This window comes from Aedes aegypti, chromosome 1 (assembly GCF_002204515.2).
Source record: "Aedes aegypti strain LVP_AGWG chromosome 1, AaegL5.0 Primary Assembly, whole genome shotgun sequence".
Classification (NCBI taxonomy): domain Eukaryota; kingdom Metazoa; phylum Arthropoda; class Insecta; order Diptera; family Culicidae; genus Aedes; species Aedes aegypti.
Window position 1 is genome coordinate 105,515,706 of NC_035107.1, and position 144,179 is coordinate 105,659,884.

The 144,179-nt window shown below is 38.7% G+C and overlaps 1 protein-coding gene and 1 long non-coding RNA gene across 5 annotated transcripts; both read right to left on the reverse strand.

The window, feature by feature from the left end:
* Window positions 1–9,969: 9,969 nt before the first annotated feature.
* On the reverse strand, window positions 9,970–69,244 carry LOC5575879. 4 transcript variants are annotated; one of them, XM_021844550.1, is made up of 7 exons: window positions 69,103–69,185; window positions 68,854–68,928; window positions 68,490–68,680; window positions 39,421–39,592; window positions 27,026–27,224; window positions 10,874–10,996; window positions 9,970–10,493 (listed from the first exon to the last, which is right to left on the reverse strand). In XM_021844550.1, the coding sequence occupies exons 3-7, from the start codon at window positions 68,504–68,506 to the stop codon at window positions 10,339–10,341; spliced, it is 666 nt and encodes a 221-aa protein (XP_021700242.1). In that variant the 5' UTR covers window positions 68,507–68,680; window positions 68,854–68,928; window positions 69,103–69,185; the 3' UTR covers window positions 9,970–10,338. The 4 variants fall into 4 exon arrangements, with proteins under 4 accessions (XP_021700242.1, XP_021700236.1, XP_021700252.1 ...); XM_021844544.1 differs by lacking the exon at window positions 68,854–68,928 and having other exon boundaries at window positions 69,103–69,244; XM_021844560.1 differs by having other exon boundaries at window positions 10,913–10,996; window positions 68,490–68,928; window positions 69,103–69,183.
* Window positions 69,245–88,716: 19,472 nt separating this feature from the next.
* LOC110674471 lies at window positions 88,717–89,249 on the reverse strand. The gene is made up of 2 exons (XR_002498894.1): window positions 89,168–89,249; window positions 88,717–89,089 (listed from the first exon to the last, which is right to left on the reverse strand). It is a non-coding gene; the product is annotated as an uncharacterized LOC110674471 (long non-coding RNA).
* Between the last annotated feature and the right edge of the window lie 54,930 nt (window positions 89,250–144,179).

Here is a 144,179-nt window from a genome sequence, read left to right on the forward strand (position 1 = left end):
GCATATGCCGGTTCAGGAGAAGCGCCTTACATTTGAGGGTAGGGAGGTGCAGTTTTAATCCACCAGCTTCTTTGCTGTGCGCAAGCTGTTGCATCGGAACTCTCGCTGGTATTCCCCGCCATAGGAAAGATCCCATCGTTGACGTCAGCTTTGCTGTGTGAACGGCACTCGGAGCAAGCGTAGAAGCCAAATACCATATCTTCGATGTGATGAAGGTGTTGAGTAGGGTTACTTTTTGGTGCAGGGTGAGTGTTCGTGCTGAGTGGAGATAAACAAGCCGAGCAAATTTACTGACTTGCTCGTCCCAGTTCAGCTTGTTCATCAGACGAACTGAGTTGGCAAAAGTAACTCCCAAAATCCGAATGGTGTTTTCGGTCCGCAGCCACGGTACGGTGAGAGGCATAACATCGGTGTAACCCACCGATATCGACGAGGATTTCGTCAAACTCAGCCTGGACCCAGATACACGTTCAAAGCGACGGAACGTTTCTCTCATCCGCTCCAGCCTTTCGCTGCAGGTGGAGATAACTGACACATCATCGGCATATGCTACTACGAGATCAGGTCCCCCAACTTCTTCGAGTCGCTTGATGAGAGGGTGAAGATAGAGAACGAATAGATGCATTGAGAGTGGGTCTCCCTGCCGAACCGATCTCTCTATTGGGAATGATTCCGACAAGTATCCGTTCACCAGTAGTCGCGACGTCGAGAGTTCTCCTATTCTGACCAGCAGACGAACAAGATTCGGGTTAAAACCGATCGAGCACATGTTCCGAGCAAGAAATACACGGTCTACCAGATCGAAGGCATGCCGAAGATCGAAAGATGCTAAGAGGCCACGTTGTTTAGTTTTTTTCAGTCTCGCAATGCGATCCTTTAGAGCAAGGGTTGCCTGAAAGATATTGCGGCCAAAATTTGAGCATTTTTGGCTATCGCTGATTATATGGTTGGTACGCATAATGTTCTCGAGGCGATATTTCAGAACACGTGAAAAGATTTTATAATCGCAGTTAAGGAGTGATATCGGTCTATAAGAGTGAGCAGTTTGGTCATTACCCTTCTTTTTCACGAGAACTATCACTCCGTCAACAAAATTAGCTGGGAAGTTTCCAGCCAGGGCATCATTCATGACAAGAGTAATTTATCTCCAAATGATGTCAAACGCTCTCAGATAGAATTCTCGCGGAATTGAGTCCCCACCAGGGGATTTGTTCGGGCTGCTTGATTTGATTGCTGTAAAAACGTCGGCAACCGTTATCCCACTCATGCAGCACTCGTTCATTTGATCATTTTCCGGGATCACTCTCTCGCACACAAATTCGTTCGCTGTTGTATCTTCGGTTGCACCAGCAGCGTACAGATCACGGTAGAAGTTAAGCATATGCCTTTCGATAGCCTCAGATCCTTCAATGGGAACGTTGTTATCGTCTCGAAGCTGCGTTATTACAGTTCTTTTCCTTCGCTTTTCGCCTAGCTGAAACGTCGATATGGGTTCACCAGCAACATACGATTCGTTCAACCGCATGAATGTTTTAGTGAAATTACGCTGCAGTGTCAACATTTGCGACTTCACACGGTTGATTGTTGACAGCATTCCTGGGTTCATATAGTAGCCGTCGTATGCTTGTCGCAGTTCAACGTAAAGCCGTTGGTATGCCCAATGAAATCCATCGAAAACTGTTTTCGATTTCCAACGGAAAAATGATTTAATTTTCGGTTTCGCATACGAAACCCACCATTGGATCCAGGAAGGGAAGTTTCTACGCTGGCGAGTCCAGTATTGCCAGCGCATGCGAAATTCATTGAGGTGTTCTGGTGATAGCAGATGTGGACGTAGAGACCAAAAACCACGACCAGCTTCTCTGCCAAGGTACGGGAGACAAATTCGTGCTGTCAAAGCCTTGTGGTCTGAGAATGAGCAAACATGTAAACATGCTGACCTTAGATGGGTTCGTAGGCTCTGACTAACGTAGATTCTGTCAAGACGGGATGACGAGTTATGCGAGACGTACGTGTGTCCGGGCATGTTTGGGCACACTTTTTCCCAAATATCGAGAAGTTGCAGTTGCTGCACGGTTCTGAGGAGAGCGGGGCTGGTGTTGTGACCTGTCGCATCACATTGTCGCAAGACACAGTTGAAATCGCCAGCTATTACCGTGTGCTCTGTTTGGTGACGGAGATAGTAAGCGAGTGTGTTTTCGTAGAAACGCTCTCTCTCATTTCGAAGAGCAGTACCCGACGGCGCATATACATTGCAGAGTGTAGTGTTTTGCACCCTTAACGCGATTATGCGTCCATCCAGACTCTTTTCAACGTTAGTGTATTGGATGTGCTCCTTCAGTGCTACTGCTGTTCCCCTCCTAGTATGGTCTACGTTACATATGATATTGTACCCAGGCAAGAGGAGCTGCTCGTTCTCCACTTCTTGCTGAAAAGCGATGTCGATCTCCGAGTTTCGAAGGAAGGTTTGTAGGGCATTGATTTTGGTCGGGTTTGTGATGGTGTTGATGTTGATCGATACGAGATTATAGCTGTGGAAAGCCATTAGATCTGGACATCTATCTCTTCGTTCGTATCGTCATCGTAGTTCTGTCGCAGCTTCTTCCCTGGAACACGAGCACTTCGACGTTTGCCGTTGTTTGAAGTCGTGGAGTTGTCGGTGTCATTTCCATCGCTTGCTTGGCGTGGAGATTTTCGGCATGTTGATTGATTGCCTTGCGATACAGCTGGCGGAGGCATGAGGCTGTTACTTTGTTCGGTAGGGTTCGGTTTTGTTGCTCTGTCGACGGAGTCCGGAATCGATGGCTTTGCCACAGCAGACAACGAATCGTTTGAGTTCACTTTTCTACTCGCTGTAGCTTCCCTGGATTTCGCTCCAAACAGCTTGGAAAACGGCATTTTGTTTTTTGTCGCCACGGGTTTTGTGGCACTGGGGGAAACGTCGGTTTGTTTCGCAACATTGGCATACGTCTTTTGAACGAGCAGCTTCTCGTTCTGTACGCAAGAGATGCCGTTATGCACAAACTCGCTACAGTAACGACATGTATGTAGCTGCCCGAAATAAACTACGTTCATAGTTTGGCCATCTATGGTGATGTAGCTTTCAATATTGCGTTTCACCACCATGCGCACGATACGTGTACCGGTCGGGAGCCCAGCAAAGCGATATTTGCTGTCCCATAATTGTTCGGTGACAGAGAGAACTTCACCGTAACTGCTGAGATACTCGGATATCTGCTCATTCGAGATATCTTCGGAGAGATCGGTTAGTTTCACCTCCACGGATCCATCTTCAAGCGTAATCCGTAGTTTGTAGACCTTGCCGTCTACTTCGGTTTCATGCTTGTCATCGTGCTCGGCTACAATTTTCTGCGCGAGCTCGAGGTTAACAACCTTCACGAAGACGCACCCGAGTGCCCTACTCGGTTGAAGACGAACGACTTGTTCGTATTGAAGGCCTAACACAGAGCCAATGAAGTCGTGAAGCTCCTCAAAAGACGGCTTCTTCGGCACGTTCGCATAATCGATGCGAAACGTGTTTTCGCGTCGAATACTCATCGCGGCGAGATCCGCGACACTATTCACAGCGAGCACAGAACGCGAAATTGAGATGTAAAAGAACGAAAAAAATGTAACAATAGCTTGCGTGGGGCTTCCAGCGAGAAACACGACTGCTCTGCATGGAAGTTGAGCGCTAACTGTTGATCGACTCGACTTATAAAATTGACCCCATAAAATTGGAATTCTAACGATGGGTCCCGATGGCGGCCTGGTTTCAGCGAGAATTGCTCATAATGATATTGTGCTCTGCAAGATAAATCCATGTAATGCGATTATCTGAAAATGTCGATATACCGATAATAAAAATCACCAAATGTTTCAGATTTAGCAAATTTGAAACATTTGTGTCCTTGTAGAACGAATACATCCAAGCCTACTTGAATTTTGACGTTGCGTTTGAATTGCGCGCATATCTTCTGCGCGTTACCGCCGCCGCTGGATGTGGATTTAAAATGAGCGCCGCAATAATAAACGCTTAATTTCGTTTTACCAAATTAGGATCAGTTATAAGAAATAAATGTAATGTTTGGAACGATACTAATAAAGATTAAATAAAACCTTATTATATTTTGGAACTCAAAAACTTCCAATAATCTTAAGTAGCCTAAGTTTTAAAAAATCATTCACATCACACGAATATACACCAGATAAGAGGCCCTAACGTAAGGGGGTGTAAGTGACATTTTAACTTTTATTGAGTTAAGTATACAAAGTAATCAAGTTTTAACGGTATTTTTCCAAGTTTAAACGGTATTTTTAGGTGATTTTTACGTCTAACAGAAAGAAGACATAATTCGAAAAAGATTGGTTTGTTTGTTTTTGGCTCCCATACAATTTGCACGGAATGAAAAATTGCTCAAAAATCTTCAAAGCCAATTTTCTCAAAGCTAGGTTTTTGTCACTTACACCCTTTGGCTTCGAATCCCCTCAGATGGTTTCATACGAGCTTGCGTGGTAGATGGTACTTGCACGCAACATTCAACCGTTTGCTAAAGCTTCGTCGTCGATGCGGTGGACCTGTAAACTCTCTGAGGTGAAATAACATAGCCAGAATGGAAGGCTAATGATTGAACTTTTTCCACATACGATTGGATTGATATTCGTTTAGCTTAACTAACGTCGCGTTACCTTCCGACTAATACAACAGATTATGTCCTGTACGAACTCCAAAGGAACATAGCGTGGCTGGTTTTGTGTTCAATAATAGCGCAATTTTTCGCATATTATAGGCAAGTTTTATTTCGGTGTGTATATTTCCAACATGGCCCTTGTCAAAATAAGATGAATGTGTGAAAAAAAATTTCGGTGTTTAGTCAGGAAATTGTAGAAAACAATTATGAACCTTAACTTTTTTGCTTTTTTTTTGCAGCAGCAATCGTGTTGCGTTCCCATAATAGTGGGTCTTAATGGGAAATCAATGTTAACCATTATTACAAAAACAGAAGTTAGCAAATACTATTATTACTGAAAAAATCCACTCCATTATTGAAGTGCTTTTTAAGATTCCTAGATTTTATCATTCAAGGATTATTTTTTACGTGAAATGCAATTGAAAAAAAAAAAGCTTTCGAATGACGTATTCAGATATAAAAAACGAGCACCCGTTATTTATTTTTTGGCGACTTTTTATCCCTCAATCCGTTACTATTGCCTTTATCCTTGTTAGACGCCCTATGGCTATGATGACTATTGGACGTAGTGGAAGCAGCACTACGACGAACACCTGAACGGTGCTGAGGCACGGAAGAAATGACTACGTCGGAAAGTTGGACAATACCCGACTATGGGTACATAACAAAATTATATCACATTATGATATTATGATATAAAGATTTTGTCGAACATAGGTTGTTACAATTTTGATACAGGATGTTGTTAAAATAACTAAAATTATAACAAAAAGTTCTATGAATTGAAACATTTATATCAAAATATGTTTTATATCTATCAAAAACTTATCAAACTTAGTTATAATTTTAGATACAATTTGTCAAAACTATAATACTGTCTGATATACGGGATAACACATCCAGTTACGAGTTTATGATCAATTTTATGAAAATTCTAACAAAACTTTATATTTGGAGCAATAGACAGAAAAATGAATGTTTTTATATAAAACAAGCAATTTAAAATGGGGCTTATAGCACTACAAGTCAATTTTCAATCACTTGCAATTTACTCAATAATTAGATTAAGATAATAACAATTTGTTACCACTTGGATAATATGAGAAACCCAAGAGACTTTTCGTTCATACTCCCCCATATGTAGGTATTTAATTTTATTATAAAATTGTTAAAAATAAACAAATAGAAGTATATTCAATAAACATAACATATTATGTTATTTTTTGCTTCAATATTTTCTTTGAATAACGGTGCCTAACAAAATTATATCATAATAAGATATGCATATCATATTCTGATAAAATTTTATTATATTTTTGTTATATGCTTCTAGTCGGGTAGCAACCAATCAGCTCCCACTTTGAGGGAAGTTAAGGATGACAAGGCAGCTCAAGAATAACAAGGCAGCTGGGAAGGATGGTACCGGAGCGGAACTTATTAAGATGGGCCCGGAGAAGTTGGTTACTTGTCTGCATCGGCTGATAGTCAGAATCTGGGAGACAGAATAGCTATCGGAGGAGTGGAAGCAAGGGATTAGGGTAAACAATATATTTTGGACCCCCTGTTCCATTTTCCTTCAAATTTCCCAGTTAAAATCGAAAGACCGATTCAATTTGCATGCCATTTGGAAAGGTGGGATTATTCCACAGTTGCATCAACCGTTTTACAAAGAAAATATGTTTATTTTATCTGAAATTAATTTAATTTAATCGATTCATCCATGCAACCGTTACAACACGTTACACACAGTAATTGGAGCCGTCAGAAATTTTTCAAATGTAAACAAAAACTTTTTTTCAAATTTCTGAACTAAAAGCGTAGAATTTCTTCGGTTTTCCATTGTCAATCGATTGATTAGACTATGGGCAAGCATATCATACAATCAGTGTCGTGGATTTTGTCGCCAAACGATAAAAAATGCCGGGAGTCCAAAATATATTCTTTGAGGGTCCAAAATGTATTGGTGTGTCCAAAATAATGAAAAACAGAGCTTTAAAATTCAATCATTTTCGCCGGTTTTTTTGGATTCTACATGACCGTATGGTCATTTTTATCTCATAGAGGAAGTTTTTCTCTGCATTTTGGCATGTTCTTTGACTTAGTTATGCTGTGCAATTAATTAGTTGGGACCAAAAAGTAAAATCACTTCCTTAGGGGGTCCAAAATACGACCGTTACCCTATATGCCCTATTTACAAAAAGGGCGACAAGCTAGAATGTGAGAACTATCGAGCGATCACTATTCTAAATGTCGCCTACAAAGTATTATCCCAGATTATCTTCCGTCGTCTATCACCAATAGCAAATGAGTTCGTGGGAAGTTTTTAAGCCTGTTTCGTGAACGGTCGTTCGACGATGGACCAGATCTTTGCAGTACGGCAAATCCTCCAAAAATGTCGGGTATATCAGGTCCCTACGCATCACCTGTTCATTAATTTTAAGCGGCATGCGACAGTATCGACCGCATTGTGGTTATCACGCTCAATAGTGTGGGTGCCCTAGTGTAGATGTAGTTGTGAAACTCAGAGGAAAATAATATGCACTCTGTCAGAACTGGAAAGTTGTAAATCTAGTTAACCTTCCAGTCGTCGCGCGATTTGCCACCGTCAGAACCACCACGCTGTCGTTGTGAACGTACAGCGAGCTTTTTTCACTAGTGTTGTACAAAATACAACAGCGCGACGACTGAAGTGTTAAATTCTACAATTTTGCTGAAGGCAGCACGTCGTTAACTGTAAAATCTTGTGAGTTACAGGCAAACTTCTAGTTTTTGAAGTGAGTTTTCTCAATTTACAAAAAAATACGTTCTCACAATTTTTGCCTTGAATGGTTTTTCGAATGTCGCTTAAAGAAAAAAAAAATCGAATCAAGTCCTTGAGTTATGAGCATCTAAAGATTTTCGCTTAAATTTGCTCATAACTTCTAAATCACAAGAATTATAAACTTGCGATCTTCAGCAAAAATATGTATCATTACTTCCTCTGCAACTCTTTTGAAGACCATAGTCACGTAAAACTGAAAATAAAAAAGTTAGTCTGAAAACACTGATTTTTCGGGTCCACTCTAAGTTAAAACTTTCAAAATCAATAAACTTGGCTCAAATGAAGAGTTAGATAAGAAGTGTCTCGGACAACGCTGTTCAAAATAACATTTTCTAAAAGTTTGCACAAGTTTGAGTCGAAATTTAAACTTAAATGGTAACCCTATACATCTTTTTTCTTAGAAGATGCAAAACTCAATTACGAATAACTTCTCTAAAGACATCGAACGTCTAAAATCAACGAGTACAGAGAAAACGCCATTCTCCTGCTAAAATGTCGATTCGGACCATTAAGGACTGTTCATTTTATAAAGTGGACACTTTGTTTATGCTATATCTTTTTTATTTATTGATAAAATCGTAATCGGTTTTCTGTGTATCGTTGACCTATTATTCTAAAATGCTATGAAAATATAAAATCTTTGAAAATGTTTTTGGTTGAAGAGCTAAATAGTTTTTCCAAAAACTCTTAAAAAAAGCTGTCCGTCAAAGTTTAACATTATTTTTCACAAAACAAAAATCCTTATTTTTATGAACAAATTGTATGTATAAGGATACAATTTACTATTCTACCAAAGGTAAAGCTTTAAAAATATCAATTATATTTCACCATTCTATGACATTAGGTAACTTTAGTGATTTACCCATTTATGGCCAAATTTGCTGATACACCATCCTTTCACTCCCAGCAAAAGAGAAAAGTAAAAAGCGTGTTCAAAACTAGTTTGGATTACTAAAGAAACTATATTAGTATAAACGAAAGCTAAATCGTGAGATTAAACTACAGTCTTAAGTATAAATTTTACTGTTTATGGTAGTTTTACTAAAAAGTCTCATACTTTTAAAATCATGTACGCATATTTATCGATCTACAGCAAATTGTAAACAGTTTTCTCCGAATTTTTCAATTGGTAATCTCAGAATAACATATTATGAAAATAATATGTGGAAAATAAAATCGATTTTATTACAGCAGTGTTGCCAATTTTGATGATTGTCAATGTACAGTTGTGTTCAGAATGATAGTAGTGAAAGCCGATTTTCATACAAAATGCTCAACTTTGGCATGCTGTAACTTTGTTTCCATATTAGCAATCGGCATGAAATTTTGGCTGTGAACTACAAATATACTCAATTTCATTATTACAAGATTTGAAAAATTTTACACTACCGGCTAAAAAGTTAAGCACCAGGTGAAATCGCTCAAAATAATAGTAGTTTTTCTTTTGTAAATTTTTGTTTAGCAACAATTTTATAATAAATTGGCTTGTTTATACATTTATAGCTTGGGTGGAAATGGTTGATACGATGAATGAAGAAAAATTCAAAAACGCAAAAAACAGCAGATATTTAAATTATCAAAACTACTATTATTTTGAGCGATTTCACCTGGTGCTTAACTTTTTAGCCGGTAGTGTGAAATTTTTCAAAACTTGTAATAATGAAATTGAGTATATTTGTAGTTCACAGCCAAAATTTCATGCCGATTGCTAATATGGAAACAAAGTTACATCATGCCAAAGTTGAGCATTTTGTATGAAAATCGGCTTTCACTACTATTATTCTGAACACAACTGTACTTTGATAGGTCTTCTAAGAATAAAACAATTGTGTTTCTGTTGTGCTTTGAATGTGACGTGAGGACTTACTAAGTAACTCTATGAAGGCGTAAGTTATTTTTCATATTAATACTGGTGTAGGACTTCCGTCAGGACGTACTTTTACACAAAAAATTCTACTCATATCAATTCCCATCAAATTTAAAAAAAATTCTTTTAAAATATACGGGAAAATTGATTTTATTATATCTGTAAAATTGTTGCTCCAAAAATAACTTGATTTTTTCCATCAGGCTTCTGATTGATGATGCTTTCGAAGAACAAGCCTTTATTGAAAATAGAAAATATAAATTATCGAATTTTCCAGCCAATTTCTTACAATCATTGATTTTGATAACCTCAAAAAATCGACCGATCTAATCGTTGTTCCATATTCGTGTTAAATTTAGTTATTTTAGAGATTTTTTATTATCACAACATTGTACAATACTAGTCGAACGATGTTCAAAAAACCGATTGAAATTTCATTGATTAATAAGAAAGATACAGCAAGCACAAGGTGTCCACTTTATAAAATGAACAGTCCTTATGCGCTACGACTTGCAGCTCATAAGTAACCATTATGAAAATCTTATCATTCAGAACTGTGAAATACCACCGGAATTTAATCTAATGTTACATAGATTTTGTGTTTATATTTACTTCAAACTATTATTTTACAATTCGCTGTAATATAAACTTACATTTACCACATGGTTCTATTTTTCCTTCATTCATTGTTACCTAGCTCAACTATCATGGTGTTCCATGAATAATCTTACTCTTTCTCACATGCATCCTATGCAATGCATGTATTGTCCTAATCTTTTTGAAAACATCATCGTCTGGTAAAATATTTTTTGTCTTCGCTTCAAATGCACTCGCATCAATTTTCTAAACGGAGATTTCTCGAAAAAATAAAATCTAAATCATAGTTGTTTGTTCTCACTAATACTAAAAAAATAAAACTGCTCGCATTCACTCATACACTGTTTTACTCGCTAGCGCCATTATTGCTGTGCCTTGTTCAGCGCGAATCGAGATCGACCCAAACGGCTGGACAGCGACTTGGCCCCACTGTTGTCAGCGTTGCTCTGTTCGCTCTGCTCGGACTGCGCTTGTTCCGGTTCTTTTCGGACTGGACCGAAGCGGCGCCCCTTCGGAACTGGAATTGGATAAGTTGTATTTCGCAGAGTGAGGAAAAGGGAAGGAATGCGGTGGGGAAGAAGAGCAATCAGGATGGGAAGAGATACGCAAACAAAAAGAAAGATGAGAGAGAAAATGGTTCAATAGTTGTGGCCGGACCGAAGTACAAGTAGAGACAGAAAGAAAAAGAGTGAGGTTATTCGAATTGTTAACATGATTCAATTTATTGCGAAAAGTGACCGGAAATGGAACGGAATCCCGGCGGTTCGTTAATATTAGATGGACGGATCAACGCAGAATTACAGAAAAGATCGCAATTGTAGAAAGACAAGGGAGAAGATTGGTGGGAGAAATAGAATAAGAAAGATAAGAACAAAGAAGATTAATGGTTTAAATTACGTTTCGTTAAAGCAAAAACAACATTATCTGAAATTTTACCGATTGCTGGGGCCTTGGCGGTCTTGGCTGGCGCTGGAGCGGGGATGTCTTCGTCGTCGTAACCCTTAGATTCCTTCACTGGAGCTGTGGAATAGAGAAAGCAGGATATATGTGAGTATGTTGCAGGCGGTAAATATCTTAAGGGTTAAGTAGCATTTACATTGTCAACTGAACACGTTCGAAAAATTTTGGTTGGTATCCTCAGGTATGGCTCTCAAGATTTTTCTAATATTTTACCCGAGGATTTATTCAGGTTTTCCTACAGAAATTTCATCTGGGATTCATCTTGGAATTCATGGAAGTATAATTTGAAGGATTTCTCTAGGAATCAGAGATCCATTTGAGTTCCTTTTAGGAATATCTCCAAAGATTCCTCACTACAAATTATAGAAAGGATCTTCTTAAAGGATCGTGTCAATCCTTGCATGGCCTCCCTGCTTGCATAGATAACCATGGGATCATAAAGCCGACTATGGATAGCGGCTCTTAGGGGGACCCATAAGAGATGATCAAACAAAACAAACAACTAGCGGAATGTGAAGGAGAGGCTTCTGGACCCATCAGTAACTGACTGAGGTCCCCGCCAAGAAAGGAGGTGACCAACATCGACTTAAGCGAGAACAGTGTGACGACAGTGAGACGATGGCAGACACTGGTCGCTCCGGTGCAATATATGAGGTGACCGATGGCCCGGGATTAATCGAGGCCATGGATCGGAATAAGGAGTACTTTCCGAAAATGCAGGTAGCTGCTGAGCAATTCGATGTCATCATCGAGTTTGTTAAGAGCCACGGCATAAACATTAACAAGGCAGGCTCTTTACTGATGTAAATATCAAGTTTCATTGTAAACATGTGACGTCACTCCTATCGTACCATATATCTTCCGGGCCACTAGATCATTTTTTTCGCAAAATTGTTCGAGGTGGATAGGAATGACGTCGTCAAGTAGCTGTCAGTTTTCGGAATATATCACCTTCTTAATATAGTACACCGTGGTTCAGGGCAATATCAGCAAAGACTTGAAAACAAGCCTACTGAAATTGCGACAATCAGTCCTAGTTGCAAAGCAGGACTACGAGAAAGCCAAGGGACAACTTGGCAAGGTAGAAGGCCAATGAGACACTAAGTTGTGTCAGACTAAAGTGTTTTTCTTCACAGGCAACGCGAATATATCTGATAATATTATTCGATACGCGATGCGAAACAGAGGACCTTCCGAGGATGAATACGTGGATGACGTATGGTTGCTAAGGGAAAAGTTACCTACAATCAGAATTAAATATAGTCACAGAATTACTAAAGTTTATGCATTAATGACTATTTTCTATCTGCCTCTCTTTCATTCTGCTGTGAATTTTCACACTAACTGTCATTTCGACTGGGTTGAAGCTTAACGATGCTTCAACCCAGGTGAATTGGCAAATAGGAATAAAATTCCCTGCAGGATGAAAGAGAGGCAGATAGAAAACAGTCATAAATTACTAAAATTTAGTCATTCTGTGACTACCCGTGTTTCTGAGTGTACGCAGCCGTCCTCCAGAGCGGTATAGCTGGCATAAGCCAAGCTCCGTGATCAAGAGGACATGGCAACGGTGGAGAGGCCAACACCAAGCCTAAGGCTAAGAAAGCCAAGAAAAAAGAGCCATGGGATAGCCCGAACCAGGCAGTGCATCCACAGGAACCACAGGCGCAAGGCAACAGCAACCCGTGGATACGAGTCGGAAGGAAAGAAAGAAAGGAGAAAACCAAAAACGGAGTTCAAAGAGAACGCTAAACCGAAAACAGCGAAACGTAGGAATTTAGGCGAAGCCCTCGTTATAAACACGGAGGAAGTGAAATCTGCCAAGGTTCTGAAGGCGATGCGAAGCACGGAGAAATCGCTGTTGGGCGCAGATGTGCGGAGCATAAGCCGGACTAGGATTGGTGAAATGATCCTAGTCTTAAAGAAGGATGCCAAGGGTGCAGTCTATGAGCAACTGGCACAAGAAGTTTTTGGCGACTAGGTTGATGTAAGATCCCTTACTGCTGAAGCGACTCTCCAGTGCAAAAATCTGGATGAGGTCACAGATGCAGCAGAGGTCTCGGCCGCGCACAAAGCGCAGTGTGACATCGACGTAGCCAGTAAGGTCATCTACCTTAGAAAGAGCCCGCAGGGCAACCAGGTGGCGGTGAAGGGGCTGCCGGTTGCTTCAAGTGTTAAGTCGTGGAATTGCAATGGTTTCGATAGAAGTAAGCTGTGTAAACGGCACCTAAGGTCATAGGGCAAGTGATTGTAAGCACATCGCTAAGTGCCCAACATGTGTCGACAGAGCAAACAACGGACCCTTAACGGGTGGACCCAAATGTCTGGGCACAAGCGGAGTATCAAAGCAGCCAGCACGGAAGAAATACAGTTAAATTTAAACCACTGTGATGCAGCCCAGCAGCTAGTTTGGAAGTCAGTCGCGGAAACGATGGGGTGGAGGATAGTTCTCAACAGCTAGCAGCTACAGGGACGACAGGACGATACCCAATCCAAACAGTAGTCTCTATCTTAAATGACGGTTTTGCGATAGCAAACATCAACAGAGTATTCCATTGCAGTTGATTCGCGCCCCCAAGGTGGTTGATTGAGGAATTTTCCCACATGGTCGACAGGATGATAGCCGAACTAGCTAATCGGCAGCCAGTAGCGATAGCTGGTGACTTTAATGCATGGGCAGTGGAGTGGGGTAGCCGCTGCACCAACCAAAGAGGCCAACTATTGTTGAAATCTCTGGCCGCATTAAATCTAGAGCTGGCAAATGTGGGTACAGTGAGTACCTTCCGCAGAAATGGTGCAGAATCGATTATCGACGTGACGTTTTGTAGTCCTAACCTTTTAGGTACCATGAACTGTCGCGTTGATGGCAGTTTAACTCATAGCGAACATTAATCTATCTATCTATATAAATAAAAATGGAATGGTGTTTGTATGTCACGAAATGGCTCACGAACGGGGCAACGGTTTTGGATAATTCTTCCCCCATTTTGTTCGTCAAGGGTTCCGACGTGTTTGTGTGTATAAAAGTTTCAGGATGTTCACCGGGAATGTAGGAGAAACGGGACTGAACGGAACTGTCATTTTGTATGGGACGATGCATAGCGGTTTTCAACAGCCTACTTGATGGCAAGACGAAGTTTGCCGGGACCACTAGTTTATTATAGTATAATAACAGGCGGACGGAGAGCAGTGCGATGACACTCGATCCGAGTCCGAGGTTGGAAAACAGCGCGCTCCGACGGCGAAGTATTCACTGAAGCCCCGAGGCGCGAACGGAACACTCTGGACCTAAACTGTGAAGAGTTAGCTACTGCTATATCATGAGCGTGTGATGCTTCCATGCCGAGAAAAGCCCCTCTAAGAGAGAACAGGCCGTCGTGGTGGTGCGAATCAATTGCAGATTTTTGAGCAATCTGCCCTCGGGCTAGACGAAAAATGCAACGCGCACGCACAGAAGCACAAAGAGAAGAACGCGGTGCAGCATTCAGGGAGACAAAGTTGGTTCTCAAAAAGGAAATCAAGAGTCAAAAACGGGCATGATTTGATAGTCTATGTGAGAGTGCCAATTTGAGTCCATCCAGGGCCTGTTGTTATGGAGTGCAATGTACGATGACGCACTGAGGCTGCCCCTTTCAGCGGGTGTTAAAAATGTTGACTTCGCCGACGATATCACCCTAGTGGTCTATGGTGAATCGATGGAGGAAGTAGAGTTGACAGCAACGCACTCTATTTCCATAGTTGAGGAATGGATGAAGTCTAGAAAACTAGGATTGGTCCGTCACAAGAATGAGGCGGTGGTGGTCAACAACCGCAAGTCCGAGCAACGGGCGCTTACCACGGTAGGTGGTGATTGCACCATAGAGTTTAAGCGCTATCCCTTAGACATCTTTAGGTAATGATCGATGACAAGCCTAGCTTCACTAGCCACGTTGAATACGCCTGTAAAAGGGCATCTATGGCTATAGCGTTGCTTTCGAGGATGATGTCTAACAACTCTGCTGTAATTGTCAGTAAATGCAAGCTCCTGGCAGGAGTACCGCTATCTTTACTGATGTATGGAGGATTAATCTGGTTAAAAGCGTTTAGAACGAGTATAAAACTTGTGCTTAAGAGTAGCAAGCGCATACCGAACGGTATCTTAAAAGGTCATCGGGCTCATAATCAAGTAAGACTTATTAAGTAAGTGCTTCAACCAAAGAGGTACGAGAAGAGTCTGCAACGCGTGTAAAGAGACAATGCTTAGAGGTTGACAGTATGAATAAGATAAGTCCGCTAAAGGTGGGTCCATCTACCTTTAGCGGACTCATCTCATTCATGCATTCAACCTCTAATACCGAATATGTCAGACATGTGGGTGTTGAAGAAATTATGAAGAATTGAGCTTCCACCTGAAGCAGTTTATGTCAGGACATGTTTGCTATAGACAGTACCTGCATAGGTTCGGGCACTAAGAGTCTCCTGCGAGCCCCAACTGTGCTAGTGTGGAGGTAACAGCAGAGCATGTCGTGTTCGATTGCCCCCGTTTCATTGTTGTGAGAAGTCGCATGCTCGCTACATGCGGAGGGGACACGTCCCCCGCAATATAATAGATAGAATGTGTGCGGATGCCGAGTACTGGAATGCAGTAACTACGGCTGTCACTCACATTATGTTAGAATTGCAGCGCCTATGGAGCGCCGACCATAGTTGGCTGCAGAGGATTAGCCCCGCCGAGGCTGGTCCCTTGTAACATTGTTTAAGTTGGCTAGGAGCAGCAGTTAGCTTAAGCTACTTCTGCTACGTGTGTTGTGCTATATGCACTGGCCCCTCCCCGAAGAAATATCGTAAGGTGATTCCGGGGAGATAAGGGTCTGAGGCCAAGGGTCATGTCGATGCACTGTACCCACTTTAGCAATCCAAAAAGAATTGCTCAAGTGCAGTGCATGGGCTGGTTTTAGCGGGTCGTCATTGGTGCGTCATCCCCGCATTCCCGGAGTTACCTTCTCAGAAGATCTGTTTGCAAATTTCCCCCTTGTAAAAAATAAAAAAAGACGTCGCAGTTGAGATGTCCTTCGTAAAAGAACTGAGGACTTGCGCTGCGAACATTCCCGAAGGTGGCAGCGTGGAAGAACTAAGGATCGCTAATAATCTGGATGGACTGCGCACCCTGAGAAAGCAGTGCATCAAAGATGACACCTAGAGAGAGATAAAGGAGCAGAGAAAAGCAGCGATAGAGCTAGCGCAAACCCGCGGAGCCAAAGTCTCAGCCCGTCAGCGGTACTTGTCTCTAGAAAAGTAAGTGAAAAGCTCATGTAGGCGGGACAAAAGAGCAGATTCTCTAGCCGTTGAATGCGAGAAAGCAGCATCAAACGGCGACATATGCCTCTCCTATGATATTTCACGTCGCCATAGTGGGGCAAAGATGAACGCGACGTTGCCCGTGGAAGACGCGTATCGACAGTTGCTTACCGACCCAGCTGACCAGCTAAAACGGTTCGAACACTTCGCAAATCTTTTGGAAGTGTCAACCACCCCAACAACTTCACAGCACGGTTCGACACATTACATGTGTCAACATCGAAGCTCCATCAGTGCTGGAGATAGAAACGAAGCATGCAGTCAAATAGAGCCCCAGGAGTTGGTCGCTTCTTCTTCTTCTTGGCATTAACGTCCTCACTGGGACAGAGTCTGCTTCTCAGCTTAGTGTTATTAACTGAGAGCTTTCTTTGGCAAAGTTGCTATTTTCGCATTCGTATATCGTGTGGCAGGTACGATGATACTCTATGCCCAGGGAAGTCAAGGAAATTTCCATTACGAAAAGATCCTTAAACGACCGGGAATCGAACCCAGACACCTTCAGCATGACTTTGCTTTGTAGCCGCGGACTCTAGCCACTCGGCTAAGGAAGGGGTTGGTCGCATATCAACTGAAATACTCAAAGTTGACCTCATAATAACGGCACAATCGCTGCATCCATCATTCTACTATAGCTGAGAAACCGCGACCTTTCCGGGCGACTGGATGCAAGGTGACCTGATTGTTTGCAATAATTTGCAAGGCATCATGTTATTGTGTCTAGTTCTCAAAGTTCAGTTCAAAGCAGTCCTTAACCGGATACAGGAGAAGATTGACGTGACTCTTCGACGGCAGCAGGCAGGATTAAGTGCCGGATGATCTTGTGGGGACCATATTGTCACGGTCCATATCATCCTGGAGCAGGTCAACGAATTCCAAGAGTCTCTATACTTGGTGTTCATTAACTACAAACAAGCATATGATCTGCACAAAGGTGTCCCTGATAAAATTATCGGCCTCATCAAAGCATAGTAGGGGGAGATCCCCCAGTACCGGACACTTAAGCCACTAAATTCATAATTCGAAAAATATTGATTTTATGGGCTCGTGTTACCCATTTATGATAAATATTATCATTTTTATAGTGTACAAAAATAAATTTGAAAATATAAATATGAATTTTGACATTGTGTTTTGATGATGTATTTTAGTACCAAATTGATCGATCTTGCAAGGTGGCACCCAATACCGGACACGATCTGGAAATGCCTCGAATTCTGTAAATTTGAACATCATTGAATGTGTACACTATAGAAATAGTTTATAATTACCAATTCAATGCAATTGCAACATTTACAAAAATAATTTGAGTTTTTCTTAGCTTGCAAGATGCCTATCAAAAACCTCTTTCATATATGATGAAAAATAGCACATTTTACGATGTTGTTATGAATGTTCATTCTTCTTAATTTTATTGCATGTTTGATACCATGGTCGACGGAACCCATGAAAAATGAAAGTATTTTGAGACACTAATGCAATAATTACAAAGATATCTTATAACAAATCAAGCTGTCCGAAACTGAGGGACAGGAGGTGCTTAACCAAAATTGTAATTTGTCCATTTTTACTTCAATTATGGTACAAAATACATACATACTATCAAATTAGGATTATGTTCGATCATGCTTGCGGGATCCAAAGTATTTTTTCATATTCAAAATAATTACTAAATAGGCTCAAAATTAAGAAGATACGTCAATTTTTTAAAGATTTTCAAACTTTTCTACTTTTTTAAAAAGGGATGCATATTTCAAGGATGTGTTATTCTACGCAAACATTAGTCTACATAATAGCTTTCTTTTCTACTAATACACCATCTTGATTGGACCATGATTTCTCAATGTTTCAACTTTGTCCGGTATTGAGTGCTGTCCGGCACTGGGGGATCTCCCCCTACTAGGCGTTCAGGCGTTCATGTGTCGAGTTTTGCACAACGGCATCATGTCCGACCCCATACAGGTCGTAGCTTTGGTTAGGCAATAATGTATAATATTGCCGCTATTGTTCCTCATCGTAATTGACGAGATCTTCGTTAGAGCAATTGATCATGATCCAAACTGATGGTTGTTGTGGCGACCCATTACCATGGAACATCTAAATGACCTATCAATATCTTGGTAGTCAGTTGGTGTCAAAAGGCGGCATCTAAGGACTGTTCATTTTATAAAGTGGACACCTTGTGCATGCTGTATCTTTCTTATTAATCAATGAAATTTCAATCGGTTTTTTGAACATCGTTCGACTAGTATTGTACAATGTTGTGATAAAAAAAATTCTCCAAAATAATTAAATTTCACACGAATATGGAACAACGATTAGATCGGTCGATTTTTTGAGGTTATCAAAATCAATGATTGTAAGAAATTGGCTGGAAAATTCGATAATTTATATTTTCTATTTTCAAAAAAGGCTTGTTCTTCGAAAGCATCATCAATCAGAAGCCTGATGGAAAAAATCAAGTTATTTTTGGAGCAACAATTTTACAGATATAATAAAATCAATTTTCCCGTATATTTTTAAAGAATTTTTTTTTAAATTTGATGGGAATTGATATGAGTAGAATTTTTTGTGTAAAAGTACGTCCTGACGGAAGTCCTAATATAGTATTAATATGAAAAATAACTTACGCCTTCATAGAGTTACTTAGTAAGTCCCCACGTCACATTCAAAGCACAACAGAAACACAATTGTTTTATTCTTAGAAGACCTATCAAAGTACATTGACAATCATCAAAATTGACAACACTGCTGTAATAAAATCGATTTTATTTTCCACATATTATTTTCATAATATGTTATTCTGAGATTACCAATTGAAAAATTCGGAGAAAACTGTTTACAATTTGCTGTAGATCGATAAATATGCGTACATGTTTTTAAAAGTATGAGACTTTTTAGTAAAACTACCATAAACAGTAAAATTTATACTTAAGACTGTAGTTTAATCTCACGATTTAGCTTTCGTTTATACTAATATAGTTTCTTTAGTAATCCAAACTAGTTTTGAACACGCTTTTTACTTTTCTCTTTTGCTGGGAGTGAAAGGATGGTGTATCAACAAATTTGGCCATAAATGGGTAAATCACTAAAGTTACCTAATGTTATAGAATGGTGAAATATAATTGATATTTTTAAAGCTTTACCTTTAGTAGAATAGTAAAGGATACAAACATACAATTTGTTCATAAAAATAAGGATTTTTGTTTTGCGAAAAATAATGTTAAACTTTGACGGACAGCTTTTTTTAAGAGTTTTTGGAAAAACTATTTAGCTCTTCAACTAAAAGCATTTTATATTTTCATAGCATTTTAGAATAATAGGTCAACGATACACAGAAAACCGATTACGATTTTATCAATAAATAAAAAAGATATAGCATAAACAAAGTGTCCACTTTATAAAATGAACAGTCCTTAGATAGTCATAGGTGCACGGATCAAGAAGGTGAGGGCTGCTTTTGAGAGTTTAAGAAAAACAGTCTTATTAAAAGCCAACGCACGACGATTCGAATATTCAACTGCAACGTGAAATCTGTGTTGCTATACGCCAGTTAGACATAGTGTGTATCAGCGGAGAACACTCAAAGGCTGCAGGTGGTTTATCAATGCAAGCGTGTGCTAGAATAAGGGCGTAAATAACATGATCGATTTCTCTTCATCTATCTTCTCTTCTGTGAATAGGAGTGACAAGCTGCAAGTTGGTCACCATTTTTTCACCTCAGGACGCAAGATTGCATCGCTGCCAAGTGGTCCGAAGTGGAAAAATGCCGATGCAAATGCATCTTGGCACCTCTATTCACAGAAAATAGGTCGATGAAGAGAAATCGATCATGCGACTTACACCTTTATTCAAGCACACGCTTGAAGATTCCTGCGGTATATTATTCGTGCTTGGTGGTCCACAAATGGATCTTGAATGTTGAGCCCCATCGTTGATGCCACCAGAAGTCGATATCGAACAGAAATTATGAAACTAAAGTGGAGGCAAGTCGGTCACACTCTATGAAGGGCGGAAAGGAAATGTACAAGCAAGCGTTAGACTGGAACCCGGCAGGACATCGCAGCAGAGGCTAACCCAGAGGCTCATGGCGGCGCAGCCCTAGTAAAGAAATAGAAGAAGTCGGCTAAAATTTGACCTGGCAACCGGTCAAGGCAATAGCGGGCAATCGTCCAGGATGTAAATCTTTCACATCGGCCCTATGCACCACCAGGGGCTCTCAAGATTAAAAGTTATGGAAGTGGCTTTGTTGTTTACTAATCTCATGGAAGAGTGAGAAAGAATGAAATAATGTTTGAAAGTTGCTTTGTTAAGATTTTAGATAAAAGAAAAATTCTAGTTCTACGAAAAGCAAAGGTTTTTCTTACAAAATTTCCCATTATTTTTAAAAGTTGTAAAATTTGCTATCGTTAAGTTTGATTTTATAATTTAAAATAATCGGAATGTTTTTGCATTAAATTTAAAAGATAGCGACCGTGAAATCGCAGTGCCGGTGGATGACGAAGAACTACCGCTGTACGTGATTCGTGCTGGAGGACGAAAGTTACTTTCCGCTTTCGAAGACCCACATTCCTGGAAATGACAGCTACAATTCCGGCGACAACCTGGCCATACCCCCAGAAGTGAAATATGAGTATGAGCATAAATTTAGTAGGAAAAAGTTATGCTGTACATCAAGGGGGTGGTCACTCTACACAATGTGCCAGGCGCTGCTTGGGCACACCCGCGCACATTCCTGTATCTCGATATTTCCCCTAACTCGATGGAATCCGCGGTCCCTTCAATCTAGCATGCTTTGATACCTCTGTAACTTGATACCTCTCTAACTCGATGTTCCCTAACTCGATGCTATCTGTTTCAAATTCCCAAGTAAGTTTACCTCTCTAACTCGATATTTTCATGAAAAGTTCCAAATGTCCTCCAAACGTTAATAAATTTCATGAATGTGATTATTATGATTAAATTGATAGTAAAATAAGGGTTTACAGCCAATTTCTGGGTGCTAAAATTTTTAATTTTTGCAGATTGGTAAAAAAGTGTCACATAGGTAAATGTGGTGAAATTGTTTTGTTATTCACGTAAAAATAACTATTCAGAATGTATTTTGTCAAAATAATAAAAAAAAAATTAAATTTTGAAAAATATGTGTTCTGTATCTCGATACCTCCCTAATTCGATGGTCCCTTTAATATCGAGTAAGGGAGAGTTAACTGTATTTCCCATTTATATTTTTTTTGTTATTTCAGATCCACTTTATAGACCAATAGATATAGTAAACTATAGAAGAAGAATACCGCAGGCGACGCAATTAGAACATCTGTTGCTGACAGAGATAGGCGGGCTAAAACGGGACGAGATCAAAAGACACATCAGTTGCACTTTTCACCTATAGTCTTGTTTTCTCTTTTATTGAAACTCATATCGAATCCCAAAGGTAAGGTATCGAATCCCGAAGTAAAGCTAAGTATGCTGTTTCGCTTAAGAAAAGTAAATTTCTGCTCAAGAAATGGTCAAGAAATTTCCTACAGTGAGCTCCATTTGAATTGACATTTCTTTTCAACTGCGTACTGCGATCAAAGAAAAATGCTTTTCTTGAGCATTTCTTGCAAGAAATTTCCCACGCATTTTTGTTGAAGTGCATACTTCGCTTAAGAGTAAAAAATGTGTTGGGAAACCTAAGACCAAGTTAAAATGCAATGACGAACGCCCGAATAAGTATGACCACCATTCTATGGGATTGTCCTCCTTTGCCTCCTTGAGAATTTTATCTCAATGTCGCCATGCGTCCAGCGGTTTTCAATGGCTTATGTCTCATTGCGTTCCTCCTTCAAAGGAGATATTATACACATACACTCCACATACACTCCTTTCTCTTCCACCACGCCTCCCCTACATCTTAACCCCTATATATCCGTTAATGCTCCATATTTCATTATCGGCCCAAGACAACAGGACCGTTTCCCAAAACTTCCCATTAAAGTAATATATGTGACACATAAGTGATTATGTGAAACGTATCCCGGAATGCCGTCGCCTAATAAAAATTCTTTGCTTGTGAAGCGAAAACGGATGGTACTCCGAACTTCTTAGCCCAAAGTAATCGTAACCTGAGACGAGACTCGCGAAGACGGTCTTCTTTTTCTGTGATTGCTGAGTTTTTTTCTTATTCCACTTTGTGTTTATACCAATTATACGCAAGCCGTTCAAATCCTCACATGAACCTCTCAGCAAAAAATGATTGAGTTTGCATCACATCGAATCATAAATAGCCGTTTGAGTGAAATTTCATGCCAGCAAACGTAGCAGACATTAGAAATAATAATTCTTCTGCTTAGATTTATCAGCAACTTTGGAAAAAAACTGCTCCGCTGACTGAGGTTTTCAATAACAATTTACTTTGAACACAATACTTTTCACATTTTCAGCCATAAAAACGGTGGGCTGCATTTGACCTTTCGTGAGAGGGGAATCTGGGCTGCATATGACGTTGATATTTTTCCTCTTCGCGAGTCTCTCTCAGATCGTGCAATTCTACCCGAAGGAATCTTGACCCTACCTAAGGCTTCTGAAATTTGCGGAACGAGATGCAAACAGAACGAAAATTTCAGACGTCAATGTTAGCTGAGAATGTTTTCCTGTAATTTCAGTTCATAGGATTTTTATAGCATTTGGAATAATATCAAGCTTGGCACGCACTTTTGCGCTCTGAAGGCACAGCATGAAAAAAATATGCGCCAACGACGTGTGTAGAGTGACCACCTCCTTGCTGTACATCGCCATATCTTTTCTTTTTTCTTTTCGAAGTTTTGCCCTTTTGACGTTTTGTCACCCAACCCAAGACGAGCGATCTCGCCATCAATCCACAAGTGTAGCAGGAGGAGTGTCTTGAGAAAATTGTTCTGCCGTTCTTAAAGGAGCATCATGCGGATGGGAAGGGCGTTTTCTCATTACGCCAAGAAAACGCTGGAGTATCTTGAACAGAAAAGGATATCGTACGTGCCGAAAAAAAGGAACTCGACTAACTTGCCACAGTGCAGTCTCATTGAAGATTTTCTCGGCTCCCTCAATGCCCTAGTGTACAAAAATAATAGGAGGGCCTAGAATACGAAGCCGCTGACCATGAGGATTCGGAATTGTATTCGGAAGGTGGACGTCAGTGCCCTCCAGCACTCTTGTGAGAGCATCGCGACTTAAGCCCTCAGTACACTCTTTGCCAAGTGTGCAAATTTTTCCACACGCATAAACTAACACTTCAATATCCACTTGACACTTCAGATGTTTTGTCATTGTTGAGACCGATGTTTGCATGTTGGTTTATGCGTGCGGAAAAATTTGCACACTTGACAAACAGTGTACTGAGGGCTTTAGTTGCGTCGTACGGCTGATCAGGGCCTTTTCTCCAATATTCATTGACATTATTTTGAAGAACAAACAATATGCTTTTAATAAAAAATACTGAACTAGTTACACACCCGTGCCTCAAAATCCAAAAATAATTTCGAAACTTGGAGTGTTCATTTAAGTTGTTCTGGAGGGGAAGTGCTATATGATGATACCTCATTTAATTCGGAATCTGACTGCTAGGTGGCACTAATGGGCATGGAATTTTTGCTTTTGTTTTGCAGATATCTCGGGAGCCTGTCCACTTAGAAAGATGGCGTCTTCGCCAAAGTAATACATGGGCTATCGTTCGTGCTAGTTGATTTGAAATTTAACAAATTTGCAGAAGACGTCATCTTTCTATGTAGTCAGGGCCCAAAATAATCTGCAATACAGAAATACTATGCTCACTAGCGCCGCCTGGTAACAAAATTTTGAAACAACTAGCTCGGACGATTACTGAACAACATGATATACAAAGTACAATTATGCCTTTATAAGACTAAGCTGAGTAATCTATCGGGTATGATTACTTTGAGTTCCGATGGTATTTGTATAACAATTTCGTTTTAAATTAGTATACAAACAAATCAGTAATAAATGTATGGTATATTTTTCTTGATAATGATAAATAGAGTTCACGTTCTGTTTAACTGTATTAAGGTGAAAATGCATTGTCTCAGGATGAATGTAATATAAGGAAACAGAAAATAGCATGGATAAGACCATCTTCTTTGCATATGAACATTTACAAAGCTATTGGAAATTATTTAAAAAAAAAACACTACGACCCAACAAGGCAAGAGGTTGAATGGGCGTGAAAAATCGAATTGAGTTCAATAAAACTGGTTTTGTCTCGCCGCCATGTACTGGATGTCTACCACTGGCACTGTGTCAAACATGCGGCTGGCTGAGCTGTCCAATCAGCAGTTCCTCCACCAGACCAGAAGTCAATACCTGGCCGGAGCACATAATCGTCAAGATATCATTATTAATCGAACTTCTTGCAGCAAACTTTGCCTCACCAACATCATTTCAATGAGCAGCGCCGTTGAAAGTAAGAGTGATGAAACGCATAGATCGCTGCCGGCGACAAAGGTCATAATGCGGAATCCTAAAAGCAGCTTGATTCCTTCAAAAATTGATTGTAGGTATAACTCAACCATTTTCGAAAGAATCTAGGTCACTGTTTTAAGCTATCGCCGAGATCACTATGGTCGCGATCGACGTTAACCCTCTAATACCCAATTTTTTTTTTGATCCCAATATCACAATGGTTTATTTTATTTTTATTCTTGAGCATTCCTTTTTTTTTCTTCAAACTCCTAGTTACGAATGTTTGACAATAAAAAAAATTAAATATCTACGAAATTTTAAAAACTATGAAAATTTTTATTTTTTCCTAAACATATTTTATTACACTGAAAGTAAAAACTGACACTGGCGTAAAAATAGTTTTGGAATAAATTTATTATTACCAAGCTATTCTCATATAACTTGTGGAGAAATATAATACACTCAACTTTTCATAACTCGATATTGAAGGGACAATTGAGGAGTTATCGTGTTATACATCATAAAACCAAAATACAAAAAATCTTAAAGGGTACCCCGTCACAAGGCAGGGTTCGGAATTAGAGGGTTAATTGGGCAACATTTTTTCGTCAAAGCTGCGGAAAATGTCAATATCAAGTCCTTCTGAGCTGCAGCGTAGTAAACGCTGCACTACGTAAAGTAGTACCAGTGACCGGTTGAAACCGGTTCCCGACGGCCCGGATTCTCCGGCTCGATACTTACTCTGGGCCTATCGCGGCAAATGAGCTTGCACGCTTGCGAATTTCGTCACTTGGTAACTGTGTGGAGTGGAACACGGCCTACTGTTAGTCGCCGCAACTTAGAAGCGAACACGGGGCCGCCTTTTCGTTCTTGTCTTGTTTGGCGTGGCGTGGATCTAGCTGCTGGCAAGGCACTTGGAGTTACCCCGACAACTAAACACGAAACGATTTTAATAGCACGATATCAAGACCTTCTGGTGTCTTTCTTGATCATCTATCAATGGCAGTGGTTCCGAAACTTTTTTAAGCTGTGACCCTCTTTGATATAGTACACATAAACATCCCGTGATTCTTCAAAATTGGATGTTCTTGAAACCAATACACGGTTTGAACAAATATATACATGATATGTAATGTAATCCTGTGAGATAACGTGGCATACAACACAATTTAACATGATTTCAAACTTAAATATAAATGGCATTCCCTTCATGTGCATGATTTTACGCTGAAATTTACATGGATTTTTCTTTCCGTGTTGATTAGAACGATTTAAGGTGATTATAAAAGGAAGCCAAACTTTGAATTTTCAATTGCACAAGACGAGAGAATCTGACAACAGTTCGCGTTGGAAACCAATCAAATTGTTTGCTTGGTGGTGGTGAACAATGGGATAGATTTTCAACGCGGAGCGCTGTTTGGTTCTTAAGTCTTGTGCTCTTGAAAATTTGAGGTGTGGCTTCGTTCTATAATCACCTTAACAGATATTTTTAGCACATGGCAGGCTAATAGAAAATTACGTTCGTCATCCTTGAAAAGTTGTCATGGGCTCCTTGACCTTTGGAGGTGCTCGGACCAGCGTTTGGGAAACCCTGACCTTTGCGATTCGATGCACTAAGTCCTAGACTTTACTAGCATAATATATCAGTGCATGCGATCGGTCAGAGCTTGTTGGAAAGCCAAAATGATGTGGTTTAGAATGGGAATGAGTTTTCGTGTTACGAAATCTCTTCGTTATCGTTAAAATTTATGTTTATAAATTTGCATATAGTTTAATCCCCATGAACCCACTTTGATAGAACAAGATGATATCCATATTTTAACAAAACCCGATCGGAAAATGAAAACGAAAGTCATTCGATTCCTCATCGGTCGCAAAGAATGGCGTGGTCAAACCGGTCGATTATGCAAACATCGCGCGGCCGGTTTTTCTCTTTCGATCGGTTTGCTTGGATAAATCCATTCACGGCGTCGATCGCGGTTCACGGCAATTTCAGGTGGAGATAAAGCTAAACTCAATGTCTCGTCCGATTGCTGCCGCGGAATGCAGTCCAATCTCCTTATAGGAGACATGCATAATGTAGCACGGCTGCGAAGGTGGACGAGAATCGCTCAATGCTTTCTCTACTAACGCCATTCGGGTGAAGCTGTCCTCACTTTTACGAAGAACACTTAGCCTCTACTAGATGGATATGGTTGGAGTGCGACGCAGTGGAATGAGGTTGCCGTCCTTGTCCAAGGAAAGCCGGACGGGTTTGCGCTTTGCACTACTTTATTGAGGTAGAGAATAGATGGAGAACCGCTTCGGCTGCCTGCTTACCTGGTTTGGAGTTCTTCGATTCGAGCCGACGTTTCTTCAGTGCCGTTAGAAGGTCATCGTTGCTGCGGAACGGACGGATGCTGGGCCGGATCTTCTTTGGCGCTTCGGTGGTCGTGGTGGTGGTCGGTGCAGGTCTGGCGGCTGCATCTTCGCCTTCTTCGCCCTCGATTTGCTCTCCTTCCTCGTCGACGTACTCTTCCTGGAAATCGAAAATGCATTGGATACTCGTTTTTGAGTCTCGATTTTAGATTTAAATTATGCAATAAGGAAGCAATATGTATTTATGAGATTATCTTTGATTCAAGAAGGAAAGTGTCTTGTTTCAAATTATGATTTCAACAGGAGTCCACTAGGAATAAAAATCAGAGGGGGTTGTGTACAAGACACGACCGCATGACGTTAACTACGCCAAGTGATTTTCTGCATTTGAATTTTAGTCGATTGTCATAGTTGCAGCCTTCCTTTAGTTCAAACTCTAACATAATATTGTAACGATTGCAACATTATAGATTTTCAATTGACACCCAGTATATTGCCGTAAGACGTAGTTAACGTCAAAAGAAATTGGTCAAGGACCTAACAAAAATTATTATAAGTTAAATGTTTTGAACACATTATTTTCTCATGTATAATCTGTCAAGGAAGAGTTATTGAAGTGTTCAACAATTCTTTTAAATGTTTCTCTTGAAAAAAAAAATCATCAAATATTCTAAAAATCTCTTCAGTATGTAAGACTAAATGTATTTATATCCTCCGTCATGTGCTTTTAGCAAGCATTACTTCAGAGGCTCAAACAGTTCAGGATTCCTCCTGGATTTCCCTTAAAATGATCAAAAAGCACAGGAAATTCCTTCAAGCATTTCTGTCGGGCATTTTTTCTGGTTTTTCGACTGCAAAATTTACAATGACCTCAGTCTCAATGCAACTAAAATTGTTTCCAAATTTGTCGGATTTTACATCTAAAATTTAACAAAAATAGTTAAGTGGTTCATTTTGTACGAGGCTGAACTTTTTTGGCCGTAGCTTGTTCTGCAGTGCGTGGTAAATCTTGTGATGGGCCTTCGTGTTTTACGACTAATGTTTTTATCAACCCTGAGCTAGTCCACATGTATCCAAACTAATCGAACTTATGTATACACTGCCCGGATACGCATGATTGACGTAACCACCAGCACTTTCATTGCTGGGAAAATGGGTGGTAGGTCATTTGGCATAAAGTCGTTTGGCATAAAGCCGTTTGGCATAATGGTCATTTGGCATAAAGTCGTTTGGCATAATGGTCGTTTGGCATAATGGCCGTTTGGCATAATAGTCGTTTGGCATAATGAGTCTGAAACCAATAATTTCTTAAGATGACATTCGATCTTACGTTTCTATTGAATCTTTCTGAAGATATCAGGTTTGGTTTGGAACCAATAGATATAAAATAACACTTATTCAAAAATCATATGCTCTTGAATAAACTAAAGCATTTAAAGAAAGTTATTGTCAATAGTATTTTATCATTTATCCAGAAATAACCCTTTTTTCCATAATCCTTCTTTTGAGTTTCGCTATTGGAATGAATTTTTGCACTGAAGATTTATATATATTTAGCACGATTTTACCCTTCTTTCAATCATGGAGATGTAGGGTTGTGAAGGAGAATATGGGGTCGTGACGGACTTTGATTTCAGGTTGGCCGATTGCGCTGCAGAATCGTTACCCGTTCAGTGGCGTAGTTGGTTAACGCGCCCAGTCTAGCGTACTATGAATCATGGGATAAAGTCCACCAGAACGATTCCATTATTTTTCACAATTATACATCTCAATTAGTCCAAATTGACTTTTATGTCTACCAACTTTAGGTTTTTTCAAAACACCGTCGGCTGGTTTAAGCCGTAATACACATGTTAAGGCTAAGTAGCCCGTCATTTGTTTTGGCAGTCATGTTGACATTACAGCTCGCAATTTCAAATTGATATAACTCAGTCCGCATAATAAATGTTGGTTGGAAAAAGTATCACTGTACGCACCCACATGAGGAAAGTATACTGATACTTTTTCAGCTAAGTCAGTGCAAATCCAACTGATTTTCTTCACTTTGAAATCGTGAGGTCACTTGACAACAATCATCAACGACGCGTACAAATTTCAATGACGGCCTACTTCGCCTTAACCCTAGTTGCAAAACATTCTATGATTTATTTTTTTCTAAATATGATGTAACTATAATTATAAATATAAAGACTGTTGATTTAAAATTAAAATAAATTTCTCCTTCTTTATACATAGGCTGTTCTTTAGAGCAATATTTTTTAGATATTGTTTTATAACTGACAAAAGGGCGGCAATCGATAACATTGATCTGGTCAAGTTATTGGCGAAAAGAGAAATCGATTACTGCAGTTACCTCTATGGGTTGTGGGGATTTTTTTTTATTATCGGACAATTTGGGCCGGAGGTTCTCCGATTTGCATGAAATTTTCACCAGAGGTAGAGCTCGTGGATACATGACCAAAAGTGAAATTCAAAAAAATTATAGTGGCCTATTTTCCCGGAAAACTCTAGATGAATTTTCACGATTTTTCTATATACCTCAAGCTTTGAAAATTCATATCTCCTAAACTATGCATCGTAGAACAAAAGTTTTTTTTAGTGAAATCGAAAGGAAATTTTCTTAGCAATCTAATAAAAATATAAAAAGAAAAACATTTCTCGGAAAATTTTTCACCATGGAGAAAATTGTCGGAAAAATAGCGAAAAAACTATCGTCTGTATCATGAAAAATTTTCAAAAACTTATTTTTTGTTTCATCAATCCATACTCTAACTTTCGTCCATAGACGCCAAAGTGGTATCTTTTACCGTTTAGGCGACAGAACTGAAAAACCGATGACCACCCGCACGCTTCCCATAGAAAAATGTGTTCTATTGTGGGCCTCATAACCGTGCACTAACGACGGCAGTAATTTACACGCATTGTAAGTGTAACACAGTAATCCATCCTTTCCTTTTTAGTCAGAAGAAGCTTGGTTTGGTTGGTTTGACTTTATTTACGAGATTTTTAGCCCTGGGCTAGTTCATCTCGGGACCAACGGCTTTACTTCCCTTCCGAAGGAAGTCGTCACTATAACTTTTTACGTCATAAGTGACTATGTCGGGGGATGGGATTCGATCCCAGGTCCTCGGCGTGAGAGGCGAGTGTTCTAACCACTACACCAGGTCCGTCCCCTCAGAAGAAGCTTTTCGTCAATCGGAGCACTTTCCTTTGGTCAGTTGGGTGTTTTGTATGTCCTTTTTTTGTAACCTTTACTATTGAGACCAACAGTCTTTAATTGAAAACGATCCTAACATTCAATAATATAGGTAATAGGAACTGACCCTCAGCAAGCATGGGAAAATTCACTCACTAACCCGAACGCCACCGATGAAAAATAGCAAAAAATCTGCTGCTATCGAACATTCAGTGATAGCTGAACCGTCCTAGGCGGAGTGTAGCATGAAAGCGTCGAAACCGATTGTGTAAAAGCGACAATCGGAAGGAACGCAAAGAGAAGTGAATAACAATACACTTGTATCAGCGAGGCACGAGTTAATGCACTTAGCATCCATTCGCCGAATGCATTGAACTGACTGAGAGGATTCCTACTCACTGAATCATTCCGTGGTGTGGACTGCCAGTCAGTGAACGCTCATTAGCACTCAAACCCGAATGCCATTCGAACGGAATCAGAATGTAAACAATCATTCCTGGACAAACATTTCCAAAGGGCACATCGACATTGGTAAACATTGGCTTTGCAAGCCGCTGTTGAACCCAATTCAACTCGATCACGCTCACCAATACCACTATCAGGAAGAGCTAACACCAATCTTTCTGATAGTGGGATTAAATTGCGTGGGCGGGCTGAAAAGGGCTCAACAGCAACGTTTCTGAAAAAAGGCTCAAGACCTCTTGGGCCCTTTTCAAATGTTTGTCCTTTGTCCGAATTTTGGTATTGCATTCGACTGATCAGATGCCGTTTTTTGTTTCGCTTAGTGCTCGCCGAAGAATCAGAATGGGCACTGGAAATTGAAACGTTCGGCTTGGGTAAAAAACTACTTTCTCGCTCCCGACTGTGCATGGAAGCGAGTGAGGGAAACACAATAACTGAGTGAGTGTTTCCCATGATTGACCTTCAATATCATATAGTTGCCAAGCAAAAAGGATATTTATGCATACATAAAGTGCTATTTGTAATTTTCTTGCTTTTTTCAAATTTTATTCAATTTATCAAATGATTAAATAATTAACTAAAAGCGCGCGAATAAATTTTCAGTTTTGTTTTTTATACAAAGTGATATATTTGATATAAATTCTGATTGTTCCTTCGAAGAATATAGTATAGTATTTGCATGTATATAATATAAATCAACTGTATAACACTCAGGGACACTATCTATTGTTCCATTGATTGCTGCTGTGGAACATTCCACTGCCAGTCAGCGTGCAGCCTCTACAGTTGGCACCAACCCAACAGCGCGCCAAACTGTATTGAGAAGCGTATGTTTTGTATGTTTTGTCTGACCGTATCGTGCGCCTATATAAGGCGCACCCATTGAATTTGTAAGAATGTAGTTTCTTTCGTTTTTGCACCGAGTAGGCATGCTGCCTCTCAGTAGTAATAAATCTGTTAAAGTGAAGCCGTTCGCTTGATTTGCCGTCCGTTCTATCGTAAAAGACACAACGTAGGAAAGACGTCCTGGCCGAAACAACATTTTAACAATATATTCATAAGTTTTCAAAGAAAGTGGATCTTGAGATTTGATCCTTCAAACGTTACCATAATGATTGATTGTAACAAGAACTTCCCGTGCGGCTTTCATAGAGGCTGTTAGCTTTAATACTAAATAACGTTGCTGATGAAGGGCACACAAAACACCCAACTGACCAATGGGGAGTGGTCCGATTGACGAAACGCTTCTTCTGACTGGAAAGGAAAGGATGGTTTACTGCGTTACACTTACAATGCATTTACATGCACTGTCGCCTTTAGCGCACGGTTATGAGGCCCACAATAGAACACATTTTCCTATGGGAAGCGTGCGGGTGGTCATCGGTTTTTCAGTTCTGTCGCCTAAACGGTAAAAGATACCACTTTGGCGTCTATGGACGAAAGTTAGAGTATGGATTGATGAAACAAAAAAAAATTTTTCATGATACAGACGATAGTTTTTTCGCTATTTTTCCGACAATTTTCTCCATGGAGAAAAATTTTCGAAAAAATGTTTTTCTTTTTATATTTTTATTAGATTGCTGAGAAAATTTCCTTTCGATTTCACTAAAAAATTTTTGCTCTACGATGCATAGTTCAGGAGATATGAATTTTCAAAGTTTGAGGTATATAGAGAAATCGTGAAAATTCATCTAGAGTTTTCCGGGAAAATAGGCCACTATAATTTTTTTGAATTTCACTTTTGGTCATGTATCCACGAGCTCTACCTCTGGTGAAAATTTCATGCAAATCGGAGAACCTCCGGCCCAAACCTGTCCGATAATTTAAAAAAAATGTGCTACTTTTCCCTGAATGTCGTTTCCCTGAACATCAGTTCCCCGAATTCCAGTTCCCTGAATATCCCGTTTCCCCAATTAGCCCACTTCATCCAAAAATTTTTGGCATTCATAATTGTCGTACATTTATACATTTCAGGGTGGTGAACGAACTAACCATCTAATATGCACACTTCTTTATTTAGTTGGTGGTTCTTTCGAGTTTTACCGTCCTCAGCATTTTTGCCAACATGTGTATAGCCGAGAATGACAGAATACCTCCTTCTTTTGATGGCTTATCGTTCTTTCTCGTTCACTATCCAACCACTGAAGACTATTACTGAGAACTAGCATTGGGGGTACCGATGATTCTGAACGCCATTTTTGATATCTTTTCGTTTTATTATGCCACAATAATTTTTTGCGTCCAATCTTCTATTGGTTTTATCATAAATTTTGCCTTCTTTTAAAAATAAGCTGTTCTTTATATTTATACTGTTTTAAATTTTATTATGTAGTAAAGCTAAATGTTACCCTTTTTATATATTGTTGTTTTATCAATTCTTGCAAGACGTGCTGTTAGAATGATAATTACTTTAGAACCTGCCAATATTTAACTTTTTTTTTTACAAGTGCATGATTTCCTTTCGATATATGCTGAAAAAAGAAATTCAATCACAAATTTTCCCTTCTTTCGATAATAAACGGTGTTTTTGACGTACACTTCCAAAATTAAAATTTATAGTGAATCGTTCAAAGATTTTGTCACACATATTTTCTTATAAAAATCTGTTGGTCATTCGAGTTATGCTATGGGAAGATTTTTTTGCGTTAGAGCCTTAAACATTTTAAACGAAAAATAATCTGCTCTCGTATATAGGCTGTTTTCTATTATGCTGCAATATTAGGTCTTTGGATAAAAGCTTTTAATATTTTGCAAATTAATTTTCCCTTCTTTTATCAAGTAACTTTCATCAAGTGTTACGTTCAAACTGGATAACTGTTCCATAGCTCCAATATTCATTCTATTACAAATTAGTCTATTAGGAAGCCGCTTGACTTGGTTCATTTTTGCAATCATGAATATTTATGTCTCACAAAAATACAAAGATCAGACACAAAGAAATTTGCTCTTAAGGACATATCTCCTTGAGTACCAAAATGGCCTCTAATATGGCACCTTACTCCCCCCCTTCACTTTCCGCTCCCTCCTCCCACGCTTCTCACAGTGTTTTCGAGAGCGATCACAAAAAATGATTATTTGAAGTTACTAACCTTATTGTAGAGGGGTGGTTTCTTAACTGAAAGCATTCCATAATGTGTTTTTCACAAATTAGCAGTTTTTGAATGCAAACACGTAGTTATTGCTGTGATTAGTGTTGTAAAATATCACGCACTACCGAAACACTTCTTCTTCACGCATCGAGATATTGTTTGCTGGCTTTTCGGTGCCCGTACTAAAATTCACTTTTAATCGTACTTCTACTCACCGTAGCAATTCAAAAATCTAATGCGATACTTGAAACACTTTGATTTCTCACGCACAATTCTCCTGGGAGCAATAAATCACTTAAATTCGTCAATTTGTGCTCGAAAACAGCACCGGAACGCTTTGGCGTAGCTAGGATTTTTTTCTGGAGGGGGCCTAGGGGGGGCTAACAAATACTTGTTTTACAGAAGTAATGTCGGTCGCAACAATCACGATTTTTACAAATTTCGTAGTTTTTACAGATTTGTATCGATTTTATTTATTTCTTATTTTGTCTCATTTCGCGGCATATCAGTGATATTTGTAAATTTCAATTATCGCTACGAAAAAGATTCATTCTTGTTGTATCCAGTCAAAAATCATTGAAGAATTCTAGCAAAAAGATCAAAAGGATAGTCTTTAGTGTTTTTTCTTTGATCTTTTCAGGTATTCAATCATGTGCTTTGAAGAGTTTCCTCTGAGAATTCCTACAGGAATTTATTCATGAATTATGTTCGTACTTTTCAGCGCTTTTTTTCAAGAACTCCTTACTAGTTTTCATTGAGTTCGTCCTGGGATTCCCCAAGAGAATCATTCTCAGACTTTTTGATCTCATCAGAAAATTTCTCGAAGAATCTCTATCAAACTGCTTAAAAAATCGGATTCCTAGTAATATCCCACAAAAAATTCATGAGCACTTTAAAAAATTTAATTGGAAAATGTTATTCAAGATTGCACAGAGAAGCTTTCCACAATAAATCTGTATTTTTTTTACACATAATTATTTTTGGATTTATCTAAAATCGAGGTGCAGCATCTCGCATTCCTTTAAAAGTCTCTTGAAATTTTATATTTGTTTTTTATTTTTTCAAAAATTCCTAACTAAGCAATACTTTCAAAAAGTTTTCCTTGAAAATGATCAAAAATCCACGAGTAATTTGTTCAGAGGTTTCTTAGACAATTAATCTCGTAGATTCATGATTCATCTAAGCACTTTCTTTTTTTCTTAAAACCGCACTAACGATTCTTTTGGGATTTTAATTGAAGAAATTTTTCATCAGATTCACTAAGCACTTGCAATTCATTCTTTAACTTCTAAAAAATCTCCAGAAGTTCCATCAAGTATTCTTTCAGGTTCTCGAAATAATTCATTTTTTGCGAATATAAATCTCAGGACTCTTCCATAAATAAAAAAAAACATATAAAAATTTAAACACTCTCCATTTTTTGGTTCAAAAACTACTCCTGGAATAACTTTATATTTTTTAGGGATTACTTCATGCATTCCTCTATGAAGCACTCCAAATCAGATTTCTAAAGAAACGAAAGGTTTGAAATAACTTTGTTGGTAAGTTTTGAAATAATTGCAGCTTAAATATAATTCGGAAAAAATCATTCAATTCCTGCCGTAAAATTTAAGAATTTCTGAAACATGTTAACAATGTACCTCACAGAAAAGCTTTAGTGGTTCTTATAGGAATTTACTACATAAAATCGTGCTCTGGGGACGGACCTGGTGTAGTGGTTAGAACACACGCCTCTCACGCTGAGGTCCTGGGATCGAATCCCATCCCCGAGATAGTCACTAAAAATTTCAGTGACAACTTCCTTCGGAAGGGAAGTAAGGCCGTTGGTCCCGAGATGAAGCCCAGGGTTAAAAATCTCGTTAATAAAGACAGAAAAAAAAACCGTGTTCTTTTTCGACGTCTTTTATAATAGAAAATGATCCATGTTGAAACGTATGGAATTTTTACTAAAAGTATTTGTATCTAGAATTTTATATAATATTCAGTATGAACTTTAAAGATTCATGATACTATGGTGAACATATTGATGTAGAATTCATTTTTTCCTACCTCTATAATTTCCAAAAAACTATTTTGAAGGTTTTATTATCGGCTATTTTTTAGTACTGTAGAAGTTCAATGCGAAAATGTGAGATTCTTATTTAAATCTTAGTGGAAACTTTTGCATTACTTTCAAAATTTGTTGAGGAATTCCTGATTTTCAGGAATCATCAGAAACCATGCGTATAAATATTCTGTAATTTTTCAAAACTTGTATAAGTTACCTTTTTTGGATTCTTTGAAACGTTGCTTTTTGGAGTATGGACAGATTTTTGTATGAGGTTCCTCAAAGCGATATGCGAAGGATGGAGAAACAACAAAATGTTGAAGCAAGTCGAACAATAGGTGGGCAATGGTACAATGAAAGATAGTTTATAATATTTTTTCTACAGGTAAATTACAGGATAGTAAAAAGTTCTATAATGGATTAACAAATAAAACAAAATTCTAAAGGCCCATCAGAATCTTCTTTAGAAATTATCCTAAAAAGCTATCCTTCCTTGATTTCTGGTTTTCTAGAATTCTACCAGAAAGCCTTTAGAAATTCAGCTTTCTTATCGCACAAAAATTCAAACAAAGAACCAATTTCTAAAAAAGTGGTTTAAGGAAAATCAATTAAAATTTGTTTATGAATATCTTCATGAATTTTCCCCTTCCCAGTTATTTTGCTACAGACTCTTCTACCGCTATGCTAATTTCGGAAGCAAAATTTTCCTGGGGGTTTTCAACAAATTTCCTCAAAATATTCGAGGGCAAGACAATTTTTTTCCAATTCTTGAATTATCCGGGGATTTGAACCAAAATTTCAAAAAAAGAAAACAAAGAAGACATTTTGACGCAATATGTGCAATATTTTGGAAATATTTCTTAAGGACTTTTGATGACATTTTTGGAAGAATTTATAATAAAATTTTTGCGAAAACTATTTAAAGCAATTCAAAGAAGAACTTTCAGCGAAATATCTTTGTATTAGATTTGACAGAATTAATGATTTTTTAAGGGAATTGCGAGCGAAAACTGAACTTTTGAAAGGTTAAGTAACATTTTTAAGGTAAATCCGGGAACATTTTCCGAAAACAATTTGATAATAAAAAGTAAACATAGGAGTGGATGTCCACCAGGATGAATGCTTTGAAAGTATGAACAAATCCCACAATATTGACTAATTTCGAAAAGATTTGCAAAAGTTCTGAAGCCACCTTTAAATATTCCTTGAAATGTTTGATTATACTAAAATTTTATAAGGTACACCAATACAATAGATACAATAGAATACAATAGAAAGGTATCATAGTGAAATGGTAGTATGATAAGAAATATTAACACAAATGGTCCAAACGTTTAGGTTAGAAAAATCTACCGATATTTATTGGCATCATATTCAAAACTTGGCATTTCATATTACCCCACCCGTTTCAATTTGCCTCGGTGTACCTTAATGCATATCGAAAAGCTTTTTGAAAAAATGTGCTACAAATCTATTGAATATTATTCAAATAATTTTTGAAATAATAATCTCTTGAAAAAATATAATTCATACAATAAATTTATTCTAGCAAAACTATTTAAAAAATTGAATCAAAATCAAAGAAAGCTATGGTCGATTTTTTACATTTTTTTTCATGTCATGTTAAATTTCTACCATTCATTTCAAGAAAACTTGGCCATGCCGAAATTCCTTGAAAGTAAAGCCTTATTTTTCGACAAGAATTCCCGCTATGTTTAGCCTGAGAAATTCCTATAGTAACTTTGTCTATTTTTTCAATTATTTTTTTCGGACATTATACGAGTTGAAGTTATTGTATGGATTTATTTAGTGGATTCTCATAAGAGTAATCATCATCACCACACACCTCGAGCAGGGTATCCTCCAAAACATGAGAAATCAGAATGCAGTGTTGCTCTATGCTAAAACAGAATTATTTGGATTATTGAAAAAAAAAACGAGTTTTTGGAATCAAACTACCATTTTTTATACCGCGGTATTTTTTACAATGGATATGTCGAAAAATTGCGCTTACCACATACAACAAGAAGCTAGTTTTAACAGTAACCAATCGATCGACAGCCGGACAGATAAGCTTTCGGTTATCGCGTGATTCAAAAAAGTCAGAACCACCACGCTGATGCTGTATATGACAAGCGAGGTTTTCTCGCTATAGTGTTCTACAACATAAAATAATGTAACTACTGAAGAAATGTTTGTCTATAACAAGAGTCTTGTGTATTGGATTCAGAAGATTTTGCTGCATGTTAACTTGTTTGTTTGTTTTTATTTATTTTAATTCCTTAAAGAGGCAGGCATTTATCAAGATATATAACTACAACCAAGCTAAGTGAAGTCCAAACAGCCCGGCCGAAGGAATTAACCCCCCCCCCCCTCTTTCTTTGGAAATCCACGTTAACAAATAGTAAAGCTTCTACTGTTTTTATAGGCACAGAAAGATTAACTTGAAAAAATAATAGATAACTTTAACATAGTATTAAGCAAACTTTAACAGAAACTCTGTAATTACTTTAAACTGTGTATATCTCAATTTCTGGAGTTCCCTTATGGTACTCCACCATTTTCACGAGACGAACCAGCCAAGGGCTGAAAGTCTCGTTAATAAAGACAATAATAATATTTTTTTTAAATTTTATTATCATCAAAAATTCTGGGGGGGGGGGGGGGGCTGGATGGTTCTGGAGGGTGCCAGGCCCCCCCCTGTTCCTACGCCAATGCCGGAACGCGAATTCACTGAGCCAACATTGTTTATGAATCGGATGCACCGCTCTCACTGATTGGAAGTGATGTCAGTTTTTATGTTTGGAATAGAATTTGTTTGGATATTCATACACTTGCTACAACCACGTATTTTACAATTTCATAATACTCAAAAGGTGTACAATGTCACAAGTGTTGTAAAACATTTTTATGCATGAGAAAAACAATATACAACGCAATTTAACAGCAAAAGCGACTATGAGATATTCTACAGTACAATTGACTGTAGTATTCAAATGCATACTGATGGCAACTTTCTCCGTCCGTGAGAAGCGAGAGAAGAGAGGAGAAAACTGCCAAAAAAGTAAACAACACACGCATGGTGGGAAAAATGCTTATAATGTTAGTCAAAAATCATGTTTTCACTACCAAATGAAATAAATTGTGATTTTGAGCTTCTATGAAGTTGTTGAAGAATTCATATCGACAATAATACTTTTGTATGAAACGTGTGCTAGTAATACTGCCTACATAATTCTGTGGGTGGAGGTATACATGGAACATGATTATTTATTTTTGGCCGACGCACATAACATAGTGCTTCGCCTTGTTGGGTGGCTCGAGAGGGTGCTTTAGCGGGTGGCTCGAGTGGGTGGCAACATTATGTTTACGAGCTCAATGAACTTTCACACTAAGTTATGAGTAGGATGAACATAAGACCACTAGGATGAAACTTATCCTAACTATGCGCGAAATAGCACTCTCGAAAGAAACATAAAATGCAATTTTATTCGAATATTCTGACGTTACTTTGTAATCAGGCATATATTGTAACACATTATTCAAAAACTGTCATTCTCACCTCAGGGTACTCGGGCGGTGGCGTCGTGGTGGTCGTCTTGGCGAGCGGGTTCGGTCGCATATTGCCTCGCCGCAGGAGCAGGTTATTTCGGCTACCGGTCTTTGGCTGATCATCCTGTGACAGAACGGAGGTAACTACTGCCGCCAAGCATAGCAACACTGTCAGATACGTGCTGGAAAGATATGTGAGAAAAAAAAACGATATGGAAATTAGATACAACTCTACACACAGGAAAATAAGCACCATGCGCCTCGATGTTTGTTCCACTTCGAGTAATCAACCCAAATTTGAAAGTAGAATTGTTGGAACGAGTTTTCATCATCATCGATACGTACAGTATTGGACAACAGACTTGCAACTTTTTGGATTTTACATACAAAATTACCAACTTTGGAGGGTTAGATCCGTTGGAACTGAGTTTTTTATGGACAAAGTGAAAGTTTCATATAAATAATTCCAAAAATAACTTAGATCTAACCTTCCAAAACTGAACATTTTTTGAAGAAAATAGAAAAAGTTACAAATTTATTGTCCAATACTGTTAGGTAATGGCATTCAGTGTGAGCACCAGAACTGCTCCTTCACTGACCTTCGCATTTTTTTTCGTCCTCAGTGCGGCAAACGAGTGGCGGAGAGTTCCGTGTTCTGTTTGAAATTTATATGCAATTAAGCAACTCCAGAACGGGGCCGGTTCCGAGTGGTTTTATTAACAAGCCGCCCCATCATCACAGCAGCAGCAGCTTCGACTGACTGGCTGGCACTATGGGCAGTTATAGACTGGCGGCCAAAAGTGTTTTTGCCATCTCATGTCATATTTATGAGTTTTGTAATACAAAGTTTCGACAAAAAATGTTTTCTTGCTCTGATATTCCAGGGATATCTCCATAGAAGTCTTTACTATGGAATGATGTACAATAAATACCGGTCAAAACGAGTAATTTTCTTCGATTTTATCCCACCCGATCGCCCATAGTGGCTGGAGGAGCGCGCGTGGAGAATTTGAAAGTTGATGGAGCGCGATCCTCAACAGGGTACCAACGAACATGTGCTGCGGATGGGCTTGATGCTCTTGAGGGGACTTTGAACTTGTGAGAGGAGTTGATATTTATGCGGTAACCGGCTACTAGCTACCTACTTGCCGTCAATGTCACTCAAGCGAACAAGGTTGCTCCAATATATGGGTGGTAAGTATTTGCGCTGTTCTAGGGCCATCAGGTTTTGGAGCTTTGTGTTCTGGTGTAGATTTAATGAGCCTTTGAAATTAACCTTTTCCAGAACAGGAATCCATCGTTCTGGCTGATCCAGTCAAGGTAAAATGTATATCCGGTTTTGGGTTAATGAAGCTTTTCCGTAAACGAGTGTAATATTATACAGTAGAATAATGCGTAAAGTTAATGGCTAATTGGAACTAGCAACAAGTACCCTATTAAACACATGACAAATAAATCAACAACCGACCAAATCTTATGTAAATGAGTGTATGATGTATCAAGTGACCACAAAAATTATAAACGAGTTATCGATCATATAAGATGACTTCTGGTCAATGATTGAATGTATATAAAAATTATGATAACATTTCGATTTTCAAGACATAATGCACTTATTTGGCAACATTGAGCGTAATACGGTCAAATATATTTTGGAATATTTTTTTAAATTTATTTTCATGTTTTTTTTACTTTGATATTATCTACCTTCTAAATCAATAAAAATGGAATGGTGTTTGTATGTCTCGAGTGGGTTTGAAAACTGGTCCATGGTTTTACCTGGGCTTTCACAGATAAATTCTTCAATTGTTTCGACGTGTGCGTGCGAAGAATGTAATTGTTTGCCGAGTCCACTAGTTGAACTATAAAAGGTAATCTGGCAGAACTCGGACTTTTCAAGCGGTTTCGAATGAAAAATATTTGATAAACACGAATGAATCAAAACCCATAGAATAAATAATACTCATTGAGAAAAAACGAAAAATTTATTCTCAAAGTATTATAGTGGAAAATAAGTATATTAGATAACACTGTTCTATTTTTTTGGACTCTTTCAACGATTTTCTCAAATAGTTCATTTTACTTTATAACTTATAGTTTCGAAGACATAATTTGGCAAAATTATGGGTTTTTGTCGTATTTGAAATCACGGAGGATGATCACATGAGCCGTGGGTAGGTCCGAAAAGCATAAAATTGATATTTATTCCTTAGCCGAGTGGTTAGAGTCCGTGCCTACAAAGCAAAGCCATGTTGAAGATGTCTGGGTTAGATTCCCGGTCGGTCCAGGATCTTTCCGTAGTGGAAATTTCCTTGACTTCCCTGGGCATACAGTATCATCGTACTTGCCACACGATATACGAATGCTAAAATGGCAACTTTGGCAAAGAAAGCTCTCAGTTAATAACTGTGGAAGTGCTCATTGGACACTAAGCTAAGAAGCAGGCTCTGACCTAATGAGAACGTAACGCCAATAAGAAGAAGAACACATTTCAAATGAATGAGCAATGGATCATAATTTTGTTAAAATCAGTACGTTACGCAAAATTTGGCTATACAGCAAGGGGTTGTTTTACATACAGGGCCGTCCATTTTCAATTCATTGAAGGCATTTTTAGTCCCCAACTGACTGAATAACTCCCAAATGGAAGGAGATAGCGAGTTTCTTCACTCACCAAATTACGCATTTTGCATAGCTTTAAACTTTGAAGAAATATTTGAATTGAAAACGTTAGAGCTAGAAAACCTAGAAGCTAGAAGTTTTATTCGGACCACCCTACGTCACCGTTAGAAAAACTCTACAAATCGGTCAATTCAAGAGATACAAAGAAACATTTTTGGCAAATTTGCTTGAAATTGAATGGTCTACAACTTTGCTGGGGCATTTATACTATTATTTCTACAAATAAGTAAGTTAGATACAAATTTCTATGAAAATGTAGTCTAGCCTAAATTTCAATAACGCCAAACAAAGGGCTTAACTATTGCAAACATCTTTGTAGAAGACCGATTTCGTCTAATGTTCCATTCTAAAGCTCAAAATACATCTTTCCGCGTAAAATTGCTCTCTGGACCATAGTGGACGGGTGCAATAAAGAAAGCCAGAGAGCGACGCTAATGACCGTATGCTAGGGGTCGGTACCCGGCTCAAAAGAGAACGGTACAAGATAACAAGGAATGAAGAAAACCATATAAACCACAGAAACAAGAAGCAACATGAAGTATTAACGCATTTGCCCAAAAGGACACATGGCATTCTCGAAAGGAAAGTACCAATCGCGGTTTGGCTCCCTTTTTACGGGAGTTAATATTGCGGTGTTTTATCAAATGCGGTTGTTCTTTTCCTGGAGCATTCGCCGCGTGGAATTTGGGGCAAATGCACGTTTTTGGGAACTCAAATCAAGCGGACCAACCAATAAGTGTGATAGCTGAAGCGCAGGAAAGCTAAGATCGAAACGATACGCGTAAGTTCATTAGTAGTACCCACCATGTGCAATGACCTCGATGAGAATTTGTTACCCGACATGTTAAAGGATTACTGCGAACAATTCTCGTGTAACTTTTATAAAGGATCTATCTAACATTGAGAGGTTCTCTTTGTTTACTTTCTCTTTAATCAATAACTGAGTCACATTAACCTCTTATGTTGCGTTTTACGTCAGTCAAGGAAATTGCCTTTCGATATATAGTGGATAACTTCCAAAAATCTTAGTATTCCACTGTTATAATCGAAAGGAGAGAATATCGCATTTGTACATAGGTCCTTTAGTAATGTTCAGCGAGAATTGTTCAACGATGAAAAAGGGAGAGTAATGATAAACGAGGTCTTGTGAATGTCACGAAGTTCTTCTCTGGACAAAAATTAGAGAAGGGTACATGGACATTGGTAAACAATTACTTTTCGAGTCGCTGTTAAGTCCAATTGAACTCGCTCACACTCACCAATATAACTATCATGAAGAGATCTTACTTGTAATGGTACTAGTTAGCGTGGGCAGACTGAACTGGGCTCAACAACCGAATTTCCGAAAAAGACTCAAGACTAAACTCAAGACTTCTTGAGCCCACATCGGAAACTTTCGGGAAGTCTTCCGGGCACCTGGTTCCTTCAGGAAAGGGTCCATATATGGGCCGGTTATGAAGCAAGGCTTGCGACATATCAATCTTCAAGATGTTACGAATAAATATGTTGGAGACTATTTCAATCCTTTTCGGTCACATTGACTACATTCCAGAAACTTCCGGACACTTGGTTCTCACAGGAAAGTAACTATATATGGAGACTAGTAACCGTAAAATCCTTGTAGATGGGTTCTTCTATCCCAACAGTTGTAATGGATTTGACGTGCCCTTCTTATAACAAACCACTCCGTGGATAACTTGACAGGTATTGCAAATTTCATTATACTTTCCGTTGGATCATATTCTTGGAAGGAGATTTTCTATTTCCCGCGGGCTTCGCGTAAGTGTCTCTGCTTACGGGTAAGCCACCTTCCCTTCCCTTTGGCCCTTCATACAATGGTATGTTGAATTCAGATTGATATTGAAAATTGACTATACTGTTAGGTGGAACCGCATGCAGAGCAAGACCCAAGCTAGAATGGTGGCTACCTACATGTATCCGAATCGTCCTTCGGTATCCAAAACTTTGTCGATGCATTTGAAGATGCAACTTTTCTATTATACAAAACCGTTAAAGATTTGAGAATTAATCTATTTGGTTAAAAGATATGCGCAAAATTGTGCAACAAAGTCGCCACACCTTGTAAGAGTGTAAGAAAGATTTATCAACGAAAGACTTCAACGGATTGGAAACGACGAACTTTTTCCCTTTCGTCTATTTCGAACTGCCTATCGAAGTAAAATTAAACTTATAATTTAAGAAACACAACTTCGTTGACCCACATCGTTGGTGTGGTTCGGGGCATTGGTAACATTTACCTTTGTACACGCGACGACCGTCCATTGAAATCATGTCAACCGATCGAGCTTGTACCAATCCACAGTTCAGTTGTCGGGCCTGGTACTACCATGGTCGCCTTCCCAGATGCAGTATTGGACGGTACATTTGCAACTTTTTCGATTTTCGATACAAAATGTCCTATTTTTGTAGACTTGATCTCAGGATTTTATAGACCTGTTTGAATAAAATGTCTACAATACGTCAGAGATAACATGGATTTCAACATATATTTGAGAAAGTTTTTCGATCACAAGTTCAAAAGTAATAACGATTTGACTGGAAACAAAATGTCTTACGAAACATTTTAAACAATTTATCAGGAAATATGAAAGCCCTACATAACAACTGTCTTTAGTAAGCTTGTTTATCTTGTATAAATCTACAACTTTGCTATAGAAATAGAAATTATAGCTTTGTTGTATATAAGCTATGAATTCTATTTTTTTTTTCAAATTTTGTCAATCAAAAATAAATGTCAAAAAATTTACTTCAGCCATACTGTTATTGCTTTTGAAATCGTGATTGGATGAATCACTCAAACATATATGTTGCAATTGAAGTTATATTTGACCTGCTGTGAAAATGTCATTCAAATCTCTTAACTTAATCATTTTATATGACAAATCGAAAAAGTTTCAAATGTATTGTCCTTCACTGTAAATGCATGTGTATGTAAATCGATTTGGGTTCAACTTTTGGATTGCATATGGTTTGAATAGTAAAACAGCCTCCAGCCATGATCGGGGGCAAGATCTGAAGTCTCAGTCTTAGTCTGGGTAAAATGTTGCAGTTGCCTCGGGGTTGACATTTGATTTTGCCATACCCCTCAGTTGTCGTCGTCGGCGTCGTCGTTCGTGGGTTATCGGTTGCGGAGAGGGTGGACAGTTCGCGATCCTAGACCTGCATAGAACTACCGTTATCTACCAAGCTGGTATGCCGCCTAGGCCTGATGGCGATTGCATGCGAGGTGGAGATCGGCTTGGTTGCCTTTCGCGATTGGGGCTACAGTGTAACGGCATTGGAAAGAATCAGTGGAGAATGAAAAAAACATATTTTGACAAACTGAAGTGTTGATTCAAATAAGTATGGTAGGATTTCTTTTGGTCAAATAAGGTCGAGGTCTTCAGAATACTTATAGCGTGAAGGCGTTGTAGCTCTGTTTGGACATAGCAATGCATCTGGTTGAAACTGGTTCAGTCCACTCATTCCAATCTGTACTCGACAACGGAGCGCTAATATACATTATTATCTTTTAAACAGGTACTGAAACGCTGAATTATACTCATTACAAAACAAGAGTGATAGCTGACTTAGTTTCCAGTTAGGAATCAACATAACCGGTATTTGAGTTCCTTTCACTTCACCTAATACGCCCATACTTTCCTGATCGCGTTTCAGTTAACAATTTAATCCATGAATGGTAATGATGACGCCATGGCATTTTGAACAATTAATGTTTGATTGATGGGAGACTGGGGACGCTATCAAAACATGTGGCTCAATGTGCTTGAACCGTTTTCGTCACGACTAATAGCTTTCTATCAAAAAGCAAATCATTTGACATGAACTAATTGGCCATAACATACCAATATAGGTAGCTGTTGTTTATCGACCATCACAAAAGCCGGCCTGGAATTCGTAGAAGGGATTCTAGAAGCGGAAAAACAAGTAGGGCTATCAGGGTATTAAATTGAGAAATATGAAATGAAGAGCACCCATAAAAAAAAATTCTGCCGTTGGAGTTACTTTGCGAATAATTTTTTGAGCGATGTTTTGCATTAATGTCACCAATGACAAAATTTTTGACTTATTGCGAGTCCATTTCCGCAAGTCATTTTGAAGCAAATTAGCTTACAACCCAGTGTATTGAAAAGGAAAATAGGCAGCTATGAAAGTATATTTACCAAGCTGTGTTTCAACAGAAGCATCCAACGTTTCACAAACTTTGGTTTCAAATAAAAAAAAAGTTGATGTTTTATACGCCTATGAATGATCTTGTTTGTTAAAGTGAAATGAATAATATTCTTGGGAAAGCCCTTTACGAAGAATGCCAGATTGGTTTCTGGGGAAATACAAGCAAATCATTTATTCATTTTTTTAAATTTCTTTATCAGTTTCATTCCCAACATTACATTCATTTCATATCCAGGTGTTCTGTGTTGTTAGACAACACTATCATCCTAATATGGTAAAACAAATTTAAGATTTTATTAACATTTTGTTAACAACATATTACATTTCATTTGCCGTAGCAGTTCAGTTTTTTTACAGGTGAATTGATTTCACCTGCTTATAAGATAAAAAAACACCTTTTTTAATTTACTTAACCTAACTTTACCTAAATATATAATACATTAATCGTGGCAATAGAAGATTGTAACGATTTTTTCCTGAAATTATTCATTATTTTATTTGGCATTTGTTCCAATGTTTCAACACTTGATTTTCTATGTAACTCATTGGTACTATACCAGGGAAGAAGCCTCAGAATCAATTTCAGAATAAATTAGATTAAGCTAATTGAAAACGTTTTTATTTTTCTTATATGCAGGTGAAATCAACTGACCTGTAAAAAATCTGAACTGGAACGGCAAATGAAATGTAATATATTGTCAACAAAATGTAAAAAAAGTTGCCTAACACAGAACACCTAGATATAAGAAATGAATGCATAATATGGAAAGCTCAAAGATCGTTTATACCCAGGGAAGTCGATAAAAATACCGAAACGATCCTCGATCGGCGAAATACGAACCGATAGCTGCGGTATTTTACGACCATTTGGACTTAGGGACGAATGACCTCCGGGTTAAAGTCCCTCTCAAACAACAACAACCATTTGGACTTCTCAAGGATTTAGACAAATGGCTGCCCTTAGCATTCAAAATCATCGCTCTCGTAAAACAGTCAGCAACCGCCATGATTCATGAGCATCGTCGCCGTAACCACTTTCAATAAACATGCAAAGCTTCAGTGCTCTCCACAGCGCTTCGCCGTTTTCTTTGCAGTTCAACCACCATTACCACAAGATCAATCATTGTCATCCATTCATCTCCAGGGCCAACAACCGGAGAAACCAAAACGTACAATTTCCGATGCACAATTACGGATCGTGCGATCAAATTATTATCTCGTTTTGTGTTTTCTTGTTTCCTTTTTCCTACTTGGATTTTTTTTTCAAGTAGGAGAGAGCAATTCAAAACGAATCCATAAGATACCTTTAGTGGAATTTTAGCTTAACTTTCGTAATTTATTCCTCGATACTTGTGCAGAAATTTTAGACCATCATTTCAAAATAGTTTGTTGCGAATATTTCGAATCGCTCATGCAATTCCATCCTTGGGCGTAACCAGGGAGATTAAGGCCTTATAAGGTCTAAAATTTTCCGCCCAGAAATCATCCGAAAAGTATACATGTTCTAGACGCCATGTTAATGGTGAGTACAGTAGCAGTATCAAAAATTTTAAAGTTTACTCTCAATTTATACCTACTATAATCAAACAGAAGATTCTCACATTGCGACAAATCAACGCCTAGCCTTTTATATGAGCAAATGGCGGTACACATATAGTATCGATGTATTGTACTGCCCATAATAAATGCGAAAATCGTCATAAGATGTTATATGGTAGTTTTAATATGGAAAATGTAAACAAAACAACATTATATGTATTGTCTCATCTGTTTAGACATTGTTTTTTCGCTTTGAAAATGATTTTGGTCTGTTACTTTATCCTTACTAGAGAGAAATTAAAGCATACTTTCAAATTTTATCATGCAGGCGTTGAGCTCAATATCTTTGTGACGAAAACTTTCAAAACGTCAACGATAGGGTGAGATTCTTCACAGGCTTTGTCTCGAAAATTCGCCCATGTCAAATGATAGAATGAATCTTTACCTGGAGCGCTGGAGACTTTAACGTACAGCCACGCAAAACAAAAAGTTGATCCAAGTGTTGTGCAGGACCTTATGAGAAAAGTTCGTGCATTTGTATATGGAATTGAAATTGAATAAAACAAACCTAGGAAAATATTCATAACATATTTCATTTTACTCCCTGAATGTTTGGAGATGATTGGTAAACGTACGAATTTCGCCATATACTTGTGTGTGTCACAATTTTATTCCGTACACCCTTTAGGCAGCGTCCATTCATTACGAAATGCCAACATTGTTTTTTTTTGACTGGGGACGGACCTGGTATAGTGCTTAGAACTCTGGCCTCTCACGCCGAGGACCTGGTATTGAATCCCATCACCAAGATAGTCACTTATGACCTGAAATGGTTATAGTCGCGATTTCCTTTGGAAGAGAAGTAAAGCCGTTGGTCCCACGATTTCATCGCCAAGGGCTAAAAATCTCGTTAATAAAGTTAGAAAAAAAAAACAACTTTTGATACTCTCCCCCCGTCGTAACCTTTGTTGTATGGAAAATTTATAATTTTTGTATGAGCCGTAACGCTTCAGCCTATTACCCTACCACCAACCCTTACCCCTTTAGAGCGTTACGTAATTTGTGGACGGCGCTTTACGCGTGGTGAAGATGGATACATTATGGGTGAAATTGTCGCATAATCTGGGATAACGCCCTAAAAGCCATTGGTAACCGCGTGAGTAGCTCGGTGTTTCTGAGCAAATGAATGAACAAACATCCAAACCAACATCACTGGCAGGTAGATAATGATCCTTTCTTCACCATAGCGTTGTTAAATTACGTGTAAATCCATTCAAATGCTCAAAAACAATGAGCTACACACATGGTCACCAATGGCGTTTAAAGCGAGATCAGAAATTATGCGAGAATTAGAAAAAAAAACCCATGCTCAGCTGGGATTCGAACCCAGGACTTTTGTATGCTAGACGAGTGCTTTACCAACTAAGCTACCAAGCCACTTGGTGACCAATAATTCAGAAGGATTTCGAAAATTATAATTTCGACGTCGTAAAACAACAGATCGCTTCAACTTTGTCAAACCTTAATCAGTTTATATAATATGTGGAGAGAAAGTCACTTACTTGCGTCCCTTTTTTGAGGGGATTCTCCCAAGAGTACTTCTAGGAATTTTCCACGACTCACGATAGAAACTCTCCATTCGTAAAGCAATCCTTAGGTATTTCCTGGAGAAATGTACGAGGATATATTACAGGATCCTCTCCCTCTAAAGCAGTGTCTGCATATTTCAATATACAGTCAACAACGCCGATCCTCAGTCGGATCCGTCATCGTTGATTTCTTCTTTGTCTTGTGTCTTTGTGTGAATGTTTTTTTTTTTTTTTTTAACAATGAGCCATTTTACGAAGCTGGTCAAATGACAGGAGACCTGGGAGAAAAGTTTACTTTTTGAATCATCTTCATGAGTTTTCACGATGATGATGGTTGATGACTGTGCGCCTTTTCAGCGTAGCTTTTCATCCAGGCGAAAACTTCAATGGAGAAAAATTATTAAAATATTTCTGATCACAAAAGAGCCTTTTTATGTGCAATATGGGTAGCAAGAGGTAGCTGATACAATAACTAGGTGTAATGTTGCAGTAACGAACATTTTTGGATCTCTTTTTTGTCATTTTCTCCATGTCCTCGTTTGATAAGATGAGGTTTTGTTAAAAATTACGCTGGATATAATCCCAGGTCTCCTGTCAATTGACGCCGTTGCGGCGATCAGCTGTTCCGAAACGTCTCATAAAATGACTAATACATGCACGAATCTGGTAGAACCAAGGGTGGAGGGCGGCTGTCAAATGGGAGTAAAATTGAAAAGCCGCCAACCTAAGTCCAGAACCCGTTTTGAAGCTTAATGCGGAGATTTGAAATTTCTTACGCGCAAAACAAATTATTTTTAATTTTCGTAATAAAAATCTGACTATGGAGAGAGTGGGGTCAGAAAACCGCCAAGATTGATAAGACATCAATGGACCGCCTCCTAATGAAATTCGGTGGCAGCAAATTCAATTTCGCTTGTGAAAAAAATCATTCCTTCAGAATACCCCACAAAAACATCCGCTAATTGCAAAAGTTGTATTTTTTCTTAAAAGACAAACATGATTCGTCAAATGGAGGCATCACAGTGCCGTTTTCTTACACCAGTAATATAAAATTCATTTGTTTTATATTCAATTCTCAGTTTCAGTGCCTCTAGGTGAAATAGAATATTGAAATGACACCAACAGTGGGCTACATTGAATGTGTGCGTGTGTGCTGCACCAAATTTCTTTCTCGTCACATTCGCTCTCATAGTTAGATTGGTTTCGTGCTAGCGGAGTTTGTTTTTGTTCGTTTTCACACTAATCGGGAATCATTCGGCTGAATTTTTACGACACTGCTCTAAAGACTCTTGCAAACGTCTTAGGATGAAATCCTGGATCCTCGGCGGATTCTACGTTGAAATTTATTTTGGATTTTTCGAAAATATCCCTGAGTAACATCCTGCCAGAATTTCGGAAGAGGTCAGTGATTGTACCTGACATTATTCTACTGATCCTAGATACTAGGAAATTTCTTGAAATATTCCTGACGAAATCTGTTAGGTTTCCACTTTTTTTGTAGAACTTTTTAAGGAAATTTTTAAAGAATTCATGGATAAATTGCAAGCGACATACTGAAGAAACTTTAATGTAACACAGAAATGTATATTCAAAAACATTCCGGAAATCAAATCTGGAGATTTTTATTTAGAAAGCCATGAATAAATTGATAGAATGATTACAGTTTTAATACGTGGAAAGAAGAGAGTAATTTCTTGGGGAGAAAAACCTACCAGAAGCTCTGGATGAATGGGTCGTGAAGTTTGTGGTAGGATTTGCTGGAGTCATCTTTGGACGAATTCCTGGAAAGATTACTGGACAAATCTGTGTTTATCGATCTAATGGAATCTCTGTATAAATTCCTTGTAAGATTCGTGGTATTACTCTGAGAGTGTTTCCTGTATGATTTTTTTTAAATTATATACGAAACACTTGTGGGAGAAATGCTTGTAGGAGTATCTAAAAGACCTCCTAGATAGATTTAAGTATTAAAATCCCCGGAAATATAATCAGAATAATCTCTAGAGGAGTTAGGTTCAGTGTTTTAGTGGGCGTGGATGATGAGTTTCATTGACAAATATTCGAGCTCAAATTTTTGGGCCATTATCTTTTGGTGGTGTAGAAGTTTCAAAAGGGGGATATTATCTACCCAGACAAACAAAAGTCGCATAACAGTTTACGAACAAAGTCATTTATTTTAGCAAATTGCATCTCACCCGCACTACATTGTGAATGAAATCGTTTGATCGATGAGTTGCCTCGTGTAAAATGATATTTTAAGAGTTCATATAAAGATTGGACACTTTGTTTTGGGTGCAACTTTTTATCGCGTGGGTTAAAATAATAAAAATTGGGTAATACTAGTTTAGAGTTTTATTTTTATGTCAAATCTTGGGCGCGGTGATCGATTATCCTGGTCAGTCGCACAGACGGATCGGAAAAAGGCTTGGAATCCACCATTCCATCGTGTGCCGCGATGTGAAGATGTTTCAGCAGACGAAGACCATGATAGGCGCGCTGGAAGCGACCGGAAACCGAAGGCGTGGAAGATAAGGCAGTACTTTTAGAATAACCTGAACCTTTCCACCCGAGACGTGGTCAAAAAGGTCAATTCGTCGAAGTCGTTCGTCCTGCCGACCATGAAACGGGCTTGGCTAGGTGTTTTAATGGTCAGGAAGGCGCCAAACCGGACTGAACACGGTGGCCAAATTGCGTGCGCGGAAGCTGTACCTTGAGTGGCTGGTCAAGCCAGGCTGTCTCGTCATGGACGATATACATCAAGGCGGACACCACACAAATCCCCGGCCTCGAGTTTTTTGTCGGTACGTCCCGTTTGGAAAAGTTCCGGAAAATCAAGATGGACAAATTCACGAAGAAATAAAAGTACAGGCAGGCGATCTGCGAGTGCGGACGGTACAGCAAGCCGTTCGTTACAACTGGCATAATAAACGGGCAGATTCATCGAGAGGAATGCTTGCAGAAGCGCTTGCTGCCCACGCTGTTCTGGGCGGATCTCGCTTCGTGCTATTACGCCAAGCCTGTAATGGATTGGTACGAAGCGAAGGGCGTTAATGTTGTCCCGAAGGAGGCGAACCCGCCAAATACATCAGAACTTCATCCGATCGAAAAGTTTTGGGCGAAAATGAAAAAAAAAGTTGAAGAAAAGCGGAAAATCATTCAAAACCGATGATGCTTTGAAAAAAAAACAGGAAGAAATTGTCTAAGAAAGATGGGCAAAGCCTCGGCCAAGATCTCATGAGCAGTGTTAAGAGAAATGTATGAGCATTCAGCTTGGGGGAGGAAATGCAATAAATAAATTATACCAAAACATAGCTAATATATAGTTACTTAATTCCTGAAAATTTGAGAAGTATCGATTCAAAATGAATTTTTGGTAATCATTTTTGTGTGTCTCATTGTTTCCGAGTCCAGTCTTTATACCTTTTGTTTCATCCCGTATACTCGTACAAAGTAAGTTGTAAAGATTCTGGAACGATCTGTAGCACCTGTCAAATTAAGTTTGTTAATCATTAATTAAGTCGCATTAGAGTACAGATTAGTTCACAACAAAATCTACACAATCGCATTGCATGCTATGTTTTATCATAGAAAATAGTCATGTATATCACCTGCGATTTTGTACCTATAAAGCCTATTCGCGATATATTATACATGATAATTTGCACATTTAAGCATCTTATAACGCAAAAGTTGTTTATTTATACGTACATTCTGCTTGTTTTGGTAGTTAAATAATATAAAATCGTAGTGGGAAAATGATTTTACACCATTTTTGAGGTAGTAGGTACTCTCCAGTAAGCTATTGTCTAGTAAGTCTAGCATATGCTTCACATTCGGCAAACATCTGGATTTTCTTACAATATGGTTCAGAACAAGGAAATTGCCAAAAAATCTTAGGCGGTGGTGCATTTTGGAACATTTTCCCCTAAGAGCAATTTATTTCTTATGTTTCCGTTTTTCTTTGTGTTTACTATTTTTCTTGTTTATTTTTCTGTTGTATATCGATCTGATTATTTTCATTGCCATAATGCACTTCTTCTTTCTTTTTTGTGCTTGCTGTAGGTACCAATTACTATGTGCGACCGATCAGATCGATGCTCGACACTCAATGCCCCATTGGGCACCCGTGGAATGGTCGTGGCGTGGAGGGAGCTGATGTAACCTTCGTTTGCCAGTAGGATAGCAGAAAGTCCGGTTCAGGGGATTTGTACTAGTGTTCAATGTTTTCAGCAGTGAATGAAAGTTGTCCATTTGTCAATGTGGTCGAACTTTTGGCCTTCGGTGAGCTGGACCTTTCTTACGCACATTTCAGCTGAGCCTGCCAAGACACAAAATTACATCATTTGCGCTGTGTAGACTGCTGTTCTGCTTTCAAGGATGTCGGGTAAAATATTAAACCCGTATGACTTGCAGATTTTCGTTTCATGCTCCATTCATAATAATTATTTCCCGATAAGATAGGGTATGGAAAGTTTGCCCTATGCACAGTGGTCCAAAGCAAAGTCATTCAATTCCAGGTCGGTCGAGGATCTTTTCGTAATGAAAATTGCCTTGACTTCTCTGGGAATAGATTATAATTCACATAAAAATCTCTCAATAAATGTGGAAGTGCTGTTAAACTTCCTGCAGGAAGTTCCTACTCTCAATATTTTCAAAAAGCTGTTAGAATTGCCACTTTTATACTGTAGAATATTCTTACTTTTCTTAATATAGCATTAAACGTTAATTAAAGGCTAAACTGATATCGTTGATCATTATCTTATTTTGTCGTCATCAGTCATTTCGAAAACGATCTTCAACATTGAATTAACCTCGTTCTAAGCAAATCTTCTCACGCTCAAACGATGCAATTCCAAATAGGGTAATTACTACTTTACTCCATCATTGATCTAGCTAGGATCTCATGTTATACAATCCAGCTGACGACAATCAACGGTGCGGTACAGTTATACACCCGATCGATGGTCTATCGATTATTTAAATTGCTGCATGGGGCGTGATCTGCTAGCTAATTGATAATAAGTGCACCTGCCTTCTGTAATGCACCAACGCTGCTAGCCGCCCGACCAATAAATCAGGATCGCAGCATTGCAATGGTGGCGGCGCACGGAAATGGTTGCAGCAATAATGATTCGGATTTCACCGGTTATTTCTGCGATTAAAAATGTTATTTTCTTACGATCAACCATGGGCGTAGACAGGTTTTCCATAAGTCCGAAGCATGCCTTGGTTCATTCCACGGATTGCAAAACTCCAAATTATTCAAGGATTACATACAGTTCCAAGGAATCTGACAGAATTTTTCAAAAGTATTGGTCCCGGGATTACTGTAGCGATTCCTCCAAGATGTTTTTAGTTTTTCCTACGTGTACTTTGCACTCTTTAAGGAGATTATCTAGAAACTTCTCAATGTATCCTATAAAATGCATTGCTTAAAAAATTCAGGGCATAACTTCATGAGCAAGTTTGTACAAAGATTCGTCCGTAAATCACTCCAAGGATTTCTTAAGGTGAAACAGTTTGGAATCAACTTCTAAGATTGCACTAAAACTTCAAAGGCACAAATCTCGCGAAGAAAGCATCCCACAACAGTGCACTTTTTATTTTGGCTTTGTGCAGAAGATCTGGAACATTTGCCAACTAGTCCTCCAGTTTTGTGCTTTTGAAAACGTGAGTAGGTGGAGAAGTCGTCAATTGTGCCGGCCATCTTTGCATTCCGAGATGTTTCACCTTAACGATTTGAACTCATTTTTTTTTCTAAGAGTTTTCAACAGATCATCTAAAATATTTTCTCTTTAACTTCTTTAGGAATGACATTCTTCTGGAAATGCTTCTGATAATTTATTTGGAATTAAGTTTTAAACATTTCATTTATTATATGAAGGATTTTATGAGAAATTTTCTTGGAGAAAACTTGCACTACATCACTACAGTTTTTTTTAAATATTGTCTAAAGTAATTTCTAGAAAATTCCAACAAACAATACTTTAAAAATCATACTACTACTCCTAAAAACAATTTTCTGAGGTTATCTGCAGGATTATCTGAAGGAAGCCAAGAAAGCAAAAAAGATTAAGCAATTTTTTGTAAATATCTGCCTAGGACAATGATGTGATATGTTCTTGGTAAACTTGCAACGCTCATGATGAGCCAAAAGAATTTAGATTGCTGTGAATTCTGTGAGAAATTCAGAAGAATCAAATGAATTTCTAAAGTATTCTTTAAAAAAGTTCTTGCAGGAGAATTATGAACAGCCCAATCATCAATTTGTGCTCTATCAAGAATTGCTAGAAATTCAAGAAAACGGATCTTGGAAGGTTTCTCAAGGGAGCTTGTAAAGTTCACGACAGCATCCCGAGATACCTATCATGAGTAATTTCCGAAGGAATTTCTGGTAATCCCTCCAGAATGATATATCTTGAGATAAAAGATTTATCAAAATGATACATCAGATTAATACTTGTAGGAGTTTCTATAAACTTCCTAGTATATTTTATGCCTGAATTACTGGTACAATTATATGTGTTTAAGAAAGAAACACCAGAAATTCATAGATTATTTAGATGAATGAGTCTTGAGAAAAATATGACTTTTACTTTTTATTTTTGGAAGTTTGGCCATTTGTCATTGACTAAAATTCAATGGGTTTGTATTCGGATTTTCAAGAACATCAATTGGACGATTGGATTCGATTGTTCTGAAATATTTTGTAACCAGTTCCCGTAGGGCGTGGTGTGGATTATCAATCATCATATAGTATCATCATCTGACACCTCAAAATTTATGATTAAAAAGGTATATCTGGATATCCCAGAATTGGAATAAAATAATCGAATAATATAATACTCAATTAAATTTAATAATAATAGATATCATTCCACGAAAAGACATTCATAATGTTTATCCAGAAGTAAAAAATCTAGAAGCGACGAATACAAAAAACTGTTACTGGATTCTTGAAAGGGGTTCCGATTGGGCTTACCAGCAGTATTGTAAAAAGTCGTCATTTCTCGCGACGTTTCGCTTCCATGGTCAACAATCAGTGATTTTTCTATACTTGTTCGCTACCGTCTCCTCTCACACACAATACGAGTGGTAGAAGGAACATAGAGAAAAAAAAACTGTGAAATAAATGTCATCTAGCACGATGACATTTAAGCTTAAGCATAAGCATTGATGACCGTACATTTCGTAGTTGCTACTCTGACCAGAACAATCGCAGTTGCACAAGGAACCAACAGATGTAGCTTGGGAATAGCTTTCCATCATCAATGTACACTTTTGAGAACTCCAAACATTATAAAGTCAATAACGGCGTCGGCCACGTCCTTATAATCATCGGGGGAAAGGTGGGATTAGGAATGTGGCATCCATTGTTACTAGAGACCGAGATCACTTCTGCATCTCCATGGCTGTCACAGGAAGGAATTTGTTAGTGAGGAGGGTTCAAAAGCTACCATGCAGCCTTCACACCAAAAAAATTTAATTTTTGTCTCAATCATGCAAAGCCTTTTCTCATGTATTCTCAATGATAAAACCTCTAAACACATCTATTATGTACAACATTGTTACCAAAATCCTTAATATTGAACGCGAAACGTCTTCACACGAAGAATGTTGCATGCAAAACGTCTCGGTTTAGATGATTTTCCCGCTGAAAATTCAATCATAAATAATGCACAAGCCGTCGATCCATCCATGTGCATTATTTTTGGCAGAATATTCAGCGTATTCAGCACGAATAAACCGAGCGTTCTTGTTTTCAATTTCACTTTGAAGATGCAAGATAGCAAGCAATATTGGCGAATGTTGGATGCTCACAGATCACGAAATGTTTCAGTTTCACTCAAGTTTGCAAGCATTTTCGAATGCATTGTGTCAGTTTACATTAATTAACGTTGAACATTCAGTTAACATGATTATCATAGAAGTTTACGTGCCATGTAAATTTAAGATTTTATTGCTGTGTAGTTCAAATAGTCACTTATAAGTCACTAAGACAACGTGTTCCTAAAGTATGTCTACACTTTATCAGCATACTTGATATAAAAACAAAAAAAAAACGCTCCGGCGACGCAAAAACCGAACTAGCTTGCTTGGGCCATCAAATGCACTGCCCAGCAAACGAAACGCGTGGAACGAAACCAAACGTCATTCCGACGACGCGAAAACCGAACCGAACTCCATCTGGCACGATGACATTTTCATAAATAATACTGTTTGCATAGATTTGCGAAACATACGATCATACACTATACTTAATTATGCTTGTAATGTCGAAATTAACGAACGTACAGTAACAAAATTATTCTTACGAAAAATGATAGAAATAAACAAAACCGTATCGACATCTTCATGGTCAGCAGCACTCATTTGACCTTTTTTTCTGTGCGTTCGTTTGACCGCTCGTGTCGTGAATGTTGAAGGCAAAGGCTGCCAAATGTCAACGAAAATGTGTTAACTATCGAATTTGTTTACAACACTGTTTGCCAGCAATAGCATTGCAGAATTCTTCAGATACTTGAAAAAATTATTCCTCCAAGAGCTCTATCAAGGATTTCTGTAGGAATTCTACCAGAGATTCCCCCAGGAATTCCATTAATTATTTCTTCAGGTTTTGCACTAGGTATTCTTCCAAAAATTTCTCCAGAAAATTCCATCAAGAATTTCTTCTAGTGGCTACAAGGGATTTCTTCAGGAATATGACAGGTGGGGATTTTTTTTTATTATCGGACAATTTGGGCCGGAGGTTCTCCGATTTGCATGAAATTTTCACGAGAGGTAGAGCTCGTGGATACATGACCAAAAGTGAAATTCAAAAAATTTATAGTGGCCTATTTTCCCGGAAAACTCTAGATGAATTTTCACGATTTCTCTATATACCTCAAACTTTGAAAATTCATATCTCCTGAACTATGCATCGTAGAACAAAAGTTTTTTAGTGAAATCGAAAGGAAATTTTCTCAGCAATCTATTAAAAATATAAAAAGAAAAACATTTCTCGGAAATTTTTCACCATGGAGAAAATTGTCGGAAAAAATGCGAAAAAACTATCGTCTGTATCATGAAAAATTTTCAAAAAAATATGTTTTGTTTCATCAATCTATACTCTAACTTTCGTCCATAGACGCCAAAGTGGTATCTTTTATCGTTTAGGCGACAGAACTGAAAAACCGATGACCACCCGCACGCTTTCCATAGAAAAATGTGTTCTATTGTGGGCCTCATAACCGTGCGCCAACGGCGGCAGTAATTTACACGCATTGTAAGTGTAACGCAGTAAACCATCCTTTCTTTTCCAGTCAGAAGAAGCTTTTCGTCAATCGGAGCACTCTCCTTTGGTCTGTTGGGTGTTTTGTATGTCCTTTATTCGTAACCATTACTATTGAGACCAACAGTTTTTAAATGAAAACGATCCTAACATTTAATAATATAGGTTATAGGAACTGACCCTCAGCAAGCATGGGAAAATTCACTCACTCACCCGAACGCCACCGATGAAAAATAGCAAAAAAGCTGCTGTTATCGAACATTCAGTGATAGCTGAACCGTCCTAGGCGAAGTGTAGCATGAAAGCGTCGAAACCGATTGTGTAAAAGCGACAATCGGAAGGAACGCGAAGAGAAGTGAATACCCATACACTTGTATCTGCGAGGCACGAGTTAATGCACTTAGCATCCATTCGCCGAATACATTGAACTGACTGAGAGGATTCCTACTCACTGAATCATTCCGTGGTGTGGACTGCCAGTCAGTGAACGCACATTAGCACTCAAACCCGAATGCCATTCGAACGAAATCAGAATGTAAGCAATCATTCCATTGGTAAACATTGGCTTTGCAAGCCGCTGTTGAACCCAATTCAACTCGATCATGCTCACCAATACCACTATCAGGAAGAGCTAACACCAATCTTTCTGATAGTGGGGTTAGTTTGCGTGGGCGGGCTAAAAAGGGCTCAACAGCAACGCAGAGTTGCTTAATATCAATCATATCAGCTGATGGCTGATGGTCTAAAACTATCAATATCACATGCGAGCTATCAATATCACTTTGATTTGACAACCAACAGCAGTGATGTGCAACATCGCACTCTAGATCAAAATCATTATCCATGCTATTAATGTTTTTCAGTGACCAACACATAGTTTCAATCTATCTGCAACACTGTCAAAAATATCGTACGGATAAATTGTCATTTTATCTGCTTAATTTAAAGCTAAACTTAACGTATCAGTGATATCCATAGTCTATCGCCATCAATGCACTGTTGATGTGATATGGAATGATCCGATTTGTATCGCAGTCGGCCTGTACAAATCAGCAAAGGAGATTGGGCAAATCTGGGCCCGGAATGTACACAGATGACTCATATGTCATTTGAAAGATCTGAATGAGACAAGAAAAAGTTAGTATGGGGTCAAAAATATCCGTCGTGGGAGAAACAAGTTATTCCGCATGGTTTGAGATGGATTTTCTATGTATTTTATTATATTTTTGCTATATTTTTTATCGATTAAAAATGAAAACATATATTTTTCTGCACCTATATGATGATTAGATGTTCTATGTTTTAAAGTGAATTAGGACTTTGTTTCAAAGATGAAAACATTACATGTTATACCGTAATAACATTGAAAATCATTTTAAAATAAATGTTTATTCAGTAAAGTTTTCTGCCAGACTCTGCTTTCCACATTATACTAATCACAATTCCCAACGGTTTTTGAACCGACCTATACGATATTTTTTGTTCGTGATAAGGTATTATTACGACTTGTATTCTGAAAAAAAGTCAGCATCATACGATGAAAAGTAATTGGGAAACAGTGGTGAAAGAAAAGTGTGTGGTGTCTTATAAAAGAACTGACTGTTTTATTTTTGCTGAATGAAATATTTCTCCAGGACGAATTTCACGAAGAGATCAATAAAATCATCAGCTAAACCTACTCAACCTCAATGAACAACATCATCAGCATCAAAAAACGTTAAATGTGAGTTGACATGCTTATTGCTAAATGCTACGCAATAACATATGCGTAGTTTAGGATTTCATGTGTTTTAATCAATTGCCTTTGATGGCAATCTAGCTCACTAGTATAAACCATCTCGCGCTGTATACCGCATACGTTTTTGTTTAGTATCACCTGAACTTCTACATTATTCAACCAGTCTTAAGTTAAAATGTCAATCATTATCGTTTTACGAATTGGTATACGAATGCCGTGGAGTCCAATGAACTTATTTTTTTTCTAATGAGTGCATATCTTATATTATCTCCTATCTCTCTCCGTCTGTTACCCTCCAGTAACTTGTGTACAAGCCCTTGACAATTTTTATGCAAGTTTTTCAGATAGAAGAAAAAACAGATAGAAAAGCACTAACGTTTTCTGTAGGCAGAGTATTTAACCCCTTGGCTCTACTCTGCTTGCAGAGGTTATAACTGCCAGGTTCTTAAGAATAGTAATTACTATCAGCCGATGCAGACAAGCAATCAACTTTTTCGGGATCATCTTGATGAGTTCCACTCATATACCATCCTCAACAATTGCTGTGTTATTCTTGAGCTGTTGAACGTCATCCTTAACTTCACTCAAAGTGGAATCTGGTTGGCTGCTTTTGTCCTACATTCGAACGTTGAAATGCTCTCCTTCGCCTTGAACCTCCGGTCCTGTGTCATCAACACAAGTCTGCTGCTTCCGCTTCTGTGTATGGTGCTTCACGTTTTTTTCCTCTAGAATAATTCTAAATTCTTCAGCAAACCAATCGTACCATAGACTACGTTAAACGCACAATGACTCCACCTGTGAGTTGATAACTATTTTTTCTGTAGTACAATAGCCAAGAAGGGTTTCAGCAAGCAAAACCTATTCCGGTTACGCTTGCTAGAGATGCTGTGGCGACATTCGTGTAATTCAGACGCTGAAGGTCATGCTGAGGCGGGCGTCGGTACCGTTCATTGTTAACGACAGGAAGTTTGAAGCGCATTTTTATAATTATCAGGTAGTGGGTTCTTCTACTTGCGTTCCAGCTGCGTCTTTGTCCTCCGTTGATCGACCGTTGATCCTCAATATGCACACTCTTTTGTAGATTGACCACCATCCGATCTCATGTTTTTGCATGTCATTCATCACAATGAAAGCTGTTCCCAGCTCAAGTGTGTCACGCAGCTCTGGAAGATTATATGATTACTTCTGAACATTCACATTATTGACATCCTCATGAGTATTTAGCGTTCTTAGCGACGCATTTGTGGAGCCACATTTGCTCAGGCGTCGCCAATGGAGTTGACATTGATAGCAAACCGAAATGGTTCTGCTCGAATTATTGGCAGTTTTTTCACAGTAAACAGTCAAACACTACAGTTACTACTAGTTCAAATGATCTCCTTCTCTGAGAAACAATAGCATGCTAGTATAATGTTATTGATATCAAAGATATTAGTTAGGTACCTGACGCGCGGATTTGCAGCACGCTGAAGCTGTGTACGACAAGCGAGGTATTTTTTCAGTGTAGTACAGAATACAACCACACAACCACTGTAATGATAAAACGGATATAGTCTGGAAAATCCTTCCTGAGTAAACCGCCGTTTTATACAAACATATTGCTAGAACACTGAAATAGGATAATACGATTTGATATTTGTGTCCAACTGTTACCTAAAGTGACGTGTTTGTGAAACGCTCATATCTATATCTTTATATTTTTTTTTATCACCGTATGTTTTAAGTATTCACATTTCAGCAACTCAAAACGTTCTGAAATCTGTGTCAAATCACAACATTTTTAAAATATTTACAATTAAGATAAAAACATACCTAAGCACATACATAGGCACGAATTCAAAACATTTGCGCAAGTAAATATTATTCAATAGGAACTGTCCAAAACATACCTCTTCTTACACCATTCCAGCACACATAACTTTTTTCTCCCACGACGAATATTTTTGGCCCCATATCAACTTTTTTTTGTCTCATTTAGATCTTTCAAATGATATATGAGTCATCCGTGTACATTCCGGGACCAATCTCCATACACTTTTGCCCAATCTCCTTTTAGGCATTGATAGTGACATCGAGCAACTCTGCAGCAACGTTTCTGAAAAAAAGGCTCAAGATCTCTTGGGCCCTTTTCAAATGTTAGTCCTTTGTCCGAATTTTGGTATGGACCGATGCACGAGTTCACTAATTTGACGTTTGAGCGGTGCCGAATTCACTGGTTGCTATGGTAGCATATATAACACGGCACCGCTAAAACGTCAAATGATGAACTCATGCATTGGTCCATTGCATTCGGCTGATCAGATGCCATTTTTTGTTTCGCTTAGTGCTCGCCGAAGAAGCAGAATGGGCACTGGAAATTGAAACGTTTGGCTTGGTTAAAAAACGGCTTTCTCGCTCCCGACTGTGCGTGGAAGCGAGTGAGGGAAACATAATAACTGAGTGAGTGTTTCCCATGCTTGACCCTCAGTATCATATAGTTGCCAAGCAAAAAGGATATTTATGCATACATAAAGTGCTATTTCCAAATTTTGTTCAATTTATCAAATAATTAGATAATTAACTAAAAGCGCACGAATAAATTTTTAATTTGATATAAATTCTGATTGTTCCTTGGAAGAATATAGAATAGTATTTGCATGTATATAATATCAATCAACTGTATAACACTCAGGGACGCTATCTATGGTTCCATTGATGGCTTCTGTGGAATATTCCACTGCCAGTCAGCTTGCAGCCTCTACAGTTGGCGCCAACCCAACAGCGCGCCAAACTGTATTGAGAAGCGTACGCGCGTAATGAATAATTATTGTATGTTTTGTCTGGCCGTATCGTGCGCCTATATAAGGCGCACCCATTGAATTTGTAAGAATGTAGTTTCTTTCGTTTCTCCACCGAGTAGGCATGCTGCCTCTCAGTGGTAATAAATCTGTTAAAGTGAAGTCGTTCGCTTGATTTGCCGTCCGTTGTATCGTAAAAGACACAATGTAGGAAAGACGTCCTGGCCGAAACAACATATTAACAATATATTCATAAGATTTCAAAGAAAGTGGATCTTGAGATTTGATCCTTCAAACGTTACCATAATGATTGATTGTAACAAGAACTTCCCGTGCGGCTTTCATAGAGGCTGTTAGCTTTAATACTAAATAACGTTGGGGCCCAGATAGCCGTAGCGGTAAACGCGCAGCTATTCAGCTAGACCAAGCTGAGGGTCGTGGGTTCGAATCCCACCGGTCGAGGATCTTTTCGGGTTGGAAATTTTCTCGACTTCCCAGGGCATAGAGTATCTTCGTATCTGCCACACGATATACGCATGCAAAAATGGTCATTGGCACAGTAAGCTCTCAGTTAATAACTGTGGAAGTGCTCATAAGAACACTAAGCTGAGAAGCAGGCTTTGTCCCAGTGGGGACGTAACGCCAGAAAGAAGAAGAAGAACGTTGCTGGTCAGTTGGGTGTTTTGTATACCCTTCATACAAAACACCCAACTGAACAATGGAGAATGGTCCGATTGACGAAAAGCTTCTTCTGACTGGAAAGGAAAGGATGGTTTACTGTGTTACACTTACAATGCGTGTAAATTACTGCCGCCGTTAGCGCACGGTTATGAGGCCCACAATAGAACACATTTTCCTATGGGAAGCGTGCGGGTGGTCATCGGTTTTTCAGTTCTGTCGCCTAAACGGTAAAAGATACCACTTTGGCGTCTATGGACGAAAGTTAGAGTATGGATTGATGAAACAAAACATATTTTTTTGAAAATTTTTCATGATACAGACGATAGTTTTTTCGCATTTTTTCCGACAATTTTCTCCATGGTGAAAAATTTTCCGAGAAATGTTTTTCTTTTTATATTTTTAATAGATTGCTGAGAAAATTTCCTTTCGATTTTACTAAAAAACTTTTGTTCTACGATGCATAGTTCAGGAGATATGAATTTTCAAAGTTTGAGGTATATAGAGAAATCGTGATAATTCATCTAGAGTTTTCCGGGAAAATAGGCCACTATAATTTTTTTGAATTTCACTTTTGGTCATGTATCCACGAGCTCTACCTCTGGTGAAAATTTCATGCAAATCGGAGAACCTCCGGCCCAAACCTGTCCGATAATTTAAAAAAATGCCCAAGTGCCTCCGGGAATTGCACTTAACATTTTTTTTTTCAAAAATTCTATTAGGGATTCCTATCGAATACCTACAAAAAATATTCAGGGATTGGTCATAATTCAAGAATTCCTCAGGAGATGCCTCTAGGTGTGTTGCCTAAAAGCTTCCTTCTGATATTTCTTTGGAAATTCTCCCAGAGATACCTTCAGGCATTCCTCAAGAATTTTGCTAGAGACTTCTCCAGCCAATCCTAAAGGATATTTCGATAGGGAATATTCCTGAAGTTTCTACTATTATGTCCAATGGTTTTTTTTTTCAAATATTCAAAAATTACTTGATGGATTATATCAGGAGTAAAAAAAAATATCTTCAATTCGTCCAGAGATTTTTCCAGAATTATTCTAGATATTCTTAGGTATTAATGCGTTAGCCATACTGACGTTTGCTATACGGACGATTGCCATAACATTAATTTCAAAAGATGACGTTTGCCATGAAGTAAGTTTGCCATAATGGATAGTTTCCCTAATCCACAACTGAACAGTAATATTGAGTGTGATGGTACATGGACGATAGTCATTTCCAAATAACATTTGTATTTTTTTTTGACGTCTGTAATACTAAAACACATATTACCAAAAACGCAGAAGACGGTAAAACTAGAAAGAACCGTCAATCAAATAAAGAAGAGTGAATCCAATGATCGATTCGTTGATCACCATGAAATATGAAAATTTCAATTATGTGTGTTAAAAACTTTCCGGAGAAATGGATTATTCGGGGAACAGGCGTTCAGAGAAATGACATCCGGTAAAAGGTGGCAAAACCTATTTTAACAGTGGGTTTAAAATGGTGTTCATACATACTCCTATATTATAACATCTGGCAGATGAATTATGGCAAACGTCCTATTCCTTATGGTCAACGTCTGTTATGGTTATTGTACTTCTTTCGTCCATCTGTTATGGTTATCGTCCAATATGGCAAACGTCTGTTATGCTTAACATAATTATGATAATTGTCTTTAAGCTAACCATAAGTATGGATAACGTATTTATGCCTATCGGGGACGGCACGATAGGCATAAATATTTCTATGAATTCTTCCAGGTAGGAATTTCTTCAGGGACACGTTTTTTCCTGAAGGAACTTCTGGAGAAATTTCTGGCCGAATCCTTAGAATGATTTTTGGAGAAATCCCAATAGCCTTCCTGGAGAAATTCCCAGACATTGAAGCAGCTCGTGAAATTTCTATAGTCATTCTTCGTGGAAGTCTTGCTGATACTTCTGGAGAACATTATGGGAAAATCTCCGCAATAATTCCTGCCACAAGTTTCGGGTTAATCTTTGGAGGAATTCTGGAGTCCATTGCTTACATTATGTCCAAAATGAGACGAAGTCTGCTTCTCAGCTCAGTGTTTTATGAACACTTCCACAGTTATTAGCTTAGAACTTTATTCCATGCTATGGTATGGTCTAGCTGAATAGTTGCGTGTTTGCCGTTACGACTATTTGGGCTTTATCCTGAAATCCCGGTTCCAAGAATCCTGTGGAGGTCATATTCTATTTTGGTATACAACTATTTCTTGGAAAATATCAATTATGCTAACCCTAACAGTTACTTCTTGATAAAACATAATAACTTATGATTCTTCGAATGATATCTATTTGAATTGGTTTTCCATTCATAAATATTGAGCTGTCGGATTATGGTATTTCATGATTTTCTGAAATGTCCACACAACGCCCTACCGGACCGGTTACAAATATCCCGGAATGGACAAATCCAATCATGTAAAACTGAATTTGGGTTTCATTTCTTTCATTTAGAGCATAAAGAATTAAAACCGGGTAAAAATAGATTTTGCTGATTGGTCAGAAATTACCCCAATGCACAAGAAAGGTTAAAGAATCTCAGCAAAAACATATAGAGAAATATATGGAGATGAACCAGTCGTAAGCTGGAAGTCTACCTAATAAAGACAACAATAACAATAATCTAGATCTATAGCTAGAGCTTGAGCTTCATCTGTACTTGCTACTCCAGTATCGCCAGATCAGCCTCACTTACACAAGGAACCAATCAGATGACTGCTTTGGATTAACAGGCACCCTCAGAGTATAACTGCTGGTAATCTTCTATTGTCATGCAACAATGGCACCTGCCACGTCAGAGTGCAGTTCAATGAAGGGAAGAGAGATGAATTGATGTTGCGTTTGAACCTGGACAGTAAACCGGATAAACCCATGCATCTACGCCAGTTCATGTGGGAAGGTATAGGGATAAGGTAATTTTATGGCAGAATGGCTTGCTTGGTTATATATCAAAGGTGTGAAAGAATGAAAGGGGAGGGAAATGGTTTCTTGTCCGTCTCTGGTTATAGCGATTGCTATGAACGAATAGTGCAGATTAAGAGTGGAAGATAGAAGCAAGTGATAGATACTACAAATTGCGAGTAAAGGGACGGGCCTGGGATTAAACTCATGACTTTCTCATGAAGCGATAGCCATTAGACAATGATCCTGTCAAAAGTCAATAGCAATAATCTGGAGGAATAAAAGGAAGAATCTCTTAAAGAAATCTTGGGGGAATATGTGAAGTAAGGTAACTCATTTTTATATAAAACTAGTGGTCCCAGCAAACTTTGTCTTGCCATCAAGTAGGGTATTGGAAAATGGCATGCATTCTCCCATACAAAACGAAAAATACGTTTTCTTCCATTTCTCCCACAATTCCGGAGACTTTCCATTTATTCACGATTTCAATTATGACAAAACCATGAAAATCGGTTGACTCGATCTCGAGCCAATTCGCGACATACAAATACCAATCGATTTTTATTTATATAGATACAAAAAAATCAAACTGTAACTAACACTTAAACTTTCGATCATTGGTGGTGCTGTAGTTGATGAATTTATTTCATTTTTGATTTGTAGCTTCTCCAATCATTATAGAAGAAGCTGTAACAAACCGAAAGATTTTTCGATAAGAAACTAAAAAGATAAACCTATGGAAACTGAAACTCGTTTTTTTTCGAGGGTGTCACGAGTAAAAAAAAGTTTTTGAACGTCCTTAACCGTAACATGAGCTGAGCATTACTATGCCAAACTAAAAAAATAATACGGGTCGAATATTTTTGACCAAGAGTTTAACCACCAGGATATGAACGAATATTAGCATTTTTGAAAAACAATCTTTTTTTGCGGAGCAGCTGGTTTATCCCGTGGGAAAGCCAAATTTCGGTTATCCTAGGTATACCTAAAAAACTTCCAAATCAATAATGAAAGAAATTCATCGACTACAGCGCCACGTAGTCGAACGTAATTGGAATCTTTGTTATTTGTCCGATTTTTCTCCACACTAACTTCTAGCTCGTTTGAGATGATAATAGAACGAAGCCACACCTCGAATTTTCAAGAATACAAGTCTTGAGAACCAAATAGCGATTCGCATTAAAAATTTTATGCAGCAAGATTAATAGATTTTCAACGTGAACGATTGTCAGATTCCCGGACTTGTGCTCTTAAAATTCAAAGGTTGGCTTCGTTAAATAATCACCTCAAACCTCAACTTTTAGAGTTGACAGATTCCGCTCAAATTTTCACAGTAGTTTCCGGAGTGTTGTGATGTTGTAGTTGACTATTATGGACCATTCTAATGTGGTGATTACTTGGCAAATTTTGTGAAAAAATCCTGGATGAATATATTTTAGGATCATTAATCCTTTACAGAAACCTGACTTTCATAACAGATTTTTGGTATGATTCATTGCGATATGGAAGCTGCTAACGCAAGACTTTTTTCCGTTGGCCAGAAGGGGTAAGAAACGCCCCCACTCCCTCTGGCTACGCCCATGCGATCAACATTTCTTGGTTTTGGGTGATTGTCCTCAACGGGAGGCGTATGATGGTGATGAAAACAGATATAGTCATATAACAAAATAAACATGGAACTCACGTTTTTGACAAATGCATTTTGAATGTTAATCTCGATCTGTGCTGTCTCGGCTTGGATGGTTCCTTCACTCCGTTTTATTACGTGATTGCTGTCCCGGGCACCACTTTTTTCGTACGTGCGACACCGATTTAATCGAAACACTGTTCTTCTCAAGTACTCGCACTCGTTCCCTGACCCCTACGGAATGATTCCTAAGAAAATCCGAACAATAAAAATCAAACTATTCAGTATGCAGATTGCACCGTAGCCCCACGATCTCTATCAAACAACAGATTGATCCAAACTATCCTCGAAAGCCCACAGCCCAAAGGTTGCAGTTACGTTACGAAATTATTAAACTGTTTCACAATCGCTTCAACTTTACCGTGTTGCTTGCGACTAGATCACTATCACTACATCGATCGGAAAACTAATGGCACACAATTGAGGGCGGTGAAACCTAAAATTTGCAATATCACAGAAAATGATGACCTTTTCAGTGGGCTACACTCGGTTGGTGCCCAAGAAAATGGTTCATTTTCCACTGGGGCTCCCCAGGCTCGCAAGTCACTTCACTTCTGTTGATCGAGGAGTCTTAGAACTGACTCTCGTGTAGTACAGGGTTACAGCTTACTTTTTTCTTCTAACTACTTAATCGAAGCACACACGACGAGACGCGTTCACTCCAGTCGACTGTTCAATCACGAATAGTTGGGTCGAGCTGGTTGAGCGAGCGGGTGACTTGCTCGTGGTCTTTCGTTGTCTCCTGGTAGCTAAGGCGAGCCATGCGGTGTAACGAACGCCTTTGCTAGATACCCTCCTGCTGCTGCTGCTGCTGCTGCTGCGGGCCAACACGTTTCATCGAAAGAAGGTTTACTGCGGTGCGGCCGGGTGCAGATATTTTTGGTAATTTCGGAGGACTCTGGTGTTCTTGGGGTCTTATTTTATGATCAATACTCGTGGCTACACTTGAATTTCAACAACACATTTTGAAGAAAAATAAGTTTTATCGAATAATGCAGGGCTGATAGCGTCTGAGTGTCCTAAAAATAGTTACTTTAGAGATAAAAAAGGAATGGAACCAAAACGGGACTACATAGATATCATACATGAACCATAAGATAAGAGTTTTTTTAATTTAGAAAATTTGGCACTTTTTTCTATGGAATTGCGACAAACATTACTCATGACATTACGACAAGTATTGCTATATGTTTGTATCTCTTGAAGATTTTTCTAGGAATCTCATCAGAAACTAATGAGCATGAGCATGATCATTAATGATCGTAAAATCCGTTGTTGCTACTCCGTGATTGGCCGGATTAATCAAAATTACATAAGGAACTAACAGATGGAGCACGGAAGCTTACCATCTTCAGTGTATTATTGCCAGATATTATAAAATCAATAACGGCGCCAGCCATATCCGTACGGTCATATCAGTGGAGGGAAGGCATGTTAGTATGACATCCATTGTTACAATATACCGAGTATACCTCTGCATCTTCATGGTTGTCACGGAAAGGAGTTTTAGTGTTAGTGGGATGAATTCAGAAGCTTCACAATCTGGATTCATCTTGGTGAGTGATACGATTCATGTAACGTCAATGTCAAAAGTTATCTATTACATACATTTCTTCTATTCTATTCTTCTGAACACAAAATATGTCGACACCTCTGGTGACGAGTCATCCTAAGAGTTTAATATAATATTTTCTTTTAGTAAGTGATACGGTTAATATGACATGAATCAAAATAGTAGTCTATCAATGTTTAAAGAAAACGTTGACACTTCTTGTGTTGAACCATTCAAAGTTTTTTTTTGCAAAATATGAATTAGTACGCCGACTCTTGGAGTGTCAAACCAATCATTGTCTTTTGATTAAATACACATATCGTTTTCACGATGAAGAAGTTTGTAAACATATTTGACTCATATTGAAATAGAAGCATGATTCAAGCTCACCAATTGATAATCCATCGTCGAAAAAGTAGCTCCAAATTACTTTTAATGTTCTTACCAACACGACCATACACTACTAAGGAATTTCAGCAGAACTAATTATGTAAAACACAAGCGATAACCCGAAGTTTCAGGAATTATTCCAAATCCATATATTGATTGTTTAACGACTTTTTTTATGGAAATCCTTCAAAAATTTCGGTTTCGGTGGTTTCTAAATCATAGTTTCCTGAACGATTGTAGAATGGATCCTGAACGCCAGTGTGGATTCCGGGATTCCATTGCAGATCCTGGAGTTCCTGTGTGAATCCTGAGATTCCAGATAGGATGCTGGGATTCCAATGTGGTTCCTCGTATAACAGGGTAAATTCTAAAATATAGTGTGGATCCTGGGATTTTAGCATTGATCATCGATTATAGTGTAGATGCTGGGATTTCATGCTGGGATTCCAGTGTGAAACCTAGGATATCTGCCGTGGAACCTAGGATATTGGGATTTTGAGTTTCCAGTGTGGATCCTTGTACAGGGTGTCCGCAAATTATCCGAACAGCAAAATATGGGAAAGATGGTTTCTCATTGAAAGCAATGAAAAATCAATGTCCATATACCTTTTATAATAGATCTATATGCTAACGCAAAATACAACTTTAAATAATTTTGAATTGATCGCTTGTTACTAAGATAGACAAATTTCAATTTTTTGGAGACGTTTTTCCTGAGGGCCGCTAGTCACACTGGAGATGTGTTATTCCTAAAATCTAAAAGCGATAAATCCAAATCTCCAATTATAATTTGAAGTAACCTACAGTTTAGTGGCTTCAAGTTAGACTGAAAATAGAAAATTATACGGTTCATATCCAGTGAATCTATGGACATTTCTCTTCCGTCATAAAGCTCGAAAAACAACTTCCTTCAAGACAGCTCAACATATTAGGCTTGGTTTTACAAATAGTTGAAATCGTAAATGTGTCAAACTTACTTCTTAAGAATATAACAAGCCAATGGTTAAAACCATGTACGAATATTGAATATATTGTGCTTGATTGTATAGAGCCATGTCTTCAAAGTTTGTACGGATAATTTGCGGACACCCTGTATTTCAGTATGGATCATGGGTTTCCAGTGTGGGTCCTGGAATTGCAGTGTGGATCCTGGAACTCCAGTGTGGATTCTGGAAATCTAGTATGGATTCTAGGAATCCAGTGTGATGCTGAGATTTCAATGTGGGTCCTGGTGTTTTAGTCCGCAACCTAGAGTTACAGTGTAGATTCTGGGTTTGTAGTGTAGATGTTTTTTTACTGCATTGTTCTTAATTCTATTAATGTCACTTTGACCTGATTGCCGTAGCTACGCTAAGCCATACTGAAGGTGTCTGGGTTCGATATCCGGTCGGTCCAGAATATTTTCGTATAGGAAATTTCCTGGACTTTCCTGGGCATAGAGTATCATTGTACCAGCCACACGATATACGAATGCGATAATGACAACTTTGGCAATGAAAGTTATCAGTTAATAAGTGTGGAAGTGCTCATGACAACACAAAGCTGAGAGGCAGGCTCTGTCCCAGTGAGGACGTAATGCCAAGAAGAAGACCTTGTTCTTTTTATACTCTAACTATTCCTATACCTAGCGCATCATGATTTCGATAATCTCCTGGACTGGCAAGCTGGGTTTCCACTTCCAAAGGACCGACAAGACAAGCAAGTGAGTGATCTACTACTAGTGGAATGGCCCTTCGAGCTTTGAACTTATGACATCATCCAATTGGCATTTTATTTCAAGTTCAACTTCAAATTCTAGGAGAGCCAACCTCTAAGCTAGGCATAGCCATTTACAACACCTTGTCGTGCACAGCAGCTCGACTAGCTGTGGCATCGACCCTTCTACGTACCGCTAACTTAGAGCACCACCTCCCAGTAAGGTATTGCCGTGTACAATACATGTCGACCATCTCTCGTGCCATAGCATCGACCCCTCTAACGACCAGTCATCGATCATTACTTCAAGATGCTTAAGGGATCGCTTGGACTCTATGGTGCAATCACCTATCGAGATAAGCGCCCGTTGCTCGGGCTTGCGGTTGTTGACCACCATCACCTCAGTGTTGTGATGGGCCAGTCCTAGTTTCCTAATCTTCATCCATTCCTCAACTATGGAAATAGAGTGCGTTGCTGTCAACTCTACTTCCTCCATCGATTCCCCATAGACCACTGAGGTGAAGTTGTCGGCGAAGCCAACAATTGTAACACTCGTCGGAAGGGGCAGCCTCAGTACGTCATCGTACATCGCATTCCATTACATCGGGCCCAGAATTGAACCTTGAGGTACTCCTGCAGTAATTCGAACGCTCTTCTACCCCTCCGCTGTGTCATACAGTAGAACCCTACCATTTAAATAGCTTTCTAGAAGCTTACAAAACTGCACCGGTACCTTTAGGCGGTGAAGTGCGTGGGCTATTGCTTCCCAGCTTGCGATGTTGAACACATTCTTCACATCCAGAGTGACAACCGCGCAGTAGCGGATGCCGCTCCTTTTATACTCGATTGCCACCTCAGCTGACTGAACGATCGACTAGATAGCGTCCAGAGTAGATTTACCTTTCCTGAATCCAAACTGGTTGTTCGACAGGCCGTTCGCACCTTCCTTATACGGTACTACCTCTCCAACAAATTGCCCGTCGTATCTAGTAGACAGATAGGTCTATACGCCGACGGGTCACCTGGTGGCTTCCACGCCTTTGATAGTAGTACCAATTTCTGTCGCTTGCATACATCCGGGAAGATTCCTTGATCTATGCAGCGTTGCATCGTGGTTGTGAACATGTCCGGATTCGCATTCACTGCCGCTTTTAAGGCAACATTTGGGATACCATCAGGTCCCAGTGCCTTGATTGACACGAATGATCTCATGATTTCTGCCAGCTCTCCGTTCGTCACTCTCGCCACTTCTTCTCCTTCATCTGCCGCATACGGCGCTGGGGACCATGGGCTTGTGGGATGGTGCGGGAGAGTACATCGATTATCGATCGCAGCAACTCGGGCGACTTCTCTTGGGGCGCTATGGCACCTTTGGTCTTAGCCATTACCACTCTGTAGGCATCACCCCACGGATGATTTCTTTTTAAGGAGCTAACTTTGCCTCTCTGAACGCTGTACCGCGTTCTTCTCTGTGTGCTTCTGTGCGTGCGCGTTTAATTCTTCACAGCATCTAGCTCTTCACTTCACTAATTCTTCGATACCCCACCTACTACCAACATCTCCAACATTTATGACTTGAACCTCTTTGAACCACTTAGACCTACGCGTGATCACTGTCAAAAATCGTTGTGTAATGCCCTGTGCTAGTCTCCCGCTACTTCGTAATATCACTGATGAATCAGGAAACAGGTTCGGTTGGTGGCAACTTATGTGCGTTTGAAATTCCCAAGAGAAAATGGTTGGATGTGAGGGCTTTTTCGTTTACGTAAGCTGTCAAGTATGTGTTAAAGCCTTGGCCTCGTGTAAAATCGTCTCGAAGACTTCGTCGTCCGATATACGTGGGGCGTCTGCTATGGACTTGCTTTTGTTTTTGCAAGAACGATTGCCTAAAATTGAAGCTCGTTGGCCATTTTTCCACAACTAGTGACCACTAGAGTGATGCAAATTTTGAAATGTTGGCTCCCGTACGATTTATATTATGGTAAATAGCATCCTCCCAAAGTTTGAAATGATTCGGAAGAAATTTGACTGTGCACAAGCCATTTGAAGTTAATATGGAGATTACTATGGAAAACGCCAACTTTTTGTGTACACGCCTCTATCTCTTCGACATAATATTTTATGGAAAAGTGAACAACATCTGCTCATGTGAAATCCTTTCAGCTACAACTTTGCTGAAGACTACATTTTGAGAGGAGTTAAGGATAAATTGCTATTCATAATCACAAACTAGCTTTGCATTTTGCATGCTTAACTAACTGCTCGGCAGGCAACAGTAGTGCTCCTGGCAGGTAGAATAGATCAAAGTAATCCTGGCTACTATGTTCTACAGCAAAACAGCAGTGTTGCTCTGAAAGTAATTGAATGATCATCACAGCATGATTTACACTTTGTTATCAATAATAACAAATTATCCTTATGTTCCACCAAAACTTCGGCAAAGTTGTAGCTGGGAAGATTTCACATGAGTAGAGTTTGTTCACTTTTCCATAAATTATTATTACGAGCGGTTAGAGGACTGAACACAAAAGGTTGGTATTTTCCATAGTAATTTCCATAGAAACTGCAAATGGCCTGTGCACAACCAAATTTCTTCCAAATCACTTCAAATTTTGGGAGAATGATTTACATCATAATTAACATCGTTTAAGCATAGGGGAACAAAAACTTCAAAATTTGCATCAGTCTAGTGACCACGGTTGTACGTTCAAAATCAACCACTGCGTTCCTTCGTTTATCGCTTAAACTTTTATCGGTTCAGAACTGGTAGTGCTTCGGAGAGCCCAAACAAGACGGTTCGTTTTCGGGACACCGGGAATTGTGTTTCGTTTCGCGTGGGCAGTGCTTCGAAAAGCCCAATCTGCTGGGCAGTGCTTCGAAAAGCCCAAGCAAGACGGTTCGTTTTCGGGACGCTGAGAAGTGTTCTACGGTTTGCGTTGTATGAGTGCGAAAAGATATCCGTGTTAAGTCGAGGATGGATTAACAACTGGTGAGCTCGTTTCATGCTTATAATGACACATTTTTTCATGACAGCGTTAATTTTATGTAATATTCAAACAAACTTTGTATGGTTCGTCACTGCAAGTGTCGGCATTATGCCTGTTTTATACAATTTCAATATACATATATTTTCTCTCTTTAACATTACTAAAAACATCTCTTAAATGGTTCGACATTATGTATGTTGACGTATATTTTAAAACTCCTATCAAAAACTTTTCATCTCGAGACAAAAATGTACAGCGTTACTCTTCTGTAATTTTCAAACAAACTATGTATGTTTCGTCATTACAAGTGTCGGCATCATTCCTGTTTCATATTATTATGTTTTTCTCTTTTCGCTATTACTAAAAACTCTTTTGAATGGTTCGGCATTATGGATGCTGACGTATTTTTTAAATCTTCTACCAAAAACTTCTCGAGACAAAACGCAAAACAAGCTTTAAGCTGTATTTTTCCTCCTTATCCATGGATCGCATCACTGACCATTGGTGACTCCCAGATCTTTTCCTCCCTCACTAATAAATACTCTTCCCGTGGTGATTGTGGAGATGCAGAGGTATTCTTGGTCTCTAGAAGCAACAATCATTACACCCTAACATTCCTTCTCCACCCCAACTGACTGTAAGGACTGGCCGGCGCCGTTATTGATCAATAATATTAGAGCTGCTAAAATTGTACTTCGAGAATAAGCGGACACTCCCATCCCTTATTCATTTGGATCGTAGTGCAATTCTTACCAGTTCCGATCAATCACGGAGTAGCAACCATTGACATGTACAGTTAGTCCATGCGAATCTATGACAAAAGGTCGAAGGACAAAAGGTCGAATGACAAAAGGTCGAACGACAGAAGGTCGAATGGACAAAAGGACGAATGGACAAAAGGTCGAATGGACAAAAGGTCGAATGGACAAAAAGTCGAATGACAAAAAAGGTCGAATGGACAAAAGGTCGAATGACAAAAAAGGTCGAATGGACAACAATTTAGGAAGAACAAAAGGCTATACTCTTTAGATAAAAAAGCAAGTTAGCACAAACGCTAAAGCTAAAATAGACGTGACGAATATGCGCATATTTTCAGAAAGACCATACTGATTTAATTTCAGCTGGTCAACGATCTTTTCGGGGTGAAATTTTGTTAGACTTTTCAGGTCGTAGTGCACCTAGAGCGCTGTAGCCATATGTGCATGTTTTTTTTAAGGGTAATTTCTCAATGCGTTATTCAAGAACAGCACAATAATTGATGTGAAGAGAAAATTTTAAAACGAGAATCGAAATTGTAGCTTCCGGATCGCGCGTCTTCGGTCGTATCATGTAGAGCATCTAGACACCTGCATAATAAGGTAAAAATAGCTGTAGAGACTCTTCGTTACTGAGCAGTTGTTTTACAACTTGGATACCGATGGCGAGCGTAGCGCCGAGCAGCGCATGTCTTGAATCCCCCCAGGCGCGCGCTTTCAGAATTTTTGTGAACCTAGCGCAGCACACTTCGATTCTGATGCGTTGAAAGGCGGTTTGGTTGGAGACTCGTTAGTTCATTTATGTTCATCAAGGTGTATGCCACTCGATGTGCTATGTGTTGGGATGCCGAATGCTGGAATGCAGTAACTACGGCTGTCATTCAGATTATACTGGAATTATAGCACCTATGGCGTGCCGCCATGAATCGACTGCAGAGAAGAGGGTTCACTCTGTCGAGGCTGGTTCCCTGTAACAATGTTCAAGGCGGCTAGGAGAAGCAGTTTGCCTAGGCTTTTTCTGCTGCATATGTTGAAGTGCTATATGAAATAGCCTCTCCTGGTAGTAAACCCATCAGGTGGTTCGGAAGAGAAATGAGTCTGAGTCCAAGAGTAATGTATGTGTTTTCTGTTAACCTCCATTCAGAGCATGGGTAGATTTCAGATCGTCGATGGTGCGACATCACACCTGCATTTCTTGAATTATCTTCTAACCGTTCGGGTTGCAGATCATCTTTTAATAAAAAGTATGATGCACAAATGCAAAAATGATCTAATTATCAGAAAAGCTCTCAGTAAATGCTAGAGTAGCTGAGAAGCAGACTCTACCCTAGTTGGGACCCAATTCCTGAAAAGGGATGAATATTTTTCTCTGATGCTAATTTAAATCAGTCAAAACCAACAGTAAGATAAAACTGTAATGCATTTAGGACTATGCAGAAAAACTTCAAAAGAAGGAAAAGCCTTTTGTTAGAAATGCAATTGAAATGCTCATAAACACTGTAAAGCATGAAGAACAGCCGATATTTATAAGAAGCCAACATTTCAATTGAAAAAAATAAATAAAATAATACAGGCAAGATATAATAGTGAAATCTATGTAGATCAACCGATGTATAAAAGTAGGAATAATCGTCGATACAAGTGTCTACAACAGAATAAAATCACTATAATGTATAACTCCAAAAGAACAGCCAATATTTAAAAGAAGGACATATTTCTATTGAAAATGTATCAAATAAAAAGCTAATAATTACTTTATGCTTTGGAGTATCAAAATAATAACAACCGACATTCAGAAAATGAATGTTTTGATTAGAAAATAATAGAATTAATACAAATTATTGCTTCAAACGATAGTTCTGAAGAACAGCTATCATTTAAAAGAAGGAAAACTTCATATGAGAAGGGAGGAATTTGTTGGTAAAATGTTAGCAACTGAGTGTACGATAATCCTTCCAACGGTACAATTTGGACCTTTCGTCCATTCGACCTTTTTTTACATTCGACCTTTTGTCCATTCGACCTTTTGTCCATTCGACCTTTTGTCATTCGACCTTCTGTCCTTCGACCTTTTGTCCTACAACCGTCTATGCTATGCTATACTATGCGATATACGTGGGGCGTCTGCTATGGTACCTATGGCTACTTTAACGGAACGCACGACTGAGTGAATTGAAGCACCAGTTTGATTTAGCGGTCGTGAACGCTATACCTAGAGATTTGTTGCGATTTTCCATTTCCCTTCTCAATTCGTTACTCGCACCTTGAAAACAAATTCCATTGTCCGAGTAGAACTCAGTCGGATACCCACGGCGTGCTATGCACCGTCACACTGCCATAATGCAGGACTCGGTTGACAGGCTGTGGACTACCTTCAAATGAACTGCACGAACGGTTAGACAAGGCTACCCATCGTTTTACGCAGCTCCTTCCTACTTTAAACTCAGAAGTCAGAAGTAATCCACTCCGACAAAGGTGAACGGTCGGACAAAAAGCTGTAGTAGGGCTGCAGGTAGTGGCGCCCTTGTTTATACGACCCATCATGCAGTTTCTCGCCACCTTTGCACCAGAGAACGTAGTATGGCAATTTCAAGGCGTTGCCGCATTTCATTGATGACCGGCCGACGGTGGTATCTGTCCGTGATCAGGTCAAGCGTGTGCTAGAATAAGGGCGTAAGTCGCATGATCGATTTCTCTTCACCGATCCTTTCTTCTGTGAATAAAAGTGACAAGATACGGGTTTGTTAACAGTTTTCACTTCAGGACGTTAGGCAGCGATGCGATCTTGCGTCCTGAGATAAAAAAATGCTGACAAACTTGCGATTCGTCGCCTTTATTCACAGAAGAGAGGATCGATGAAGAGAAATTGATGATGCGACTTACGCCCTTCAGCACACGCTTGAGGTAGGTTATTTGGTGTTGTCGCGGCAAGATTGCAGGATATTCAACCTTGTCGGATGCAAATGTTGCGGCACTGATTCGTCCGAGTTGTCGTATTATACCCATCTCGTCAAGGTAAGGCTGGTTTTTGCATATCGGATTGGATTTAGCGTCAAAGCTCCCTTAAGTTTCCAACAGAACAGCGATTTCCTCATGCGACTTAAATTATCGATGAATCGGAACACAAACGCCATCGACCGTTGAAGACGAGACCACTGACTGAAACGCGACGCATCAATCAATGGTAAATTCATAGCATGGGAGTGACTTGGACGAAGGTCTTCGCACGTAGTTGTTACATGTGCTGGTTGAGGCCAAAATTCTTGCAATTGGTACAGAAACGACGGCCCGTTAAACCAAGGATTACCGTAGTTGAAATCTGGCCCACTTTTCCACTTGGTGGCAAGGTAAGCAGTATTCATACCGGACGGGGCCCATCTCCATTCTTTTATGTCGGTTGCGGTGAGGATTTGGCCGATACGGACTGTTACGAATATATTGTACCGGCGATGCTCTGATCGAGTTCGGGCCAGTGCGGTGCTAGAATCGCTCCTCAGAAATCGACGGCTGATAGCGTAAGTGGGTACCAATGGATTCTATTAGCTGAACTCCGAGAACCGCCGCTTTGAGCGGTGCTACATTGGACTTGAAGCAGATTAGCGATACTTGGACGCCGTTCTCCGTTTCCATTAGATAGTAAGCTACGCAGGCGTAAGCAGAGTCGCTGGCATCAACAAACACATGAAGCTCAATTCGGTCGAAGTTTATAGGGAACGAAAAACTGAAACAACAGATCTTCGCAAGGTGTCGGGGGAAATGAGTGCCTACGGACGTGGAGATGCTCGTTGATATGCTCATCGTAATTGATTCCCGAAGCTCGAAGCTAATGTCTTGCATTAGCACTTTGCCGTGTACTGAAAAGAATGAGACGAATCCCAAAGGGTCAAAGAGACTCATTGACCACTTTCAAGACTTCGCGCCTCGTTGGACAACGCGCGTCGCAAACGTATATGTTAAGACTTCGTCCTCTGGGACCCAGAACTGACCTTCCAATAAATAAGAATTGAACGAAACTCCGTCTACGTTGGCTGCAGCGTCCCAAATCAGTCGTATTTTTACTGATTTTTAGAATTGATGACTACTCCAAGTCTTCCGTGAGTTGATTGTAGCTACCTCAGATTCGCTAACCTTACGCTATGTATGTACACATCCATACGCCGATTCGTTGCATTACGTCGGATTTGTACAGAACTTCTTCTCTTTTAGTTCAAACTCGAATGTACACATCCATTCGCCGATTCGTTGCATTACGTCGGATTTGTACAGAACTTGTTCTCTAGTGACTTCATTCTTCGAATCTCCATGGGGTACGTATCTGGGAATAACGGATCTTCAACCTGTCATAGGAGACCTGTTTTAAACTTAGTCCGTGTCTTCGTATGATTCAAGCTTCTTATCGGAGTGGTAGCCCTTAGGTTATCTAAGGTAACGAAATCGCGCAGCTGCGCACTTAGAAAGTCGTCGTTAGTCGTTAGTTTACGTTGGCATCGTAGCTGTAGAAGCCCGAACATAAACACATCATCCATGCCGGCATTTTGCGGCTATGAAGTCGAATGAATCACCTTCGCGAATCCTCAATGGAACACTGAGACGAACATTGCCTAGACCGATAAGCAATTTTTGTTGCACTAGATAATAATCCTCAATATGTAGACCTCTCAAGTGCGAGAAACGTGCTACCATTTCCCCGTAGTTCAGCCGCTGGGCTGGCAACAGTAAACAGATGACTGGAACATTTGGTCACTCGACGTTTGAGATTTTTTCGTACCGGTCGCTGATTTTAGCGACGGAAGAATCTCACTAAATTGCGTCTGTATCCTTGCTTTTTTCCCTTGGCCTTCGGTGTGCGTTTCTTTTTGTCGGCCCGGTAACTCGAAACTCACTTCACTTGCTGCACTAACTAGCTTCGTCATAAAATCACCGAACGTACAAACGGTTGGCCGTGTCGACCTTCAAAAGTGGCCCAATCTATTCTCATGGGGCCCGGAAGCTTTTCGACCAACTCTTGCATGAGCATAGGGTGCGAACCTTGATGAGCTGCTTGGAGGTGGTCGACGAAGTTCTGTACAGCCAACCCGAATTCTAAGATTGATTCTGGACGATGGTATCTCGGGCCTGGGGTCCATCGTATTTTGTCGTGCAATGCTCGAATCAACGGCTCTGCACGACCGTAAATTGTGTGAAGTATGTTGAAGTAGGAGTCGGCTGCGCACTGCCCCTCGGATATGTCTTGTGAGACACTGTTGAAGACGCACAAGACTTTTCGCATCTAAGTATCCACATGAAAGCGTAGACTGCCCAAAGCTACTTATAAATAGTGACCAATCGGCTGGATTCCCACTAAAGTGTGGAAGATCCTTGCCAACAACTTGTCTCGCAGCTATTTGTTGCGAGCTGAGAACTCCGGGTATCTAACGATGCATCTTCTTCTTCTTTCTGGCGTTACGTCCCAACTGGGACAAAGCCTGCTTCTCAGATTAGTGTTCTTATGAGCACTTCCACAGTTATCAACTGAGAGCTTACTTTGCCAATGACCATTTTTGCATGTGTATATCGTGTGGCAGGTACGAAGATACTCTATGCCCTGGGAAGTCGAGAAAATTTCCAACCCGAAAAGATCCTCGACCGGTGGGATTCGAACCCACGACCCTCAGCTTGGTCTTGCTGAATAGCTGCGCGTTTACCGCTACGGCTATCTGGGCCCCAACGATGCATGTATTGGCGAAGATTCTATATTTAGACCATGCCCAGAGTGAACACGTTCCTGATGCAAATTGCGTTGAACAAAGCGCGGTTCCAGTGAATGATCCGCCTCCATTTGGAGATTAGGTAGATTGCCGTACCGATTAGGAGTGCTCCAAGACGGCCGTTGATGACACGATTGTCACTTTCATTATCACGTGGTTCACGTGAATAATTCCCTGTTGGATATGAATATATTGTAGCAGGTAATGCTTCACCTGGCATCGAGAATGACACGTACTGCTGGAAAGGCTCCCATATGGTGGCTGAACGAATTTCTTGACTGTCGATTATTCGACTTGAAGCGATAGTTAGACCATAGGGAGGCGCTTGGGACGAACGAAGGAGATTCGTTACATCTCGATTGTGAGACTTCACTGCTGGTAGCTTCGGTTTACTTGTACAGCCGATTACAGTGCTTCGATTATCAGAGTCGGAACTTTTTTAGGGGCCGGAGGAACCATTTCGTAGACGAGAGGAGATGGTGGAGCCTGCTGTATCCTGACTTCTGCATTGCAGGCAGACGAACGGACGACTCTACAGGGATTCAATTACGCCAGCGTAATCAAAGTGTTCCTACAGGCGATCGTGTGTGCTTCCGGTGAGTCCAGCTTTTGGCATAATTTGCACATAAATGATAAAAAGATGCATGAATCGAGCTCACCAATTGACAATCCATCGTCGAAAAAAGATCCAAATCACTTCAAATTTACTCACGAACACGACTTGCAAATACGGGCTTAATAAATATCGAACTTGCTGACTCGCTCATCAGAAGCTAATTAGGTAAAACACAAGTGATAGCGCAAAGTTTGCTTCAGGAATTGTTCCTTGAATTCCAGTGTGGGTTCTGGAATTACATTGTTGATACTGTGATTCCAATATAGATCCTGAATTTTAGTTGTTAATTCTGCGACTCCAATGTGGATCTAAGATTTCCGTGTGGATACTTCAATTGCATTGTGGATCCTGGAATCGGAACATAGGTCCTTGGTTTCCAAAGTGAATCCTGAAATTCCATCGTGGATCCTATTTGGAATAACACTGGGGATTTTAAGTTTCCAGTGTAGACCCTTGTATCCCAGTATAAATCATGGGTTTCCAGTGTGGGTTCTGAGATTGCAGTATGGATAGTGGGTTTCTAGTGCGGATCCTGGAAATCAACTGCAGTGTGGATCCTAGGCCTTCAGTGTGGATTCTGGGAGTCTAGTATGGATTCTGGGATTCCAATGTACATGCTGGGAATCCAGCGCTGTGTGGTAGGTAGAGCTGGTATATTGAATTTCAATTGAAATATTACTTTTGTTTAGTTCAGCGTGCATGTTTGGTTTGATATTAGCGTGCATGTTTTTCATATAGCGTGACTTTTCATTTCAGTGTAACAAAATTGACAGTTTTAATTTGGCGCTAACAACTTGCAGCCTTGTCTCGGGATCGAGACTTCAGTTTAGTGAAAGATTTTGTGGTGAACGGATGTGTTGATTTGCACCCGACATATGTGTTCGGCTGATTGCGAAATCGGTCAAAAGTAGACTGAGATGGTAGTTCCGGATACTACACGCAGGTCCTCAATGATTTCAATGTTTTTCAGTCTGCATCCTAGAGTTTCAGTGTAGATCCTAGTGATCTAGTGTAGATTTGCATTGTGGATCCTAGGCTGACCGGAGGGATTCGTATCCATGACTCTCGACTTGGCCTTGCCGAATAGTTGCGCGTTTGGCCCTACGGCTATCTCCAGAAATTCATGAATAGATTTTTCCATCGATTCCGCTAGGATTTTGTCTAAGGTCTTCATTAATTCAACAAGAAAGTGGTGCTACTGCAATGCACTCACTGATTTCTTAATATTTCATTCCAAGTTGTTGTTCAGATTCTGATCGATGAGTTTTCTCTTAGGGCTTATCCAAGTTTTTAAAAGCGCTAATGGCTGCCACAAACAGACTCACTTTCTGGTAGGGATAAGTCTATTTGACGTCTAGCTTGCATCGGATTGTATTGAACGAACCCAAGCCAAACATCAATTCGTATGATCCCTACCAGAAAACGAGCCTATTTGCGGCAGCCATGATTGCTCGTAAAAAGCTCGATTAACAAATTTCATAACGATGAAGGGGTGGGTAGGTGTCCTCACGATGTTACCCATCATGCAAAATTTATAGAATATTCACACAAAAAGCGTTACGAGGTAGTGGGTGGGTATTAAAACTGATCATTTTTCGGCGTTATGAAATATGTGAATGAACCATTATCCGGGCTGCTACTCACTTATGAGACTCAAAAGCAAAAACTAGATAACAATCAGCGTAAACTTATTTTGTTATCAAAACAATATATGAAAGCTTACATTGAATTATTTGTGCACCACAAAAGGTCGTTCAATTTATTTCTCAAAGCACTATATCTCCACACACCGCCGTGATTTGACATTTTTGCAACCATCTCAGCCAAATCGAAAGGGAGAGTAGTTTTCAATTCACCAAATTCATTGACAAGACATGACAGCTGAACGGCAAATGGGTGATTGATCTTTGCCATAACTGTACTCTAATACCATTATTATGTATCGTGCTGAGAATATACGTATCATATAGATCCATGACCCTCTTGTTGGCCTTGTCTGTACTCATTCAAGCATTTCAAATTTTAGCAGCATTCGTTTCCGTGATCCTATTCGATCAGACAAGCTTGAAACTGATCTCTTCTATACGATTAGTGTTGTCGCTGCCTCGTACATTTTTTGGTGGGACAAACAGGTCCTGGGACGAGATTTTCATTTCTATTAGATAGGTATCCTTGGAATCTTGCAAAAAAAAGCCGAAGAAAAAAAACATCGTCGTATTGTTAATTTATGAGCCGCGCTCTTTTGCAAGTTTGTTAGCTTGAGTCGAATGCGAAATGAGCGGGCGGTATGTGTATGAGTGTAAATCATCGGATTTACATAGAATTCATGCCTTTGGCGGTCGCAACGTGGCTCGATCTTTTCCAGTTTGGGCAGAAAGCCACTGTGCCTTCGAGTTTATTGGTCTGTTATTGCGATTGATGCAGTTATTCTCACAGGAACAGAATAATAAAATTGGCACTTTTCATAGAAAAACGGACAACTTAATCGACGGGAAACGTAAGCGACGCCTTGTCACGTTGAGTCAGCTGCAAATAGGCGTTGGGTTTACCACTCGGAGGCGAATTTATGCTGGATGTCATGCGATCATCAGAATTTATAAATATCAACACAAATTGCCAAGTGAAAGGAAACCAGCAACCGATAAATATATAAAAAAGTAAAATAAACCCATTTTTGTCTTAGTGTACACCAAGTTCTATAGCGATTGATCGTGAGTCTTCGTTCGTAGAAACAATGCCGAATGATTCATTGCCGCCCAATGCACCTTATAAACAAAAAGGGAGAGTCTCTCTCTTTTTATGTGATCGATCGATCGGAGATCGAGGAGTGCTAGCATTGGCGGTCGACTCTTTTTTGCGTCATCTTTCTCAATAGGTCATACGGTGGTGGTGCTCGTAGTAGACTGAAATGCGTCATACTTACTTTTAATTATAAAGTAGAAGAAGCTGTAACTTAATGCAATAAGCATTTTGTTTCTTGTGAATTAACAAAAAATAAATAAAAATAAGTATAGTATGGGCTACACAATGTCAGATATCAGATATAAGCGAGCTTAAGTGGTCTCCAAGATATCTGAAAATTACAGTGATTTTTTTTAAAGTTTTTAAGATATGTAGTTATAAAGCCAGAGTAGAACCAGAAGGAAGTGTAAATCTCGGAAATCACAGCTTCCTTCCGAATAATGTGTTTATTAAAACTGTTTCAAAAAGTGGCAAAAATGGAAAAAAACGACTTATCACCAGAATGCGAGCCTTTCTCTAGGAGTGAAATGGTTAATGTGGATAATTGCATCGAAATGAGCAATTAGTTTGATGCTTCCGAACATCAAAAAGGAACAGCATCTTGCCCAGGCTCTTTAATTCAAGTGAGTAAGCAAAAGGTGCCGTAAATCGTGGTCAGTAGTTCCGAATTTGGAGGATTTAGGCAAGAGATCTTCTTCTTCTTCGGCTACTCAGCGTAGTGTTCTAAGAGCACTTCCACAATTATTAACTGAGAGCTTTCTTTGCCAAAGCTGCCATTTTCGCATTCGTATATCGTGTGGCAGGTACGATGATACCCTATGCCCAGGGAAGTCAAGGGAATTTCCATTACGAAAAGATCCTGGACCGACCGGGATTCGAACCCAGACACCTTCAGCATGGCTTTGCTTTGTAGCCGCGGACTCTCGGTCCCATCTCGGCAGGAGATCTTGAACTCCATTAGGGAAATCAAGGTTTCCTTCCAAATCGCAAAGAAAGGAGACTGTCGTATTTTGTTGGAAACTTTTAAGGATCGCGAGCTTCTTCTCATACATCTTGAAGAGAAGAAGCTCATGTTTTTACTTATGACGACAAAACTGGACGTTTGTTCAAGGTAGTATTGAAAGGTATCTCAAGTGACAATAAGACAACCTGAAGAGATCAAAAATGGAATAAATGATTTACTTGGATTTTAACCCGTAGGCTACGGGGCTGATAAACAAAATTCAAATTACTCGTGTTTGAGCATAACTCATTATTTGTTCATGAAATTTTGAGGATTGCTACACTATTAATTATAGTTTCATGAGTAATGGGAAAGTATACATTTGAAGTATTGTTGACAAAGCTATTCCAGAACAGAACGTTCTGTCGGTAAAGTAGTCGCCATTCCTACCTACGTCGAACAACAGGATACCAAATTTTGGCTTTACATATCTCGGATTCGACCGGATTTCTTCCGATGCTGTAACGGAAATGGTAAAAGCCGATTTGGAAATAGAAGCAGATCCTACTGTTGTCAAATTAGTTCCGAAGGGAATCAGTGCGCATCGTACCTTCGTGCTGTGCGTACACGCATTCTCTCTGCTCTTGGAAAATTTCTTAAAAACTACATAAAGCAATAAAACAGTACTTTTCAGTGCTAAAATTCAAAACGGTACTTTTCAGTGCTACTAAAACAGTACTTTTCAGTACTATTTTTTCTACTATTGATCCCTTTACGATCCTTGTTTGGACCCGTGCCTTCGATTTTTCGTTAGACCCGTTGGCGAAAGCTAGCGGTGGTAATCCTTCTTGAACACCGTCTTGGGAAAAAAAAACCTCTCGAAGGTCACGACTTCTTTCATTTATTAACTAAACATGGTATCAACAACTAACAAAAGAAAGGGTGAATCTATGAATTCACAACTTTCTTCCAAAAAAGTGGGATTCAAAACTGTCACTAAACGTGACAAGAATGGAAGAAAGGACGTTTCTCCGGAATGCGAACTTTCTTCCAAGGGTGAAATGAATAATTGTATCGAAATGAGCAATCAGTTCGATGCTCTAGACAAATTTTCCGAACACCAAATCGAAGCAGCTTCTAGCCCAGGCTCTTTGATTCAAGTGAGGAAGCAAAGAGTGCCGCCTATCGTGGTCAATTGTTCCGAATTTGGGGGATTTAGGCAGGAGATCTTGAACTCCATTAGGGGAATCAAGGTTTCCTTCCAAATTGCAAAGAGACTGTCGCGTTTTGCCGGAAACTTTTAAGGCTAAGTAGCCCGTCATTCGTTTTGGCATCAATGATGACTTTCAGCTTGCTTTTCAAAGTGATAAAACTCAGTCTTGACAGTTTATATTGACTTGATAAAGTATCACTGTACGCGCTAACATGCATAAAGTATGCTGATACTTTTTCAGCTGTGTCAGTGCAAAACCAACTGCTTTTCTTTGATCCGAAATCGTTAGATAAATTAGCAACAATCATCAACGACGGGTACAAATTTCAATGACGGCCTACTTCGCCTTAAAGATCGCGAACTTCTGCTCAAACATCTTGAAGAGAAGAAGCACAAATTTTTTACTTATGACGACAAAACTGAACGTTTGTTCAAAGTTACCTTGAAAGGTCTCTCAAGTGATTATAAGTCACCTGAAGAGATCAAAAATGGAATAAATGATTTACTTGGATTTTCCCCAGTCCAAGTAATCATTATGCACAAGAGAACCCAATCTGGCATTGTTCGGAAAGGGCTTTCTCAAGAATGTTATTTAGTTCACTTTAACAAAAAAGAACTAAAAAACTAAAAAAGCTTTAGAAAAAGCAAGACTTATGTTCGATGTCCGTGTGAAATGGGAACATTTCCAGAAATCTGGAGGAAATTACCAGAACCCCACTCAGTGCCGTCGGCGCCAAAAGTGGGGTCATGGTACAAAAAATTGTCGCATGGATGCTAAATGCATGATTTGCGGAGGTTCTTCTCACGCCAAGGACGTCTGTCCAGTGAAGGAAGATACCACCAAGTTTATATGCTCTAATTGCGGGGCTAATCATAAGTCAAATTTTTGGAATTGTCCTTTACGCAAGAGAGTCGTTGAGGCTCGTGCCAGGCAGATGAAAGATAATATCCGTTACGATAACGGTCGTTTTCGGAATTTGCCTGGTAGAGTATCGAACAATGCTCATTTTTCAGTTAACGATTGCTTGATTAGGAATCATACCCATCAGAAAGATCATAATCATGCTCATTCACAAACTAATTTTAATCCGTCGGGTAGCCGTTCGAATCTTTCAATTTCGAATGTATCTACCCAAGGTAAATCCTTTGCCGATATCGTAGCAGGTAATTTGAACTCCTCCCCTATTCGTTCCATGAGTACCCATTCTACTTGTTTCAAATCAAATGGAAAAAAACCCTCCCGCCACAGGTTACTCTTACTCAGCTTCTCCGCCTACCGAAAATTCTAATGGGAAATCATCGAATGTAACCACTTCAAGTGACATGTCTGCCTCTGATTTTAATTTTCTAACTGAACAATTGAATCTAATGATTGATGCAATGTTCAAAGCCACCACTATGACTGAAGCAGTCCAAGTTGGTGTAAAATTTACAAATCAAATTGTTATTGGATTACGTTTTTATAATGGATCCAAATAATTATTTAAATCTTTTAAATTGGAATGCTCGTTCTCTGAATGGTAAAGAGGACGACCTGTTTGTAGTGACCGGCCATTTCTTTCCACAAAACTCACAACACACGGATTATACTAAAACACGTTTTAATCCTTCAAACCAAACCAACAAACTGAGTCTCGAAATTTCAAATTTTCTTAACAGCCTACTTCGATTCAATAGCCCTTTACTTCGCCTTCCGCTCATTCAAATCTGTTCTATGTTTCTATCTTTTTCTATTATATTTCCTTTTGCCCTTCTCATAATCCCTACATTCTTCACTACCCCTACACATCGCAAAAAATGTTATATAAAATCATGTCCTTGAATTTTTCTGGTTTTCGAGATTCCCTTGCTGGTCTTCGATCAATTGACTGATGCCGGTTCTTGTCACGTATATTGTTGTTAGTTTGCATTTCGGAGTGTTTTTGATCGTCTTTCCCTCTTCCTTCTTCTTCATTATCTGTAATAGAAAAGTTTTTAATAATAACGTCAAGCAATTCTTAACCAAACAAAAACTTATTATTCCAAATTGTTATACCGTTATTCATCAAATCGTCATCTTGAACATTGTCCTTCAAATCAATGGGAATTCTTGAGTCACGTTTGATGTCCTGTACATTCTGTTGGATTTCTTTCGATGACCTCTTCAGAGAAAACGCACGGGATTTAGTAGCGCTGATTACTTGAAGCTGGAATTCAAATTTATTAATAAATGACCTGATTGAAGCTGACAAACTACTTACAAATTGGTCTTCCTTAAACTGTCGAACAGATTGAAATCCAACTACTGTTTCGGATCTACTCAGGATCCGTTTAACTAACGAATCGAGTTCGTGTTAACCTAATATAATTAACAATTGGTTGAAATACTGTATAAGTTGAAAAGTTCATTGTACAACTTACTGCTAGTTAATAACAAATTCAGCTGGAACTAATTCACCGACTCTTCAGTTTTGCATTCGTTATAATAACTCTTAATTGTAAATTAATCTAAATAAATCTTTTACGTTCTTTAGTGACATGTAAACATTGATTCCGATCTTCTTTTTATTTGTAACTATCGCCTGACACCTGACTGCTGACAGTTAGTTGATTTGACTGTAGCGCCTGCGGAAATGTTTGCTTGTCACTCACGTACAAATGGGCAGACACGCAACCAGAGGCGTTGTTAGGAAACTTAGAGCAGCGCTGCCAGTATCGGCAACATCCCCCGGCTCGTAACGCACGCTCATTACCGTCATCGATTGCGTTACTACCATCTTGCATCTGCAGCTCTGCTAGCTTAGACCGCGATCGTTTGAACAGTCCTGTTGTAGTTGGTAACGCCATCTTCAGCGTCTGGCTGTCCTTTCCAATGGTCGCAGCCTGAACATGTCCACCTGACTTCGATATGTTTTTCTCCGACGAACAATCGTTGACTGACTTCAACATATCCTCCACGGTTTGATTTGGATACTGCATAATCGTTGGGAAGTCTTCCATGACTTCCACGTGATTGTCCTTTTCGAATTGAATTCGAGTATTTTTCATTTCTAATCTACTTTCCTGACTTGCGGTAATCCTTTGTGGCGGTGTGTGCCATTCACGAATATGAAAGTTAAACTTCTGTGTATCTTTCACATTTGCTACAGGTCCGTATATAGACCAACCTAAACGGGTCTTGGCAGCTAATGGCTCGCCGAAATCACCTTCACGTAACTTCAACGTTGCAATCAAATTTGCATTATTTGATCCTATTAGGATACCCGGTGAGATTGACTCGTAGCTGCTAATGGGCAATCCTCGAAGATAAGCGTGCTGTCGTGACAACTCTCCGTACTTCAGTGTCTGCCTCGGAAGCTCCAGATTTGTAACTGTTCTTGTGTCCCTAAGAGCATAAAATTTACTGTCCCCTAGACCAGAAATATTAATAGAAACTCGCTTAGAGTTTGGAACCTGTCGGTTTATGTTGCCAGTCCACGTTAGGCCGAGTGGAAGCGGCTCTCCATCGTCTATACCCAAACAATCCACAATAGACTGCTCAATTAATGTCATCGACGAGCCATCGTCTAAAAATGCAAAAGTCTCAACGGACTTTCCCTGCCACATAATCTTCACTGGAATGATTCTCAGCATCGTTGATCCTCCCATTGAATGGTGAGCATTTACTCCTTCTCCGGAAAATACGTTTGGGCTTGGATTTTTTGCATTCGATTCATCATCACATGGACTTTGTCGCTTCCGCATCGCAATGTGAAGCAGCGGATGATGTCCTAGCTGACAATCTTCTATCCCACAATTACCTTGCTGTTTACACGGCCGCTGTCCATGCTTGCCCAAACACATTTGGCAAAGATGACAATCTTTAACGATCTTCCACCGGCTCTCAGGATCCCACTTCTTAAAAATGACACAGTCCTTAACTTTGTGGTTGGGCCCGTTGCATGCCAAGCACACCACTCCTGACACATTTTCCACCTTGTATTCTTTCTCTGTTGGTTCTACTGCAGAATGAGCATTGAGAAAATTCTTATCTTTACCACGGTCAACTTTACCTGATTGTGACTGCCTAGCATCTGTGTTGAAGGTAACATCAGAAGCTGCTGCTACGAGCGTTGACATGTATGTCGCAAACGTTCGTAAGTCCACTGTCATGAACTGCCGTTTATACAGAGCCCAGTCCAAACGAAGATGAGCCGGTATCTTCTCCACTAGCTCCTGCAGCAACATAGGGTTACACATGTGTGCCAGCTGCCCTGATGCTTCTAGATGGTTCTTCTGGAGTCTCTCGAACCTTGCTCAAAAGAGTTTGGATTATCAACTCAGGTCTACCATAGAGCATGTATAGTGTAGACAAAACATGAGGCACGCATGCTGGAAGCAGTAAACGACTCTTTACTGCGTCAAATGCTCTACCCTGCAACGCCTTCTGTAGTCTGGCCAAATTCTCAACGTCTGAGTACCCACACGCCATCGTCGAGTTTACGTATGCACTGTAAAAGAGAGGCCAATCTTCTGGATCCCCTCTGAAGAATGGTAAATCTTTGGGCATGACTTGTCTAGCCATCAACTGATGTTGTGTAGGGAAAACTGGTTGCTGAATCATTGGATCATACGGCCTTTGAAGTCCTAGAATGTTATCCGGATAAGCGGGATGTCCGCCTCCCACGCTAACATTAACTGCATGCCTCGGAACAGTAAACGGATTATGGCCGCTCGAATGTGCGGGTATATTGTCGAGCCTAATTGGAAATCCTCCAGCCGTACTAACATTAGCTGCATACTCTGGAACTTGAAGCGAATGATAGCCATGTCCTCTACTCGTTACTCCATAGTTTAAATCCATACTAGGAAGCAAATTCGGAAAACCTGGCGCTTGTTGATTCACAGGTGCATTCACATTAGCTGCTATACCAGGATACCGAGTCGACGGAACAAAGGCTGTTGGTGGATTATTCACCATCGCACCACCTGATGAATTTGTAGGTCCCCATCGAGTCGAAGTAAGACCAACCGTTGGAACTGTAGAACAAGCTGTCACAACATTCGTTTGATTACCGATACCCAGCCCTGGAGGTGCTCGGCTAATCGAATTACTTGGCATCGCACCAAGCTGATGGTAGTGATCGATTTCTGATTGTGTGTTAATGGGCAGTTTTGGTGGTACAACCGTCGGAAACGAGAGGTTTGTCGTTTGAGGCAGACTCACCTCACTAATCGGGATACTGTGGATAGTTGGCGACAACGTATGATCGAACGAACTCACACGCGCTCCAGCAGTAGTCGGTGTGTAACTGATGTCAAATGTGGGACCGATAGATTGCTTCTCTGGTATCCGCTCACCTGAGCGATCGAAAGATTTTGCATCTCTCCTACTATCCCTTGCATCCAACTACCTACCGCGGCAGCTGGGCCGTTAGAACTATTTGTAGCTGCGTCGCTCGTGTTGTTGAGAATCCCCAACATGGCCTTGTTGGTGAGTTTTTTAAGCTCTAATCTTTTTCGCTCTAATTCTAATCGATGGTTTTCCTCCATTTCCCGTTCTACTATTTCCCGCTGTTCTTGAACCCACCGGAGACTTTCCCGTGCTTGTTCGGTCAATATTGACTGACCCGGATTCATAAGGTGTCCAGTAGTCACTTGATTTAGTGTCACTGCTGACGTCACAGTACTCACAATCGGTGGGAGAACAGCAGATAGCCCCGGCGCTTCAGCTAATCCAGCAGGGGTAAATAGAGGTGTGCTCGTTTGTCTCAAAGGGTTGGTCATTGGACGTGTCAAGCAGGTAGAACACATCCAACTTTGGTCCGCTACAGCGTCGTTCACTCCAACGCATTGATAATGGAACCAGTCTTCACACTTTGGACAAAACACCATGTTATCGACGTTATTGGACCGACGGCAAATCTTACAATCGTATCGGTCGGTTTCCGGCATATTGCTTGGTGTCTTTGTAGCAATTTCTTCAAGCTTTGTTGGATTTCTTTCGATGACCTCTTCAGAGAAAACGCACGGGATTTAGTAGCGCTGATTACTTGAAGCTGGAATTCAAATTTATTAATAAATGACCTGATTGAAGCTGACAAACTACTTACAAATTGGTCTTCCTTAAACTGTCGAACAGATTGAAATCCAACTACTGTTTCGGATCTACTCAGGATCCGTTTAACTAACGAATCGAGTTCGTGTTAACCTAATATAATTAACAATTGGTTGAAATACTGTATAAGTTGAAAAGTTCATTGTACAACTTACTGCTAGTTAATAACAAATTCAGCTGGAACTAATTCACCGACTCTTCAGTTTTGCATTCGTTATAATAACTCTTAATTGTAAATTAATCTAAATAAATCTTTTACGTTCTTTAGTGACATGTAAACATTGATTCCGATCTTCTTTTTATTTGTAACTATCGCCTGACACCTGATTGCTGACAGTTAGTTGATTTGACTGTAGCGCCTGCGGAAATGTTTGCTTGTCACTCACGTACAAATGGGCAGACACGCAACCAGAGGCGTTGTTAGGAAACTTAGAGCAGCGCTGCCAGTATCGGCAACACATTCCTTGTCATTTGAACTCCGTTGTCGTTGCAAATAACCACCTTTGCACCTTCTCTTGTTAATACAGTATAAGTTTCCTTCGAGAATGTTGGGTCTATTTTGTTTCGTTGATGTATTGCTACTACGACCTTATCACCAACATCAATATCGGTATATCTGGCTCCTCTTCGTTTATCTGCATACTTTTTACTGATAAGCTTCGCAACTGCATCATTTTCTTTTATCTCCTCAGGGTCTATCTCTTCTTCTGCTGCTGCCTTCCACAAACAAGGAAAAGTACCTCTGTACTTCCAGCCCACCATTAATTGAAATGGTGTAACGCCCAATCGAGAGTGGTGCTTCAACGTATTGTGAGAATGAACATAAACTTCTAACGCATTTCTCCAGTTCTTATTGTCCTGTTTAGCTCCCGCAATTGCCTTTATTATTCCCTGGTTCTGTCTTTCTACAGAACCATTTGTCTGTGGACACAAGGGAATAGATTTGCGTACTCTCACGCCTTTGGATTCCCAATACTGGATGAACTCACTTCCTTGAAACGGAGGACCATTATCGCTTTGTATGACCGAAGGCAGACCCCATGTCAAAAAAATTCGACACAGAGCAGCGTTAGTGTTCTTGGCGTCAGTATTTTTGAGCTCTACAACGTGTAGATATCTGGAGAAACAATCAACGACTACGAGAAAATGACCAGTTCCACATCCTTGTATTGACAAAAAATCTATTTGTAAGATCTCCCATGGTCCACTCGGAAGCATTCGACTTGATAACGGAATAGGCGGATTTTTTCTCGAGATCATTAAGCAAGTCTGACAGCTTTTGATGAACTCCGTTGTATCCTTGCTCATGTTCGGCCACCAAAAGTACTCCCTCATAATTCTTTTTGTTGCTCCTATTCCGATATGTCCCTGATGTGCAATATCTAACGCTTTGGTACGAAGAATTTTCGGAAGGATGATCTTGTCTCCTTTGAAGACCATTGGGTCCAAAATTCTTAAATCATTTTCTTGAATCTCATAACGTCGCAAGTGTTCTGGCCATTTTTTTGAAATCATTGCCCATTTTACCGCCTTCAATTCATCGTCCGTTTCTGATGCCAGCTGGATATCTGTCCACGAGATGTTCATGTTAACAGCATCTAATGCATATAGAATATGTTTATCATTTTCCTCGTCAAACGGTTCATCGACCTGCGTTTTACTAATCAAACGGGAAAGCGCATCGGCGATATTCGAGCATCCAGGTACTCGCTTGATATCGAATCGATATGGAAGAAGCCGCAACGCCCAGGACTCTGCGCGTGTCATTGCTCTCTTGCTTGTTCTATGTTCGCTTCCAAAAATAAACTTATTCGCTTCCGAGTCAGTACGGATTGTGAACCTTATGTTCGTGAGGTAGTACGAAAAGCGCTCAACACCCCAAACTATGGCGAGGGCTTCTTTCTGTGTATGAGGATACATTCTTTCCACAGACGTCAAGGCTTTTGATGCACACGCTATGATTCTTGGTTCTCCATTCTTGCCATACTGCACGAGAACTGCTCCGAGACCGATCGGGGATGCGTCTACGTACAGTTCGGTTTCATCGTCATGATTGAAGTATCCGAGCATTTTGATGGATTTCAACGCTTCGTTCTTTAGGAATTCAAATTCTTTACCTTCGTTCTGTGTCCAATAAAATGTGCTGGACTTCGCAAGAGTTCTGAGATACTCCGTCTTATCTGCTCTTTTAAAAATGAAACGCTCAGAGAAGTTCAAAAGCCCTAAAAAACTTTTTACTTCCAGAATTGTCTCTGGTGTACGAAACTCTTTTAATGCTCTCAACTTATCATCTTCAACGCTGATACCGTCGCGAGAAAATCGGTACCCAATGAATTTCACCGACTCTTTTCCAAATTGACTCTTTTTGTCGTTTATCACAACGTTATGTTCACGCAATCGACAGAGCACCTTTTCTAAATTCTCGTTGTGCTCTTCCAGCGTACTTCCATGAACAAGTACATCATCCAGGTAGTTGATAACGCCTGGGCAATCAGCCAACACTATGGTTTGCATTATCTCCTGAAATATATCCGGGGCATTACTCAACCCAAATGGCAATCTCTTAAACCGGTACGTGGCATCACCGGCGAAAAAAATTGTGAGGTGTCTTGAATTTTCGTTAAGCTCAACATGAAAGAACGCACTTGACAGGTCAATCGTTGAAAAATATGATGCTCCATGAAGTTTGGAAACAATTGATTCCAAAGTGGGCATTTTGAATGGAGTTCGTATTATACACTTATTTGGTCCTCGGAGATCTACGACTAGCCTTATATCATCTTTTCCTTTTGGTACTACGAGGAGTGACGAACAGAATGAGACATCCATTTCACTCGTAACTCGCTCTATTATTCCGGATTCTAACAACTCCCCTAATCTTCGCTGGGATTCCTCTCTAAAGGCTGGTGGAATATTTGTAAAAACGTTACGTGATGGTGGCATTGTTTTGTCAAAGGCTAGCGATACTGGGGGAACATTGAATTTGGGAAACTCGCCTACAACAGACAGTGTCAATATCTCGCAGGGAAACAGCTTGTATGCATCCTGAGCAGCATGATCGAGCACTGGAATATCGAGTCCTAGCTGTAGTACACTGTATCGCAACGCAGTGTTTCTTCCCAACAACGATCTAGCATTTGGAATTACGTAGAATTTTTCCAGATATCGGGGGCGATCTTCAGATATGAATAATTCGGCAACGAATGAAGCAGTTACTAAAATTTCTCCGGGCGACGCGTATGCTTTCAAGGGTTTGTCAGCTCCCATTTTTAGGTCAAACAAGGCTTCATTAGATCTTTTGTCATTGATCAACAGATCAAACACGTGATCACTAACCGTGTTGACTTCTGCTCCAGAATCAATCAAAAAATCTACAGGATGACCCGCAATCACACCAACAATATTTTCAGACTTGCCGGAGTTGATGAAACAATCTGAAGAGTAAACTGTTTCATCCTCTTTGACATTTACTCGATCAAGATCATAACATTTTTTCTCCACAAAAGAACTGTTTACCGCTGTCTCAGTGTAACTTATCTCATTGCCATCGGTTTTTTCCGAAAACCAGGGTCGAGTGATTTACTTTTTCAATAAAACGGTAAAGGATTGTGTCGAATTCAAATGTTTATTTGAGAATGCTGTCACAATACTGTTTCAAGAAACAAACGGAATTGTTCACAAAACTACTGAACACTTAATGTATCTTTCTCCTCGTCGGTTACTTCTTGATCCGTGGTAATCATCGCCACCTTCCTTAGCTTTGACGGAGAAGGTAGTTCCTTTTCATCAAACATTATTCGTTTTCTTGTAGAAACCTGTGGCAACTGACGACAGGCACGCTCAATGTGTCCTAAACGCTGGCAGTTGCGACATACTTTGTTGATAGCATGACATTCTTGAGGCCCGTGGAAGCTCCCAGTACATCTCCAACATGGTTTTCGCCCAGAGCTGGAAATCCGGTTCATACCACGCTGTGCTCCGCCTCTTCCACGATAGCTTCCTGTCATTCTGAACTGATTGTACGCCGCCGTGTGGGAGATTCTGAGAGGCTTCGATACGAATTGCGGATGTTGCCGGAGTTGAGGGACCGAAGGATGATCATACCGTACAGCTGCAATTTCCTGATTATCGCGTTTGATCTCTCTATGATTGCGAATGAAATTCTCTTCGTGGAGTTTTTCAATTTCAATCCCACGAATTTTATCGAAAAAATCAGAAAGAGTGCCGCCTTTTCTCATAACTTTTCGTCCAGCTTCACGCACCTTAATGTTGAGCGCCTGCGCCTGTACAACAGCTGCGACGTTTTCCATCAACTGATCTGTTGCGTAATCACATAGTTTTGCAACAGCAGCTACTCTTTTAACGTAGTTCAGGTCTGATTCTTCTTTATTCTGGGCCATCGATCGTAATTTTTGACGCTGCAGCAGGACGTAGTCACGAGAATTGAAATGTTTCTTCAATCGACTCATTACATTTGAATATGGATACACCGTAACGTCCGGATCATCTATCTGTGAACTAGTATTATCTAGCACTTCCATTAACTTCGACCCCGCTTTTATTTTGAATATGCTCATTTTTGAAAATTCGTCGACGACTCCCGCAAACTCCATGGAGGCGTCAAGAAGTTCTCGCCACCGCTCGAAAGACTTTCTATCAATCTCGTCTTCGCCTTCAATAGGTCTGCATTCAGTGATATTCAGGGATGCAAAAGATATTGAATTGAAAATGGAAACATCGTTTGCGTTACGGGTAGTTTCCTGTCTAGACTCCCGCATCGTAGAGTTTCGACCCATAAAACCTTCAGAGAAATTGTCCCCAACGTTGGGTTCCTCGATCCATTCGAAACAATTAGGTTGTCTGTTACGTGTATTAAGCTGCGCTTCCAGTAAAGCATTACGTTTCTTTTCTTTCTCTAACGCCCTTGCTAATTCGCTGATCACACTCCGGTTCATTTTTCTAAAAAAAATACAAACAATTGCGTTTTTTAGATTTTTTTTTCAATTAAATAATTAAAGTAAACTACATAAGACCTTCTCGCTTCGTTTTATTTTAGTTATATAATATAATAATTTTTCAATCGTTATTTGTGTTTCTTGAAAAATCTGTTTAACTTTTAATATTTATATTTAATAAATATTTTAGATTTATTTTTTTTTCTTTCGTTATAACAACTTTGTTTTATAAACCTTTATAGACACGCCATTTTATTAGACATACTTTCAAAATATATGGTTATTAATTTACCCTCTCAAGGTACTAACTTATTAAATTTATCCTGTCAGAGATGTTTTTCCATATTATTCTCTCGGGAAACACTCTTTACTCTAGCTTACCCTCTCAAAGCACTAGTTTTTCGAGTGATTAATTTTTGTATAAACCACCCTTTTATAGAAAGCTCACTCACTCACTCACTTACCCTCTAGGTGTTTTTTTTATTGTTTGCTTACCCTCTCAGGGGACTTTTTATTATATTTTTTTGTTTCTTACACCCTCAGGGGACTTTTTTTTTATTTATTTTTGCTTTTTTTTTTAGTGAACTTTGTATTATATTTTTACCCTCTCAGGGGACTTTTGTAATTATTTATTTATTTATTTTTGCTTACCCTCTCAGGGGAATTTTTAAGATTACCCTCTCAGGGGACTTTTTTAGATTACCCTCTCAGGGGACTCTCTGTTTTTTTTTTGCCTGCCCTCTCAGGGGATTTTTTATTTTTGCTTATCCTCACAGGGGACTTTTTTGTTTACCCTCTCAGGGGACTTTTTAAGGTTACCCTCTCAGGGGACTCTCTGTTTTTTTACCTACCCTCTCAGGGGACTTTTTATTTTCATTTTTTTTTTACCCTCACAGGGGACTTTTTTTATGCTACCCTCTCAGGGGACTTTTTTTTTTGCTTGTCCTCTCAGGCTACTTTTAAGATTACACTCCCAGGGAACTCTCTGTTTTTTTGCATACCCTCTCAGGGGATTTTTTATTTTTTTTTGTGTACCCTCACAGGGGACTTTTTTTTGCTTACCCTCTCAGGGGACTTTTTAAGATTACCCTCTCAGGGGACTTTTTTAGATTACCCTCTCAGGGGATTTTTTTTTGCCTGCCCTCTCCGGGGATTTTTTTATTTTTGCTTACCCTCACAGGGGACTTTTTTTTTTGTTTACCCTCTCAGGGGACTTTTTAAGATTACCCTCTCAGGAGACTCTCTGTTTTTTTGCCTGTCCTCTCAGGGGATTTTTTATTTTTGCTTACCCTCACAGGGGACTTTTTTTGTTTACCCTCTCAGGGGACTTTTTAAGATTACCCTCTCAGGGGACTCTCTGTTTTTTGCCTACCCTCTCAGGGGACTTTTTATTTTTATTATTATTTTTTGTCCTACCCTCTTTTTTTTTTGCCTGTCCTCTCAGGGGATTTTTTATTTTTGCTTACCCTCACAGGGGACTTTTTTTTTGCTTACCCTCTCAGGGGACTTTTTAAGATTACCCTCTCAGGGGACTTTTTTAGATTACCCTCTCAGGGGATTTTTTTTTGCCTGCCCTCTCCGGGGATTTTTTTATTTTTGCTTACCCTCACAGGGGACTTTTTTTTTGTTTACCCTCTCAGGGGACTTTTTAAGATTACCCTCTCAGGGGACTCTCTGTTTTTTTTGCCTGTCCTCTCAGGGGATTTTTTATTTTTGCTTACCCTCACAGGGGACTTTTTTTTGCTTACCCTCTCAGGGGATTCTCTGTTTTTTTGCCTGCCCTCTCAGGGGATTTTTTATTTTTGCTTACCCTCACAGGGGACTTTTTTTTGTTTACCCTATTAGGGGCTTTTTAAGATTACCCTCTCAGGGGACTCTCTGTTTTTTTTTTGCATACCCGCTCAGGGGACTTTTTTTTTTTTTTTTTACTTACCCTCTCAGGGGACTTTTTAAGATTACCCTCTCAGGGGTCAGGGGACTCTGTTCTTTTTTTTTTTTTTTTTTTTTTTATACTAAAACACGTTTTAATCCTTCAAACCAAACCAACAAACTGAGTCTCGAAATTTCAAATTTTCTTAACAGCCTACTTCGATTCAATAGCCCTTTACTTCGCCTTCCGCTCATTCAAATCTGTTCTATGTTTCTATCTTTTTCTATTATATTTCCTTTTGCCCTTCTCATAATCCCTACACTGTTTAATTTTCTTACAGCTAATAACGTGCATATAGCAGTTATTACCGAAACTTATTTAAAACCTGGATCTAAACTCAAAAGAGATCCTAACTTTTTTGTTTATCGTAATGATCGACTTGATGGGGCATATGGGGGAGTTGCAATCATCATTCATAGGCGTATAAAACATCAACTGTTTTCGTCATTTGAATCTAAAGTTTTTGAAACTTTAGGTGTTTCTGTTGAAACTTAGTAAATATACTTTCATAGCTGCCTATTTGCCTTTTCAATGCTCTGGACAGCAAGTTAATTTGCTCCAAACTGGCTTGCGAAAATTGACTCGCAATAAGTCAAATTTTTTTGTCATTGGTGACTTTAATGCCAAACATCGGTCATGGAATAATTCTCAAAGTAATTCCAACGGCAGAATTTTATTTGATGAGTGCTCTTCAGGATGATGAACAGGTTTGTGTTTTACGGTAATTATGCTATATATCTATGCAAAACATTGCACCATCATGAATCCTCAGACTAAGGAACTATTTCGACAACTCTAGCGCGATCTAGAACTGTCACAAGCTGGAAAAGTAAACAAAAACAAAGTACGCATCGTTTTCTCATGTGATGTAAATTTTTACTCCTGGAATTTAAGGTTTTTATGTCTAAAACCATCAAAAATCTATTTGACTGCGTTGCACATCATATCTTTAAAGTATTTATGATAAGTAGGCGGAAATTAAAAGTATTATTATGTTCTAATTTCGTAGAACAAATGATTTGAAGATGTTGATTCTTTGGGGGTAAAATGAACCACTCGAGATGGGGGTAATATGAACACCATTGCAGGGTGAATACTACTGGATTTTATTTCATATGCCGAGAGTTTTCCGGAGAAAATACAAAGACATACATGGACAGCCATCCAAATGGTCGCGGCTAAACGTTCCATCGATTCCGGATTGTCCGTGAGATATGCATTGAACATGCACCAGATGCCGAGCATCATGCCGCAACCCGTTCAATTTCAAAGGTGTTCATTTTACCCCCACTACATGTTCATTTTACCCCCAGTATATGTTCATATAACCCCCATTGTATGTTCATTTTACCCCCAAGCATATGTTCATATTACCCCCGTTACATGTTCATTTTACCCACATGTTTGGAACATTGACTCTGTGGAAAGAAATTTTCAAAATTATAATAATGTTGATAAAATTCTAATTCCATCACAATTTTTCAACTTGTTACATTGCATAAACATTCTTCTTCAATTTTAAGCAATTGAAAAAGAATTTGACAGCTTCATAAGCAAGAAAACATGAAAATTGCTTAGGGTGTTCATTTTACCCCCAATTCCCCTACTAGTCCAATTGAAAATGAAGTTACTCAGGAGTTCGAAAATATTCTCAATCAAGAGAACGTTTTCGAAAATGCCTGGGAGACTGATTTGGAAGAAGTGAGAACTATTATTAAAAAAATCAAAAATTTGAAAGCTCCTGGCGATGATGGAATTTTCTACATCCTCATCAAGAAACTTCCAGAAAGTAGCTTATCATTTTTAGTTGATATATTTAACAAATGTTTTCAATTAGCATATTTTCCTGACAAATGGAAAAATGCTAAGGTTGTTCCAATTTTAAAACCAGACAAAAATCCTGCAGAAGCTTCTAGCTATCGTCCAATCAGTTTGCTTTCCTCCATCAGTAAACTTTTTGAAAAGGTTATTTTGAACAGAATGATGGCCCACATCAACGAAAATTCAATTTTTGCCAATGAACAGTTCGGATTCCGCCATGGACATTCGACCACTCATCAACTCTTACGTGTAACAAATTTGATCCGTTTCAACAAATCTGAAGGCTACTCTACTGGTCTTGCTCTTCTAGACATAGAAAAAGCATTTGACAGTGTTGGCATGAAGGTTTGATTGAAAAATAAAAAAAAAACTTTAATTTTCCACCATACATTGTTAGAATAATTCAAAGTTATCTATCAAATCGAACACTTCAGGTTAATTATCAGAACTCCAGGTCTGAAAGAGGTCCTGTAAGAGCTGGTGTTCCTCAAGGCAGCATTTTGGGACCAATATTATACAATATTTTCACATCTGACTTGCCTGAGTTACCTCAGGGATGTCAAAAATCTTTGTTTGCGAATTACACAGGCCTCTCTGCCAAAAGGCGAAGCCTGCGTGTCACCTGTAGTAGATTGCAAAATAGTTTGGATATTTTTTCTTTATACTTGGGGATTTTTTTTTTATTTCCGTACAAAGTGGGCCGAAGGGTCTCAGATTTTCATGAAACTTTTTTCCACAGGAGCGGTTCCACGACGTTTCGCAAACCCGATTATTTTTGTATTTTTTGAATCGCCTGAAAATTTGCATACAGATTCTTTATGACCAAAAATGCCATTATGCACTTTCAGACCGCCATTTTGAACCTCGCCTTATTTTTTAGAAGGGCGTATCGGAAAATGCATAGCAAATCTTTAAAAAACTGTAACTCGAAAACGGTTTGTCCGATCGATTTGAGATCTTGTACAAAGTTGTAGGTATTGCTTAAATATAGAGAAAAATATGCACGGTAAAAAAAAGTTACAGATTATTTTTTATTTCAAAAAAATCGAAATAGAGGAAAGCAATAATTTTTTATGTGATTATTTGAAAGTACAGAAAAATTGCAATCGAAAAGTATTTAGGTATTTTTTTTCTAGATTGCATCAATTTCGAGATATACTCATATTTATATAAAAATTTCAAAAAATAGAAAAATAGGCCATTTTAAAGCATATTTCGCGATTCTCCATTTCAGAAAAAAAAATATTTTGATTGAGCGAATCGTAGCTAAATCGTTTATCGTTTGATCAAAACATTTACGGTAAAAAATATAAACGATATTTTCAAATTAAAATTTGAAGCTAATAGTTCTTAAAAACCGCAACATTATTGTTTTTAATTTTTGGATATATTTTGCGGTTGTTGTAGGTATAGTGCACGGTAAAAAATAATGACAGATATTTTGAATAAAAAAAAAATTAAAATCGATTTTCTATGAAAATGCATCTGTGATTTTTATTATTATTGGACATGTTTTAGGGGACAACTTATGTGATTTATTGCACAATGTTTCATAATGGAAGAATTATGGACAAAAAAGTTATAATTTTATAAAATATTACAAATTTTGAATAAAATCGAAATAAAGGAAAACAATATTTTTTATGTGTTTATTTGATAGTACAGAAAATGCATTGGAAGTAAAATTTTTCTAGCTTGCATCAATTTCGAAATATACTCATACTTATATAAAATTTTCAAAAAAAAAAAAAAAATAGGCCCTTTTCAAACATATTTCGTGTTTCTCCATTCCGGAAAATTTTATTTTGATTTCAACAACACAAACCAAGTCAAGTCAAGTACACAACACTAAAGACGGCTTTACAGTTGAGGTTGAAATACGCGTATCTGTCAAAGGATACAATAGTAGAATTAAAAGGAACAGTACTACTCATCTTTTTGTATATTCACAGGAATTTTACTAAACAGGCAAGGGTTTTCATCACTTTTGCCTGTGTTAGTAGGTATGATGAACAAACACGTTTTTCCCATACCCATACATTTGGACATGGTAAATGAATAATAAAAAAACGATGTTTTTTATTAAACGTACTTCATGGGTACAAAAATAATGCGCTATGTTGTCAAGTTTTATCACTGTAGCAATCATCATTGAAAAAATGCGGTACAAAAACTTCGCACGATCAAAGCAAGCAAAGGAAAACATCCCATCTGTTGCGGTCCACGATCGTCATTGTATCGCAAGCTGTAACAAGTCTGATAAATGGAAGCAGCGAGCGAGAGCCCCAAAGAGAGAGCGATGATAAAATCCATTTTCCTCGCTTGTTTACCGTTGGGGATAGGTGTTTTTCTTCACTGGCACGATAAACAATCCATGAACTTTCAATAGAAATAGTGCCCCCCAGGTTTGGAGCATGTTTAGAGGGGTTTTATCATGCACTACTATCCCCCCAATCTGATCAAAGTTGTAGCAGAATACGATAAACAGTCGCTCATAATGTGCAGCATGTTATGATAGTTACAGAGAACGATACGTGAGAGATTCTCTCAATTTTCTCAGGATTCAATCCCTGATCAACAGTGATTGTTCAGTGATTGTAGGTGATGTTTATTTGCCTGTGAAATTGACGTGCTACGAAAAAAGATACAGCATTATATGTGGATTAAGGAGGCGTTTTACAGAGGCATTGATTTTTGTTGTGCCTGAAGCTGTACAAATATCATTTTTTCGCAATGAGTTATATCAGTTCAAGATGTATTGAAGTGTTCAAACAAAGTTGTTCTAAACATTGTCGAAATCTTACGGAAGATAATATTCAGAAATTGGTTTTGTTGGGATTTGCTGAACAGAATAAATTAAATAGCTTAAAATTTGTGATTCTTGTCGTTTAAAACTGTCTAATTATACTCAACTATCTAGTAGCGATGACTCATCGAGTAGTGATGAACATGTAACTTCTGATACTGAAATGAATGTTCCAAGTCAGGAGTCTTTGGTATCTGTACCGTCAATGACCTCGGTCAATACGACTGATTCTGAAATAGGTGAATGTTCACAAAGTGTAAATATTGAAATTTTTAACAAATCAATTTCCAGTATTTTAACATCTCCAATTGATCGTAAAAAAATGAATTCAATAAATTATGTAAAGCGAAAATATGAAGAAGTTAATAAAAAAATAAGAAGAGAAATATTCAAGTTAAATACAATTGATGAAATTGACAGAGATAAGGTTAACGAGTTTGATGAAATAATTGCACAAATAAAAGATAAATTTTCTTAAGACGGTATCACCAGGAACGAAAAACTCCAACTAGTTTCAATATTGCCGAGGTCATGGACGGTTCAGAAAATAATGAATACATTTAATACATCCAGGTATTTGGCAACACAAGCTAAACAGTCATTAGAAGGATCAAGTAAATCTCTTACATCTTTTGGGCTAAGTAATGTAGCAAAAGAAATTGTAGTAAACTTTTACGAAGATGATGGAACTAGCCGAGTGATACCTGGCCAACGTGATTATGTTTCTGTAATGATAGACGGAAAGCGGCTGGCAATTCAAAAAAGGTTAATGATGACTACATTAAGAGAGTCGTTTAATCGATTTACTGAATTACATAGTGGTGTTCAAATAGGATTTTCATCTTTTGCAAAATTGAGACCGAATAATTGTAAATTGTTAACTAGCTCTGGAACACATAATGTGTGCGTATGTACTATTCACGAAAATGTTAATTTGATAATCCATAGTTTAAAGAAATATAATTTACTGCATGATTTAAATTTTTTACTGATAGTTTATTATGTGAAACAAACACATGTTCAGATTCTACTACCTTTGAACGAAGCTTGTTATCAGAAATCGAAGAGAATGGCATTGACGAATTACAATTTGAACAGTGGGTCACAACCGACAGGTGTGATATTGAAACTTTTTTAAAGCAGCCTGATGAATTTGTATCATATTTTACTCGTAAATTGGAGAAACTAATACCTCATGATTTCATCAAAAAAGAGCAAGCTACATTTTTAAATATCACAAAAAACAATTTGATAGGAGGTGAATTTGTGGTAATTTGTGATTTTTCGGAAAACTACACATTTATTCTTCAAGATGAAGTTCAAAGCCATCATTGGAATGCTCAGCAAGCTACTTTGCATCCGTTTGTAATATATTATCGTCAAGATGGCAAAGTCAATCATTTAAGTTTTGTTGTAATTTCAGATGATTTGCGCCACGATTCTGTACCTGTCAACTTATTCATATCTAAAATGATAGATTTTTTGCGATTGGATCACAAATTAACTGTCAACAAGATATATTTTATGGCTGACGGAGCTGCATCACAGTGTACTTTTTTAAATACTTTAGTATATAGGTTTTGATCGAACAATAAACAATTCAGCTACGATTCATTCAATCAAAATAAAATATTTCTGGAATGGAGAAACACGAAATATGTTTGAAAAGGGCCTATTTTACTTTTTTTATTTGAAAATTTTATATAAATATGAGTATATCTCGAAATTGATGCAACCTAGAAAAATTTACCTAAGTACTTTTCGATTGCAATTTTTCTGTACTTTCAAATAATAACATTAAAAAATATTGTTTTCCTCTATATCGATTTTTTTTCAAAATCTGTAATTTTTTAAAATATCATAACTTTTTTGTCCATAATTCTTCCATTTTGAAACATTGTGCAAAAAATCACATAAGTTGTCCCCTAAAACATATCCAAAAATAAAAAAAAAATCAAAACTGCGTTTCTGGAGAAAATTGATTTTAAAATTTTGTTTTTGAAATAAAAAATAATCTGTAACTTTTTTTACCGTGCATATTTTTCTCCATATAGTCCTAAGCAATACCTACAATTTTGTACAAGATCTCAAATCGATCGGACAGACCGTTTTCGAGTTACAGTTTTTTAAAGATTTGCCATGCATTTTCCGATACGCCCTTCTCAAAAATAAGGCTTGAACCTCGCCTGGCGGTCTGAAGGTGCAAAATGGCATTTTTGGTCATAAAGAATCTGTATGCAAATTTTCAGGCGATTCAAAAAATACAAAAATTAAATTAAAAAAGAAATTCGTCACGTTCGGTGGAATTGCTCACAGACAGGGCTCATCAATATATGAATAAAAAAAAAAATGAGAAAAATTCACGGTCGCTTATTTTCCCGGAAAACTCAGTTGGAATTTTTTTTGTTTTCCTCTGACACTACTTACTTTGAAAAATCATAACTCAAGAACGAAGCATCGTAGAAACAAAGTTTTTTTATGAAAATAAAAGCAAATTTTCTCAGAAATAAAAAAAAATAATAACTGGAAGAAATTTTCCACCGTTGAGAAAATTTGTAAAGAAAAGCCGGAAAAACTATGCTTTGATTCGTGGAAAATTTTCAAAAAAATATTTTCGAGAAGATAATTTTATAAGCTTTAATCGCTGAAATTTTTGAAATGTACTTTTTTTTTCGTTTTTGAGTTATGGCCAATTTTGTAAAAATGTGCAAATGTGCCATTTTGAGCCTTTTCTTTGAAAAATCATAACAAAGTTTTTTATGAAAATAAAAGCAACTTTTCTCAGGAATAAAAAAAAATTTACCTGGAAAAAGTTTTCCACAAAATTTTCGTAAAGAAAAACCGGAATAACTATGTTACAATTAGTGGAAAACTTTCAAAAAAATATTTTTGAGAAGGTAATTTCATAAGCTTTAATCGCTGAAATTTTTGAAATGTACTTTTTTTTCGTTTTTGAGATATTGCCAATTTTGTGGACAATGACCATATAAGCCTTTTCTTTGAAAACCCATATTTCAATCGAAGCATCGGAAAAACAAAGATTTTTTTATCAAAGCAATTGCAAATTTTCTAAAACATCTGAAAAAAAGATATGGGATTGGTTTTAATGAAGTATAAGTCGGAATTTCGGATATTTTTCATGAAAAATTACACCGCTAAGAAAAACTGAAAAAAAACTGTTACTGTCTCAATTTTTCATTAAACTGAAAAGGGATTCTTTCTCTTCTATGGAACAAATATGATTATTATTATTTTTTTATTTTATTTATTCAATTTTTCAGTATATAACTTACATTTTCATCTTTATATTGCTGTGTGCATTTGAAATGCAAATATCAAATGCGGGAACACCAAATGCGGTAAGATTTTTCACAAGAAATGCGATGTCAAAGATAGATGTTTCTTGCTAGGGCGGCGGTGATTTATTTAACGTGTTACCGTATTTGGAGAACGTTTAGTCAAGATTTGCATCTCAAATGCGAACAGCAATACTATCTATTTTTTCAACCGGGAAGATTGTCTTTGGTTGCTAACACCAGAAGATTTTCGTTTCTTTGTATTATTAAGAACAAAGCATGCTGTATTTTCTTGGTTTTCATGTGCATCTGAGAATTCACTAGCAAAAATGATTCGTTCGTCTTTTGGTATAAATTAATGATATTTTTTTGTTCCAGGAATTGGAACAAGGTTAGAAAATCTTTCCTGAAGAAATTTTTCAGTCTCTGAATAGTCATGAAGTTGCATAGATAAATTCCCAATCTTTTTTAAATTGGTCTTTCACCTTTTGCGACACAGCCCAGTCGAAAAATTGTTTGGCGTTATCAATTTCAGCTGACTTTCTAATACTAGCATCTCTAGCTATTATCTCATCTTCTCAAAAATATTTTTTTGAAAATTTTCCACGAGTTGGAGCATAGCTTTTTCTGGCTTTTCTTTACGAATTTTCTCAACGGTGGAAATTTTTGTGGAAAACTTTTTCCAGTTAATATTATTTTTTATTCCTGAGAAAATTTGCTTTCATTTTCATAAAAAAAAACTTTGTTTCTATGATGCTTCGTTCTTGAGTTATGATTTTTCAAAGTTAGTAGTGTCAGGGGAAAACAAAAAATTTCCATCTGAGTTTGCCAGAAAAATAGGCGACCCTGAATTTTTCTCAATTTTTTTATTCATATATTGATGAGCCCTGCCTGTGGAAAAAGTTTCATGAAAATCTGAGACCTTTCGGCCCAAACCCGTACGGAAATAAAAAAAATCCCCACTTGCAAAAATGGAAGATTTCTCCTAATGCTTCCAAAACTCAACTAATAATATTCTCACATAAACCTCTTTATTAGAGACCACGGTGTCACGATGAAAATGGTTCCAATAAAATGATCAGATGATGTTTAATATATACGACTCATGCTAGATAAAAATTTAACTTTTAAAAGTCACATTGAGGGCATTCAAGCCAAAATATAACAAATCGAAACTTTGTCTTAAGAATATGTTTTGATCTTCAAATAAATTTGAAGGACGGTCTCATGCTAATACAAATATGAACTAACTGTTGTGAGACCAGGAAAAATGTTCTACTGAGGATTCAGAATTAATTATAAAGATGACTCTGAAGCTGCTCTATCAAATTCTAAGAATCTGTTGAAATGTCCTTTTCCATCTTCTGAGAAATCAGCTGCAACACTTTCATTGAAATTTCTGCCGTTCGTCAGTTGTACAAGTGCATGGATGACGCTACGGAGATCACGAAAAGAGATCAGGAACCAATCGCACCACAACACGACAAAGGTGCGCTCGGGTCGATTATGGGCGAACGCCTAGCAACGGAGATCTGTCATCGAGCAGCATTCTTTTGCCGTAGGCTACCGTCGTCATGTGCAATTTCATTATTGTACATCGTCGTCACCTTTGGCGGTTGGGACCCGTTGTGGAAGGAAAATGTCATCGGTCATTGCCTAGCGCTGCGATATGGACGCTGAAAAATGAGAAGAAGAATTTGGAGACTGCATTTTGATGCGAAACGTGTTGAAATTCTTTGATGAGACAACAGATTTGCGTGAAGGTGATGCAAATTCATATAGCAATCGTGCTGCGCTTTTGTGAATGGTCAGTGGACTTTCAGTTTTTATTAGGACACGAATGGAAAATTTCGAATCATGATTTCGTCATTTAAAATTACGATATGGGAGAGATCCTCCAGTACCGTACGCTTAAATCACTAAATTCATAACTGAAAAAATATTGCTTTTATGTGATCCTATAACCCATTTATGATAATTTTATATTTTTTAAGCGTACAAAAATAAATTTGAAAATATAAATATAAACTTTGACATTACGTTTTGAAGATGAATTCTAGTACCAAATTGGCCAATCATAAAAGATGGATCTCAATGACGAACAAAATCTTGAAATGAATCGATTTCTGTAAATTTGTACATCATAAAATGTTTTGACTTCAGAAATAGTGCCACATTTACAAGAACAATTTAAGATTAACATAGTTTGCAAGATATCCATCAAAACTCTCTCTTCTCAGCATAAAATCCACCTAATTTTGAACCAGAATGGCATTAGAATCATAATTCCATAATGTTCGAATAACGATTGTAAGATTTTGATGGAAAAATCTGAAAACTATTCAAAATTTATGAAACAATCATTCAAGTCATCGTGTAAAAGTTTAGGGATTACGCCTCAGATTAACATTAAACTTAATCAACCTGAAGTCAATGGCATTAACTTGAGTTTATTTTAGTATTTAGTTCACACTTTATGTAGCTTCGATTTTCATTCCTGTCTTATTCGTGAACCCATTCCCACCGGTAATAATTTAAACAAACCAAAGCACTAATCGCTTCAGTAACTTAACTGCTAATAAATGCCACTCTTGACCCCTAACAAAACCATGAAATCCGAATGCAGTCCGTGTTTAGAAAAAATCAATAGAAACTTATGCATGACGAATTCCAATGACCTTTTGGCCCTTTCATGTGAATGCAGCAAAGTCCGACGACTGACTGCTAAGTGCTACTATCTATGCCATTGACAACAATTACTATTCAGCTGAAAAACACTTCGGCATGACCGTCACACACCTGCTGATGGAGCGACCTAGATGAAGTTGCCGCCGGGGCTACACATTTGGAAAGTTCAATTAGTCATCATCGAGCGGATCCAAGCCCGAAAACAAAACCATTCGAATCGAACCGCGCGCGCATGGGCATATTGTTTGGACTGGACACAACTCTTTCGGATAATCATTTGCTGGCTGGCTACATGTGTCAGCACGGTGTGCTGACATGCACATATTAGGGCACTTGAATAGACCTCCGATATTTTTTCGTCATTTTTTTGCCTTGGTAGGCAAGTAAAGCTTGTAACATATTAAATAAACTTTAATCGGCGAAAGTTTGTAAAATGTCGATTTCTGTGTTTTATCCTTTTTTCATATGTGTTTAAAAATAATGAAGTTACAGACAAACCCAAATCAAAATTTTATAAATTTACTGTAAACAATGTTTACTAAATATACTAAAACTCATCAATCATTTCAATACTTCTGCTTTATAATTGAAATCATAGCGATGTGATATTTTCAAAAACAAGTAGAGATTTTGATGTAAATTTTCTAAACAAGTCATACTGTTATAAACGATATGTGTGTCTTTTGAGAACTCATTTCATTTGTTGGTATTACATGAGCATGAACATGAGCATAAATGACCGTACAATTCGTAGTTGCTACTCCGTGATTGACCAGAGCAATCAAAGCTGCTCAGAGATTTAATGAGTAGGACCTGGGATCTCGTTTCTTTTATTGGTAGATATTACGTTGTAATTACAATGGAACCGCACAAACAATTACATGCCATACTACTCGGTTCGTATCTGCCTGCCTCCATCCTCGGCTGCGGTCCACAATCGCCAAATCTTGCAGAACCTGGTCAACCCATCATCTCCTTCTTATACCTTCCACATCAGCATTTTCGCAGGGTTGTTGTCCGATATTCCTGTAATGATTCTATGACATATCCCGGAAAACCGTTTCCCGGAATGCCGTTTCCCGGAATCCATTTCCCGGAAAGACCTACTTCCCGGAAACCCATTTCCCGGAATGCCACTTCCCGGAATGCACCAAAATAAACTTTCCCGATTTTTTTGCGATGTGAATGTCAGGTCTGAACAGCTTACAAGAGCCCTACATGCAGCGAATTCATGCTTTCTGAAAGATGTTACGATTATTGGGATACGAACGCTTTATATATGCTAAAACATTGTTCCGTCGATAGGCGACTGATGTACGCACGAGCTTGTCGTTCGCAAGGTCCTTGGTTCGATTCCAAACTATCGCGAGCACATTTTTTGTTTTCAAATCTTAGTTTTATGAGGCCAATCCTTTTTCTCGTGGCGTATTTTCATAAGAGGTTGGTCGCGGGTTCCAATCTCGACGGTCGGGAATCTTTTCAGGTTTGAAAATTCTACTTTCGAGGGCATAGAGTTTCTTTGTCAATTGGCAAAGAATATTCTCAGTTGATCACTGTGGGAACACTAATATGAACATTGGGCCGAAAAGCACACTGTGTCCCAGTTAAAACGTCATGCCAGTAAAAAAGAAGATGATGATGATACTCATCAAAAACCCACATAACAGCATAAAGTTCATGCAAATATCTTATTCTAAAGGTGGAGATGGAATTGTGGGAAGCGTCACAAGCCTTACAAAATTGGTCAAATATATCAAATTTTTGCGTCAAATAATTTGTGTATCTCAACAGAATAACCTTTGATTAAAAGAAGGAAAAATTTATGATGTTGATTATACGCAGCCTTCTCGCCAAACATTTTTCTGTCGGTATAAATCGAAAGAACGGCAAATGTTCAAAAGATGTTTTTTCATTAATCCTTCAACCGAATTCGGCAGTTGTTACTCTAGGAGTTCTTCAAAAGATTGCATTCTTCTAATTAAATCCACATATGTTTATTCCAAAGTGTTTGCAAAAATTGTTTAAGAGTTTATTCAAGAAACCCTGCAAGAACTCTTCTACCTGTACATGTGGATTTCTTTAATTATTCTTTTACGTTTACTCCCAGAAATGCAAAATCCCTCAAGGGATTGTTCGTACAAATTTATTGCTTTTTCTAGCAATATAGCACACCTGCAGTTTTACCAATCATTTTTTTTAACAAGTTTTTCAAAAATTTCCCATGCAATCTTCATTCTATCCCGAGGTTCAATTATGTTTTTTTCGATTATCTTAGCAAATTACTTACTTGAGAAAATCTCTAAGAATTACTATAGGAATTGGTGTAGACTTCTTAGAAAGAATCTCAAGAGTAATTGTTGAAGGTATCTTTAGAGAAATCTCTAGTTGAAATCTTATCTCAATCCTAAAAGACAATTTTAAAGGAAATCCCTAGAATTTTTTGGAAAAGGTATTGATTGAATTTTAGAAGATGTTTCCAACGGAAATCTTAGAGGATGCCTCAGGAAAATCGATGGATGAATCATTGGATAAAATCTTGGATGATTTAAGACTTTCTTCAAAAATTTTCACAGAATTTTGGAGGATTTCAGATGATTTCTGAAATAATCTTAAAAGAAATTCATTTCTGTGGTTCTCCTAGGAAAAATCCTGGCTGAATTCTTGAGGTATCCTAAACAAAATTCTTGGACAAATTCCCTGGAAAATCCTTGGGACATAATCACTAAATGGTGGCTGAAAATTTGGACAAATAATAAAAAATCTGATGAGATTTCCAGAGAAAGTAATACTTGTCATTGTGTCACGATAAATTCTCAAAAATAAAAAATCTTAGATCTCAGAAAAATCTGTGCCTTGATTATATGGAGAATAAAACTCTTATATCCTGGCTCCTATTAGGTTTCATTTTATTTTCTAGGATTCTGTTAGGTCCATTTTCGGCCCTTTTTCGGTTCCTTCTAGCACGAGGTATCAAATTTCCTATTCTTAAGACACTCTGTCGCAACCAGCCCTGTAAAGACAAAAGGCGTTCTTAGTCTTAAGGCCAAATCACCGCGATTTTTTCAGTGACGGCGACAAAAAATCGCCGCGATTTCGTTGTTGTTTCGCTGCATGCACAATTTTATGAGCGGGCCTAAGCCACGGCGGCGCGCAGGGATGCCAAACCATATTTTCAAAAATCTGGAAGATTTTGAAAATTTTGTCTGGAAAAGTCTGTCGTGCATGGAGAACTTTACAAATTAATTTTGAAACCTTACAAATTCGTGGAAGATTTTATCTGCATCTTCTAGATTTTTATAAAATGGGGCCTCAAAAATCTGGAATATTCCAGACAAATCTGGAAGGTTGGCAACGCTGGCGGCGCGATTCCGGTGCAACTTTAGTTGCGTTGGTCTAGATCAGGGTTTCCCAACCGGTGGTACGCGGCCCCCTAGGGGGCCGTGTAGACTTCACAGAGAGTCCGCGAAGCATCCCATGCATCGAGATAGGCGATTACTTTTCTTGTCAGCAACAAATCAACAAAAAAAAAAAAAAAAAACAAAATTACCATCATTCTTAGTAGTATGCAAAGAAAATTCCTAACATATTTTCCTTGGCTAAATCCTTGGCAGATTTTGCCAGCTTCGTGATGAGATCCCAAAAAGTTTCTGGAAAGTTCCTTAGCGAACTATTGACAGGATTGAAAAAAATGAGATTCTTCACTGTTTCCACTCAAATTATTGATAAAATCTTCTCAAATCTAACAACAGTGTTTTAAATCAGATTTTCAACAGATATTTGTAGTAGCGATTCTTGAAAAACAAAATATTAAAATTTTTGATCAATATCTGACAAGATTTTTAGTGGTTACTGGTGAAAATGTAAACGAATTCTTCCAACGGCTGTTATCTAGTTAATAAAAAGCTCATTAGATTATTTTTTTACAAAATTCAAAGCAGCTTGCATAGGATGAATCCTAACATTTTATGACTTCGCGAATTTTGGAGGAAGCCTTCGGTATACTTGAAGAAATATTTCAAGCTTAAAAAAAAATACGACGTGTTTTGGATAAGCCTTTCCTGTACTCCTGTAAATATTTTTAAATACTTCCTGGCAGCAGTTTTTGTTAAAATTTTCTCAACCAATAGTTTTTTTTTTATTTTGGTACGATTTTTTAGAAATTCCTACTCTGAACCTTAGTAAGATGTCTGACAGACTCCTGGAAAGATTTTCAATGAACTTCGAATGATTTTGGAAGAATTCTTGCCATATAAGTGGTGGATTACAGACAAAAAATTCAATCACATTCGTTGATTCATTTTAAATGTTCGAAAATTTTTCATAAGCTTTCGTTTAGAGATCATCACTTTCAGGGGTCCGCGGCAAGTTTGTAAAACTTCAAAAAGGGTCGCAGCTTCAAAAAGGTACGGAACCACTGGTCTAGATGACACTATAAGAGTGCTTGCAGCGAAACAAAGACGAAATCGCGGTGATTTTTCGTCGCTGTCGCTGACAATGAATCGCGTTGATTTGGGGGAGCCTCTATTGTAACAAGCAGAGATTGTGTTTATTATACGTGGTTTCAATCGAGCAAATTCAATGGGACTCAGAAAGATGTTACGCAGATGGGTGGGCCGAAGGGTCTCAGATTTTCATGAAACTTTTTCCACAGGCAGGGCTCATCCAATATATGAATAAAAAAATTGAGAAAAATTCAGGGTCGCCTATTTTTCCGGAAAACTCAGTTGGAATTTTTTTGTTTTCCTCTGACACTACTTACTTTGAAAAATCATAACTCAAGAAAGAAGCATCGTAGAAACAAAGTTTTTTTTATGAAAATGAAAGCAAATTATCTCAGGAATAAAAAAAAATATTAACTGGAAACAGTATTCCACAAAATTTTCCACCGTTGAGAAACTTTGTAAAGAAAAGCCGGAAAAACTATGTTCCAATTAGTGGAAAACTTTCAAAAATATATTTTTGAGAAGGTTATTTCATAAGCTTTAATCGCTGAAATTTTTGAAATGGTTTTTTTTTTCGTTTTTGAGTTATGGCCAATTTTGTAAAAAATGTGCAAATGTGCCATTTTGAGCCTTTCCTTTGAAAAATCATCATTTACATAAAAAAACTTTGGTTCTACGATGCTTCGTTCTTGAGTTATGATTTTTCAAAGTAAGTAGTGTCAGGGGAAAACAAAAAAATTCCAACTGAGTTTTCCGGGAAAATAGGCGACCCTGAATTTTTCTCAATTTTTTTATTCATATAATGATGAGCCCTGCCTGTGGAAAAAGTTTCATGAAAATCTGAGACCTTTCGGCCCAAACCCGTACGGAAATAAAAACATAATCGATTGGTCACCAGCTGGTGGTGACCAATCGAATAGATTTTCAGCTCAAATGGATGTTTTGTTCTCCAGATTCGTGCTCTTGAAAATTTGAAATTTGGCTTCGATTCATCTTTACCTTAAGAGGAAAAAAAAACGTGTTATTTTTCTTTATTTTTTTTGTTTTTTTTTTTATTTCTGAAATACGGATTTTAAATTGAACAAAGACAGAGACGAAATTTGAAATGCATCATGAGAACGATTACTTTTCTTTTTTATTGAACTTTGTACCAAATTTTATTAGTAGTGGAAATCAATTCCATCCAATTAAGTAGTTTTCTGCCATGCATAACAATGATAACAGAGCATATTTACAATTTCGTTAATTATAGAAAGTTTAAGTACGATGTCACATATTATTAAATGTATGTTTTCTTCCTAAAGCGTTACGTATTTTATGGTTGATCCCTTATGTTCATTAAATATGTTCCTAAAATTTAAAATCTATTATTTATCAATCCTATCATTGCAATGGTTGAGTTACTGTTGTGGATTCACGCATGAAACTGGATGAGTCCGACTGCATCTAATGGATCATTTTACCACTTTTTTTCTAAGATTTTCACAATTTCGAAACTATTCCATCAAATTAATGCACAATGCACATACCATCAAATATGTTGTCAAAGTATGACCGTTATGTTGGATTTGGAAAATATAAACTATCGTTTTTTTAGGTCCCACTTGCCCCGGAGTATTTTATATTACTGTGCATGCTTGGAGACATGGTTTCACTACCAAAGGTGGCTTTTGTTGATAATAGATCGAAGATTCACACAAGTTCGATAATATGTGCTTTCCAGCACACCGTGGTCCGTCTTGTCCATGGAGAAGGTAAATTAAGCTGTTGGCTGATTGGCAGTAGCTCTAACAAACGGCGACGTCGAAGCGATCGCGTTGAAGAGGAAGTGTCCCATGATAATTGTCTTTCGCTCGTTCACCGCGCATTAGATGTGGTGTTTAAAATTTTAATTGATTTTGCCACGGCTGGTGCTTGTTGTTGTTGCTTGTTGAGTGAGCAAACAATGACACCAATAATGAGGGAGATGTGGGAAAGGAGACGACTTGCAATGCTGCGCCTCTCGCCCCTTCGACAGACAGGGTCTCGATGCGTTCACTCAATCGACTATAGAGTAAGGTGGGGCAAAAGGTCGACCTTAGGAGGAATTAAAAAATTTACAGGAAAACTATGGCGGTTGAAAAGAAGCAAATAGCAGGGTAGCGAGTGCGTTGAAATGGACTTCTCACGTTTTTTGTACTGTTGAATAGTTTTAGATGATCGTCTATAATCACGGATCCAAATTTAATTTGCTTCAACAATGGAATTAGTTATTTAAGAGATTCAAGAGCATTGCCAATATCGAATTTTGTTTGCATAAAAATGGTAACATCAAGATTACTATCGATGTATGTTTCATATGTATTCCAGTCGGCTCGTAAATAATTGAAAGTGGAGCTGTTAGAATTGAGAATTGCTACTAAGATATTTGAAATGTAACAGGGACATAATCCGAATCAATGTCAGCATGAGTAACCAGTTGGCTACAAAGGTGACTAGCATGTTTAGCATTGAAGTCACCAATGATAAAAAAATTACTTATTGTGAGTCAATTTCTGCAAGTCAGTTTGAAGCTGTGCATTGAAAAATCAAATAGGCAACTATAAAAGTATATTTACCAAACTGTGTTTCAACATTTAGAATTAGAAATGAGTAAATATTTTGGTATGTGTTTGTTTAGCTTAGTTATAGCCAATATGTTGCTGGTCCACTATGTGGTATTTATTCATTTCATCCTTTATGTTTCTTCTGAATATATTGATAATTCCACTAAGGTCGAACTTTTGCCCTACCTTACTCGCAATCGATTTATATAAAATTTAGAGGAAATGTCCCTTACTTGAACCACCCCTTAAAAATTGTTTTGAATTGAGCTTGAAACTAAAAAAAATCTTTTGCCCCATTCGAACTTCCACCTCACTTCACCCTATGCGCGGCTCTTCCACCCATATGCATGCGGCTGATGCATTTTCCTACCATAAGTGCCTCTAATGAACAAATAAGCTCAATAGACAACCGGTAGCGGAGGTTTTTGACACGGTGGCAAATATTTACCATGGCGGAGAGCTCCATCCGATTGAGTTGGATTTCGATTGTTTCTTTCAGTGCCCAAAAGAAGAAACTCTTCTTGAAGTCTGAGCACAATGCAAAGACAACCAAACCGAAGATTTTCAGGTGTGTGTAGATGCAGATGCGTATGATTTTTTTTATTTGAATGAGAAGGCGAGGAGGCTTGATTGAGGGGCGTTAAATTGCCTACGTTGGATAATTTATGATTTTTTCTACTAATTTGATAAATACATACACTTTGTTATTAATGGCCGCAGTTGCGTACGCTTTAACTCAACAAGGTGTATTGTTGATACATAACGCATTATGACTTAACCGACTGAAATCAAAAATAAGATATGTAAACAACAGATTGTAGGTAAAATTTTCTATTTTTGTACATTTTGTGAGATTGATCAGGAGCTAAAGAGCAACTGGCTAACTGACTGACTGACATCACCGAGTTATTTTTAATTATGTTAATCAACTATGCCAATGACGTTGCGGGTACACATAATATCAATTCATTGCATCTATTCTGCATGACCATGCTGAGGATCGTGGGTTCAAATCCCAGCGGTCAAGGATGGGTTGGAAATTTGATCGGTTGGAGCATCGACACATGGAAATATCGAGTAAAGCTGTTTGAGGGGACCCATCATAGTAACCATGAAATTTCGTTTTTAGTATGATTCCATGAGTCGATATCGAGTCATGCATGGAACACCGACTCACGGAGGTTTTACTGTAGTTAGCTTTCATGCATATATAAATTAATGAACATTTGACCAAAATTTACACAAAATCCTTGATGGATTACACGTGCTTGTGGAAATTTGTTATTAGCCATAGACATTATTCCCTCCCAAAAAAAATAGCAGCATCATATATTGAAACCGGTCCAATCAGCAGAGGTCGTAGGTACCACCCCAGTCGCGTAGTCATTGATCGTGGGTCGTAGCAGATCGTGGTGTCAGCCGTGGTCAGAGTGTTATGAGTGCACCTCGCATAATGTGAAAGTAACCCTACAAGGCATACCGTTTTGATTCATATTTCGGACACTTGAGGCTTCGATGGAGTGCAACTCATCATAAAATAAATCAGTTTGCATGATTCCTCAGCGAGTCTTCAAAACTCTTAGCTTTCGAAAGGTGTAAGACGATTGCGATTCTGCTACATAAATAACATGAAATAAATAAAAATGTCTGGACTTTTTATGATTCTTATTCCGGACAAATCTAATCATAATTTAAAATCAACAACCCATTTGAGAGACATCTAAGGTAATTTGTCATTTTGATTTAAGATGGGGACTTTTGAACGGCTAATATTAAAACATTTCATGTGAAATGTTTCCCATACAAAGTAGAATGTGTGGAATTTGAATCAGAACGGTACTTTAGCCTCACTCCGACAGCAACGTACCACAACTAAGAAGACGACGACGACAACAGCTGTGATCGACATGGACCGCGGGTTGGTCAATGATGCAATCGAAATTACAAGTTTCCGGAATTTCTGGTGGCTGTGACTAAAAATAAACCCTAACAAGCGTCGTCATCGCGTGAGGGTCTCTTGGCTGTACAACTGGAACAGGGCGTCGCGTCGCCGTGGCTGCCGGGAGGTCGTCTCAGTTTGTGCCATGTAGACCCATGGCCGTGGCCAGGATTGCCATAAGGGGGACGTCAAAGGAATTGTTCGAATACCGAATGAGGTGAATCATCAGTCTGTTCAGAGTAACTTTTTCAATAAGTTTACTGATAGAGGAAAGCATGCTGATTGAACGAAAATATGCTAAATAATAGTAAAATATATGCTTCTTTCTGGAAGATTCTCTATGAAGAAGTGAAAAATTCCATCCTCGCCAGAGGCTTTCATATATTCGATTTTTTTTCAATAATAGTTCTCACTTCTTCCAAATAAGTCTCAAAAAAAGAAGAGAAAAATCGAAAACGTTCTCTAGATCAAGAATGCTTCCGAAATCTTGAGTAACTTGATTTCCAAATGATTCAGTAAGTAGGGTAATTTTGACATTTGAAGCTAGAAGTTAGAAGCTAGAAGCTAGAGGCTAGAAGCTAGAAGCTGGAAGCTGGAGGCTAGAAGCTAGAAGTTTGAAGCTAGAAGCTAGAAGCTAGAAGTTAAAAGCTAGAAGCTATAAGTTTGAAGCTAGAAGCTAGAAGCTAGGAGCTAGAAGCTAGGAGCTAGAAGCTAGGAGCTAGAAGCTAGAAGCTAGGAGCTAGAAGCTAGAAGCTAGAAGCAAGAAGCTGGAAGCTAGAAGTTAGAAGCTAGAAGCTAAAAGCTAGGTGCTAGAAGCAAGAAGCTGGAAGCTAGAAGCTAGAAGTTAGAAGCTAGAAGCTAGAAGCTAGAAGCTGGAAGCTAAAAACTTTAAGCTAGAAGTTAAAAGCTAGAAGCTATAAGTTTGAAACTAGAAGCTACTAGAAGCTAGAAGTTAGAAGCTAGAAGCTAGGAGCAGAAGCAAGAAGCTGGAGGCTAGAAGCTAGAAGTTAGAAGCTACAAGCTAGACGCTAGAAGTTAGAAGCTAGAGGCTAGAGGCTAGAAGCTAGAAGCTAGATGCTGGAGGCTAGAAGCTAGAAGTTTGAAGCTGGAAGCTGGAAGCTAAAAACTAGAAGCTAGAAGCTAGAAGCTGGAAGCTAGAGCACTAGATATTAGAAGCTGGAAGCTAGAAGCTAGAAGCTGGAAGCTGGAAGCTGGAAGCTATTATCTGGAAGTTAGAGGCTAGAAGCTAGAAGCTAGATGTTAGAAGTTGGAAACTAGAAGCTATAAGCTAGAAGCTGAATGCTAAAAGATAAAAAAGATAGAAGCTATAAGCTAGAATCTATAAGCTAGAAGCTATAAGCTAGAATCTATAAACTAGAAGCAAGGAGCTAGAAGCTAGAAGCTAGAAGCTAGAAGCTAGAAGTTAGAAGCTGGCAGCTAGAAGCTAGAAGTTAGAAGCTAGAAGCTAGAGGCTAGAAGCTAGAAGCTAGAAGCTGGAGGCTAGAGGCTAGAAGCTAGAAGTTAGAAACTAGAAGCTGAAAGTTAGAAGCTAGAAGTTAGAAGATGGAAGCTAGAAGCTAGAAGTTGGAAGCTGGAAGCTAAAAGCTGGAAGTTAGATGCTAGAAACTATAAGCTAGATGTTAGAAGTTGGAAACTAGAAGCTATAAGCTAGAAGCTGGATGCTAAAAGCTAAAATATAGAAGCTAGAAGCTAGAAGCTACAAGCTAGAATCTACAAGCTAGAAGTTAGTGGCTAGAAGCTTAGAAGCTGGAAGCTAGAAGCTAGAAACTAGAAGCTAGAAACTAGAATCTATAAGCTTGAAGTTAGAAGCTATAAGGTACCGCGGGGCAAGTGGGAACGAAAAAAACGATAGTTAAAACATATTGTTCAAAAAAAATTTCAAATGTCAATATTTTTCAAATCCAACAACACAATCACATTTTGACAACATATTTGCTGGTGTGTGCATGAAACTAATCGAATAATTTCAAAATTGTGAAAACCTTGGAAGAAAGTTTTAGAATGAGACATTGGACGCAGTTACCTCGCTAAACGGGGCAAGTGGGACACATCCAGTTTCATGCGTCAATCCACATCAGTAAGTCAACCATTACAATAATAGGATTGATAAGTCATTGATTTTTAATTTTAAGTACATATTAGATGTACATAAGGGATCAGCCATAAAATACGTTACATTTTAGGAAGAAACCCTTTATTTAAAAGTATGTCAGCTCACATTTAATATTAACTGAAAATTCCTCAATAAAAGCGTAAAGAGGAATTAAACATGTTCAAAATATATCATTTATAAATTGTTAATTAAATTGTAGAACATAAACAATCAATAATTGACGAAATTATAAATATGTTTTGTTATTATTTATATGCATGGCAGAAAACCACCTTATGGGGTGGAATTGTTTTCCATCTCTACTTAATTTGGTAGAAATAACAAATAAAGTTCAAATAAAATACATAAGTAATCGTTCTCATGATGCATTTCAAATTTCAGCTGTGTGTTTGTTCAATATTGAAGTCGTATTTCAAAAATAAAAAATGAATTTAAAAATAAAGAATAATAACACTTTTCTTCTCCCTCTTATGCAATTACGTAATTTGAGGTTGATCTTTTTTGATAAAAATCTTTTGTTTGAATGTTTTAGTGCTACTCTTTAGGAGAATGTATGAAACGTGTACGAAAAGTTTTGATTCTGGTTTTTGTTTTGATAGGTTCCACTTACCCCAGGTACAAATATATTTTGGGGTAAGATAGACCATCGAAAATTTCATATGTAATGAAAACAAAATACTGGTTTATCGTTAGCAGCTTGTAATAATACTTAAAATTATAGCATACTGATGGAAATTCGATTTAAAACACATTTATTTTTTGCGAGTCAATGCAAGACGTGAATCGTGTCACAATTTATCATGCAAGTTGAGAATGGCGCTGAACTGACAACTGTTACATGAACCACATGGTAATAAAAATAACAATATGTTTAGTACTAAATACATTCCTTGTCATTGTATCTTCAACTTTCTAGAAGAATACCACCATGAAAAACTTTTCCTAGTTGAGCTATGACGAAACGCCCCACTTACCCCGGATTCTCACTTGCCCCGGGGTACCTTAAGCTAGAAGTTAGAAGCTGGAAGCTAGAAGCTAGAAGCTTGAAGCTAGAGGCTAGAAGTTAGAAGCTGGAAGCTACAAGCTAGAAGCTAGTGGCTAGAAGCTTAGAAGCTGGAAGCTAGAAGCTAGAAGCTAGAAACTAGAAGCTAGAAGCTTGAAGTTAGAAGCTATAAGCTAGAAGCTAGAAGTTAGAAGCTAAAAACTACAAGCTAGAGACTAGAAGCTAGAAGCTGGAAGCTGGAAGCTGAAAGCTAAAAGCTAGAATTTATAAGCTAGAAGCTAAAAGCTAGGAGCTAAAAACTTTCTTCGGGAGGCTGAGCTTCTGGTCCATCTGACGAGGAGCTCAAGCATGTGGGCTCTGTTGAACGTACAAAAAAAAAAAAAAAAAAAAAAAAAACAGATCAGTAAGTAGTCCTGAACAAGCGACCTGGTACCGCTTTCAAAGTACCTTAGCCCTCTGGAGTGCCGGCACATCAGGATGGATGCCAGTAAAATCCTGATTATGGTATACTGGTCAGAACGCAGAACAACGAGCAGGACACGGATTACGGAATGGATACGTCGACTAACAGTCGTGGGCTGGCAGCGTACTCTACTGTTTCCTCAGTAAGGAAGGGTGACACCAACTTGAACCGGCGAATAGAACTATGAGGAAACTGCCTCCGTCCTGATAAAACCTTGGCAGGCCTTCGTGTACGTTCGAAAATCGTCACCAACCTCTGTGAGTAGTAGGCTCAGATGTAACATTCCTGACTTACGCCGATCAGGCTCCGAACACAACCCCCATGAAGGATTTGTCAACCCTAGCATGGCCTCCCTGCTTGCTTAGACAACCATGGGATCACGAGAGGCGACTATATACAACGAGTAGAGATAGCGGCCCGAAGGGGGAACCCAATCGAATGGAGCAAGTAATCGATTTGGATGGAGAATCTAGTGGAGGAAACGAAGACGCGAAAGTATTTGCAAGGAGCGGAAAGATGCAGAGATCGCCAGTGGTACCGGTAGCAGCCAGTACTAGCAGATGCAGCACACTGAGTGAGCCACTGGGAAACCAACGGGATGCAGGCTTCCTGAGCCAAGTGTTCACACCAAAGTCGGGGAGTAGCACCGCTCAAGACGACCGGCAGGATTAGAGCGGAAAAGGCTGAAAAGGCATTGACCTCGGTGAATGCAACAACTGGTTCACAGGAGACACCTTGTAGCAATCCAACCTAAGAGAAAAGAACGAGGGATACACCAGGAGAACAAGAAGATTCCAAAAAAACAGAGAAGCGGCACCGAGTACGTTAGCGAGCAAAATAACGGCAGTGAATGGCGCACCATGAAAGGCCAAAAGGAGAAGAATGCAGCACGTAAGGAGAATAATAGAAAGAGAAAGGAACCGAAGAAGAAAGAAAAGCGACGGTCACCTCGTGAGAGGTTCAAGGGCGATGCTCTTGTCATTGAGGCAAGTGACAAGACAACCTACGCGGCGATTCTGGTAACGCTCATAAGACGGCGAAAGCAGGTAATGTTGAAGATAACGTAGGTGAACCTCAATCATCGGGTATCCTCAGGTAGCAGACAGAGTAGAGACGACTGCAATCCAAAATGCCGATTCCTCATCTAAGTAGTAGTCGAAGGTTTCGGTGACTTCAATGCTTGGGCCATGGAGTGGGGTAGCAGACTGACCAACGCGAGAGGGTACAAGTTGCTGGAAGGTTTAGCGATGTTCCACGTAAGGCTGTGCAGCGACGGTCTCGCTAGCACGTAACCATTTGCAGCCCGTCGCAGTTCAACAATATGATCTGGAGAGTTAGCGAAGAGTACACAAGCGATCCACTACTGCTTTTGCCAGAGAAGCTGTGCAGTATGGCAGAGGAGGAATGGAGAACGTAGATTGAAGACAAAGTATTTCGATAAGGATCTTTTTGTCGAAGTACTCTGAGCAGTAAGCGACGCTCCAAATATGGATGCAGGAGAAATGACAGAAGCGTTGGCGAGAGCGTGTGAAGCAACTATGCTGAGAAAATTGGAGCCAAGGAACATCGTGCAGAACGTGTGCCAGCATTGAAGCACTTGGAATGCGGTGAACAGGGGAATAACGGCAATTATGCCGTTGCTGCAAAGGAGATGGCGTGAAGACCAGAGAGTTCCGGGTCGAGAACGGAGTAGGCTAGATCCTTCGTCGCTGACTAGACCGATTAGAGCGGGCGTAGCGTAGTATCGGTTAAAAGTCGTCGGGCGCCTGCAAATCGGAAGTCATCTTCCAACCGGAATTGCAGAACCGACCCTGGCACTTGGCCGACCAACGTCGAATCGGAGTGGGCTGAGTCCACCGCCGGCTGAGTAATTCGCGAAACAGCACCGGCAAATGGTCGTCGGGGCATCTGTGAATCGGAAGTTTCTCTTTACCGCAATCGCAGGACCAACCTCGGCATCTGCCCGGACCGCATCGGTTCGGGAGATCTTCCGCCGCCGGGGAAATCTTCGTCGGAGTAGGATAGATCCACCGCCGGGGACTACCCTGAGTAATACGTAGCGTATCACCAGCTTGAGTTGTCGGAGCGCCAGTGAACCGGAAGCCCGGACAACCGGAATCGCAGGACCGACTTTGGCACTCCACCGGCCAGTATCGAAGCATGAAGAAGCGCGTAGCTGGAGTAGGCTAGCTCCACCGTCGGGGACTAGGCCGAGTAGCAGCGATCGTCACAAACCCGTTTTGGGTCGTCGGAGCGCCAGTGAGCCGGAAGTCATCCTCCAACCGGAATCGCTGGACCGACCTCGGCATCCAAGTGGTCAATCAGGAGAGCTCGAGCAGCAGCAGCAGAAAACGAGTCGTCGTAGAGCAACGAAGTGCACAAGAGCTTCCAGTAGAAGTTTAACAGGGCTCTGACGCGAGGCCAGCCCAAGGGAAGTATGCATCGTCGCACAGCAAGTTGTCCAAAGCCCCGGCGAGATCTTAAACCACCAATTGGGCAAAACGAGTAGTCGCAGAGACACCGTAGAAATGTTGTAGCAGCGTTTTTGATGACATTAAGCTCCAATAACGACTAGCTGTGCATGAGTACAGCCCTCCCCCGATGAAGATACGTGATGTAGTTCCGGGGGAGATCGAGCAGTAGGGAAAGTTTTTTAGTCGTTAAGCACACCTAACGTGAGTGCCACACCGTGCCAACACACAATTGGCCAAGCTTTTGAAGCTTTTTTGTATCCTACTATAAATAAAAACAAGAAGCTTGAAGTTAGAAGCTACAAGTCAGAAGCTAGAAGCTAGAAACTAGAAGCTAAAAACAACAAGCTATAAACTAGAAACTGGAACTTTTAGAAACTTAACTTTTAGAAGCCAGAAACTTGAAACTAGAAGCTAGAAGCTAAAAGCTAGAAGCTAGAAGCTAGGACCTAGAAGCTAGAAGCCAGAGACTAGATACTAGAAGTTAGAACCTGAAAGTTCCAAGCTATAAGTAAAACTGCCCATAAAAGCATAACTGCCCCTTATGGAATCAGTAGGCATTGAGAAAATAGCGTTCAAAGTTTCAAGTTGCGTCTTCTCATACAAATGTTCATAATTTTCTAGTACATTTTCTGCATCATCGCACAGATAATTCATTTTGCTGCTATTGATCAGCAAAAAATATAAAAATGTACACAATTCACGTTTTGCAGTTACTATTCGGGTTGAAAGTTCATATAGAGACTGTTATGCCTTTATTTTTAAATATGGGACTACACCAACTTCATTTTTTTCCACTACCTTTTCAAACATAGTGTGTTAATTTTTATATGCACGGTAAAATATATTTTAAAACATGAATGTTGCGATAAAAAAAGTGTTGGTTCGAAAATTTATATGGAACAGTTACGCTTTTATGGGCAGTAAAGCATATAGATAGAAGCAAGAAGCTAGATGCTGGAAACTAGAAGCTAGAAGCAAGGAGCTAGAAGCTAGAAACAGGAAGCTAAAGCCTGGAAGCTGCAAGCTATAAGCTAGTGCTAGAAGCTATAGCAAGAAGATGTAAGCAAGAAGCTAGATGCTGGAAAGTAGAAGATAGAAGCTAAAGGCTAGTATTATGTGGATTTTCAATGTTTATTTTAGTATTTATTTACTACTATTTACTCAATCAACATAATCTTGAGATATTGGACAGCCAAATTTAGTAGAAAGGATTTTTATTTTTAAACATGTACTGTTTTATGGTGACATATTTCGTCTCAGTGTGATTTTAAGACTATTTTATGAATTATTGAATGTTGTTTTATCAAAAATCGATTACGTTGGTTGTAAAAGATTAGAGAACTTATGATTTTGTTCAAATTAGTTTGACAATATCTGGAATTTTAAGGATGATAAAACAGATTGTTCTGAAATTCTGATTAATTAGCCCCCGGTTTACAGTACCTTGGTATACGCCCCTGTGTGGACCACCGAATGTGCAGTTTGGTTGCCCGAGTCTTACCCACCAGCAGCATACCAGTGCAGCGCGAGTGCGACCCCATTTCCAACGAATCCGACTTGGCTGAATCCAAATCTCGATACTTTCCGAACCGGTTCATGTCCGAGCCGAAAACGCATAGTATTGAAATGTAGCAAAAGTTCGCGCAATATTCGCTTGCGCCATTTTTCGTTGCACAGCGAATTTTGACACATGACTGGAATTCATGCAAAAAAAAAGCAAAACGTGGTGACAGCAACTGCTGCGCGCGCGCCTTGGAGGAGAAGGGCGGGTTTCGCCAGTCTTCGTTCGATCGATTCAGCTGTCTATTGGCTGTCTGTGATCGCTGCTCGATCGATAGTCGAAGAGATTGGGATTTATCGATGCGCTAACCGAAACCTTGAAATTCTTGCCCCTCACCTCACCGTCGGAAAATAGACAATTGATTTGATTCGCGTGCGGGGGGTGCTGACGGCGACGACGATTATGGTGACATCCTTGCGATTCAGTGCCATGCCAACAAAGTTGTCCACCCGCCTAACTAGCAACTTAATGCAGTTTGTGCCTGTTCAAGAGGAAAATGAAGAGGATGATGTTTTGCATATCTCATCGAGACGTGATCTTGAATATAAGATGTAGTTTTCCTACTTATTGTATTTTTAGTTCTAACAGGAGGGCAACAACAAATCTGTTTTTGGAATTATGACATGGTGCATTTGCATTGATCAATTCGCACAAATTCGTAGATGGTTCAGTCCTAGACCATTGTATGAGGGTTGTCTCCTGCCTAGTGGGGCTTTTGGGGCCCGGTGCAGAGTCAAATTCGGGGGCCCTTCCATAAGGGATGTGTGCCAATTGACTAATCAAATATTCGAAATAATAATATAGGTACTTCAAATCAATATTAATATTTAAGATAAAAAATAATAAGTTTTATATATGTGGAAAGTTTTTAACGTTTTTTTTCTAGTAATCGAAATGTTAACTAATGAAGAGTAATATGCCGATACGACCACTTTCAAGTGTCTAAAAATACTCTAGAGACCTTATGCCTGAAAAACAAGACTAAAAAGTGACTGAACGAGAACCACGTTTCAATAAAAATTCGTCAAGTAATCCGACCTGATAACTCTTAAATCGTCTTTCCAAAAGTTTCTGTGGGATTTATTGATTTTATTCAGATATTTAATTAGACTGTTATTAAAGTATTTGCTTAAAGTTTTCTTCAGCTATTAATTTGAAGGTTTCTTCATACGTATATTAAACGATTCCTTCATAGACTTCTAAAGGAATACTTTCAGGATTTTAATTTAATGTACCTTGAAGAATTCAACCAATGGCAGTATCTGAAAATTTCCCAAATAAGTCTTCAAAGAATTGTTACAAGATTTCTCTAGGGATTTGTCCAAAAAGATGGTAAGGAAATTTTTCACAAATTATTGGAGGAAATTTGTGAGAAAAAAAAAAAAAGATGAAATAGAGATATTTCCAATCGAAATCTTTAAGATATTTCTGATTTTTTTGTGTATTAATGACAATATACACCAGAATGTTGCATTCGTGTCGGACTAAAGATGGTTTCCAGTACAATTATTTTAACAATTCATCAAAGCTGTTGATAGAGCTTCGTTTCGTGAAGGAATTTCAATAATCTTCTCGGTATGTCCTTTTCATTTGCTAATGCTTCTCTCATACTTGCCGTAGTAATTTCGTTTTCTTGATTTTCTTTGTCGAACTTTCTGCAGTGCAGAATTGGGTGCCGTACGACCACAGTTGTTTCGCAGCATTTACAAACTGATGGAGGTTCTCTTTTCAACAAAAAGGTGTGCGTAAGCCGTGTATGGCCGATCCTCAGCCGTGATAGCACACGCTAGTCGGCTACGGTACCGTAGTCAGTCCACCGAAGTGTATCTTACTTGACTTCTCGAAGCTTAGATTATCGAATGTTGTACCTCTGCTCATTCCATTGTCGCCGTATTAGCTGCTTGACGGCTATCAATGCGTCCTCTCATTGAACGGGGGTGCCGATGACCGGTTGCCTTTTAGCCTCGTTTGCTAGTCGGTCGGCTTCATTGTTTCTGCTGATGCCTCCATGGCCAGGGATCAAACAGAATCGGACCGACTTAGTCCTGGCTACTTTTTCCACTTCCTGGATCCACGGGTGTTTGGATTTTCCCGACTCCAGTGCTTGAAGGCAACTCTCTAAGTCAGTAAGAATCACTATCTCTCTAGCCACATTCGGGATTTAGACTGCCATTTTTATGACGTATGCCTCTGCAGAAAACACACTGCACTGCTCCGTTAAACTATACTTACCAGCCAAACCTGTAGTATGCCAAGCAGCACCTACCGTGTTCTGGGACTTCGAACCATCGGTGTAGACCAGGTCGATGGAGTGCTCGGGGATATTTGGAAGCAATCTCTTCAGCTAGGCAAAGTAAGTATCAGTGCATAAGCGCCATCTTCACAGACACAGGGAGACGAACAAGAAGACGGTACCCTACAAAATAAGCACCTGTTGAGGCACCTCGCCCTTTGTCGAGAGCCCACAGAAGTTCTGCTAGGGTGATGTCGTTGTTATACACATCGCCGGTATTAGGCGTAAAATCTATGGGCTGCCGTTCAGTTGCCGATTTCGCCATCTGGAACGATGGAGGTTAGCTTGAAGTTGCCGATCTCTCGCTGTAATACTTCGCCAGATCTTTCGCTGCTTCTTCTGTCTGTAAATCCGTTCGTCTTCTCAAGTACCACCGGTCGCTGTCGCCGATTGTCACGCAATGTATTAACTGTATTCCACAGTTCAGTCGTCATGCTGCTGGGTGATATTTTTTGCCACGAACTCTTCCCACGATTGCTGCTTTGCTTGGGTGACCGCTTGTTTTTGCCGCTGCTTTAGTTCCCTGGCAGCTCGCCAATGCTTCGGGTTGATTTAGATCGTGCTGTTGAAGACGTCGAAGGGATCGCAAACATTTTCTCCGCCGGTGAATTGCCGTTTTTACCTTAGGACACCACCAAGATACCGCTTTCGATCCAACACGGCCACTGGAACGAGGGATGGACTTCTTCACTGCTGCAATTATCTTCTCGGTAAAGCTTCATACGTCCCACTCGACAGATCTCTCAATGCGGTCTTACATTGGACTGCACTCGGTGGAATATACACCGAGACCTCGATCATAGATAGGTGTAAAGATGCGTGCAGCGACGAGGTGCAAGGTGATGTCGATTTGTACACGCTCGAAAGGTGTGTCTTCCCCGATGGCAAGGCCTACACCGTGTTACCAGTAGTTGTCGTTCCTCGACTGTAGCAGCAACGTGTAGTTTCTGCCAACGAAGTCTGGCGGAACAACAGTTTGGTTCACTTCGGTCTCCTGCAAAGCTACGACGCACGGTTTGAGCTTAGAGATGAGCAGTTTTAGCTGGCTGATGTTGGCGCTAAGACCACAGATCTTCCAGTGGAGGGCGAAGCAGCCTCTTCGACAGGGTCACTAGATTCTCTCGGCTGTGGTGGGGCTTCTCTACGACGACGGTTTCACTTATGTGGTGCGTTGCTTGGCTTGTTTGATAAACGCCATCATCTGCTAGATCCTTTCGTTTGCTTTCTTCCTGGAGTTTCACTATTTCCTTATCCTTCGCCAACATAGCTGCTTCTAGCTTCTTCAGTTTCCTCTCAAAAACGCTCGGTTGAACCACAACCTGGGCGTAGCTACAAGCTTGTTATACCACACGTTTTTCAGCCTCCGAGAAACTCAAATTTGCAAGTTTGGTCCAAGTACTCCGGTAATCTGCGTTCAATGGACCCACCTGGGTCGCTGATTCTAGCGGCCGCCATGTTTTCCGACGTCGGAAACTACTCCCATTGGGAAGAGTCACCCGTTACCTAGCCCAAATTAGAAAAAAATGGTGAACACAGAATGATCCTCGACGTGGAAAAAACAGACGTCGAGATAATTTTGTACCGCACTGTAGGCACACTCACACAATACGCACTGTAATTCGATCATGTTGCCAATCAACCACTTTCAATTGTTTCAAAAACCCCCACACTTTTCGGCACTTCTTTTATTTTCCGGAACGACTTCTTTCTGGCACACCGTGTCTCACGTCCCTAACTTCTATACTGAGGAAAGCGGACGTAAGACTGTCATAAGATTTGTCTGAATGTCATAAGAGGATTGTTGTCCGGTAGTCCAGTAACATGCCCTGCCCAGCGCACCCTTCCGGCTTTCGCAACCTTCTGGATACTGGGTTCGCCGTAAAGCCTAGCGAGCTCGTGGTTCATTCTCCGCCGCCACATACCGTTCTCCTGCACTCCGCCAAAGATCGTCCTAAGCACCCTTCGTTCGAACACTCCAAGTGCTTGCATGCTTCCAGCATAGTCCATGCTTCATGTCCATAGAGGACCACCGGTCTTATAAGCGTTTTGTACATGGTACATTTGGTGCGGGGGTGAATCTTTCTCGACCGCAGCTTCTTCTGGAGCCCATAGTAGGCGCGACTTCCACTGATGATGCGTCTCCGTATTTCACGACTAACGTTGTTATCAGCCGTTAACAAGGATCCGAGGTAGACGAACTCATTAACCACCTCAAAAGTATCCCCGTCTATCGTAACACTGCTTCCCAGGCGGGCTCTATCGCGCTCGGTTCCGCCTATCAGCATGTACTTTATTTTTGTCGCTTCACGTTTCAGGCGGGTGTACAGGTCTAAATGTTCTGCCGACAATATCCATATCATCCGCGAAGCAAACAAATTGGCTGGATCTTGTGAAAATCGTACCTCGGTTATTGAACCTGGCTTTCCGCATGACACCTTCTAGCGCGATGTTGAACAGCAGGCACGAAAGTCCATCACCCTGTCGAAGTCCCCGGCGGGATTCGAACGAACTGGAATGTTCGCCAGAAATCTTCACGCTATTCTGCAGTGTTGCATTTGAACGCGTTCAGTTTGCGTTCCAGTTTAAATTTTTGAACGAGGGATTAAGTAGGCTTGAACATTACCCGTAGCGCGGGTAGATCACCTTTTCGAGGTGCGTTACGGGGTAAGATCTACCATATTGTACTCTTGCTGTATCTGTTATTGTGAATACTTATAAGTTAGGGTCGGAAGAGTATAAGAGAGTAACAAGCCACTAAGACCCACCTATTTGTCCTAGATGATGAGGAGGTCGAAGTGGAAAAATGGCTCAATCAGCATCTGAGGTTGGTTTTAACTCATGAGACAATTTCTTTCCGAGTTCAAGAGTTTATCTTTCGATGTCTAAGAGGGAAACGATTCCGAATCAGAGGAGTAGCAGACCTCTTAACTTCTAAAATAAGCTTTTTGTTTCAAGGAATCTAAATGTCTCATGCGATAAAACCTGTTCGCAGTTTCAAAAAACGACTTTGAACCTTATAAGTAGAAGCAATAATTTGATACGCTAGAGTACCGATGCATGGTCAAAACCAGTATCATTCAACCAGCTCAGTGGCCGAACCTGATTAAGGGGCGCGCTTTAGAGAGTTTAATGGTGACAAACTGTTTTCTCCAAAAGGTATAAATAGCGGTATCTTTTTTTAAAGAGGCTCTACGCAAAATGGTAAAAATAATGATATTTGTATAAAAAACGACTACTTCATTATTTCTCAATAGTAATGGAGTAGAACGACATGCACTAAACAAAGGACACGGGTATACCACAAAAGATCAAAGAAAACTGGTCGAAGTGATTCATCCCGAACAGAAACAGGAAAAAAGGCTTGAACATTGATCAGTTCGTAGTAGGCCTTGAACTGGTAAGACGTTGTTTTTGCACCGGCTGACATTTTTCCCTTTTCAGGTGAGAAAATTTTCAAGATCCCTGCTACTTGGATTCCTGTGTGGTGCGATAGGAGAAGATTTCCTGTGTGGTGCGTAGAAGAAGAAGTTTTCCTGTGTGGCGCGAGAAGAAGACATCCTGTGTGGCGCGGAAGAAGACGATTTCCTGTGTGGCGCGGAAGAAGAAGATTTCCTGTGTGGCGCGAGAAGTAGGAGACATCCTGTGTGGTGCGGAAGGAGAAAACTTTTGAGAAATTTTTTACTTTTTTGAATCCCTTCAAAGTTGGAGTTTTTTTTTGCGTGAAGAATAAATTTCAAGACATTTTGTATTTTCAAACCATTTTGAAGTTGAAGCTTTCCCGGATCAAGTTGGCTTTTCAAAATTTTGATAAGTATCATTTTTGTTATAGTAGTTTGTACGTTTGTTAGTTTAGTTTTTTTTAATTGATATTTACTACCACGGCTATGGATGTGGATGATAAAGATTCTGGCTCAAAAGAAGGTGACCCTCCTCCAGGACCATCTTCTGTTACAAAGCCAACGCGTATTAAAATTTACCCTACATCATTTTCTGGCCCTTTCATAGTATTTTTTAGAAAAAAAGATAAGCCTATCAATGTTTTATTGATTTCGGCTAAGATATATGAAAAATACTTGTCTGCCAAAGAAATCAAAAAAGTTTCTCTTGACAAGTTACGAGTTGTTTTTGGTTCTCGCGATGACACCAACTCCCTTTTGGAGTCCCAAATTTTTGCTGGTTCTTATCGTGTATACGCACCATGTGATTTTTGCGAAATCAGTGTTATATATGATGAAACTTTAGATTGCAATGATATTATAAATCACGGCATTGGAATATTCAAAAATAAAGCTATTTCGACCGTAAATGTTTTAGATTGCCACAGATTATCCAAGCTTTTTTTGAATGACAAAGGAACTCAATATGTTCACTCCAATTGCATTAAGATTACATTTGCTGGATCAGTAATTCCGGACTTTCTAGAAGTTGATGGAGTTATTTTTCGAGTAAGGCTTTATTATCCTAAATTGATGCACTGCGAACGTTGTCTCCTTTTTGGACACACTATTCAATTTTGCTCGAATAAACCTAAATGTTCGAAATGTGTACAATCCCATTTATCATCCGATTGTAAAAAACATTCAGAAAGTTGTATTTATTGTAATCAGAAACACATTGCCTTGAAGGATTGTCCTGTATATATTAGTAATCAAGCAAAACATAATCAAAAGCTTAAAAATAGAAATCAATTTTCATATTCAGAGATTTTGAAAAATTCAAAAGACGTTTCAAATCCTAATGTTTATGAATCTTTACTTGATGATGAACAGGATAATTCATTGAATTCAGATAATTTTGTTTACAAGCCGCCCCCTAAAAGAAAAAGGATTCTCAAATCATCTAGTCAACCTCTAGAAAGTCATAATTCTAAAGTAAATTCATTTGACAAAAATTTTCCTTGTTTGATTCCTTCCACTTCTAAAACAATCCCAGGATTTCAGCGTGTTGAGTTTGATCCACCAAATAATGATTTCAATGCAAATACTAATTCTTCAGATGAAAACAAAAATTGTAAAGATGATAATTCAATGTTAGGTATTTTGGAAGAATTAGTAGAATTATTGGGTTTCAGTGATTTTTGGAAGAAAATAATAAAAATGATTTTACCATTTTTAGTTTCAATACTAGATAAATTGAATTCATTTGGACCAATTATTGCTTCATTATTTGCTTCGTAATGGCTCATAAAAATTAAAGTTCTCTGAATATTTTGCAGTGGAATTGCAGAAGCATTATTCCTAAAGTAGATAGATTGAAAGTTTTGATTGCAAATAACAACATTGATATTTTTGTTTGAATGAAACATGGTTAACTGATTCGAAAGCTTTATGTTTTCGATCCTTTAACATTATTCGGAAAGATAGGGATATTCCATTTGGAGGAGTTCTGATTGGTATTAGGAGTGGCATTGAGTTTAAGTATTTGAATTTATAATTAAACATACAACTTGAACATGTTATAATTTCTGTTAAACACAATGATATTAATTTTTGTATTATTTGTTTATATGCTCCTCCAAATTCGTCTTTTTCAATATCTGAAGTGAAAATGATTATAGATAATGTTCCTTTTCCCTTTTATATTTTGGGTGATTTTAATGCCCACAATTATTCTTGGGGAAGTGATAAAGTTGATGGTCGTGGTTTGTTAATTATGGATCTTATTGATGAATTCAATTTGAATATTCTAAATGATGGTTCATACACGAGAGTTGCTGTGCCACCATTACAAAATTCATGTATTGATTTATCGTTATGTTCAAGTAATTTAGCTTTTTTATCATCTTGGAAAACAATAAATGATCCAAATGGAAGCGATCATCTTCCTATCTTGATTCAAGTTGCTGGTTCAACATGTAGTGCAAATTCAAATAATTCTCACATTCCTGACTTTTCAAAAACTGTAGATTGGATGAAATTTTCTGATTTGATGTCCACTTCATTGATACATTTAGAAGACCTTTGTTCTCCAATTGAAAAATATAATCAATTCATTAAAATTTTAGTAAAATGTTTACAAAAATCACAGAAAAAACAGTCAGTTTCCAAAATTCAAAAGAATAGGCGTCCTACATTTTGGTGGGATGCAGATTGTTCTAGTGCTTTGAAAACCAAATCAGATGCTTTTAAAAAATTTCGTCGCTCTTGTACTAGAGAAAACTATTTGTTATATTGTAGAGAGGAAGCTATGTTTACTCGTATTACTAAATTCAAGAAAAGGAATTATTGGAAACATTTTATTGAAAATCTTGATAGAGAAACTTCTTTATCAAAATTATGGACTGTTGCAAAAAATTTAAGAAATCATGATAATTCTACTCCCAATACATTGGAATACTCAGATAGTTGGATTAATCAATTTGCATCTCAAATTTGTCCTGATTTTGTTTCTTGTAATATTAATTTTAAAAACAAACAGACCATCAATTTTTTCCCTGAACTTTGTTCAATAGATGAGTTTGATTTAGCATTATCTAGTTTGATTTAGCATTATCTATAACTAACAATACTGCTCCGGGTATTGATAATGTTAAATTTATTGTTCTTAAAAGTTTACCATATGAAGGAAAAGTTCATTTACTTTCAATATATAATTGTTTTCTTTTGCAAAATATTTTACCATTAGAATGGCGTTCAATTAAAGTAGTTAGTATACTGAAGCCTGGTAAAGATCCCTCGCTGGCTGATAGTCGTAGACCAATTAGTTTACTGTCTTGCCTTCGTAAACTTATGGAAAGAATCATTCTAAATCGCCTTGAGTTATGGGCTGAAAAGAATCAAATTCTATCCACTTCTCAATTTGGTTTCAGAAAAGGTCGTGGAACCCGTGACTGCACAGCACTTTTAGCATCTCAAGTTCAATTATGTTTTAATAGAAAACAGGATGTTATTTCCACTTTTTTGGATGTATCCGGTGCATACGATTCCGTGCTTATTGATTTACTTTTTCAAAAAATGAATGATTATAAAATTCCTCCCATTTTATCTAATTTTCTCTACAATTTATTTTCATTCAAAATAATGCAAAAGATCCATTATGATAAAAGATCTTCTAAAATGGTTCGTTTTAGTTATTTCGGTCTACCTCAAGGTTCTTGCTTAAGTCCTTTTTTATATAATTTATTTACTAGTGATATATCAGCTGTAATTCCAAATGGATGTTATTTTTATCAATTTGCAGATGATAAGGTAATTTCCGTTAGTGGAAAAAACAGAGAAATTATTCGACATTACATGCAAATTTGTTTGGATAATATTGGATTATGGGCTTTTAATAATGGTTTCACTTTTTCAGTTCCAAAAACTAAATTTATTATATTTTCACGTAAATATTCCACCATAAGTGTAAATTTATACCTTAATGGATTTGAAATTGAACAAGTAGATGAGTATAAATATCTTGGTATTTGGTTTGATTCTAAATTGAACTAGAATTCACATATCAAATACATTCAGAAAATTTGTTCGAAAAGAATCAATTTTCTTCGTATCATTACTGGCACTTGGTGGGGTGCCCATCCTTCTGATATGATAACTCTTTACAATACTACAATACGCTCAGTTTTGGAGTATGGATGTTTTACTTTTGGTTGTGCTAATCAAACATATTTTTCAAAACTTGAAAAAATTCAAATTCGCTGTTTAAGGATTTGTTTAAAGCTAATGAATTCCACTCATACTAAATCTGTCGAAGTTTTAGCGGGAGTTGTTCCTCTCAAAATTCGTTTTAATGAATTAAATTGTAAATTCCTAATTCAATGTTTTAATAATAATCATCAAATAATTACTATACTAAAAGATTTACATGAAATTAATCCAACATGTAAAATGATAACAGCATTTGATTATTGTTCTACGCAAAATATTGTTCCATTTCATTCCAATATTTTTCATAATTGTGATATAAATGTTCATTCTTTTCATTCATTAATTGATATATCTTTACAAATGGAATTAAAACAAATTCCAATAAATGAGTCTTCGAGATTTGCTAAATTATTATTTGAGCGAAAGTTTGATGGTTTTGATTCTCAATGTATGTTTTATACGGATGGATCTTTTATTAATAATAATTCTGGCTTTGGAGTTTATCATGTTGATAACACACATTTTTTTAAACTGCAATCTCCTTGTTCTATTTTTGTAGCCGATTTATGTGCTTTATATTTTACATGTAATTTAATTAGCGAATGCTCTCCAAACACTTATATTATATGTACTGATAGCTTGAGCTGCTTGAATGCTATCAAATCCGTTAGTTTTAATTCTAAATCACATCATTTAATTTTAATGTTGCGCAAGCTTTTATATGATCTGCATTCTCGAGGATTCATCATTAAATTTGTCTGGGTTCCAGCTCATTGTCAAATATTTGGTAATGAACAAGCCGATTCCTTAGCTAAGTTAGGTGCTTCTCGTGGCATTATTTTCAACCGTGACGTATTTTATTCAGAATATTTTACTAAATTAAAAAGATATTCTATCAACCTTTGGCAAAATGATTGGAACTCAAGTGATAAAAGTCGTTGGTGTCATTCCATATGTTCAATTGTAGATAAAAAACCCTGGTTTAAAAATTTATCTGTTGGCAGAAATTTTATTTGTCTTATTTCAAGACTCATGTCCAATCATTATATTTGTAATAGTCATTTATTTCGTATTAATATTGTACATTCTAATCTATGTGAATGTGGTGCATCTTATCAAGATATTGATCACATTGTTTTTCATTGTCGGACGTATGTTATGCCAAGGAGAAAAATTATTGATAGTTTTCTAAAATTAAATCATTCTGTACCTACATCGGTGAGAGATATTCTTGGTAGTAAATCTCTTGTTATGATGAAAATTCTTTTTGAATATTTAAATGAAATTCGTTATATTATTTGATATTGCCTTTCAAATTTTCTTTTCAGACTTCAAGAAACATATTCGTCCCTCAACTATTGCAGATCGATGTTTTTCCTTCAAGATATTGGCTCTGTTATGGATTGTTTCCGGTTGAGCCTTTAGTATTAGTTTTACATATTTTATAACGTATTTCGAAAAGATGAAGAGGTTTTGCGCCCTTTTGAGAAGTATTTTAGAAAAACAAATCACTCAAAAGGGTTTTTTCCCTCTTCCAAACTTTTGGTAAAATAAATAATTAAATTAAATTGATCAGTTCAAAAATTTGAACCCAGCTGAAGAGCTGAAAAATAAACGCGAAAGGAAAACTGTTTCCATGGAAGATTTAAAGCATATTTTAAAGCAAAAATATTTTACTAAAGATGTCAAGGCTTCAAGGAACATTGAAGGCTTACATTGTGAGTGATATGAATTCAATGTAGTTTGGAATAGTGTTTTTATGCTTTGTGCTTCACTGTGCATTTTGAAACGAACGGGCCGTTCGTGAGTAGCGTCAGAATCTTGCACGAGAGTTCAATATTTACTGCGTTCACTTGCAAAATTAGAACGCGTTCAGCTCACTTTTGGCTCGCGTGCGATTTAAAATGCATCACTGCTATTCTGCACACCGTCCATCGTTGCTCTTATTAGTCTTGTGAGCTTCCCGGGAAAACTGTACTCGTCCATGATTTTCCATAGCTCCGCTTTGAAATCGATGAACAGGTGATGCGTTGAGACTTGATATCCACGGCATTTCTGGAGGATTTGCCGTACAGTGAAGATTTCGTCCGTTGTCGAGCGGCCGTTGATGAAACCAGCTTGATAACTTCCCACAAACTCATTTGTTATAGCTGATAGACGACGGAAGATAATTTGGGATAGCACTTTGTAGGCGGCATTCAGGATAGTGATCACACGATAGTTTTCATATTCCAATTCGTCGCCCTTCTTGTAGATGGGACATATGACCCCTTGCTTCCACTCCTACGAAAGCTGTTCCGTTGCCCAGATTCTGACAATCAGCCGGTGCCCACCTCTCCGGGCCCATTTTGATGAGTTCAGCTCCAATACCATCCTTACCAACGGCGTTGTTATTTTTGAGCTGGTTGATGGCATCCTTAACTTCCCTCAATGTGGGTGCAGGTTGGTTTCCTTCATCCGCCGTGCTGAAGTAGTCACTTCCTCCGCTGTCGTGACCCTCGGCGCCTGTGTTCTCCGTGCCATTCAGGTGTTCATCGTAGTGCTGCTTCCACCTTTCAATCACCTCACGTCCGTCCGTCAAGATGCTTCCGTCCTTATCCCTACACATTTCGGCTCGCGGCACGAAGCCTTTTCGGGAAGCGTTAAGCTTCTCGTAGAACTTTCGCGTTTCTTGTGAACGATGCAGCTGCTCCATTTCTTCACATTCCGATTCTTCCAGGCGGCGCTTTTTGTCCCGGAATAGGCGGGTTTGCTGCTTTGGTTTCCTTTTATATCGCTCCACGTTTTGTCGCGTTCCTTGCTGCAGCATTGCAGCCCGCGCTGCATCCTTCTCCTCCAAAACCTGCTTGCATTCTTTGTCGAACCAATCGTTACATGTCCTCCTTTCCACGTACCTGACGATGCTCTCGGCTGCGTTGTTGATGGCTGCTTTTATGTTGCTCCAGCAGTCCTCAAGAGGGGCTTCGTCAAGCTCGCCCTCTTCCGGCAACGCTACCTCGAGATGCTGCGCGTATGCGGAAGCGACGTTCGGTTGGGCCAGTCGCGCTAGGTTATACCGAGGCGGGCGTCGATACCGTACATTGTTGATGACGGATAGTTTTTGGCGCAGTTTCAGAGTCAATGTTAGCGCCACGATAGGTTCTGACGTCGGTAATATAGGTGAAGTGCCGTCCAGCGATTAAAACGTGGTCGATTTGTGATTCCGTCTGCAGTGGTGATCTCCAGGTGTATCGATACGGAAGGCTGTGCTTGAAGTAGGTGCTGCGAATGGCCATGTTCTTGGAGGCGGCAAAATCTATCAGTCGTTATGAGAAAGAAGTTGTATGAAGTTAAAAATATATAAATCAATCTGTTATCCGGATATCCTTGACTTTTTGCAAAATTTTGCCGAAGACTTGAGCTTTAAATTTAATCTGGTTCACAAGATAGAATTTGATTGATTAAATATGCTTACTAGTGCTACCTAACGGCACACAAAAGAACCAAACGGTTTGCTTTTCGGATGTGCTTGACTTTCTGAACATCTTTTCCGTAGACCCGATCTTTCAATCTAATTTTGATCAAAATAAAACTACTTAAGAATGCTCAATTTCACATGCTCACTAGCGCCACCTAGCAGCAAAATGTAGAACCAATTTGTTTGAAATTCGATGTCTTTGAACTTATAATCAACTTTGTCGAAGACTCGAACTTTCTACCTTATCTGGATGATGAGATAGATGCTCATTGCGACACGGCGACTCTGATGTTTGTATTCCACTCACTGATCGCGCTATACACGGTTCTCAAATTTCTCAAACTTCCAACACAAGCGCCTGGAAAAATGGTAGTCGAGAACTGTCAAAACGTATGGAAAATAATGAAAAATGTAAATTACTTGCAATTAGGAAACTCAATCGAAAATGCAGTGATTATAAATCAAGCGTATCGTGAATACGTTACTTTTTTGTGTTTAGTTCATCTTCCGTGGTGCTTTCTTTGCTTCAGGATTTCGTTTTTACTACCACTGAAAAAGTTGTTTTTTACAGTTTTGAATGTCGCCCTATTGTCCAAAGCTTTGAATACGTATGAATAATTATTGGACAGGATATTTAAATACCGGGTACCCCCGTTGGTTTGACTACATTTAATCTGAACACTTTTTAATGTGTACCCCGTTAATTTGCACATCGTTCAGATTAAAAATGGATCAAACGTCATTTAGCTCAAGGAACGGAGTAAAGTGGAATGGAACGCTGTGGAACGAAATGCAGAAAAAAAAAGTTAAGGGGTAACCAGAAACACGTTTCTAGGGCGACGAGATGTTCAAATTAAAAATAATCCCCGATGGTTTGCATGAGGTACCGTTTAACGGGGGTATACGGTATGCCCTTTTGAAGTGTATGGAAAGAATACTGTATGGTGAATTCCGTTCCATCTATAATCAACGGTTTGCTTAGGGATTATTCAAATATTACGTAACGCGAAATTCGGCACTTTTTGACCCCCTCCCTCCCCCACGTGACAGCTTTTGTATGGATGATTTGAAAATTTTATATGGACCGTAACACTATAGCAGACCCCCTCCCTCCCCCTCGTGCGTTACGTAATATTTGAACGAACCCTTAGCAAGATTCTATTTGTTTTAATTTTTTTTCATATGAATTTTTATATAAATCTTTAATATCTGTGGGCCATTCCATTACCATTACCAAAAGGGCTGCAATATTGACATAACACATTTTATATAGTACGGTTTGTAGAACCCATATGGGAAATCAAAATTTCAACCTTATTTGTTATTTGGACCACCCTACTCCTCCATTATGCATTTTATTACATGTAGAACACAAAAACATATAAAAAAGCTGGATTATTTTATAAAAACAAAAATGATTTTATGACAGCCCACCTATGTAACAGAAACCACAGTGAAGTGATGTTGTCGCGTTGACATCCCTTTAAGCTCCTTCATTGCAGATTGTCGTGTTTAAATCGATGAATAAAGCCCTAGATGCGCCTATTCAAGGGCCTGCTCTCAATAGTTTTAAAGAACTTTAAAATATCAACTTGAATATAAAACATCAAACTGGTGCACAAAATGTATTGGAAGTGAATAATGATTTGAAAAAAAAAAAAAATGTTTACGGTGTAACGTGGTGAATAACTAACTACACGCCACCCACGCCTACAGCGATTCGGTGAAAAGCTCGAAAAAGCTCTGAGGTAAAGCGTTATCGCGGACGCTAAGCGTTAGATGCTTAACAAGTCTTGTTGAAAGAACACATGTTCACCTCTAAAGTTTTGTGGATTGAACAAATGTGGAACGAATTTCATTTGTTCGCTTTCTTAGTCAGAGCTTTCTTACTAGGACAGGCTATACTGAAGCCAGTAAGCAACATCAATTTTGTTTGAATCGTATTTACGTCATTATAAAGCTGTAGGAAGCATTGGCGTAGCTAGGATTTTTTCTGGAGGGGGCCTAGGGGGGCCTAGCAAATACTTGTTTTCGTATCGTATTCGTATTGATTTCATATGATTGTACCACGTCTGGCATAAAGTAGTTTGGCATAAGGCCGTTTGGCATAATGAGTGACTTAGAATGAATATCAGCATTTTAAAGCAAATAAAAATTGTTAGGTTCTCAACAAGCGTGGTGTTTGTTTAGAGATTTTCCAAGCTATGGATGTCAAACATTGTTGTGACATTAGCTTTACTAAACTTTATCTTATAACAGTATAAATATAAAGAACAGCCTATTATTAAAAGAAGGCAAAATTTATTACTAAAACTATTTAAAAAAATATTGCGGCGTACTAAAACGAAAAGATATTAAAAATTGCATTCAGAATTAGCGAAGTAACTACAATAATCGATTTATCTTTTCACTGATAACTGGAGCAGATCAATATTATCGATTGACGCCCTCATATCAGTTGGAAACAAAAAAATATCTAAAAATATAGCTCCAAAGAACAGCCTATGTAAAAAGCAGGTGAAGTTTATTTAAATTTTAAATTAACAGTTTTTATACTTATTATTATAGTAACTTCATATTTAGAAAGAACATCCAATATTTGAAAGAAAGGCAAATTTGTGCTAAATATATCAAAATCTTCAGTGCAAAAATCTATTCCAATAGCGAAACTCAAAAGAAAAAATAATATTTGGAGGAAGGGTAAGGACTGTTCATTTTATAAAGTGGACACCTTGTGCAGGCTGTATCTTTTTAATTTATCAATGAAATTTCAATCGGTTTTCTGCACATCGTTTGACTAGTATTGTACAATGTTGTGATAATAAAAATTCTCCAAAATTAATTAAATTTCACACGAATATGGAACAACGATTAGAACGGTCGGTTTTTGGAGGTTATCAAAATCAATGATTGTTAGAAATTGGCTAGAAAATTCGACAATTTATATTTTCTATTTTCAAAAAGGGCTTGTTCTTCGAAAGTATCATCAACTAGAAGCCTGATGGAAAAAATCAAGTTATTTTTGGAACAACAATTTTACAGATATAATAACATCATTTTCCCCCTATATGTTTAGAGAAAACCATGTTAAAATTGAAGGGGATCGGTATGAGTAGATTTTTTTGGTTAAAAGTACATCCTGACGGAAGTCCTAATATAGTATTAATATGAAAAATGACTAACGCCTTCATAGAGTTACTTATTAAGTCCCCAGGTGACATTTAAAGCACAATAGATACACAATTGCTTTATTCTTAGAAGACTTTTCAAAGTACATTGACAATCATCAAAATTGGCAACACCGACTTCATTTTGCACCTATTATTTTTGTAATATGTTATTCTGAGATTACCAATTGAAATTTTCGGAGAAAACCATTTACAATTTGCTGCAGATCGATAAATATGCGTACACGATTTTAAAAGTATGAGACTTTTTAGTAAAACTACCATAAACAGTAAAACTTGTGCTTAGGACTGTGGTTTAAACGCACGATTTGGCTCTCGTTTGCACAAATATAGTTTATTTAGTAAACCAG

Coding starts and splice junctions, on each gene's coding strand:
- LOC5575879 (XM_021844544.1), bottom strand. Junction 27,225..39,420: donor CACCGCCCGAGTACCCTGAG/GTGAGAATGACA, acceptor TTCGATTTCCAG/GAAGAGTACGTCGACGAGGA. Junction 10,997..27,025: donor ATCGAAGAACTCCAAACCAG/GTAAGCAGGCAG, acceptor TCTATTCCACAG/CTCCAGTGAAGGAATCTAAG.